Genomic DNA, 130,302 nt, shown 5'->3' with positions numbered 1-130,302 from the left:
AAATACCGCTGTCCTCAGAGCAGTTTGAAAAGATGCAGTCGACTGGCGTCATGTGGTTTGGAGAAAACATGTGATAGTCTTCAGCCCTCCCTACTGAGTGGTAGTAGTAGCCTTAATATGGGAGCCCCCTAGTGACCAGGAGGAATTGGACACAACTAAATTAGGGAGAAAACTGGGAAAAAATCCAAACAAATATCTGTTATCTGCATACTAACGTGGGGATAAGGACTACAACTCACAGTTGGTATGTTCAAGGTATGTATGTTACCAAGCCTCAATATAAAGACTCTGACTTCTGGCATCAAAAGGACATTTACACCTAGAGAAGGGTCGCTCACTGGATATTTTCTCGTTTGCTAGCCCCAGAGATTGTTGTGCATGAAAATCCCAGTAGATCATTACTTTCGGAAGTACTCAGACCAGCCTGTCTCTACTTAACAACTATGTCACATTTAAAGTCACTTGATCATTTGACATTTAATTGTTTATAAGAGCTAAAAATGGTCCAGCACCCACTTACCTGTACCTCTCTGCTCTAATCACATCATGCACCGCACCACGTTCCCTGCGATCCTCCAGCACTGCTCGTCTCGTCCCACCATCTCTCAGGGATCAAAGAAGACATGCATCAAGACTCTTTTCTGTTCTGTCACCAAGGTGGTGGAATTATCTTCCTCTAGATGTCTGTACAGCTGAGTCTTTGACAGTTCTTAAATGACGATTCAAGACGTATTTGTTTCTTCAGAACTTGAACTAAAAAATAAATAAAAATATCCTTTCCAAGTGTGTTTGACTGATGGCACTTATTTAGTAACCCAGTGTAAGGATCTATCCATGGTCAGAAACCTCAAAGCACTTTTTGTAAGTCGCTCTGCATATGAGCATCTGCCAATGCATAAATGTAAATGTATAAGAGTGAATTATAAAACTATTTGAACAAATAATCCTAATGGATTTCCTTACCATATTTCTAATAACAGTTTAGTTATGTATTGTAGAGTACAAGAAGGAGGTTTTGGCTGACTGTTTTCCTGAATAGATATACAGTATACACAGTTCTGCTAAAGTTGCTTCCATTTCATTATTTATCATCATGAGAGAAGAATGCACCATAGGTTTTGCCTTATAAAGTGCATACTTTGTGTGTTTTGTCTAATTGGTTATGCGGTATATTTGGAAATGTTCTCCTCAGTAACAAAAAAGGTGACTGGAAGTATAGGGTCCCACCCTTTGACCTCCACCTTGCATACAGAAGGGTGGTTGGTATTTTGGTGTGCTCCAACACATGTATGAAGGAAACAATCAGTTCAGTTGCAATCAGTTGAGTCCCATGTAGAGTTCTGGTTAAGCCTCTGGTATAGCCTTCGGGAAGAAGCTTCTCCACAGTCTCTCTGTGTTGGCTTTTAAGAAGCGAAATCGCTTATCTGACTGCAACAGAGAGAACAATCTAGTGTATTATTGGGGTGGTGGAGGTGCTTCATGATCTGGCCTTGGCCCAGCATTGCTTGCTGTAGATTGAGTGCAGATCAGTACGCTTGGTACGGAATCAGATGATATGTTTAGCTGATTGCACCACCATCCACAGCAAACATTGTGAAAGTGAGAACTGGGCTCTAGTCAAGCGGACATGTCAAGTGACCAAACAACCATTACTGCAATTGTGTAAAATCATCTACAATTGGCTATGTTGAGACTTTCATATTAAAAACTATTTAATGAAAAGTAATGACATCTGTACAACCTGAAGTGTACTGGTGTGAAGGTAGCCTTGTAAGGCAGGCGGTATTTCAGTAGAGCGTAGTATTCCCGTTTATTTTACCATGCTCTTAACTCAAACTCAACCAAATAGGGCAAACCAACATATAAACACACTCCTATTCAAAAATTACTATCTCATCTTATACATCTACACTACTGTTCAAAAGTTTGGGGTCACTTGCAAATTTCTTTGGTTTTGTTTAGTGATTTATTTTCTACATTCTACAACAATAGATTTCAAAACTATAAAATAACACATATGGAATTAGGTAATTACATAACAACAACAAAAACAACAGTTAGTTGTTATTTTAAGACACAGCCTTTCTGTAACAGTTCTTGCAAGGACAGTATTGTCAAGCACCATAATAAAACTGGCTCTCATGAAGGCCGTCCCAGGAGGGCGAGACCAAAACCTACCTCTGCCGCAGACGAGAAGTTCATTTAGAGTCATCAGCCGGAAAAATGACCTATGAACAGCACCTCAGATTAGAGGCGTTATGAAGTCTTTACAGAGCAGAAGTAGCAGAAACATCTCACCATTAACTGTTCAAGGGAGATTAATGCATTTTTTGGACGCCTTCAATCTTTTGAACAATAGTGTATGTGTAAATGTAATGTAAAATCATAATAAAAATCATCAGATCATAGCGGGTCTTAGTATTCGGCAAATACAACTTCAGACATACATCAGCATCTAACTTTTTTACTATGCCAATATTTATTCAACAGAAATAAAGCTGAAAAAATAAAAAAAACATGTCTGCAATACTAAGTACCTACCATAATTTAATACCCTGTAGATCTGCCTTTAGGAGCAATGATGTTATGATATGATGTTATCAGTCTGTCACATCAACTTGTAGGAATTTTGGCCCATTTTTCCTTACAACATTGCTTCTTTCTATTGAGAATTTTGAACATTTGCTTATGCACCGCATTCTTAAGGTCCTGTCACAGTATTTCCGTAGGATCTGGACTTTGACTAGGCCTTTAATCTAATTCTCGATTATTTTCTTTTTCAGCTGTTTTGATGAAAAAGAAAGGATTTACTGGTGTGGTTTGGATCATTGTCCTGTTGCATGACCCAGATTTGACCAAGATTTAGCTGTCAGACAGATGGCCATACACTTGTATACAGAGGAGTTCATGGTCGACTCTTTTGAAATGCTGTTCCAGAAGCCTTTTACTGTAGTTTGTTCTGATGCAGTTTTGCAAACCTAAGTTCTTCCTTTCTGCTTGCAACCCTTTCAGATAAACTGTATTTCTTTAGACTTTTTCTAATTGTTCTGTCATGGACTTTAATATTTAACATGCTTAGCGAGGCCTGTTAGGTCCGAAACACACCTGACTAACACACACCTGAATGCTCCAGTCCAGCAAACTGTGAAAAATTCTGCTTTTATAGAGAACTGCATACCCGCTGATGATCAGTTAATCAATGGCTGATGATAATCAGCATGTGGCTTTAACTTACCCTCCTAACTCCTGTGAAATCAGTAAAAGAGTACTACGAAGGAATAGGAATCACCAATCACATCCCGATACGATATTATCATGATACCTAAATATTTCAATTTCATATTTTAAACCTTTAAAAAAAAGGTTAATTAGGGGGGCGCTAGCGAGCAATAGTTCGATAGGTCACACTCTTTGACAAAAATAAATTGACATTTTAAAGGATTATGTCTGCATAATAAGTTTCATTATAACTCTAACTAGCCTAGGATTTTCCTAGGCCCCACTTCAACGAGCTCTCCTGAAAGCGCTAGGCAAATCTAGGGACCGAGCGGGGCAACGAGATTAATACATTTATCTCTGAACTTCTGAAAGAGGCGCTTTTCATGGATGAATGTCCACATCATGAACACAGAGCACTGCGTACACTTCACTATTTCCGATACGTGACAACTATCCTCAGGGAAGCTGCAGAACGAAGGGACCTTGTCTACAATGGTAAAAAAATCCTTATATTTCCTGATTTTACTCCCGAAGTTGCAAAGCGCAGAGCAGCATTCAACAGAGCAAGAGAATTATGTCAGGAGTGCGGTACGGAACATTATTCCCAGCAAAGTTGGGAGTAACTTTCAATGGCACAGGTGTTCACTGACGCGAAAAAAGACGAAGAATTCGCTTTTGAATTTTGGTGCTGGCCAAAAAGACGCTGGCAGCAGTGGTTAATACTAACTGCGTCGCTATGAGCAACAAATAAGATAACATTGATTCAATGTTCAGGTTTAAGGATACTAAATATGACCGTTAGCTACGGTTGGTCGGGAAACTCCTGAAGTCAGATGCAGACAGGACACTTTTAATTCCTGCTTACCTTTTCCACATGCCCGCTAAACGTTTGTCTTCTCAACAAACTGTGTTCTCTTCTCGCGATATCTTCTCGCGATGTTTGCTCTGATATTTCCGGATTTCATAGTGACAAGATCTCTTTGGTTTATCTCAACATGATTGAATCTAAGGCTACGTTTACACTGCAGGTCTCCATGCCCAATTCTGATTTGTTGCCTATATCTGACTTTTGACCGTCTGTTTACACATTCTTTCAACTATGACTCATATCCGATACACGTGTTTACACTTGCCATGCCATCTGAAACATTGCGCATACTTAAAGGGAGGTTCTTCCGCTACACACTAGCCAAGATAGACGAAGGTGAAGTATGCTTGGCGCTCTGCGATATAGGCAAAGTTTGCGAAACGTCACCATTAAAACTGCGAAGAAATCATAGTTCTAATGATGTACAGAACACAATGACTCTCTCTGCAATCACATTAGCACATATCTGATTTATATCTGATTTATTTTCACATATGAAGGAGGCCTGAAACCGATCTCGAAATATCGGAATGCATGCGTTTTTTTCCTGTTTACACAAACATATCCGATATGTGACACATATGATCAAAAAATCGGAATTGGGTCACATTTACCTGACAGTGTAAACATAGCCTAATACATGTTAAGTTGTTGAATTTCATGCAAATACAACATTCAAATTATTCATGTTCATCTTGGAAACATGAAATTATTATGTACAAACCACATATTACATTTTTGTACATGTAACAGGTAGCCAGGTTAATTTTTTTTAGTGTAATAGGCACTTATCTTCAAATCTCAGATGTCTTTTTAATATAATTTATTCTCAAAACATAAACTCAGATGATCTGGTCATTGCTTCTCTTGATGCAGAGAAAGCTTTTGACCAATTAGAATGGCCTTATCTTTTCGCAGTCCTAAGAAAATTTTAAATTGCCGACCATTTTGAAAAGTGGATAAGAATTCTTTAAGCCGTGCGCAAGGATTCTTACTAACAGAACTCTTTCTCCTCCATTCAGTCTATACAGAGGTTCTAGACAGGGCTGCTCCCTATCGCCTTTGCTCTTTGACTTGGCCCTTGAACCCCTTGCCCAGTCTATTCAGTCTAACCCCAACATACATGGATACAGCACAAACAATACAGTAAGCAAAATCTCATTATATGCTGATGATATTCTGTTATATATCACTAAACCTCAAACTACTATTTCAACAATCTTAGAAACAGTCTGTCATTACGGTACATTTTCGGGTTACAGGGTCAACTGGTCTAAGAGTGAATTAATGCCTATGAGGGTCAGAGATATTTCTGTTTTCCAATCACTTCTTTTTAAAATAACAACATAAACTTAAAAACTCGGGAATTAAGGTCACAAAAATATTTTCAGTCATTATTTAAAGCTAATGTTTTCCCTTTAGTGGCTAAATTGCAGGATAATATTCAGTTCTGGAAAACCCTGCCCATCTTTTTAGTAGGAAGGGTCAATATTATTAAAATGATCTTTCTCCCCCAACTTCTATACCTTTTTCAAAACATCCCAATATTTCTACCAAAGACTTTTTTCAAACAACTAGATTCCATTATTATACCATTTTTGTGGAATTACGAAACCCATAGAATAAGTAAAGCACACCGTTGTAAACCTAAAGCTGTAGGTGGAATATCCCTTCCAGATTTTTCCCTTTACTACTATGTTTGAGCTCTTTGCATCATAATATGGCTAGATCATACGGTAGCACACTCAACTTAGATCCAACTGGAAAGAGAGGCATGTAGCCCTTATGATATTCGCGCAGTCATACTGTCTCCTATAAAGATAGACAAGTCAGTATATAACTACAACTGTATAATTCATAGCACAGTTCGTATTTGGAAGCAGATCAAATCAAAATTAGAAATTAAGTCACTGTCTTTCCTTTTACCAATCAGTGGGAACCCATCATTTATCCTCATATATATATCATCATATATGGATTCTGCTTTTACACAGTGGAAGGAGTTTGGTGTTATATATTGGAAACCTATTCATAGATGGCATGTTTGCATCCTTTAGACAGTTGCAGGATCAATATGGTCTGCATGCAAGTAACTTTTTTAGATATTTGCAAATCAGGGACTACATAAGAAAGTATATATATCTTGTTTTAATGAGGCTAATCCTGCTAGGTTGGATGATCTTTTAGGGCTTGGGGGTGGGGTCAGATATCCGATATCACTATTATACAACTCATTGCTATCAAAGAACTTACCTTCTACAGAGAGTGTAAAATTGCAGTGGGAGCTAGAATTGAGGGAGGAGATATGTTTAGAACTATGGACTGATGCACTAAAGAATATTCATACATGCTCTGTCAACTCTAGGCATTGCCTCATTCAATTTAAGATTATCAATCAACTCCACTATACTAAAACAAAATTACATAGACTTTTTCCAGATGTCTTCCCATTTTGTGACAAATGTCAGACAGATTTAGCCACTCCCTTACATAGTTATGTTCTTTGTACTAAATTAATCCTATTCTGGACTGAAGTATTTAAAACTCTGTCTAATATTTTAAATTTTATGTACATAAAATACATATTTTAAGTGACTTAAAGCTTATTATTTGGGATTTCTGATAAAATCATGTCCTTCCAACAATCTCAAAAACACCTGTTGTGCTATGGACTTATTGTGGCAAAGAGATCTATCCTAAGGTTTTGGAAAATGACAGAAACACGGTCAGCTAAATTATGGTTGGAAGAATTGGTTAAGGTACTACGTTTTTAAAAATTTAAATTCCTTAGGGTAAACAAATTTGACAAATTTGACAAGATGAGTACCAGGCTGAGTACCCAAGTGGTGTTGACCGCTCCATCAGTGTGGCATGATATTTTGGTCCCTAGGGTGGGGAGGGGGTAAGGGGTTGTTTTGTTTCTTATGTTTGTGGTGTATGTATGTTTATTTTTATTTTACCGTTTGTTATTCAGTTTGTTTATTTTTGTTTATAACTAAAAACTTGGTATGTAACAATATCTTTTGGATTATTTCAGTGAATACCCTAATAAAAAAATATTTAAACCAAAAAAAAGTTTAATTATTAATTAAATGTAGCTTGTTTCTTATAACATTCGTTTTCTCACTTAAAAACCAAGGGCAGCATTTAAACATTACAAAATAACATAAAAGTTAGACTTCAGCATTTACCTTAGCATGTATGTCTGTCATCCGCCATAATTATTATTTCTAAACAAACCTATCAAAAAATTAACTTCTATCTCACGGAATGAAAATGTGTTTGTGTGAACTGCCTGTCGGTTTATTAAAAAAAGTGACATTTTTCCTCCTCAAATGCCTGTGAAGTCTTAAAAATTATTCTAAATATATATATTATATAATATATAACATTTATTTTCAAAAAATCTCACAAGCAAATAAAATCCTAACTGTAAAGCAGAGACTCAACTCAACTCACATGTTAACTCACATCTACAAGAGAACAGACTGTTGTGCAGTGAATACAACAGATAGTAACCTTTGTGGTTTACCTAGGGACCATGGAGGCCAATGTGACCATTGTATGTTTTTTTTATATATAAAAAGGGGGTACTAACTTTTGAACATGAACTTTTTTTTGAGAAATTAAAAAAAAATGAAAAAGAAAATGTTCTACAATACTACACTGTAACTTCCTGCTACCCGGAAGGAAAACCCGATAAGGCGGCAAAACATGACAGAAGCCGGGTTTATTTTGGCTCCTCCCTCATCAGCTGGTTTCTTTCTGAATCTCACTGCAATGGCGGAGCAGCAGCAATTTTATCTCTTACTGGGCAACCTGATGAGCCCTGATAATAATGTCAGGAAACAAGCCGAGGTATGAACAACGCTTTCTAAACACAAGTGTATTTTAAATGAGAATGTAAAGGTGTTGGTCATTTAGCGGGTTTACTGTGAGCTCTGTTCCTGCCCGCGGTTCAGTCCACGTGTGACGGGGCAAGTTTTCGGTGAGGTTAGTCCGCTAGGCTAAAAGACACACACAGCACTGGTAGTGCAGCTAACAGTGGGTCTAAACCTCATAACCTCCTGCGATCGACTCCTGTCTCGCGGTTCAGATCACTTCACCAGACTGTACTGTGTTTCCCCTCCGAGCTGATGAGGGTTTACACTGAAGTTATATCGCGATATTGGAGCTGGAGTTTCACACTATGCGGCTTTCACACCAAACACTCTTAACTGTTACACACACACACAGGATTAAGTGTTACTGCTTTATGTTAGTAACGCCGTGTAGTCGGGTCAGTAGTTTATCAGCAGCAGTGTTCAGCTGTAAGTCATTAGACGGTGTGTGGAAGTGTTGTGTTGCTGCGACTTGCGTGCTGTTAGCGTGTTAGCTCAGTTAGCACATGAAACACACACACTCCATCAGCTCCGTTACTGCTGCACACACACAACACACTGACTGTTAAAAAGCCAACAGGAGCAGCTAACAGGAGACGATTAAACTGAACTGATCAAACTCATTGTAGGGTGTGTGTGTGTGTGTGAGAGCAGGCCCTGGTCCACAGAACCCGGACACACACACCCTCGGCGCTTCCCCAAACCCCTGTCCCGCTGATTCAGGCCGGAGTTTTACACACACACACACACACACACACCCACAGAAGTCGCACTTTATTCCGCACTGATGTCACATTAATACACTCTGATGCCTCTTTACATTCCAGCGTTACTTCTTATCCGTTATTTCATTACATGTCTAACGGCTGCAAACAGACTTTTCCCCACGTGATCTAAACTTTAGCTTGTACCTTGTCCATGTAGCGGGACTTCACCTGATCAGCGCATCGTCTGATTTATTATTGAATCTGTTTATCTGCATCATTTGCTCGTCTTCTCTTTATTTTCCACAAATGATATAATTTCAGTAAATTAATTAAGTTTTCTACGCCACCACTTTACTGAGTCTGCTGTGGTGTCTCCTCTATATCACACATGTAAAAGTTGTCCTGATCTCTGTAATGCATCAGTGTCCTGCCCGGGTTGTGTTCCTGTCACAAGTCCAAGGTTCTTCTCATTATAAAGTGGATACTAGAGATCGGAGAGTTTAGTTCTGACAATTAGTTTAATTTGAAATTTCAAAAATATTCTAGCACATATGTTTTTTTTTGTTTATTGACTGGATATTTATCTGGACGTGGTAGGGTTTTCACCCGCCATGCGGTTCAGTTCCCACCCAGGGCCCAGAACCCAGCCACTGGATCCAAAGCATGGATAAAATTGGAGGGTTGCATTAGGAAGGGCACCGGTGGACAACCTGTGCCATGTTGTGTGCTGATCAGATGGTCCACTGTGGCGACCCCTCGATGGAAGCAGCCTAAAGACTAACATTTGGAAATGTCTGTTTTAGGCGAGGACTACAGAAGTCGGAACAAAATAAGGAAAATGCAAGTTGTAAATGAGACTGGTGTGAGACTCCCCATGCATTATTCTCCGAATGCTTAAACAACTCGCTCACTGGAAGCCCTTTTCCATCAGCAGATGTTCTGAATGAGAGTTGATAACCAACTACTTCTATGTACATTAATCAGCAAAAACTTAAACATTAGAAAAAAGCTCTGACTCACAGGGGCATGGATTTCAGAAACCTTTAGAAGGTATGCTGTGCTATCTTGCACCAAGACATTAGCAGTAGGTCCTGTAAGGTGTGAGGAGCCTGCAGCAGTGTTTAGGTGTTTGGCACATGTCAAAATAACCACATGCATGTTAGAAATGTTTTTCCAGCAGAATATTGCTCAAAGCGTCATGCCCGGTCTTCTGAAAGTGCATTCTGTTATCATCTCATCCCCAGGTAAACACACATGCACACGCTCGCCTTTCAGATGAGTGATCAGTTCTGGTCACTTTCTTCTGTTGCTCTGTCATATAGTTCTGATTTCCGTGTTCACCCTGTAAGTGCTTTATACTCTGACCATTCCGTGACTACAATGCCCCATTGCAGCAAAACTGAGATGCACAGTGTGTTCTCTCACCTATCTGTCGTAGCCAGCATCATCTTTTTAAGTAGCTTGTACCCCTTCTGTGGGATTGGAACAGATGGACTAGCAGTTGCTCCCCACACACATTAAGTGAGTCTTGGGTCCCTGTTGCTGGTTCACCAGTTGTCATTCCATGAACCGCCTTTGGCATTTACTAACTGCATAACAGGAACACCACACAAGTCCCTCCATTTTGGAGATATGCTGATCCAAGTTGTTTGGCCATCACAACTTGGCCCACTGTGAAAGTTGCTCATATCCTTACTCTTGCTCATTTATCTTGCTTCCAACACAATAACTTTGAGATGACTGTTCACTGGGTGTATAGTATATTCAAGCCCTAGAATGTTATGGTACAGTTATAAAGTTACTCACTTCATCAGTGGTTTTATAGTTAATTGGGCTTTACGTGCCCATGCTTTATTTTTTATTTTTGTAAATATGCATACACATTTATATATTTTAGATAAAAAAATGCTAAATTTGCTAAATGTAATTTCATGTCCTTTTATGTAGTGTCCTTTAAAGAATTTAAATAAAAAAAAAAGTAATGATCTTAAGTCATTTTGATGAAACTCTGCCAATATAGATTTCACATGAAAAGACATAAACCTGAAAGTGTATTATTCTTTAACGCAACATGGTTGAAAGGTTGCAACATAATTTCAACATGGTTATGGACACTACAGATTTTTTGCTTTTTAAGCTTTCACCAAAAAAATATTTAAGCAACAGTCTTTACAGGTCACATGCTTTTAAAAGCTTATACCAATTTTAAAGTCAATACTTATAAATATTTTATAGTTTGCATTTTAAATTACTATTTAAAGTGAGACAGTACAACACTGAAAAATGCCATTTTGAAGCACATAAAATCATCTCTTTAAAACGGCTGTTAGCCAGTAAAAAGTTTTAGGCAACCAAGATTGATCACTTCCATGTTACATACACTTCAGAGGATGCTTCTTTGGCACATGTTTTGTCTTATTTTTGACATTAAAAAATTAATCAGCACCAGTATGTTTTTTTTTTTTTTTTTTTTTTTTTTTTGTCATCTGATAAAAATCAGTCATAAATGCCACTTACAAGCGAGGTGAACATTATCTTGTTCCTATAGCACCTGGACGTGGGTGGGATATATTGGGCATCCAGTGAACATTTTTTTGAGGTCGATGTGTTAACCCATTTTTGCAGTGTGGCAGGGTGCATGATTCTCCTAAAAGAGGCCACTTTCGTCAGCGCATACGTTTGTCAGGGAGGCGTTTACATCAACAATGTTTAGGTAGGTGGTACATGTTAAAGTAATTTACATGAATGGCAACACCCGAGATTTCCCAGTAGACTATGCCCAAAGCATCAGAGTGATTCCCCGGTTGACCTTCCCAAAGTGCATCCTGGTGTCGTATCTCCCCAGGAATGTGACACACACACACTTGGCCATTCACATAATTTAAAAGAAAACATGATGCATTTGACCAACCTTTCTCGATAGTCCAGTTTTGATGATCTTATGCCAATTGTAGGCACTTTTGATGGTGGGCACAGGTCAGCATAGGCATCTGATCAGCTTGTCTCCCAAATTCACTTTTTCAGCAATATGAGCTACTGAAGCTCTTGTGTTGGATTGGACTACTCAGGCCAGTCTGTGGAATAAACTTCTCTGATAATCTCTACAGACTCCTGTCTAACTTGGAATTTTTTTTTAGGTAGGTTGTACTTTTTGCCCTTTAGTTATTTACGAAATATGCACAATTGTGGGAGCGATAGTCATACCCAGTGCTGCAAAATGATTTTTTTAATCGCGCTCTTGATTCATATCTATTTGCAGTCTAATTTTTTGTATTTCTCTGCATTCAGTTCACGCCGCATTCACGTGTTCACCTGATGACAAGCCCAGATTACTATATTTATCATGCTCATTGGCCACACCCACACAGTGTAACAAAACAATATTAATTCAGACTTCTGGCCAGAGAGTAGTGAATGATTGTCGTACAACTCAATTCCTCTTCCATCTCCCTACCCTCATTTTACTTACGTCCCGTGTAACATGGAGGCAGCCCTGAACACGTTAAATCAGCCTAATTGGTTAAAGGGGTCATCCAGACACATTTTTCATTAAATGTTAATATGATCTTTAGGGTCGTACTGAAAAGTTTGTAATATATTTAATTAAAAATCCTCAATGGTTGTGTAAAAAAAAAAACACTACTTTTAACTGGTAAAAACTAGCTCTGTTCTCAGCAACCTGTTTTCTTTATCATGTTACCTTTAAATGCTTATGATCTCTGCTGAGCCCGCCCCCCCCCCAGTTCTATGGGGCGTGTCTTCACAACACACGTGGGGTATAGCCACGGGAGTGTAGTCCAGTGCGAGCAATGCTTTGTGGGTAATGCAGTCCAAACTGAAAAACGCTGGAATATAGAGCCTGAGCCTGTTTTCTTAAGTAGTTTTTGGTTTAAGTACGGAACCTACGCGGAAGTTTGTAATATCGCCTGACAACGCAAAAATTAAAATAATGGACATGCATCGACTCGATTTGTATTTCTCATCACTGCATGGGCATGAATTAACGGGCTGTTACGCTGCCGCAAGTAACAACAACAAAAAAAGCGGAGAAACTTACTGAGAGAGATACAGACGCGATGTGTTTACTGATGTGTTTACATGACTTCTTAATCTTTGACAGACATCGTTATAAACCATCTAACGTAACAAAGGTAAGCATAATATAGTTTTCCGACTACGTACACAGTTTGCAACTAGACAATCACCTTAATGCATTGTTTATTATAAACGGGCGATTAGGGATTATATAGAGACGGATGTACACAGAGAAGAAGCCATAACCATGTTCTATGAGAGTATAAGTTAACTTACACTCCGCATTCATCGTGATTATTAAAAAAGGCGATCTGCAAAGAGTCATAGAAAAAGGAATTGCACTTACTGAGCCTGGTGAAGATGAAGCAGGAACATGAAGCGTTAGTACAGATCCATTTTTAGGAGCAGCTTCGTAGCAAAACCAGCTTTATATTGACCCGCGTTTATAAAGCAGTCTGGTGAAAAATGATTATCGCAAACATGAATGCATTTAGGTAAATCGGCGGGGATGTTGGCTTCAAAAACTAAATTCAGCCCCTGCGTCCTCAATGGCTCAGATATCGGTAGTGAATGACGACTGCTGTGTTCGCTATTACACCCAACAACTGTACACAACACTCGCTTAGGCGACATTTTGCTCCAGCGGCGAAAAAACAATGGCCGACAGCTTCTTCTCACTCGGGGCGGGTCTTTGCTAAAACACCAGTGTCAATCAACTATAGTAGGAGCGGCCTCTTTTGGTATTGCGTCACACTGCAAGGCATTCGAGAATGGCCTGATTTCAGAAGGGGCATGTTATTGTAATAAATGAAAAGAAAATCGCTGGGCAGCTCTTTATCATCGTAGAATGGTTGTGTACGCACTCTCCTAACACACAGTTCAGTCCAAACAGCTTAAAAAAGTGCATGTAGGCCTGTATGACCCCTTTAAGGTCCAGCAGCATGCTGTTTTTATGGCAAAAACCTGAGTATAAAACGGTGTTGTTAATGTCCTTTTGCTCGCTTAAACTCTCTTGCACGTCTCGCTAAGACGTTACTTCCTCAGTGTCAAACAGCTGTTCTTGCTCAATTCCAGTTAGTCAAAGACTAGAGAAAGCTCATCAGAGAAAGCTCTGATTGGTTCCTTTTGATGCTCTGTGTCCCTCAATGTGCATACGTCAGCCCATTACACTTTCTTCTGATGCTACTTCAAACATTGCATGCAGGAGTTTATATCCGTCTATCTATTATTTTAATCACCATAAGGTAAATGTTTTGCTTGCGCATGCACTAAAAATGAAAATATGTGCTACTGTTTGAACAGAGATGCACATGTGCAGTTTGAATTGATATTAAATATAATTGACTAAGTTAGTTTAACCTGACTTGCTGTTACACGGAGACTTTGAGAACAGAGAAAAGTTACAAAGAAGTGCGAGAAAAAAAAAAAGTTGCTTAGGAAGAATTAGGAATAAACTGGTTGTTTAAAACTCTAAAGCGTCACTCAAGTCTGTGCACAAAAATTCCAGCTCTTTGTCAGTTTATTTACGTGCTTGTTGTGAATATGCCTTTCAGAATGTATAATCTTAAACGCATAAAACATGGATTTTAACCAGGAGACCCTTAGACATTTTTGACTCCTGTCGGTCACAGTAATGAAGAAAGAAAAGGGAATTAAATATATGGTTTAAAACTTTTTTTTTGCCTCGGTAGGCTAGTTTTTTTTTAGCCATATACAGTAGGACTGCTTGTTGTGCACATTTTTTTTCTCAGTTCCCAGTACACTTGATTTAATTAATTAGCTAATTTGAGAAAAGGTTCATCCTTCTAGTTCTGCATGTGTGTGCTAAGATTTCCACAACCGAGTAGGGCCATTGTGATTGAAGGGAGCACGAGAGCATGTCATTCCTTTCATCCACCCAGTTTGCCTCTTATAAGGACAAGAAAAAGTAAATACAGTGGAACCTCGTTTGACGAACGCCCCTGCGAGTACAAACAAATCAGTTCATGACCAAAAAAATTTGTCTAAAATTTGTTCTTGTTCACAAACTCCACATCGGGACACGACCCAGAACAGATAATGTTCGTGAACTGAGCGTAAGCATGTTTTCTACCAAATATATTCACATAAACTTATAAATCAATGTTTGCTATTAAAACCACTCATATGGGGTGAACTGAAAGACACAGGGGAAGTGGTGTGCTGTCTTGTAGAAGATCATGAAATACAGGAACAATGAACAAGGACTTTCTCAGTAAGAGGGGGTCTGTGTGAGAGAGACTGGGTCAAGCACTTCTCTTATTCGGTAGAAGTTGGAAGGAACCATAAACTCATGGGATGTGCAAAAGTTTAATCTGCTTTTGGAATACATCAGAATAGAACTTTGTCTAATGTAAAATAAAGAAATCTGAAAATGAGTAATAACAAATAAGGGATATAAGTCATGCATACAGGACAGAACTTGGATAAGCATCAGAAAATAAGAAACAAATCCAATGAGTCTGGTTGCTGCTAAACCACACCTAGTGGCAATTAGCACAGACGGGATGCTTCCCCATGCTCTGTGTACTAGAGCTTGTGTTATTAGAAAAAGAATCGGTTTGTAAGGAAGCAGAGCAGAACATGCCTGTTGTGCTTCTCACTGTGGAACACACACACACACACCCCTGCTGATGAAGTTATTGCTGATGGATATGAGGGGTATGTGGCAAGCGTACCTTTGATTTGTGAATAACATCTCATTTTTTTTTTTAACACTTTTGTTTTGTTCCTGAACTTGAATTGGTTTCCCTCACCTCAGCGTTTATTCTTGCAATAAAATCCAGCTTACTTCATCCAGATCGACTGACTGAGTCAGCTTTAAAAAAAAAAAAATTTTTTTGAATAACAGCCTATGTTTTCGCGCTAAAATGTAATTGGCATTAACAGTGGAAGACTAATCTTTCACATGAGTTTCTATTGTATTTAAAGTTTATTGCTGTAAAACTGTTGATTATAGTGTAAGCTTAATATCAGGCCATTTTTTTTTCCTTTTTCTTTTAATGTAGGAAACATACGACACCATCCCTGGATCAACAAAGATAAGTTTTTTGTTGCAAGCCATCCGTGATGCGTCTGCAGCAGAGGAGGTACGTGTTTTATACTTGTGCTTAGACCAAGTGTTGTGATTTGTGTAAACTGAGTAATTTGCAGCACTTAAGAGTAATTAAATCATGTGCATCCTTTTTTTTTATGCTTGTTACTGATCCCTGGTGATGGATTCACAAATTGACAGCCATGACTGATATGTTTACACTATTTACTAGAATTAGATTTTCAATAACCCGTGATCACATTTCTTCAGTAGCAGAGCAAAAGCAACTAGTCAAAGTTTTTTTTTAACACTTGGAAACAAGATATAATATTCTAATTATCTTCATATATTTGGAGGTTAGGGAAGGACAGCTGTATCCGTAGTGGCATCTCGCTGCCAGGCCTTGTGTGCTGCTCTTTTGCCACTACTTATGTTTCAGTTGCTTTCATCATTAATGAAATACAAAGGGGATTAAAAAATAATCCACACTCTGGCTGTAGAATTTGCTTTTAATTAACTTTTAGACAAGACAAATGCATCATTCTTTGATGTAATCTTCTTGCTTTACAGTACACTTTGTCCATCGGTCAACAATACTGTATGCTTTCATACTCTATTCTCTCATTAAATGTTTCAGGATTAGCTTTGAGTCATGAATGCACTTCTGTTAACGAGTTCTTTGACAGAAGTTTTTTTTTTTTTTTTTTCATTAATTTTCTAACCCAAATGTATTCGTTGACATTTGGCAAGGTGATTCTGTGATAAACAGGGCAATGGTAAGAATTACTATTGAATATTTCAGTAATCGAGTGTTCTTACAAAAATTTAATTGATTAATCGAGTTATCGGATAAAATATACTTTTGCCTAATTAAACAGTAATGTAAAATATCTGAGAAACGAAGATTAATTGGTTTTCTTTTTAGAAAATCAACTTTTATTTTTTAAATGCATACAGCATTTTATCAAAAATAGTCATTATTCACTATAGAATGAATAGCTTAAAGTTGATGAATTAAGTGCATTACAGAGCCATACATTCTTATTTTAATGCCTTTTCTCAGATGCAAAAACAAACAAAAACAAGGTATTTCAAATGACTAAGTATCAAAAAAAATAAGGCAAACATTGAAACAAATTATACAAAAACACAAAGTTTACCTTCAGAACTAAAAGTTTCAAAATCTACATCTCAGGCAAAACATAAGCCTTTACTGACAATTTGTCGTTTTCTCTTGCTGGTTTCTTCTTCTCTTCACTCGCCAATATTATTTTGCAGCCTGCACCAGACCGCTCCCTCAAATCAATACACAGCGAACTGTTTGCGTTTCTTTCTGCTTTGTGGGTGATGTTGGCGCTTCTTTTTTGTTGGGGTTTACTGGCGGCTTGCACCCGGAAGCGCACTTTGTCAAAAGTGCGCTGTTAACAAATAATTGTGCAAAAACATAACGCAAGCTTTTAAAATGAATTAAAAGAAGCTTCGAGTCAGAAGATTTTGCCTCGATCATTTTTTGTAATCGAGTTACTTGAGTTACTCAAGGAATCGTTTCAGCCCTAGTAAGAATACAGGCTATAAGAATACAGGTATGTATGTTAATGTAATATTACTGTTCTGATTGTTAAGAACATCTATTTACCCCATGGTCCCAGGACACCGGGATATTTTCTTTTTTCCATGTATTATTGTAGACAGGCTGATTTGCATGTTGTTGCATACTTTGCTTCTCTGCTCATCTCATAAAGGCTTCAGTGTCACGTTGTAGAGAGAAATGCCATCCTTCTGTCCTGTGCTTCCCCTACAGGTTAGGCAGATGGCAGCTGTCCTGCTACGGCGATTGTTGTCCTCGTCCTTTGAAGAAGTTTACCCAAGCCTGACAGTAGACATTCAGACTGCCGTTAAAACAGAGCTGCTTGCCAGCATCCAGTTAGATGGATCTTTGAGTATCCGTAAGAAGATTTGTGATGTCGCTGCCGAGCTGGCTCGCAATCTTCTCGGTTAGTTGAACCACATTTTAAAGCCTCGTTTTACTGATTGTGTTCTCTCGATTTATTTACTGGACAGAGCACCCTTATGTTGTAACATGCTGATTTCAAGCTGCGTCTGTCTCATTCTTTTAAGATGATGATGGAAACAACCAATGGCCAGAAATTCTCAAGTTTTTGTTTGACTCTGTGAACTCTCAGAACGTTTGTCTACGAGAGGCTGCACTGCACATTTTCTGGTAAGCTTTCTGTTTTCGCTGTTTGGCCAAACCCTGAAGCAGTTTTAGTTTAACCTGTTTAAAAATAATTTTTCTCTTCAAAAATTTTTTTTTAAATGAAAAAAGTGTTTCATTTGCTCGTTTACTTTTGTGTGTAGGAATTTTCCAGGTATATTTGGCAACCAGCAGCAGCATTATTTGGAAGTTATAAAACGCATGTTGGTGCAGTGTATGCAAGATCAGGAAAATCCACAGGTGAGTAACACTATTTCACCATGAGGAAATAAAAAAAAGAGGTTTACATAAATCTTATTGTGTCTGATAAAGCTGAAGTACCCTCAGATCATGACATGCCCTAATTATCCTTCTGGATATCAAATGCGCTGATTCAGTATCTGTAGTAGTCTGTAGTCTTTAAATAAAATGCCCCAGACTGCCTCTCTTGGCTTTCTGTGGCTTTCTTTAAATACACGTTTTCTGTATTTTAAATTCAAATTTTATTCGTCAAATACACAGTGTGTGTTTTTCAGTAGCAACGGGTCAATTGAGTGTGTGATGTTAAAGGTTAAAATGCAGTGACCCCTCATTTCCACTAGGGGAGGCAGAAGTATCTCACTTAACTAAAGGATACGGGATAATATAGCAAAATTTAAAGCAAGCCACTCTGCAACTGAAATGCTCCTGGTACGGCCTGAAGCAAAGGATAAAGACCGCGTTACAAATGCAAAATCGTCGATCTGCTCCTTCTCAAAATCTGTGGCCTGTATTAGCCCGTATTAGCCGTTAGTCAACCGCTTACCTGTTCATCTTTAGGAATTAAACATATTGGTTTTATATCGGTTGCATTTTGATCTCACTAAACCAGTTAATGTTGAGGACATCACCATGACAACACTTTTTTTTTTTTTTTTTTTCCTGTTGCCACTTAAAATCACCAGTTTTAACTGTAGTTACCACTTTACTAATATAATGGGTTAAAAGTTTCAAATCACCTCACAATTCACAGTGCATGTGATTCACTGTGCTTTTATTTAATGTCTCTTCAGATACGTACACTCTCAGCACGTGCAACTGCTTCCTTTATTCTCTCCAATGAGAGCAATATGGCAATACTTAAACATTTTTCAGATCTCCTGCCTGGTGTACTGCAGGTAAGCAATCAGCACATGCATCAACTTTTTAAAATTAGGTTTATATTAATGTTTTATGTTTTTTTTTGTTTATAAAGCTTTTGTTTTGTTCTAAAGCTTGTATTTATTGTTACAGGTCTAATACCAATGTTTCTTACAAGATGTATAGTTTTAAATATGACTAATCTTTTTTTTTTTTTTTTTTTTTTTTTGCATTTTATAAATTAAAGCTTAGTTTTTTGGCAGATAGCACAATGCCTTTTATTTTTTTCCCAATGCTCTCCAGGAGGTGAATGAGTCCTGTTACCAGGGAGATGATTCTGTGCTGAAGTCACTTGTAGAAATCGCTGATACTGCTCCTAAATACCTGAGGCCCAACCTGGAGGCTACTTTACAGCTCTGTCTTAAGGTATACAAATTACATATTTGGTTTCATATTGGTGTGTGTGTATGTGGTTTTTTTTTTTTTTTTTTTGTAATCTGTTCCTAAGAACCTTTTAATGCCTGGTGGTTCCTTGAGGCTGCTCATCTGTGCTGACCATCAAGGTTGCAATAAACAGGCAAATATAAATTTCTTCAGTTTAATGCGTGGGAGTCGCCTACCTTTGTGACCTCCACAGCCCGGCTGGAGAAACATTCAGTGCTCTATGATGAACAGTACTTCTAGTCCTTTTATTTGTTTGTGCTCAGACCTGCATTAACAAACTTTCAGAAAATTAAGTATACAGTGGAACCTCGGATTACGAGCATAATTTGTTCCGGAAGCGGGCTCGTATTCCAAAACACTCGTAATCCAAATTAATTTTCCCATAGGAAATAATAGAAACTTAAATTATTCGTTCTACAGCCCCAAAAAATAAATACATAAAAATAATTAATACAAAATACAAAGTAAAAATAAAACAAATTAACCGGTACTTTGCCTTAAAAAATGTAAAAATAAATCCCGACAGATAACTGTTTCCGTTTGTGCACGCAGGGGGTGTGTAAAATGTGCGCACACACACATTAACGAATAGACTGTTTTTAAAACCGTTAAAAAAATTAGCAAGGAACATCCCTAATAACACTCGCGTGAGCGCATACTAACAGGATTATTGCTGTAAAGTAAAACAACAACAAAAAACAAATTAAACAGCTCCTCACCTTTGAAAACAATCACCACAGAGAAGAGTTTGTGTGTTTGTTTTGCAACCTGAAAGAAGAGGAGCTGAAGGGGGGGCTCGCTCGCGTTTACAGCCCCCTTCTCTCAGGTTGCCAAACACACACACAATCTCTGCCTTACACATACACACACACACACACACTCAAAAACACTGCAAGCTCTAAGACCCAGCAGGGGAGACGATAGGTCTCGGCTTTACAGCTCCCCTTTTCTCAGGTTGCCAAACAAACACATTCTTCTCTGTCACGACTGTTTTCAAAGGTGAGGAGCTGTTTAATGAGTTTTTTTGTTTTACTTTACAGTAGTGATCCCGTTAGTATGCACTTACCTGAGTGTGACTAGCGATGTTCCTTGCTAATTTTTAAATGGTTTTAAAAACGGTCTCTCCGTTAGTGCGTACGTGCACGCACATTGCACACACACACACACACGTACGTGTGTGTGTGTATTCACCCAGCAGGAGAGACGATTACCTACAATTCTGCTGTAAAAGAGAGAAAAACCGTTCGCTCACTTGTGATGACGTGACGCTCTGTGTTGAAGCAAGAAGCGCATCCATGAAACATGATACTCGGTGCTCGTAAACTAAGACAATGCTCGTTTTTCAAGTAAAAAATTATTAAAAATCGTTGCTCGTCTTGCGGAACACTCGTAAACCGCGTTACTCGTAATCCGAGGATTCCCTGTATATTATTTTAATTTTATTTTATTTAATTGTTGTGCATCATTGAGGGTTGAAATGTAGAGAAATGTGGGGATGTCTTGTTAGCAGCCTGCCAGCTGGCTACATGATGAGGTTGAAGGTGACTTAGTTCTGGACGTGTACTGTATACTCGAGGTGCAATAAATAATTATCATAGATGACTAAACTCACTGAGCAAATCAGTTGCCAACAAATTGAAGGATACAAGACTGGTGGGGGTGTGGTCAAGTTACTCTGTGAAGGGAGTGAGAATCAGATAAGTAGGACACCTGAGGAGAATGTCTGTCTAATAAGTGTCCTATATTTATATAAATTAAGTGCTTGATCATTTTCGAGGTAATCACACAATATGCTGATCCATGTGATGTTGCTGGTTTCTGAGCTCGTGCTCTCTCTCTCTCTCTCTCTCTCTCTCTCTCTCTCTCTCCCACTTTGCTCTCCTCTTTATTATTTCCTGGCTCATGGCAACACGGACTATAATCAGCCACTCCCTCCTCAGGTGTATTCTTTTCCAAGTCCGGAAGAGTACACATACGTTTTTTTGTTTTTTTAAATACATCTGTTGTCGCATAAATAAATGCATGAATGATGAAATAAATAAACATACCGAGTGCGTTTGGCGGGCGGGGGGAGGGGTGAATGTTCCCGCCTCCTCTATACGCTTTAGATATTGACAGTGTCCATTCATGGCTGAGTTGGTGTACACTACGCAAGAGTCGGCTCTGAACAATCAAGCTTTTGATATCCTGTGACTTGTTGGGAAGAGACTGTTCCCCTGACACATTTGCTAATTCACGTCTGGACACCTCACAGGGGTTTCTGTGCCAACTTTCCACGTCAATTGGCCGCACCTTGTGCTGACTAGCCTGAGCTTGGCACAACTCTGAAACCTATACTTAATCTGGCCTAAAGTCACACCATTAGAGCCTTTTCTCTTTTTTTGTAATGTTTTTTAAAATTACCAGGCTTTTGCCATCTTTAGGAAATAATTGCTGCTACTTTGCTTGTGTTTGGAGTTTTCATCTTTTGTTTCAGCAGAGCCAAAATGTATAAGCTTATATCTAAATAATGTTCATTAAGTAACTGATTTATAATTCGAGTAGTTAATTTGTTTTAATAATTAATATATTATTAAAATATATTATTGTCCTGCGGACACATTATTTTTGGTTGCCAGGTAGCTGGCTTATTTAATGATCTGAATAGATGATTTACAAGGTGTTTTGTGCTTTGTGTGCAGCTGTGTGCAGATACCAATTTGACGAACATGCAGAGACAGCTAGCGCTTGAAGTTATTGTGACGCTCTCTGAAACTGCTGCTGCCATGTTGAGGAAACACACCGCCATTGTGGCTCAGAGTGGTAATGCCCAAAATACTGTAATATTAGTGTGTGTGGGGGACAAATGAGTGGTATTGATGCCTAGGCTCACAGAGGCCAGTTCAATAAAAGTAGTTGTGAAATAGTTTGGGTTACGTAAAAGGGCTATTTTTTTTTTTTTTTCTTTCCCCCAGTTCCGCAGATGTTGTCCATGATGGTGGATTTGGAGGAGGATGAAGACTGGGCAATGGCAGATGAGTTAGAAGATGATGATTTTGACAGGTAACATAAATTTGCGAACAGTGCAGTAGTTAGGTGACCGGTTATCAAAGAATCAAAATCTTTCAGTTGCCAGGTTTTATTAGAATCTTTTACATTCCCAAAATAATACTGAAAATATCCTGCAAAATGCAGAAAATATTTATTTATTATTTGTTTTGATGGGGGGCAAAACCTGCTTGCCTGCTTAATGTTATTGAAAATATCTTGTCAAAACGCTTAGTTTAAGCCACTTTACAGCTCTGTCTTAAGGTGTATACAATAAAGATAAAAAAAAAATGTAATGCCTGGTGGTTCCTTGAGGCTGCTCATCTGTGCTGATCATCAAGGTTGCATTAAACAGGCAAATATAAATTTCTTCAGTTTAATGCGTGGGAGTCGCCTACCTTTGTGACCTCCACAGCCCGGCTGGAGAAACATTCAGTGCTCCATGGTGAACAGTACTTCTAGTCCTTCTATTTCTTTGTGCTCAGACCTGCATTAACAGAAAGTTTTAGCTATGTTAGCATGCTTGTTAGCAGCATGCCAGTGACTTAATTCTGTATGTACTATATACTAGAGGTGAATAATTACCATAGGCGATTAAGCTTGCTGTACAAATTTAAGTAAGGATTTGCTGTTCTCGCCCATATTTTGTGCTAACTTTAAATGCTTTGACATGTAGGCGTTACTGTTTACCAATTTATAAACAGTGCAGTGGTTATGTAGACTGGTTGTCAAGAATCAAAATAAACTTTGTTGCCAGGGTTCATCAGAAGTTTTTACATTCCCAGGATGTTATTGAAAATATTCTGTAAAATGCAAAAATTTTGCCCAAAACCTGCTTGCAATTGTCAAATTGTTTAGAATCAGCCATAGACAGTGCTTTCATTAGGAAGTCGAACATGTTACAGATCGACGGAGAGCTGGAGAAATACACAAACCGTTTTGCAGTGACCTTTTAGTATTGATTTGATCTGAACCCCATTAAAATGTAACACTGGACCAAAAAACATTTGCGCTTATTCCTTCCACAGTATATAGGTGTTGAATTATATAATTAATAAGAACTCAACCTTATGTATTTTTTTTGTGATGTCCTTTTTTATTAGTAGAAATGAATTAATAGAATGAAGTTAAATACTAAATTAGAGGGATATCCTAAAACCCAAAGAGAGATTGTGAGCCTAAATCAACACTCGACTGTGAGATCTCCTAACCCTGTGTGAATCGATCGCGTTGAATGTTACTCCTCTATGACATAACAGTCTCAAATCTCAATCTCTTTAATCCTAGCCTCATTGGATAAATTTTTATATCTTTTTAATTATTTACTATATTATGTTTGTAATTGGAGCAAATCTGATCAGAAGGGGAAATGTACATTATATAGCGACTCAAACGCCTTTGTGTCTGTGCAGTTTTGTTGTTGCCTTTTTGTTTTTTCAAATGACACTTTTATGGATGTGTGGCTGGACATGCGCTCCTGGAATAAATGTTTGATCTACTGAATGCTGCCATTTTTAAGCTATATGACAACCTGCTTTATTTAACATCTAATGCCACTCATCAGATATATATATATAATATAATAGAAATGAACATGAGCACATTTTCCCAATGCAGTTTTAAGGATCTAGGGTAAAGGTTGAAGTTTTTTCTCCCCCCCCACCCCAGTAATGCTGTGGCAGGTGAGAGCGCCCTCGACAGAATCGCCTGTGGCCTTGGAGGAAAGATTGTGCTGCCCATGATTAAACAACACATTATGCAGATGTTACAGAACCGTAAGTGCAGATGTACATACTCCAGAATTAGTAGGGTTTTAACAAAGCTGGTAGAGTTTCAGCAGTTTATTGTTAATTATCTGTGTTTTATGGGGGGGCAGGGGCTTCACCCCTATTGTTTTCATTTGAAAACTTAGTCAAGTCCTTGTACTTCCTTTTGTGCCTGGCAACAGAGGTGCACTTAGCATTTTGGGATATCTAATTGGGTCCGTACCCCCCACCCCCCACTCGTTTTCATTATGTGCAGAAACCTTCAGCTTAGCTGTGATGATAATCAGACTAAGGCTCAGAAAAGCCACATTGCTGTAACATTTCTGCCCATTTACCCAGTTTATGTATAAAGTACATGATGTAGTGAGTTGTATACCACTAGTTTTTGTGGCCTGATTTTTGAATAAATAAATCTCATCAGCTTTAAGTAGGCATTTTCCATAAATTTAATTCTTCACACCCTTTAATTTACCCTTTTGAAAGATGATGCATTCCTGAGTGTTATGACTAAGTGTCTGTGCTCAACCTTAATTGTGGTGTGTTATATTTTTTTCACAGCTGATTGGAGGTACAGACATGCCGGTCTTATGGCACTCTCTGCTATTGGTGAAGGCTGTCATCAGCAGATGGAATCCATTTTAAATGAAATTGTCAGTTTTGTTTTGCTGTTCTGCCAAGATCCTGTAAGTATTAAACCAGTTTATTAATATACTGAAACTCTTCATATAAAATTAAAATATTAATTTCAATGCTATACACAAACATTACTTTCATTAGTCATCTATGGATGTGCTCAATGTCGCACTGCTACACTTAATTTCTTTCTCTAAACGCTCTAGCTATATATATATATATATATATATATATATATATATATATATATATTTTTTTTTTTTTTTTTTTTTTTCTTCTATCAGCATCCCAGAGTTCGATATGCAGCTTGTAATGCCATCGGTCAGATGGCCACAGATTTTGCTCCAACCTTCCAAAAGAAATTTCATGACAAGGTAATGTTCTTGTAGAACTTAGGGTTTGTATACAACAGTAATTGAACATTTTAATAGGAAGTAAACTTGCCTGAAATGTGTCTAAGGTTGTGACTGCTGTGTCTCAAGTGCTATAACTTTTGGTCCCATTGTAGTAGCAGTACCCTGAGTTGTTCTTCTCTCATTGTTTTGAGCATGCTCACTAGTGAGGTGTAACAAATAATTGACATAGATAACCTACAATTGCTAACCTAATTAGATGTCAACAAACTAATCAACTGTGAAGTGAAACAGTGATGGCAAAACCTTCAAGACCAAAAACATAAAAAGTGTAGGATCTGTTTAGTCTTAACTTGGCCAAAAACAAGAGCTAGATTCAGAAAAAAGTCTTTATAGTGATGTGGGTGTGTAGTCAAGCGCAAGAGTCCTGTAAATGCACACCTGAGGAGAATGTGTGAAAATAGTGTCTGTGCGTCACCGTGAGCCTCCATTTATATTTCCAGTTCTCTGTAGTGAACTTGAAATGAATCATGCAGTGTATGCATGCATGTTACGTACGCTCTCCTCTTTGGTTCCTGACTCACAGCAACACCGACACTAATCTTTCACATTCTCCTCAGGTCTGCCTTCTTTGTTATTTGTGATCCTGTTGTAATATTTTAACTGCAATTTTAAAATGCCTATGTCATCTACTTGCTCAAAACAAACTAAAGTAATTTTAAAAGTGGGGAAAAAGTAAAAAAATAAGTGTGTCATTAAGTAATTGAGCAATCTATAAACTGAATAGCTTATAATAATTATTTATTTATTAAATAACTTATTTATTAATATAGTTTAGTTGCAGCTCTAATGCTCACTTTGTTGTTGTAGGTGATCTCTGCCCTTCTCCAGACCATGGAGGACCAGTCGAACCCTCGCGTTCAGGCTCATGCTGCAGCAGCTCTTATTAACTTCACTGAAGACTGCCCCAAAGCTCTCCTCGTCCCCTACCTGGATAATCTAGTTCAGCATCTTCATGTCATCATGGTTGCCAAGCTCCAGGAGGTTTGTTTAAAAAAAAAAAAAAAAAAAAAAAAAAGTCTTCATCCTTTGTAACAGCTGCATAATAGTGTGCTTTTGTGCTGGTATTTTACATGACGTCCATCACCACTGTTACCTGCCCTAGCCTGCTACCTAACTGCTGTAAAACACAAGTGGGCTGTTGGCCCACTTCCACATGATGCCCACCAGTCGCTTGTGTTGCTTAAAGCCTGGATCCCCACTGGTTCTACAGTTCAACCTACCACAGCGTTGTGGAACATCCCTAATACAGTTTCAAAGGCATTTAGTTAAAAGATTTTTTATTTTTTCTGTTTTTTTGTTTTTTTCAGCTCATCCAGAAAGGTACCAAGCTGGTGTTGGAGCAGGTGGTGACCTCCATTGCGTCTGTGGCTGACACAGCAGAGGAGAGGTTTGTTCCTTACTATGATCTTTTCATGCCCTCCCTTAAACACATCGTAGAAAATGCTGTGCAGAAGGAGCTTCGTCTGCTACGAGGCAAAACTATCGAGTGCATCAGTCTAATTGGTCTTGCTGTGGGCAAAGAGAAGGTTAGTGTAACATTTACCTCTCTTGTACTGTCTTCTGCTGCTGCTGTGGCTCAAGATTAGCATAAAACTTGGTGCGTGTGTCTAAATGACTTCTTATCTTCTCACTTTAGTTTATGCATGATGCCTCAGCAGTGATGCAGTTGCTCCTTAAGACACAGACTGATTTTAATGATCTGGAGGATGATGACCCACAGGTGAGTGTTGCCTTAATAGGAAAAATCTAGTGATAGCCATTGGAGATGTGATTCACCAGGGAGGCCCTGAATCGAAATCACAATACTCATGTGCCAATTTAATTTGTGTTGTGACTCATTATTAAAAAGTTATTTAATAAGAATAAAAAAACTCAATAGTTTAATTATTTTTACTGATAACATGCTGCCAAGAAAAGAACAAAGGTCAAGAGCTCAGCTTGACATGGCCACATTAAAAACATTGGCTTCAGAGGTGTCTCAGACTCTTACTCGAACATACTGTAATCATTTCGCTATGTACAGTAATATCTGCAGAGTATGATTTTAAATACAAGTTTTGTAATGAGGTATTGATCTCAGACTTCTACGCTATGGTCGTGTCTAATTTAATTTTTACGTTAGATACCATTCTCGTTAGAAACAAAGGTGGTAATTACTTATTTTAAAGATGGCAAAAGGTTGAGCTGGGTGTTATGGCCAGCCAGTCAGCTGGAAGTTATTGGGGTGCACTTCAAAATGTATATACATTTTCTACCCACAGCATTATTGATGAAAACTATGGTGAAATTTGACTTGTTGATACTGGTACACATGGGCATATAAAAGATTTTCTGTGACATAAGTCACACCTATACCATATAATAACTATAACTATAACTAATATAAAATTGCTGCTTTAATTTGCCATTTGTGCGCGGTCAAACAGATACACAGCATTAAACGATGCGACGTAAGTGTCACCTCTGTGGAGTCCAATTAGGCTTTGACAGCAGTCCCCCCCCCGGACCCGACCTGTATTATTAGGGACATCAATGCTAGTTGGTTAGCTACCACCTTTAGAAGCCAACATGTTAATTGGGTCCCACTGCTTACATCTTTGGAGGATTCATATTACACATTGCTGCCATAATTCAATTTCAGTTTTAAAAAAGGCCGCAGGTAACTATTGAAGTGTGCGCATTGGAAAGTGAAACATTTTGTACACACTACAATACAGTGACTTTCCTGTGACTTAAGACTTTGATGTCTTCTCTTTCCAGTACATTTTCCCCATATAAAATAGACACTGCTTTGCAACACTGCCAGAATTTTAGTATATATTGATTACACCGATGATCACTCCTGCTTATCAAGAGACACATTTGTTCATCTGCAGATCTCCTACATGATCTCGGCATGGGCCCGGATGTGTAAGATTCTGGGCAAAGAGTTCCAGCAGTACCTTCCTGTGGTTATGGGCCCACTTATGAAAACTGCTTCAATCAAGCCAGAAGTAGCCCTCTTGGATAGTAAGTCACAATTCCTCCTAATGTGATATATTTTTACCCTTTTTTTTTTACTTACTTGGGGTTTTAAATGGGTTAAATAGAATTATTTTTTTTACACATAATGACTAGACATGAAATTAAAATGTATTGTCTTGGACACAATGTGTGAATTTTAGTAGTTGAGGGAATCCCTCAATGGCCAGTAATACACTACTGACCAGGTTTTTCCACATTACACACACACAGCCACAATAAACCTCTATATGCAAGTGCACTATTAGGACTGAGAACAGGGATGTTTTAAGAGGTTTGTTCTGTTTGTGCGCGCGCTGTGGTGAGCCATTTTACTTCGACTATATTATGTGTTTCCTTAAAGAATTTACCACATGGTGGATGATTGGGCCAGATATTTGGGGTTAAAGGTCATCATGTAGTGGCAAAATTGGAGATAGTAGCAAACATTGAGGGAACATGTGGCTCCGCTTTTAAAAGCCCCTCATTGGCTGCCTGTTCAATTCAGAATTCATTTTAAAATTTTACTTTGTTTTTAAATTACACCAGCAAGCACCCTTCTACTTATGTGAATTGCTGCACCATAATTCACCCCTGAGAAGTTTGAGATCCTGCGACCAGAACCTCCTCTTAATCCCACATTCCAGACTTAAGCGTAGAGGTGACCGTGCTTTTTCGGTTATTGGGCCTCGTCTCTGGATTGATTTGCCATTTGTTATCCGAACGGCTCCTTGTTTGACTATTTTTAAATCTCTTTTAAAAACCCATCTGTTTTCTCTGGCTTACTAGGCTCTACTGTGCCTATTAAGTTTTTGTGTGTATCGTGTATTTTTAGCCTTTTTATTATGTGGATGTACAGCACTTTGGTCAGTCTCGCGGCTGTTATAAATGTGCTTTATAAATAAACTAAACCTAAACATTTCAATGTATCGACAGACTCCATGGAAGCCAATGTTATAAACGATTACGTCAGCATTTTGGTGCAGTCGGGCGTTTCACCTTGTTTTTTTTTCTAAATCTCTCTCTCTCTCTCTCTCTCTCTCTCTCTCTCTCTCTCTCTCTCTCTTTCTATCTCTCAGCCCAGGACATGGAGAACATGTCTGAAGATGATGGTTGGGAGTTTGTAAATCTTGGAGACCAGCAGAGCTTTGGCATCAAGACTGCTGGACTAGAGGAAAAGGCGACAGCCTGTCAGATGCTGGTATGTTTAAGTTCTGTTTTATGAGAGCTAGTACACATGAACACACGCAAATTCAACTAGTCTGTTAATTATCAGATTCAGTGGGTGTGTTTAGATGTTGATGAATTACAAACTGTGCTGGACCTTCAGGATTGGAGTTGAAGAGCTCTGGGACATGTCGTCCTTTTGTTTTCAAAACATCCTTAATTCTTTATAGCATGGAGTCCACAAGATCTTAAAGGTTTCTTTGAGATTCTGGTCCATGTTAACTCGATTGCATCATGCAGTTTGAGCAGATCTTTCAAGCTCTAGATCTCCTGTTTTAACACATATATTCAGAATTTCCCCACGCCTTATATTCTGCAACACGTAATTTGGGCCTAATGAGTTCACAGGCTTTAATAGGCTGACTCTCCCAGTCTTCCCAAGAGTCTTTAACTTTCTGGATCGTTCCTGCTCGCAGGTCTGCTATGCAAAGGAGCTCAAAGAAGGATTTGTGGAGTATACAGAGCAAGTTGTCAAGCTGATGGTTCCTTTGCTTAAATTCTACTTCCATGATGATATCCTTTGTTTGCCTAGATCATTATTCTGTGTACTTGTAAGGTACACATTTTGGTGATTGTCGTGTTTTTATTATTCTTTTCCCCATGCATATTTTAGACATTTATAATCCTTAATGTACTCTTTACGTGTGCGAGTAGCTGCTGCGGAGTCCATGCCTCTTTTACTGGAGTGTGCTCGTGTGAGGGGTCCAGAGTATCTCACTCAGATGTGGCACTTCATGTGTGATGCCCTCATCAAAGCCATCGGCACTGAGCCCGATTCAGATGTGCTGTCAGAGATCATGCACTCTTTTGCCAAGGTATGAAGTGCTGTATTTCCCCATAATCAATATTTGGTTACTTTTATAGCAATAATACAAAAATGAATAAAATAAATGTTTTTCCCCCATTACCTTTTAGAAGTTTATTAGGGTAGGCAAAAAGGTCAGATTTATTTTACACCCATTTTCTTCTTTTCCTTATTCTTTTTCTCCCTTGCTCTCAGTGCATCGAGTTAATGGGAGATGGCTGTCTAAACAACGAGCACTTTGAGGAGATGGGAGGCATTCTGAAAAGCAAACTGGAGGAGCACTTTAAAAACCAAGAGCTCAGACAAGGTGATTCCTGATTAAAATATTTCATGAATCAATTTTTTAAATGTTATTTGGAAATAATTTTCTTAATTTCTGTACAGCCAAAAGGCAAGATGAGGATTATGATGAGCAAGTTGAAGAAACATTACAAGATGAGGTAAGTGTCCTTTTATAGTGTCGGTATTTAAAATGATTTACTCGGACGTTCTGGGTAAGTTCCCCCTTGATTTAATTAACAGCACGTTTTCCTTCTTCCACAGGATGAGAACGATGTGTACATTCTAACCAAGGTGTCGGACATTTTACATGCTGTGTTCTGCAGTTACAAAGAGAAAGTGCTTCCTTGGTTTGAGCAGCTTTTGCAGCTTATAGTCAACCTAATAGTAAGTATAATCTTCACCTTCATTCCTTTTTATTTTAATCAGTCACATAATAGGATTTTATCTTAGTGGGCTCTTACTTGTCTAGCTGTAACCTGTACATCCTGTGTATTTATTATGTGTGAAGAATAATTGAATGTATATTTGAAATGCGGCTGTTCGTGGTTAATTCTGTCTGTATGTACGTAAGATGATGTATTATTTGCGCTTTTATTCTAATTTCCACATAAAGTCTAAAGGTTTGTACCTTGAACGTAGCTCTAATGGAAAGAAAGTAAACTTCATCTAAATGCCTTGTATGTCTTCAAAGCAGAATGCAACACGTGTTGTTGTGTTGACTCCCTGTTCCTGTACTTTTGCTTAACTAAGTCATGGATGGTTTGCCCTAATAGTTTAGAATTTCAGATTTAATTTCCTATCATATGTTAATTCATCTAAAATTCATTGTAGAGCAAAAAGAAAAAGGGCTGCAGGGGAACTACTGTATATCTGCAACTAGGCTAAATAATTGTTACTGTAAGATTTTTAATGTATTTTCAAGTTATTTCATGGTATCACAAGGTACCAAGTGATAGATGGATACTTTATTGATTCTGAAATAAATTTTAGATTAAAAATGTGGGCATGAGACGAAAAAAAAAGTTGAAACAAGCAATGGAAACCAAAAGAAATGTAGAAAGAGAAGACACACAGACGAAGCCACTCGTGTCAGCTCCCGAAGACACCTTATCCATCTGTATGCATGATTTTATGCAAATTATAAATTTATGCAAATATAAAAATCCTGACCTCTCACGGACACTGCATCGTGTTGGAGGCGCATATAAACTCCCAGGAATACCGAAGCTGTAACATAAGTTTCAAGACCACAAAGTAAAGGTATCAGAGTAATCACAAATCCCTGACCTGAAACCCAGAGGAAATGAGCAGGAAAAAAAAAAAAAACTAAAAAGCATTTAATCAAAGTTTAGGCAAGTATTAAAAGCAATGCCAACAAGACACACAAGTGCGTCTCATTGTTGTTCTCTTGTAGTGCCCACATAGGCCCTGGGCTGACAGACAGTGGGGTCTGTGCATTTTCGATGACGTGATCGAGCACTGCAGTCCTTCTTCATTCAAGTATGCAGAGTACTTCTTGCAACCCATGATGCAAGCCCTTTGTGACACCAGCCCTGAGGTACGGCAAGCAGCTGCTTATGGGATCGGAGTCATGGCTCAGTTTGGAGGAGAGAACTACAGGCCCTTCTGCACAGGTGAGTGTGTGCGGTACATTTAATGTCATTTAGAAAACACGGTATCAGTTTTAGGCCTTGGAGACATTGGCCTTGGTCATCTTTAAATGGTCCCGTGTTGGTCATTTTGATGCCCAGTTTTGTCACACATGAACGCATGACCAAAATGCACCTGCTGACGGGCTTTACAGGGTGCTGCAAGTTTTTTGGGACAAGCCCTACGAGTCCTTTTATGTGGACACTGACCCTGGGAACTTTGTAGAATAGTGAATAAAAAAACTGGTGGGAAAAGTCTAATTGGGCCACTTTTTATACTCCAGGGCTAGATGACGATCTTGTTGGGTGAAACATGTATGTTCATACCTGTTCATACATGTTCATACTTTGGCTCTAGTAGGTTGCTCTAGATCATGCATTATGTCACTTTTTCTTAATTTGAGTCAGCAGATTTTCACCACTGCCTTAGGCGGTTTTGTTAGTGTGATCTGGGCTGCATTTAATTTAAGGGCACGAAACCCTTGACACTCAACTGGCAATTTGGAAACTTCAATTACCCTAATCTGCATTTGGATTTTTGGACTGTAGGAGGAAACCCACCAAGCACAGGGAGAACATGCAAACTCTTAATGTTTTACTGTTAATGCCCTTTAAATAAATTTTGCAACAACTCATAGCTCAATGTGTGTTGATTGATTAATTTTTTTATTTGATCCCATGTACCCCCAGAAGCTATTCCCCTCCTTGTTGGAGTGATCCAGGCTGCAGATTCCAGAGCAAAGGAAAATGTTAATGCAACAGAAAACTGCATCTCTGCTGTTGGCAAGGTAATGAAGTATCGACCAGAATGCGTCAATGTTGACGAGATCCTCCCTCATTGGATTTCATGGCTGCCGCTCAATGAAGACAAAGAAGAAGCTGTTCACACGTTTAATTATCTCTGTGATCTTATTGAAAGGTAAATCCAATGTTGTACTTTTGTGAATCAGGTGCTATTTAATTTTTGACCAATACTAATCTATTCTCCAATGTTTTGTCCTTTTGTTAAAGCAACAATCTTACTGTTCTTGGACCTGAAAATGCAAACCTTCCCAAGATTTTCCTCATAATTGCTGAAGGTGTTGCTAATGAATCTATTAAAGCTGAAGATCACTGCAGCAAAAGATTGGCAAATGTCATTCGTCAAGTACAAGTGAGTGATTAGTTAATCTTTTCTCCATTCATGAAGCCAACATAATGAAGTTGACCGAGCGTTATTGCTGGAGGAGGCATCAATATTGGTGTCTAAAAGTTGCTCTCTTTTACAAACTGCAGGTCTCTGGAGGTCTTTGGACACAGTGTGTATCAACACTTAATGAAACTCACCAGAAGGCCATTCAGGATCTCCTCAACACAGCGTAAATATTCTTTCTCATTGTCCACCTGAAAGAGAGAAAGAGAGAAGAGGGGTCTCTTTTCAACCTCAAATCTCCCACCCAATTATTGAGTAATAAACTGTAGTATTACTTGGTTGTAGGGCTAAGATACCATATGCCCTCTCTCTCCTACCCAATGGGTGTAGTATTAATTTCTTCCCACAAAAAAAGACTTGTTTCTTTATAGAAAAGTCCTTGTGCTCATCACGGTAAAAGTGTGGAGGTTGCAGTAGATGTTAAACTATTTCCAATAGGAACAGTCCCACCCATGTTCAGTCGTGTTGTCCCATTGTAATGTCTTACACTAAGGAGATCGTCATATCTTCTACATTTTGCAGCTTTAGTTTAAACAATAATCCCCATAAACTGTAGTGACTTCACTGGTAGAGGGCCAGTTGTTTTGCACCCATGCAGATGTGATGTAATGGCTAACAGCATATCTTCTGTCCAGTCACTCCATTATATAAAAATAAAAACATAAGGTAGAAGGTCTCTGTGAATTTTTATTTTATTTTTTTTGAGATAAGTATTCTCATTTTTTAAGCATGTGACATCATTAATACAGAAAGACGGCTGTTTATGATTCATTTGTATCTCTTTTTCTTTCTATTGTAAAATATAAATGCATTTTAATTTGGACAGTAACATTTTAGAGACTGTGTATATCCACTAGTAATCAGTGTTACAAACCCCCCCAAAGATTATTAATATTCACTAATTAATTAGTTCTCATAAAGATGTTAAGCCCTAAAAAATGGGAACACATCGACTTTCCTGCAGAGATATGTACATGTCGGAGACACTTGAGCATTACAGTTAGCTTTTTCAGTTAAAGCAGAGATCATAGCAATGCCTAATAAAACTCATGTGGTTTTGCCTCTGTGTACTGCAGTAGACTTTCAGCTTTTAATTCAAGGGGTTTCCAAAAATATTGCATTAACTGTTTAAGTATTACAGCCTTTCTATACACACAGTCTCAAAAGTAATTTGATGACAGACATGTATGCTTGCCAAGTTCTAGTCTGTTTAATTATTTCATGATACATTTAGGAAATGAGATCTCTGGAGTTGATTCATGGGGCTTTCAGTATGCAGTCCATAGAGGTTGGCACGGTTGAGGGACGCCATCATCAAACATAAGTGAGCTCAGCAACACCAAAAGGTTTTAAAGGGCACAGAAGACAAAGTGGATGATTATAGAATTCTGTAGCATTGCTAGTCAATTATTGAATGATAATATTTGGTCAGGTTAGCTTATTCAGTTACTTGTGAGCCTGTGACGATGGGAGAACTGTGTAAATCATGCCTGTAAATCCTAAAAAGTTGATTTGAGGGGTAAAAAAAAACAACTACTGCATTAAATATCAAAGTCTACTTTTTAACCACATTGGAGGTGCTGAATATGAAATCCATTGTAGTGGTGTGCAGAATAAAAGAATAAAATATAAAAATTCAGTGTCCATATATTTGTATATTCACTACATTCTCGAAAAATCTGCAACGTCATTTTTGCTCCTGTTTGGTCAGTTTTCCTCTCAGGGCAATAAGAAGTGAAAAGACAAATTCCTCTACTGTACTAGTGATCACATCAACTAATGCTAGTTTCCACCCCTCACCCCCTTCTATTTAGTGTGCAGTAATATTGAAAGGAGCCGGACTGAGGACTAAACATTGACTTTTGTCCAAATTTAGCTTATAGATCCAAAATTTCTTGCACATTATGGTTCAATTTAATCAATACATGTTTTATCACGAAGGTTGGAACATGAGTAATGCTGGATTCCTGACAATTTGTCTATTTAATAGCCTTCTTAGCCAAGGCAGAAGTATTTTTGTATGTCTATGTACATGCAGACATGTTCATAATCAACATTTTAACACCTAATGCTTTTTCTAAACTTAAGAAAAAAATCTTTGGTGTAGTGAAATTTGTTAATGTAATATATTTATCCTTAAAACAATCACCAGTCAATTCTTATTTTTCACAGTTTAATTCTATTGAGATAAGCAAAGCCATTTGAGTAATCACTGAACACTTTAAAGTCCCTTTTTACAGTAAAATGTTGTTAAATAGAGCCACTATTACTTGTTGCACAATTTTAATCATTCCTTTTGCTGAACTATTCTGCATATCTGCTTGGTATATCTGACTTATTTTCAGTTGTTTAGCTCATTGACACACTGAGAACATCATAAAAAAAAGTTTTTGAATGTTTTTGGTTGTAATGAGTTTCTGCAATAAACTTCTTATAACCTCAATCATGATGCCTGATCCATGACTCAAAGGATTTCCCAGGGCAAATCAGGAAATGACCATGAATATAGTGTAAGTAGTGTATGGTAATTGTTTAAAAGGAATTTAAATTACAGGATTAAGAAAAACATAAAATTGCAAATGCAGTAGCCAGGTTTGTGTTTTAAAATAAAATAAATGTCTAATGCAAAGGAATGAAATGCAGTGCAGCATGTATTGAAAGTAGTGACTTACAGAAAATGTTTTATTTTGAAACAAAACCTTTCATTCCACTTTGAACGAAGTGATGCACTGCCTGGGAAAAAAATATCATGTTGCACACAATTTTCTTTTACCACCTTTTGCTTTATGTCATGCAATATGGTCAATGCATGTTCAAAATATTTGATCATACTTCCAGAACTACAGTTTTATATGTTTTGCTGTCGGTCATTAGGAAGAAAAAAAAAATTAAGGGATAGCATAGTCAGCTGACAATCTTTTATTGCCACAAAACAGAAAATTCTAAACTAAAGTTTGTTGTTCTGCAAGGTTATGTGTATGTTATGTATGAGACTCGCGCTAACTTTTATGGTAATTTTTTGGCAGTTTGTTCTGCATTAGCTTGGGCAGCAGGCTGGCCTTTGGTCCCTGCAAGTGTACCCATTAACCTGTAACCAGTTCACGTGTGTGTTATGTACAGTATATGTAATGTGTATGTATGCATGTTATTTAACTTTACCTAGTGATGGTGGTAATGTTATGTAATCTGTGGGCTATATGCTTGACAATTCAATTCCTGTATATAACAATGTGTTTAAATTAATATAAAATCCACTTGATTGAGACTTATAGAGGTATAAAATTGTGTGTGGCAATTGCAATCCTAAAACTGTGTAAAACGGTCTAAGGCCATTTTCAGTCAAGTTTAACGTCCCTAGTCACCACACATCCCAGCAGCAGCCAGAGGCTTTCATGTGTTGAGAGCTCAAGCCAGAGGTTTGTCAGGTACATTTTTGGGCAGGATCCCTGGTAACTTAGGAGTGCAAAATGATTTCAGAATCCTATTTTGACTTAAATTGTTCATGGCAGGAGGCCCACAATTGGTTTGGAAATACCCATATGTTTAGCTGATTGCCATGTCCAATTCCTTCAACCAATTTCTTCTCTTGTTTTCTGTAGTTCCACTGGTTTACGTGATGGGATTGCTGGCTCTATTCCCAACCTGTCCCCACTGGTTTGGGATCAGAATGAGAGGCTGGAGTTGATCTGTTGTTCCCCTACCCAGGCTTTTGAATAATGTGTGCTGCAGGAAATGAATTACAGCATTAGACAACATGAGGCAATATGACATCACTGGGTTGTGCTTAAACTGTCCGTGCAGGTCGAGCCCAGCCAACTCCCGCTGCTATTGTGTGATATGAAAGCACAGTGGTTGCCAGTAGTGCAGAAAATAAACTACAGTAAATGAATGAAGTAAAGTAAAAGAAAAAACAAACAAATATTTGGAGTATCAGAAACAGTGGTAGTTTAAATACATTATGAAATAAATACAGAAATGCAATGCAAAAACAAGTGTGGATTTAGGTCAAGAGGTCAGTTAAGGTTGGAACACCTGTGATTAATGACACACAAATAAGTATACCCAAGTCTGCGCACTGTCTATACTGCTTTAGGCAGGGTGGCCTGGAGTGTATCCCAGAGGAATTAAGACAGGGGGCAGGGGACACCATGGACAGGGTATCAATCCATCACAGGGTACACATCCTCTCACGTTTATTCACACACTGCGGGCAATTTGGGAATGCAATTTAAGGGCACGAAATGGAGGACACCCTGGACAGGGGGCCAATCTATTGCATGATGGACACACAATGGGCAATTTGGGAACTCCAATTAGCCTAATCTGCTTATCTTTAAACTGTGGAAGGAAACCTACCAAGCATGGGGAGTAATTGTGCACACACACCTGAGGTGGGAGTAGAACCTTGAACCCAGTATGTGACCGTAGTGCCAATAAAGTACAATTGTGATTTCTAACAACCTGAGAGAACCAGGTCTTCCCTAATTTTGGACCGAGCTGTGTCTCTCTCGTGTCTGTGTTTTGGCTTCACATCAAAAAGAATGTTAATTGGATAATCTGATTGTGGGACTTCACAAAAATGGAAAAGGATAAATGAGGATTGGTGACCAGAAATTGCAGCAGTAATCAAAAGATAAAGAATGTAATATAGTAACACTGACCAGAGCACCAGTGGCCTTTCTCCCAAAATGACTTGGACAATCTGGCTCTGTAAAACAGTCATGTGCTTCAGACCTGACACAGGGGTCACCAGTGGAAATCAGAGTTCGTGAGTTCATATAGTTCAAAGGATGCTCTCCAAGGAAAAAAATGCTTGTGCTTCAGGACATAACAGCAATACTCAACTATAATCATTAAAAACAACACTGGTGCATATTGGGAGAAAACTTTTAGGTCAAATGAGATGAAGATAAAGTTATTTGGCTGCAGTCTGGTGTGAACCTGGCTGGGACTATCACACTCAATGCCTGGTACGGAGGAGGAAGTGTGATATTGGGCTGCATGATTGTGAAGGGTGTTTAAGAGATGATATTTAAAGATGGCCACAGGATTGCCCATAGACACCAAAATATGACCTGACAAGATGACTTCCAGTATCTTGGCAAAAGAGGAATAATCCAGCATGACAATGATTGCTTAGTGCCAAAATTACACGAGAGGTGTAATCACTTTTGCTTTTTATCTTTGGTGTCTGTATTTTTAGTATAGTCTATATTTTAATGATTGTTCATAAAGGAAATACTTTGTGTAAAAATAATGCAATTATGGAAATGTGATACAAGTTAGATTCATTTGTACATTTAACTAATGCATACTTGTGTAATATACTGTGGTTCTAAAAGACTAATTTGTAAATTTATGCTGCCATAATTGTTTTTTTGGAGAGAATGTTCCTTGTTCTTGCCAGCTTCCCATTAGTCATATCTTAAAATCTTTTTCTGAAAGGGAAAATAAAATTAGTTGGGAGATGACCCAACTTTGTGCAACATTTATAAATCAAAACTTGACCATGACTGGGACATACAGCTTGTAATAGATTACACCCATGTAGTACAGACAAATAAAACTCAATCCCAGCTAAAACTGATAGGTTTGGATTGTTTCATGTCTGAGTGAGTACTCTTACACCCCAGTCACTTTTGACTCATTATGTATCCACTTCTACCTCAAAAATCATCAATACACGACATTTACACTGTTTTTTGCTAAAAGCACTGCACATACATAAGCCTCAAGGAAATAAGATAAACCTTTATTAGTCCCACAATTATTTTTTTTAAGATAAGAAATGACAATTGAACAGGACACATTTTAACCTTTTGTCTTTTTATTTGATTTCATTTAACAGTCTTCATTCACATAGGGAATGCATTTATAATAATGACTTACATATCAAGGAGGTCATAAACAGAAGATAATTGGCAAGCTCGTATTTCTTTAAGGATTCAAAAAGTGGTAAAGCCTAAATTAGGCAGAACTGATGACTGTACACATCACCTGGTCCCCAAGCACTACATCTGCCTCATGATAAAAACTCACTTCACACTGGACCCAGTTGCTGTTTTTGTTTTGTATAATTCAACTTTCTACAAGTCATGCAAAAATCATGCACACTAAATACATGGTTTAAAAGACAAATTACATCTTTCTGCCTTAATGTCATACCAGGCGAAATCATACTCCTACATAAAAGGTTATTGGGTTCATGCTTCTTATTGTGCCAAACAAGAAAATATGTGCTCCAATACATCCGTCCTCTTACTGATCTTCTTAAATGTTTTTTGAGGGGGTGAAGAAAGAGTGCCGTTGTTTCATTTGGTTTATTGAATATTTGGAAATCAATTAAGCACAGCTGAAAGAGTGTAGCTCAAGTACAATTAAACACCTAATAAACATTCCAGTGTTGGGGTTAACTTTAGAAGAGCAAAATAAGGAAAGGAAGAAGAATTTGGTTTAAAGTAGAACTGCTCTTAGAACTAAACATCCTAATTTACTAATGCAGCTCGCATACAGAGGAACTATTTTAAGTGTGATCTTTGGTGCTGTCTAAATTCATTTGATACATTTGGCTAAAGAGGCCATTTGCTTATGATTATCATTGTGTAGGCGAATTCCAAATATGCACCTCATCACTACATGTAGTTACAAATTTAACAAATAACAGGATAAAACAGCCTTTTTTTGGATGCTGGGGAGCCGCGGGCATTTTGGTTAAAATCTGCTTCCCTCTGAAGTATATAAACAGCGGCCTTTAAAATCCACCAGAGTTGGAAGCACAGAGAGACCTCAGCGGCTCCAACTTGGTATAAACAGATTTCAAGTCATTTTGCAGCAGAAAAGCTTAAAGCTACAAGTCACATCTATAAACCGAGTTGATCCTACTTTTAGAAATGGACACTGCACATAATTCAGCATGTCCTTGGTTAGTGTTAAAATATGTCAAGAAAATTTACTCATTTATCTATTATTAGATAATTCACATTGAGAGGAGGAAAAAAAATTATAGGGAGAAGGAAAAAAAAATAAATAAAAAAAAAATAAGAGAAATCTAGTCAGTGGGCACTTAAGGCCCTTGAGCAAGACCCTTTCAAACTGCGCAGCTTTATGCTTGTCTCCTGTATGAGTTTGTAGGTCTATTTGGATACAGTGTCTGCCAAATGAATAAATGTAAAGCATCCAAATGATCCCAAATGCGGCAACCGCCTGGAGGTTTATTAATATCACAATTTTAAAAACGTAGAAAATTGGTCCGGCTTCAGAAACAAGGCACGCAATGTCTTGGTTCATGATCTCCATGTTTGTGTCAAGCATTCCCTATAGACGTACAGATTTGTTTATATAAAAAAACTGAATTACTGAGGTTCAATTCCAGGCAGCAAGACAGCCATGCAAATAAACTTGTGCAATGTGGACAGGATGCTTTAGTAATAGGTCTCTCTCTCCACCCAACCTACAACAGAACACACACATCATTAGTCATCCCAAATCTAGCATGAACTACATGATATGAAATAAAACTGCTTGGTCGTCAAAGATCCATGGTCCTATTGCTTCTTATATTTAACACATTATGTTGCCCTTGGTTTTATGTCGGATAAACAAACTGTTAAATTACTTGAATTGGGATACACCATTTGCTACAGTATCTACATTTTTGTAAAGCTGATTTGTGACAATGAAGTGAAATTACACTCACCTCCTGGACTGCGTCGGATGATAAGCTTTCGGATTTCATCATAAATAAAGATCAGAAGTGAGTAGGGGAAGGCACAGAACCACCAGTTTGGTCTGGAGAGACAAATCAGAGATGACTGAATGTTAATAAATGCATCTATGTGCAAACTTCACATGTTGATCTCACTACAACGGACAGATCAAGGCCTACTTGAACCAAAATGTGGGCATGAAATGTATAGTTCCTGACACCAATCAGTTCTCTGAAGCACATATTAGGAAGATGACCCTGAGAAACTTACTTGAGTGGATACATTCTAAGAGCAACATCCATTCCTGGGCAGTAGGACAGGAACGCTGCCAAAGCAGTCTCCTCGAACAGACCAAAGATTAGAATTTTGTTCCTACAGTTTACAAAAAAATTAGAAGTTAAAAACAAAACGCTCATATCCAGGTAAAACCAATATTACAAATTTTTTAACATGTACTACGCACTTCATTCCTTGCTGGAAGACGGAGTTCCTCCTGGTCTTACAGATGATTAAATCTGCCCATTGCACGACCACAATACTGATAAAGAACGCAGTGTGGCATGTGAACTCCACAATCTTCCTCTGCTCATATGTCTGGAAAGAATTTGGTCATGTTAAAAACCCTGAAACCTTTACAGCTCCCCCAACCCCTGGCAAATCATTTCAGCTCACCCATTGCTGTCCATAACTATCTTCCAGGTCGTTGGTGTATCTGTCATCCCAGAACACACGTATACCCAGCAACGTAGAGGGCAGGAATCCATTCTCAGCCAAAATTACAAAGTAGGTAAAGAAACCAGCAAGAGCCTGAATCATCCCTGTTAATGGAAACAGGGGCATAAGTGGTCAAGTGCATTGCATGCACGGGGAAAGGTATAATGCATGTCAATGGTAAACTTTATTAAAATTAATGCAGTAGCAAAAGGTTTTTTACCAATCTGCCCATATGCCATGCTAATGAGCCTTTCATTAACCAGCTTGTCTGTCTTGGGGTTTCTGGGTTGCCTCTTCATGATGTCACTCTCAGCAGCCTCATAAGCCAAGGAGATCGCAGGGACCTGGGAGGGAAGTCATAGGTGGTTAAGCCCAATTTAGATGCCAAACAATTCCGTTAAACAAGCGCTTATTATAACTACGCTTACCATGTCTGTACCGAGGTCAATACACAGAATGGTGACTGTACCCAGAGGAAGAGGGATGTTTGCAATGATAAACAGAAGGAACGGAGTGATCTCAGGAATGTTACTCGTCAAGGTGTACGCAATTGACTTCTTCAAATTGTCAAAAATCAGACGGCCTTTCAAAAGAAAAATGTATTGTTAGGGTCAGAATATTGTACAGTAGAAATATTAAATATTGCTTTTAATTTGCTTAGTGTCCTGTACCTTCTTCTACACCAGTAACGATGGAGGCAAAGTTATCGTCCAGGAGAATCATATCAGCAGCCTGTTTGGAAACGTCAGATCCAGCAATACCCATTGCTACACCAATATCAGCCTTCTTCAGAGCAGGAGAATCATTAACACCGTCACCAGTCACAGCTACAATGGCTCCCTGTTACAGTGAAATATAAATGTAAACAATGTTGCCTTCACACTTGCTTTTCATCATCCTACAAAATGAACTGGCACTGAGGTGGGTACCTGTCTCTGACAACCTTCCACAATAATGAGTTTTTGTTGAGGAGATGTTCTGGCAAACACAATCTCAGTGTGGTGTTTCAAGACGTCATCCAATTGCTCAGGGGTCAGGTCCTTAAGATCACCACCATGAACCACACATGCCTTGGCATCTCTATTAGCCAAAAAAAAAGAAAAAAAAATTTAAAAAGAGAAGGGAAAAAAATGGGTGAATAACAGTACATCACATCAGCACATCGTATTTTAATCACAGATATTTAAGCAAATGATCCACAAACAAGAACTGCCTTGAGCTTACCTTGGGTTCACCTCGTTTATTGGGATGTTCAGACGAGCAGCAATGTCTTCCACTGTCTCATTGCCTTCAGAGATGATCCCCACACCCTTAGCAATGGCTTTAGCTGTGATTGGATGATCTCCTGTAACCATGATAACCTAGAACAAAATTTTAAAATGTAAAACCACTCTACTTTCAACATCAGCTGACACTAGTTAGGTTCTGCAAATCATTATACCTTGATTCCAGCACTCCTGCACTTTCCAACAGCGTCTGGCACGGCAGCACGAGGAGGATCAATCATGGACATGAGGCCAACAAAGCACAGGTTCTCCGTGGGGAAGTTCACGTCATCTGTGTCGAACTGGAAGTCCTCGGGGAACTGGTCATCAGGGAGGTCGAAATGGCAGAAACCTAAAAAAAAAAGGAAAATAATCACGATTTATTAGCAATGAACATCACACCTTGTCAGCAATTCATGTGTCTGAAAGGCAGAGATGCGTTCACAGTAACAGAACATTACCCAGCACTCGCTCTCCCAGGCCACCCAATTCCAGGTAGGCGTTCTGAAAAGCATCCTTCAGCTCATCATCCAGTGGCTGCACTTTTCCTTGAAGCATAATAGTTGAGCATCGATCCAGAATCCTCTCAGGAGCTCCCTTCATTACTAACAGGTGTTTACTTTCTCCATCAGTGAGGTTCTTGTGGATGGACAGCTAATGGACGATGGCCATTATTAAAAAAAACAACAAAAAAAAACACATTAGCAAAAGCAAGCACATTGCATGTTGTGTGAGCAGCAGATGCCCTGATATGATTACATTACCTGGTATTTATTGGTGGAGTTAAAAGGGATCTCAGCAATCTTTGTGTATTTGCTCCTCATCTCCTTCACTGAACCACAGCAAAGTTCAATACACTTCAATAGGGCAGACTCTGACGCATCGCCAGCTGTATCTCTCTGTGGAACAGAGTTATGCACTTCATTTCAGTTTTATGGAGAACATGTGCAAAGAAATGCAACATGCAGCATTACCATTTCTTATTTACTGCAAATTAAAGCTTAAAATCCTTATATAATGGATTTCAAACTCTATTTAAAGGAAAATTGTCCGTACTCTTCCCTTTTACAATTATTCAAAGGCAGAAAGTGTTTACATGGAAACTAGGCGGCACTTAAGAGGCTTTGGGATCTAAGGGGAGCATCTACCTAGGGGCAGAAGGTGATAATACACAGGAGCACCGGTAGACAAACAAGGATTGGCAAGTTTACATCTTACAACAACTGGGTGGAAAAACTCCAAAATGACAAACATTTTGGTGAACTGTAACTCGTATGGGTAATGTGTTTACTAACAGCTGCTTATAAATAGTCTGAATACCTTAAGGATTGGAACGGTTTCTTGATCTGCAAGGAAGACAGCACGGTTGCAGAGACCAGCAATTCGAGCCAGGCCAGCCCAAGTGGCAGAGCTCTTGTCGAACGAGGTTCCACTTTGGTTCTCTGTGGTGTCGGCTTCATGGATCTGGTTGTCGAACCACATATGCGCCACAGTCATGCGGTTCTGGGTCAGAGTTCCCGTCTTGTCGGAGCAAATAGTGGAGGTGGATCCAAGGGTTTCTACAGCTTCAAGGTTCTTTACCAGACAGTTCTTCTTCGCCATACGTTTAGCAGTTAAAGTCAAACACACCTGTGCACAGGGACGGGAAGGGATTAGAACTCAGCTCCGGAAAACGGTACGTGTATGTGATTAACAATGAAAAGCCAGCGTTACGTTTGTGGAATATTATTCATGACAAAATGAAATCTTATAAAATAACATGATTGTAATTTGCTAATATTATTAGCCCTAATGGGTGCTTGTTAAAATAGTAAATTTAATTTTAAAAAGTTTTTCTTTATTTAAAACGAGATGCAAAACTTGCAGAAAAACGCATTAGCCATCTGATGGTGACGTTTTAATAATTTAATAATGAAGCAGCAATGAACAAGTAAATAATCCACAGTGTTTACTCACTAGTGATTCTGTTACTCTGCACTGACAAGGGAAGTCACTTAAACAAGATATTCTCCCAAATCAGGCTTAAATGTACAGTACGCAGTGTGATACGGTGTAATCACCCGACATGACGGACACACCGACTCACTGTCTGGATAACATGGGATGGTACAAATCTAGTTTTGCTAGGTCAAACAGTTACTAGACACAGAGAGAAGTGCATGGCTAAGCTTAGCTTACAAGACACAGGCTAGACAGAGACAGCACATCAACCCAATGTTACTTTCTGCTTGCTGAACTCAAATCAGAAAGAACATGCGGACGTGATTGTTGACATCCAAGGTCCAAATTGCCAGATTTCAGATGTACACGAGCCATCTGTTTAGGATCTTATTAGTAAATCATGGTTTGTCCTATAGTATTTCACTACAGACATTTAAATAGGTACTTACAGTTACGGTAGCCAGAAGACCCTCAGGCACGTTTGCGACAATGATGCCGATGAGGAAAATAACCGCCTCTAACCAGCTGTATCCAAGAATGAGGGAAAGAATAAAGAAGGAAACACCGAGGAAGACAGCCACACCAGTGATGATGTGGATAAAGTGTTCAATCTCAATGGAGATAGGGGTTCGGCCAACTTCCAGACCAGAGGCAAGAGTAGCGATACGACCCATCACAGTGCGGTCGCCAGTGTTGATGACTATGCCTCTGGCTGTACCTACAGGGGGGAAAACAAAAACACATTCAATATTTAATATACAACACATTGCTTTGTTTGGAAACTTTAACGAGCTTTTGTAGGTTGCTCTGGATAGGAGCATCTGCCAAACCCAAGAATGACATTAAATATTCACTTAAACATCCGTAATCAAACAATGACAAAGAAACAGAACTGTACCTTCGACACAATTGGTGGAAAAGAAAGCAATGTTCCTCGTTTCTAAAGGATTATCATTAGAAAAGTCTGGAGTACGAGTCTGGGGCTCGGATTCACCGGTCAGTGAGGAATTGTCCACCTAAAAGGGACAAAGGCCTCAAATAACTCACAAACATTTGGGCATATACGAGGATGTCATTCATCCCTGAAGATAATTTAGTCACAGTCACCTTGCACCCATGAGCAGAAATGATCCGCAGATCAGCTGGGATCCTGTCTCCTCCCTTAACCTCCACAAGGTCTCCAACAACCACATCCTCTGCATTGATGCTCATTTTCTCACCATCGCGGATAACCAAGGCTTGCTAAACAACAAATAAAAAAAAATTAGAGCAAATCAAAAAACATAAGAACCAATATAATTTATTTTAAGTGTATAAAGGGAACGAAAAGAACATTCAGTACCTGAGGAACAAGATTCTTGAAAGAGTCCATGATCTTTGAGCTTTTAGCTTCTTGATAGTACGAGAAGCAACCAGTGATCATAACCACTGCAGACAACACAATACCCAGGTACAGCTGTAAGGCAGCAAGAGAGGTTTAAAAAAAATAATAAAAATAAAAAAAACAGGGTTCAATCAACTTAAATTTTCATTTTTTCATATAGATTATTACATTATCATTCGTTGGTTCATCTTCTGAAGCTTTCTGAATTCCATATGCCAGGAAGCAAAGAATAGCTCCGATCCACAGGAGAGTGGAGAAGCCACCAAAGAGCTGCTTGCAGAATTTGACCCATTCTGGGGTGGTGGGAGGGGGGGTCAGGGCATTGGGTCCATCACGTGCAAGAATTTCTTTTGCACGATCAACAGTCAATCCCTAGAAAGTAAAAAATATATTTAACCACAAACTGTATCAAAACATCAAACAGGTTAATACAATCTGCTCAACATTAGCTTATATAATCAATGAAGATGTTTTACTAGTACTTGGATTATAATAAAAAAAAAAAAAAAAAAACAGACTTACCCTGGTTAGGTCAGTGCCATACTTCCTGTTAAGCTCTTCCAGAGTCAGTTTATGATCATCCTATTAAGTTTTTTTTTTTTTTTTTTTTTGCAGGGAGGAAAAAAAATAATAATTTAAATTGTTGCACACAACGATCCAAAATTTACACAATGTACAAGAAGCTGACTCACCAAGTCCACTTCCTTTTTAAGTTCATCCATATCCTTATCCTTGTCTTTCTTGCACTTGGACTTGGATTTTTTGCCCCCCTGTTCTGAGGTGGCTGCCAGCTCATACTGTTCCCGGCCTTCCTGTGATTAACCAGACAGACATGATCTCCATTACAACAGTTCTGGTGCAACAACGATAATAATACCACACACACATTGTACACAACCATTAAAAGCCATTTTTAAAGATGATTATATAACCAACACTAGATGTGTAAAAGGGACTCGTGTTTTTAAATCGTATGATCAATGGTTCAGTAATAACCGCTCACTTTTTCACTTGCACCCACGAAGTATTTTCTAATAAATATGGTTGCTTCGAAAGCCTTAAACATAATTTACACCACAATATAGCATTAACTGAATATAAACGAAGAAACTATTGAATGAGTAACGCCCGGTCCACACCAGACACTGTCTCCTGTGCACAAGCTCCGTATTTGTCCCTGTCACCACCCACACGGTAATAACACCCCGTCCTTTATTAACAACAAAAAAGAGCCAGACTGTAAATAGTGTTCAGAATCGTTCTGCCTACAGTGTCGTCACACTCATTTGGTTAAACAAATGACAGTTGTGCAATGAAACAGCTGGAGCTTGAGCAGGTGTCTACATTTCTGAACATGGCGAGAGGAAACTATTTTTCGAGGGTAAATGGTTTTAGTGCAGGACGTCGCAAACTTAAAATATTTAAAAAGGTTTGAATTTTTATGAGCAATGTACATTTTTGTAGAAGGCAGTCTGAGACCAAATACATTCAGACTTATTGGGGAAACACCACTGCAGCTGGCATTCTGTAAAGCAGGGACTTTTCATCTCCATTTAAATATAATAAAACTGAACAGACAGCGGGGTGAGGTGGGAGAAACGCCACAGTCGGAATTCAGTCCGGTACCTAAACCTCGAGGCACAAAACGCTGCGGCCGCTAGACGGAGACACTGACCTTTCGCTTGGCACATTTGGGTTGCCACGTCCTCCTTATCTATAGGGGGCGCAATGCACACGGAAAAGGGCCGTGGAAGTCCTGCACGTGCGCGCCTGTTACCTGTTAGCTACCTCGCTAATTCTGACCGGCCGCCTGTTCAACTGTGACGACATACACCATACGCTCGCCGGGTAAAGCCATTGCTTTGACAACAGGAAAACTACCATGACTAGCCATAATGTACAACCTTAGAGAAATGAGGAATTGCTAAATAAGCAAACCTAAGCATATGGTAGATCGTGTTTGTTTCAGTAATAAAGAAATGAAATTTATAAGTGAAATTTAATTTTGATTAGAAACATGTAAACTAAATATGATGCTCTCATTAATCTGGGCACACATTCACATTTTCATTCTGTGGATTTCGTGGATAATCTCAGCATTTTAAAATTAGGATTCAGACAGAGCGGGCCGAAAATGCTTCTTCGCTGGCTTGTGAGTTGCTCAAAAGAAAAACAAAAAACCTCCAATAATTTCGATTTCTCACTTTGACAATGTTAGAAAACAACTTTAACAAGAAATTGATCACCTCGACACATCAATGACCAGAACATTGATTTTGCATTTACCGTATGCAGAGGTCCAGTTACATACAAAAGAAATTTGCTTTAAAATCACTCAATAATGATTGATGTACTGTTCGACGAGCATGTCCTCTGAATATATATTCATGCAGGGAAATATCTTCAGTTTAACAACATTTGTAACAACAGGGGAAAAGAAAAGTTTACAATGTTTTAAAAATACAGAAACACTCTAATATCTTTAGCCTTATGGCTCATCTCTGGTCCAATAAACTGCCCTGAGATAACTAATTTACACAAAAACATTCCAGCGTCACAACACAGCTATTTTTACAGAAGCTGAGGTGGTGGATTATTGAGTTTTTCTCGTTGATCATGTCTGCTACAGTATTTTTAAAAAATTTTCAACAATACCTTCAACATTGTTGGATATTACTAAAGGTACTGAAATCACAGTTCAAATTTTACTCCTATTGCTCCGCTCCAACCCAGAAGTTGTTTTTGTTCTGACTGTAATGATTGTGGCCGTATGCGTCAGCCATCATGCATGAAAGGGAATTATTTTCTATAACAGGTGGTAATAAGAGCTGTGCGACTTAATCGAGTTTGCGATTCAAAAGCTCTTTTGATGGTCTTTTCAGTTAAAAAGTCAGCTTTGCAGAAAATAGAGACCACCAGCACTGTGCAAATACCCGTCTTAAGAGTTTATGAGCAGCTGAGATATGATGTAAACCATTAAGCCCACAAGTTACACAACATTTAAATTGTGTATTCGATCATTTCAGTAGTTTTTTTTTATGTTTTAAAAAGATGTAAAAAATAAAAGTGCTTGAAATAAATCAGACCGTAACCTTTAGTGTAATGGAACTGAATCAAAAATAGGATTAATTAAAGTGACATGCTACACATGATCCACAGCGCTAGTGGTAGTAGTCCACATCTGTAGGCAAACGTCTCGAATGATCATCCTGACCTAGCATTAAAAATGCATCGATAATACTATTTATCTTACCGTCCTGTGCTGTGTGTGAAATGTTTAAAGATACTAGATGCCATGATCACGCTAATCTGAATCTGTTTAAACAGGCTGCTCGGTCACTCAAACCACAGAGAGATAATGAACTAGATACTTTGTGTGCACCCTCATGAGAATGTGTGCATCACCCACTTTAAGCTCTCTTCTCCTTAACTTTGGCAATTAGTCCAATAACCCATTCCCTAACCAGCTGTAAACACTGACTCAGCAGACAACCAGCACTGAAAAGCGATAACTAGGATAACTGGAATCATGTGCACACCAACAGGACCAATCTGACCTGATCCAACTCGAATCAGAACAATCTTTCAGTGGAGAGGGGTTCAGTAGGTAAATAATAGACGTGTAACTCTCCCTCCTGTATTTACTTAAGGTAAACATTGCATCTCTGGATGAGGAAGGTGAATTAATTGGATCACCATTTCAAACACAATAAAGCATCTAACCAATCATAGAAGAGACTAGATCCTTGTAACTAATCATAATACAAATGGCAGGATTTATTGGAAAAGATAGGAAGCCTAAAATTCTAATATTTCAGTGTGCACAACAGCTAGGACTGTTCTGCACATTTCAAGAAAGTTACATTTTGATCACGTGATCTCTAATCAGAACGAATTCAATCAGATTGAAGTGAACTGAGAGACAACATGGGCTTACTGGGACCAGATAACTTGAAAAGACACTAAATAAAGTCACTTCTGCTTCTTAAATCTGTTGCAACTGAAAATCTTTACAGTAGATTTAGTTTTTATATCAGAGTTTGTTTTAAATACAGCATGGTCACATTATACAGTGATGTAACCTTCTCCGATATCTCTACAATACGCTGTGGATTCTCCTCCACCCGAGAGGAGCCACACCCCTTCAGGGCTCCAAACAAGCTTTCCCCCAAGACCAGCACTGATCGTCCTTACTCAAAGTTTCAGGACCAGCATAACATTAATATGCACCACTTAAAATCAACATGCAGCACACACATTTTCCATGTTTTACCTGTATGATGGGTAACTGCTCCTGTACTAAATAGGCATTTTATGGAAATAATGTGCCGTTTTAATTTTAAGGAAAAATGCTGTCGTGTGCTTTATTAGTGTTTAGGTTTACAGTTTGAGTCAGCAAACTTGGTTTCCCCGGCCAATGCTGGTTCACACCAAAGCCCTTTTTAGACATGGGCTCCTTTACACAAACCTTAACTCCAATAAATGCTACTAAGGTCAACTCAGTATGACGTCTACAGCAATTTTTATGAAATGAGCGCATTCGGACACAAGTCTGAACTCTTTTACCCTTACCTAAGACAAATCTGAAACACAAAATTTAAGAATAGACATGTACGGTCTGCACAGTATGTGAAGTGGGCCTACCAATCGCAGCAGTCGAGGAAATAGTGCTGTAAATGCTTGCCGGATTGTTGCCTCTCCCCAAATCTTCTAAACTATGTTCTCACTATGTTCTTAAACATAGAAGCTATGTTTAGACACAGAAGCATCCCGCACAAGTATCAAGTTCCCACAAAAAGTCAAGCCATGTTTTGATTCTTTTTTTAAAAAACATTTTCCATCCATAGTTGTTGAATTATTTGTTTTTATAATCGTGGGCAGGATTTTAATGGCAATTATTACACACAAGCCATGGCTCTCTCTCTCCCTCAGGGGTTCCGTCTGAATGAAATAAAATTATGTTTTATGGACTGATGAGGACCAAAATGTTACAGATCCCATGTCTGAAAAAGCTCAAGAACATTTCCTTACTTTACAGCATCTTGGCCACAAAAACTGTATGAGTCATTCCCATCAGAAAGACTACGTCTTTGCCTCTTTCAACACTTGCTCACCTCCTGAGTCTTTTTCTGAAGCATCTTCATTAATTTGAAAGAAAAGGGTATTAGGGCCCAATTTTTCTTGTTGCTTGCATTTTATTGTGTACTCTCTTTATTGAGGTTGTTCCTATGAACATGAACTGTGATGCACTGGTTTTGTGCATGATTAATCACCACATTTAAAGGTTACTGTAAATGTGCACATGTATTTCCCCCTTTTGATAACCTCAGAACATGTGCTTGTTCTTCACACTCCCTTCCACCTAATGCTCTGGTTGGTGTGTAACCTTTGCCACAATTGCTTATTGCATTTGAATGCTCATCTATTTTAATAAGTTGTTGACCAAGACTATACAAATAACTATACAAGAATATCTATTATCAAGTTCTAGCACTGATTATATTTTGCCTTCTTACACAGTCCGAATAAAATGTTACACCACCATGATTTTAAAACCTTATGGACTGGACTCGGGTAAATTTGTCCATCACCTGTGTTCTTCTGATGATAGCTCCCCTTTGAAAGAATGTGTACTTGTGCACTCATTCTCACTCTCACTCTCTCTCTCTCACACACACACACACACAAATAAAAGAACCATTAATATAAAAATGGAACAAAAAAAATAATCCTGGACATTGGTGAACCTGTGACTAGTGTCTGGTCATAAATTGTCACGCTGTCTCCAAAAATGGTTGCGACTTAATGATCACCGACAAGGGCTGGAGCCAAGACATTTTTAAAGGTGAAGTCAAATGTTAAATACAACATATTTCATGATAGAAGGTGGCCAGGGCTGGAGTTACCAGTCTCATTCAAATATGTGAATCCTGTAAGATGGCAAACATTTCACAAGGATCATGATATTCCCCAGTAACAGCAGAACAGCATCGAATATGCATGGAGTAGCATGTTACGCCACACTGCATCTGCTCCTTTAGGCCAAGCACCAAAAAAGGAAACAGCTAAGCCAGCCTCCACTGAGAGGGGGGGGGGGGGGGGGGCTACCGCTCCTCTCACTTGTAGGGACCAGAATGCCAGAAACAAAGGGTCGCTCACACGTAGTGACTGCTGAATGGAAAGAATGTGGGGAATCTCTGAATAGACATGATGTCCTTAAGCTTTGTGCAGACACTCAAGGAAAAATAAGAGGGGTACAGGGCACGAGGGAACACAGCTGCGTCCAAACACCTGTTCCTAAACACTAAGCTGCTGGCAGTTATGAAGCAGAGAGAGAGAGAGAGAGAGAGAGGTGAAAGGTTTACATACACAGAAACAAGCAAACATGCCTGTGATGAAATTAAATTCTCTCAACCCTTACTGTGTCATTTCACCATCACAGGAAAATAAAATCCACAATAATGACTGAGACTGAGCGAGTACAAAAGTGAAGGATTTCTAGATTTCATCTGAACACGCAGTGTGGGGGGAAAGCATCAGCTGTGGGGGTTGGAGCGCAGAGAGAGGAGGAAGGGGGCGTTGTTCAATGCACCAAACCACATCTCAGTCATAGTCCTGGGTGTAAACCTTTCATCATTTAAACATGTTAGAGATTCGCCCTACTCAGCTTAGAAAAAAAGATCAAACGGCTTGAAATCGCGCGCGACTCAGCAATCGGTTATTTTAAAACACCAACGTTACAGGATCAAAAGGAGAGAATGCAAAATTGTTTCTTTCTTTGTTTTTTTCATCAAACATGATTCATTTTCCCGCTTGTGTAATAATGGTCATCATCATAATGCGAAATCTTATGAATTAAACGCGTTTTGCGTGGGTTTCTTGCCTTGGGCTATTGGTGAGGTTTTGCATGATGGGTGGGTGAGGGGCGGTAAAAAAAAAAAAAAGAAAAAAAAAAGAGGAGGAGACATGATGGCTCCACGTCTTCTACACCAACGTTCACACACTGAAAAGACAGGAAAATGCGCTTTTGCTAGCGTCAGCCTAAAAATGACAGGTTAGGTAATGAAGCACGGCATAGCGGGCAGCACACACTGTTGCATCAGTCTGGGGCGGCAGCTGCTGCTTTCGGTGTGTGCGCGCGTGTGTGTGTGTGTGTGTGTGTTAGCGGGGGAAAACGGAATTGTGCGATTACTGAAGGCTCAGTGAAGCCCATGAGCGTTTCTAGTAAATTTCCATTCCCCACCTTTCAAACATGTCGCACCAACGTAGGTGCATTAGAATCTACGGAAACCCGATCCGCACTTCCAAACCTCAGTACAGAGCTCCGCCAGACTGGAAGATTTCGACGGAGTGAAATGTGTGTGTGTGTGGTCACAAGACTCATTTTCCTTCAACGCGCAAAACAGGCCACAGCAACCTCGCCGCCATCTCACAAGAACTTTCACCGCTACACTAATGATCTTAACGGACCTGGACATTTCACCCGATCTCGGGACAATCAAGGACACTTTCTAACACAAGTACCTGTTGCTTTTTACATCAAATTACCGGGTTATAAGTGATATTAAATCCAACAGGCTCCATGTTAGTCTAAGCCCTAACGAGTGAGAGAAGTGCGGAAGTCATGCCTAAAGGAGGCATCTATGTTACCGCCGCTTCACCAAATCAATCCAGAGGTCCATGACGCGCAACCAAAAGCATTTCGTCTAATTAAACACACATGTAACGTTATTATTGAATAAAATAAATACTCAGCCCAGACTTACTCCACGTCCCATTTTTACGTCTTTGGGGTTTAAAATAAAGAAAAGAAAAAAGTGTCTGTTCAATCCAGAGGATTTAAAACGAATTAAAAGTCACTAATTAAAAAAAAAACTGTCGCTGGTCTTGATACAGGCGCCCCTGATCGCGTCCTGACCACACGTGTCACTCCACCCGGACACGCACCGACCTCCAGCGCCGCGCGCGGCTCCACACTTTTATACCGCGACTCCTTTTTTTCGTGACGTCTGGTATTTTGCCATGGTAACATGGAGGTGGGTGGAGTCTGCGGCAGAGAGAAGCTCTTGCTCCTGCTGTACTGCGCTGTGTGGAGGGAACTGTTGTACTAAGCGTTCAACTAATCTCAGTAATGACTGTAAGATTGTGAAAACATTTTGGTTATGCGTCTTAGACTTAACAGATGATCTGTGCTTATGAAAAGTTTTTTTTCTACATTTACATAAAATACTAAAACATTTAGCAATGCCAAGTAACAGTAACTGTATATATATATATATATATATATATATATATATATATATATATGTTAATTGATAATTGTATATATTTTTCTATTCAAATTTGATCTTTTAATTTAAAAGTTTGATCTTTTAATTTTTTATTATTGCTTTTATTAAATTTTATCTTCACACTTTATTATCTGACCAGTTACAAAACTTACATATAAAGAAAGTGAACACAAATAATGATAATAGTATAATGACACAATATAGGCTTTAACTTATATGTGTGTTGCCTTGGAAACAAATGTTCCACCCTATTACAGCACAGCGATTTCCCCTATGCTGGAATGTTAAACTGCTGCAGTAATAAAGAGACACTAAAGGCCCCACTTCAGCTCCAGGCTATTTTGCCTCAGTGTCATGTTATGATCATAGCTCCACTGATGCACATATTTAGATGAGAAGATGTTACTACTGCAGTAGTAATAATAATAATAATAATAATAAAACCTAACACTACTGTATGCACAGAACAGAAGTCTCATCTAATAGCTGCTGTAATCACACATTATCAGTTAAAGGCTGTTGTTTCTTATCTAATTAGTTTGCAGAACTGTAGCTGAAATTTATTTTATGACAGTAATCAATACACAAGCTAGATAAGTTTGTAAGTCAAAGATGACTTCAATCAGGTCTTTCTTGGCTTGGTATGCCTTTTATGTTCCTAAGCCAACACACAATATTGCTTTATCAGCAATTTAATCTTCTGTGCATTACTCTTGCAATCAGGTTTAAGCACACTCATAGTGATTCACTCTCCTTGGAGCACATGACTTCTGGCAAGTTTCATTCAAATAAGAGATACTTATTCTGCACTGTACTGTACAATTATGCTTATCATTTGGAAACAAGTAGGCAATGTTTGTTCCTGCTGCTGTGGTTGCATGAAATAGGCCTCTTGTCATTTTGTATTACTTCATGTGGCTAAAGATAGACCGTCAGACTAGCAGGATAGCTGTAAGGCCTAATTTTCCTGAGATACATAGGGATATATACGGCTCAATGTGTTTTAGCAAGTAGGATTAAAAAAAAAACACATCATACACATTTATTTTTTTTACCCCAAACTCGAGGTCTGTTATTTATTTTATAAATAAAAATGCTTTATTTTTAGCATTGCACAGTTACTGACTGTGGGTGTGTTCACAGTAGAGGGTCATTGTGACTTAATAATACGTCTCTTGTTCTAGCCAGCCTAAAAAAAAGGAGGGGGAGGGGGGACAGAAGTGAGAGAATGCTCATTCACCATGGAATCACAGATTTTCATTAAATCAATTTCACAAAAAATAATGTGTGTGAGATTCCTTTTTTATTTTATTCACTATTAATATACGTTCTTTGTAAATGATAGTTAAATCAGTTAATGTAGGGCTGTTCTTACCTCCTGGGTTTCGCCGAAGATAATATTTTCTGACCTCATCATAGATAAATATGAGGAGTGAGTAGGGTACAGGACACAACCACCACCATGGTCTAGAAGATAAGGACACTGAATATTACTGCTGTAATGCTCAAGCATGGTGGATGATGTTTGGATTTAATCCATTATGGCACATTACATAATACATATTACATCATTAAATCATATAAGCAACCTAATAAAGAAAAGCATCAAGTTTTTTTCCCCTTTCAAGAAAAATATATGGTTATTTGCAAATAAAATTGAACTTACTTCAGTGGATACATTCTAACAGCAATATCCGTCCCTGGACAATATGACAAAAATGCTGCCAAAGCTGTTTCTTCTAAAAGGCCAAAGTTAAGGACTTTGTTTCTAAAAAAAAAGTTAAATGAAAGATAATTGAACCCACCTGTAGTTTATAAATTATACAATACAATATTATGCACTGATTAAATAGCAATTACGATAAAACACTTTATTTCATATAATTTCTATGTTATACATACTTCATTCCCTGGTGTATCAGTGAGTTTGTCCTGGTCTTACAGATGATCAGGTCAGTCCATTGTACAATCACAATACTGACAAAAAAAGCAGTGTGACATGTGTACTCCACAACTTTCCTGTGCTCATAAGTCTAAGGGGAGGAAACAAACAAACGCTTACAAAGGTTCAGCAAATTAGGCCTTTATAGTCTCTCTTCAGCTTTGCTTACATTTACATTTATGCCATTTGCCTGTTGCTCTTATCCAGAGCGACTTACAGACGTGCCTTAAAGCCTCCACCAATAACTACATCCTGATACTGGTTCATAGGATTGCTGTATAAAAGTACCATCTGTTTACTTTTTTTTTCATCTGCTTTTGTTTGTTTGTTTGTTTGCTCTAATTATCTCAAATGCATAAGGAAAATGTAGACCTTTAGACTGCCAGTGATTCAGCTGTTCAGACATCTAGAGGAAGTTCTTTCCACTACTTAGGTGCCAGGACAGAAAAAAAAATTCTTGATGCATGCTTTCCTTGTACTCTGACAGATGGTGGGACCAGCCGAGCAGTACTAAAGGATCGGGGGGAGCGTGGTGCATTGCACAGGGTGTGATAAGTGCTTTGAGGTAAGTGGCTGTTGGCCCATTTTTGGCTTGTAGGCAAGCCTCAGTGTTTTATATCTGATGTAGCTAGCTACAGGAAGGCAATGAGACAGTGGTGTGTGTGACTCTAGAATTGAAAATTTGCTTAAATATACATGAGACTACATACGATAGTTGCACTTAGAGACCATGAAGATTGACATCTTCTGCAGTTGCTCTGATCATATATAGACTACAACAAAGTGGACTTATACGTTTGCTCTTTTCAACATACAGTACACAGTTATAGCGGAGAGTTATTTATAGTAACGCCACTCAATATCACACAAATAAGAATGGATTCCCTGTTGATACTCTTCCTCTCATGTTGTATCATTTCCACCATCACCTTCAGCTTACTCATTAATTTAAATTGCTATAAATGTATATATTTTTAAAATGTTAAATGTATATGCAGAATTTATATTTCTGTAAAGCTGCTTTGTGAGACTGTACATTGATAAAAGTATATATATGAGTATAAGATATAATGTTTAGTATTAAATTCATGATTACACTGTAATCATTGTATATACACTATACAATTCATGATATAATACATACCCACTGCTGACCATAGCTATCCTCCAGATCATTGTTATAGGGATCGTCCCAATGTACACGCAGCCCAAGCAGAAACAAGGGCAAGAATCCATTCTCAGCAAGGATTACAAAATAGGTGAAGAACCCACCAACTGCTTGCATCATCCCTATAAAAGAAAAGACAAATAAACTTTATCTTGATTCATTCATCTTCAAAAAGGTCTCTACTCTTGTCAGGGTTGCTAATCCAAAGTGATTTCCAGTGACACTGGGCATGAGATATGGGTCTATTTTAGATTAGCCATGTCACATACTTTTTGGGGATGAAACAAAACAGGACACAGGAAGAACATGCAAAACTTTACACACACACACACACACACACACACAGTAACACAACATCAAAATTTGATCATTTTACTTTCGTATATGTAACTCCTTTGGTATTAGTACTTTGGACTAAAAAATTAACTACACTTTGACTTAAATGTATTATGTAAAAAGTTATCTTACCAATTTGTCCATAAGCCATACTGATGAGCCTTTCATTGACTAGTTTGTCTGTCTGAGCATTTCTGGGCTGCCGCTTCATAATATCACTCTCAGGACCCTCGTAGGCCAAAGAAATAGCTGGCACCTGTAAGATTAATAAAAAACCACACACACACACGCACGCACGCACACACACACACACACACACACACACACACACACACTTGAAGGGTTTCACTGCGAGCTAGGATAAAGTTTTAATAAAACTTTGGCTTTGATTGTGTTCTTGCTTGTGTTTGTTGTACAAAATGTATTTTTTGAGTTACAAAGATTGTTGATCATTAAAAATTTTAGTAGTTAATGACGATGACTTCACTTTAAAGTGTATGACTGCAGGTGTAACTGCACTAGCTCTAACATACTGTGAATGTTTTTTACAGGAGTGGCTGTTTTGCCCAGTTGGTGGTTTTAGTTTACTGTTTGTGTCATAGAAAGTCGTGATGTGATTGGCTTTTCTTGGAAGGGCAGCCATTTACTCCTGTGTTTTCCCCAAAACATGTAATTTCAAAGCTTTTAAAAGAAAAATACATTGCTGGCCAAAAAGGTCAAATTATTGGCTTGCACCACACAAAGATAGCAACTGAATATGTCAAATTACTGGAATTGACTTAAGAAATGTGCAACACACCGTTAAAACCTGAAAAAATAGTGTTGAACTGACACAGCCATGATTAGTCTTTCAAAGTAAGAGCATTTCCACGTACATTGTCATAAGTGAAGTTTTTTCCAAAACTGAAAAAAGAGGTGTTTTGTAAAATGAATATAACAAATTTCCTGTAAAGGTCGACATTCTGTTGTTTTGAGGTTGCATTTACAACACTGTGTTACATTGTCACTACTTTTAAAAACAATGGTGTCCTGATGTATTTTGGATATATGACAATGCAAGCTAATTTTAACTATATGTCATAGAAGATTAGCGTTCCATCTGCGCTTAGTGCGCCTGAAGAAGAGAATTTGCCAAATTGAGTGAAAGTCTGACAATTGCAATAAAAACCTTTAGATTATAACTATAATATAGCCTATATTAATATAAATGAAATATAGTGCTTCTCACCATATCGGTTCCCAGGTCAATACATAAAATAGTGACTGTGCCCAGAGCAAGAGGAATGCCGGCAATAACAAAGAACAGGAACGGTGACATCTCAGGGATTTTACTTGTCAGTGTGTATGCAATGGATTTCTTCAAGTTGTCAAAGATCAGTCGGCCTGGAAAGATAATTATATTCAATGTAATTTCAAGGTGAGGTCTCTTTTTATATGATCTCTGTAAAAACCAATTAAAGTTTCAGATTCTGTACCTTCTTCTACACCAGTAACGATGGAGGCAAAGTTATCGTCCAGGAGAATCATATCAGCAGCCTGTTTGGAGACGTCAGATCCAGCAATACCCATTGCTACTCCAATATCAGCCTTCTTCAGAGCAGGAGAATCATTAACACCGTCACCGGTCACAGCTACAATGGCTCCCTGTCAGAATGAAGAGAAAAAACATATAAATATTAAGCAATGAATTCGTTTTTATATAAAATGCATTATATAAATGTATTGGTGTAATTTTTTTGTAGTACCTGCCGCTGGAAACCTTCCACGATAATGAGTTTTTGCTGAGGGGACGTTCTGGCAAACACAATCTCGGTGTGGTGTTTTAAGATATCATCCAGCTGTTCTGGACTCATATTCTTTAGATCACCACCATGGACCACACAGGCTTTTGCATCTCTGCAAATACCAATATTTACAGATAATTAGGTATTTTAAAAGGAAACAAAACCAAAGGTAGCTTAATTTTTTTGGTGCTTACCTACGATCGACTTCTTCCACAGGGATGTTCAGACGAGCAGCAATGTCCTCCACAGTCTCACTGTTTTCTGAGATGATCCCCACACCCCTAGCAATGGCTTTAGCTGTGATTGGATGATCACCAGTAACCATGATAACCTACAAATACAGGCAATTACTTTCATTGGAAGAGCATTGTTATGATATACCAACTCTTGCATTTAAGATACAACATGTAAAAGAAGAGTGAAATAGGGCAAAACCTTGATTCCAGCACTCCTGCACTTAGCAACAGCATCAGGCACGGCAGCACGAGGAGGATCGATCATGGACATGAGGCCGATAAAGCACAGGTTCTCAGTAGGGAAGTTCACCGTCTCTGTGTCAAATGCAAAGCCTTCAGGAAACTGATCATCAGGGAGGTTGTAATGGCAGAAACCTGTAAGAAAAAATCTTTGTCAATTTGTACAGACTACATTGCATCTGGAGAGGTCATTGTAAAAAATGTACATTGATGTGGCGTACCTAGAACTCTTTCTCCAAAACCACCCAGTTTTAAATATACTTTCTGAAAAGCTTCCTTCATCTCATCATCCAGCTCCTGTTCTTTCCCTTGAAGCATAATGGTTGAACATCGGTCCAGGATCCTCTCCGGAGCTCCCTTCATCACTAACAAGTGCTTGGTCTCTGTAGAATTGGGGTTGTTGTGGACTGATAGCTATCATACACCAGATCCATAAATGTTAGTGATTCAGTATCATTCAAATTTTAATATTAAATGATTGAATAAAAACATAGTACCTGATATTTGTTTGTGGAATTAAAGGGGATCTCAGCAAGTTTTGTATATTTGTCTCTCATGTCCTTCACTGAGCCACAGCAGAGTTCAATACACTTTAATAGAGCAGACTCTGATGCGTCTCCAGTAGTGTCTCTCTGCAAAAAGAGCAAAGTTTAAAATAACTAAATATTTGCTTTAAATCCTTTTACTTCTCAAATCCCAGAAAAAAAAATCCTTATAGGCCTATGGCTTGTCCATACTGATTTGCTTGTTCTCATTAGTTTGCTCAGACTTGTCTGTTAAATTCTGTGTGATTCGGTTCATAACAACATTAGCTTTGTTACTTTTGAGGGTAAAGCAAAAAAAAAAAAAATGAATGTCCCAGAACCAGCATTAACCTAATTTCAGAATAAATCCCTGGATTTATGTACCTAGGGTTGGGGCTTTAATTCCAGTTTCATTTGGATGCTACAGATGCTTATACAAATACTACATTTACACTGTACTAAGCTTCAGTTATAACTTTTAGTGGTAACTTTTACAGAAACAAACCTTAAGGACAGGAATGTTGGCTTGATCGGCAAGAAATTCTGCTCGGTTACAAAGGCCAGCTACACGGGCAAGGGCAGACCATGTGGGAGAGCTTCTGTCGAAGGAGGTTCCACTTTGGTTCTCTGTGGTATCAGCATCATGGATCTGGTTGTCGAACCACATATGCGCCACAGTCATGCGGTTCTGGGTCAGAGTTCCCGTCTTGTCTGAGCAAATAGTGGAGGTGGATCCAAGGGTTTCTACAGCTTCAAGATTTTTGACCAGGCAGTTCTTCTTGGCCATGCGTTTCGCAGTTAAAGTCAAACACACCTATAATAATCAAGTTCAAACTAGTTATTGTTTTCTTGTTTTGTGTACTAAGAAAAAACTAGGAAATGCAGAAAATGACGTTATTACATGTTATAAAGTTATAAGTAATTACAAAAATAGCCAAAAGATGATTTAAATAATTGTAAAAAAAATAATAAAGTAATTTACCAGTTCAGGATTGCCTGATCAATTTCAAATAATATTCAATGACTTTACTGACCGTGACTGTGGCTAGTAATCCTTCAGGCACATTTGCAACAATAAGTCCGATGAGGAAGATTACAGCTTCCAACCAGGTATATCCAAGAATCATAGACAGGATGCTGAAAGTGCCACCCAGGAAAAATGCCACACCAGTGATGATGTGGATGAAATGTTCAATCTCTATGGCAATTGGTGTCTGTCCAACCTCAAGGCTTGAAGCCAGGATAGCGATTCGACCCATCACAGTGCGATCACCTGTGTTGATCACAATGCCTGTGGCAGAGCCTGAAGAAGAAATACATAAAACATCACCAATTTGTAAAATTTCATTTACATTGTAAATAAAGGTGAATAAATCAAATAAATTAATAAAATAAATTACAGTTTTCATGATTTTTTTTGTACCTTCAACACAATTTGTAGACAGGAATGCAATATTCTTCGTCTCTAAAGGATTATCATTAGAAAACTGAGGAGTACGGCTTTGAGGCTCAGATTCACCAGTAAGGGAGGAATTGTCCACCTAAGAGCGTAGGGGAAAAGTTTAATTAGGACAAATTAAAAAACTATTTAAAATGCCCTTATAAGACAATTAATGACAAAGTTACTCTCTTACCTTACACCCCTGTGCAGCAATAATTCGGAGATCAGCAGGAATTCGATCACCACCCTTAACTTCCACGAGGTCGCCAACAACCACATCCTCTGCATTAATGCTCTTCTTCTCACCATCACGAATCACCAAAGCTTGCTATAACAGTGGTTACAGTTTTAAAAACATTCATGTGTGTGCATCAAGTGAAAATTCAATTTGTAATACAATGTGTTCCAATACCTGTGGAACAAGTTTCTTGAAGGATTCCATAATCTTTGAACTCTTAGCCTCTTGATAGTATGAGAAACATCCTGTGATCATCACCACTGCTGCAAGTACAATACCCAGGTACAGCTAAAGGGGGGAATAATAACACACACACACACACACACACACACACACACACACACACACACACATTCTATTATTTTTCTTTCAACTCTTTACAATTAATAGAGGAAAAAAACATCAATATTTTTCAATTCATATAAAAGTGTGTTACTTACATTATCGCTTACAGGTTCACTCTCTGTGGAAACCTGTATAGTATAAGCCAGAAAGCAAAGAAACGCTCCAATCCACAGCAGTGTACAAAATCCACCAAATAGCTGTTTGCAGAACTTGACCCATTCTGGGGTTGTTGGAGGAGGAGTTAGAGCATTCGGCCCATCACGTTCAAGGATCTCCTTTGCACGGTAATTGGACAAACCCTTAATGTTATGAAGACAGAAGTATTAGTGTCAGTTTAAGCAAATGATGTTTTAGATTTTTAAATGCTGATCTATTTTATTGTTCTTGTTCTATAAAAAATTCTTGTAAGTTCTCTTAATGTTCTGTGTGAAATAAAAGAGCGTAACAAATATATACGTCATTTTACTACTCACTCGAGTAAGATCAGTTCCATATTTATGCAGAAGTTCCTCCACAGTCAATTTATGATCATCCTGCATGGTTATTTAAAAAATAATTATAATAATAACAATTCATGATAATAAATGTACTTTTCAGACAAGTTTACATATTCAAATATCGTAATAATTGCTAAGGTATAAAATGAGATGAATATTAGCATAATTTAAATTGGCAAATTAAAATATCTTAACAATTGTTACGCTGACAAGAAAATTTTTCATTCATGGCGGATATAATTGGAATTTGTTAGTTTGGAGACAATCCTCACCAAGTCCACTTCTTTTTTCAGTTCATCCAGGTCTTTTTGATCTCTCTTTCCTCGTTTCTTTTTTTTGGGTTCATTTTCAGATGTCGATGCCAGGCTGTACCTATCATTCCCTGTCTGAGTATTTATTTAAAGAAAGATTAAACATAGAAAAACATTAATAATAACATCTAAATGCTAAGAAATAAAATTAAGACAAATCTAAAAACGATTAGAAAAGCTATACAATTAAAACAAGAATTCAATGTACAACTGTACAGTCCACTTACTCCTAACCCCATTCTTCTCCAAAAAATGGCCAAAATCCCCCTTGTGGTTCTCCCCTGATTTTCTTCAGAGAGACATTTGAGCCTCTGCGTCTCTTAATCAGGTTCGCCAGCCTTTATACTCCAGTATCTCACCTGGATGAAGGCGGAGATTCGGATACAGTTGGAACGTACAGGCAGGTCATTGGAACATCTCAATGACAACCAATCCAAGACCTTCCCAAACATCTAGGAAGTGGGTAAGTTTTTTGTGCACACATTTACAGGTATTTTAGATACACAAGATGTTTATACAGGTAAGTCCTATGAGGTCCTCAATGACAATTAATTGTTACCTTTAGAAAATGGAAAATAAGCATAATTTAAAGTTTAATTAAAAGGAAAAAAATATCTTTTTAGTTTTGCTGAACATTTACAACTAAACAACTGAATAATTTAATTAAAAGCCTGAAATTTCTTAGATAGAGAAAGAATAAATAGATGGGAATTTTTTTTTTTATCAAAACCAGCCTGTGTTCATCCGAACATTCAGTTAATTTATCTAAGCCCACAATTTTTACTAGTATCAATTACATGAAATTACTTCTGATTAGCTGTTTCATGAGGAGGATGTGATATTGTGACACACCTAAAAACAAGCTGCCATTAAGGAAATTACATTAAACTCTAAAATTTGCTCATTCTTGCAGAAGGTTTACTGTAAACTGTTCTTTGCACTTGGGTAAAAGCAAGTATATACAAAATGGTGTCATCTTCATATGGAGTGTAGATTTGTGAACAGTTCAGTGTTTATACATGAACATTTAGGATGTGGACATCTGTGTTTGTGGACAAATCTGTAAGTACTTTGGTTCGTGTCATTGACAGTATTCAATGACCTACCTGTATGGATGAAGGATGAATTTGACACCTGTACGCCAACCTCCTACTCTTCAGGTAAGCTGATGTAAATTAAAGACAAGAGGCTCCAAAGGTACATACAAAACCTATTATTGTTCTGTGTAGAATACAGTCATGGCTCAAGAATATTTAATATATATTGTGATATTTAACCAAAATGCCAATAAAATGTGTGCTCAGGAATAAGGTAATGTTCTGCCAAAAGGGCGCTACAAAGCTGGAATAAGGTGTTTTAGGTCTAGGTGTTTTGCCAGAGCAAATCAAATGTTTAACCTCAAGCGGCACAGATACATGCCAGCGACACACCACAGGTCAATGATGATTAAAACAAAATCACTGGAACTCTTAATATGAATAAGTCATATAAACAACCAAAAAGAACAATAAAAACACATGATTGTGTGTATTTGTGCTAGTTGCTTGCCTATGTGATCTATTTTTTATTTTTTTTGCTCATGTGTGTATAGTTGGTTAAAATTAAATAAAAATCAGTTCGACATATTTTATATTTTGTACTGAAAAAAAGTATATATCTCTCTATACTGCACAATCCTGAGCACTATACGTTTAAACAGCCAAACAAATAATGGCTAAAATGCTCTGGGCTTTAACTACACAAAGTAAATTTGTTTTTTTTTTACAAGATTGTTAAAGTTTTAAAATTTTTCCTGTAAAAGAAATCAAGCATATATGATCAAATTACACCTAATAAAGAGATTTTTTTCAGTGAGAAAATTTTTCAGTGAAAATCACTGAATAATATCCACATGGATCAGGATTGTACTATAATAAAGGCATAAACTCACCAACTAAAAATGAAAATGTGGTTTTATATTTTGTAATTAATATTTCTTAGACAACTCTTAATTTGTATAGAACATTTCTGTTATTTAAACATTTACTTACAACAGAGTCACAATTTACCTAATGACCAGGTGTTCTAGTACAATAGACAAATACACTGACAACTGGAAAAATGAACCTCTCTAAATAAAACTAAATCCGTACCAACATGATAATTTAAAGCAGCTATGATATTCTTAGGGTTAGGCAATGGTGGCACATTGGTTGATTAACAGTAATCAATAATAAAGAAAATATATCAATCTTTTTCTACTTCATGATAGGGGTTAAAAAAGATTTGCTTGCTTGTATACAAGAATTATTTTGTGTATGAAAATAATTCTGGGGTGGCACGGTGGTGTAGTGGTTGGCACTGTGGCCTTGCATCTTAAGGGGTTGAGGGTTTGATTTCCGCTTCTGGTCTGTGTGCTTGAAGTTTGCATGATCTCCCTGTGCTTGGTGAGTTTCCTCTGGGTACTCTGATTTCCTCCCACAGTTCACAGACAGGCAGATTAGGTTTATTGGTGTTACCAAATTACCTGTAGTGTGTGTTTGTGTGTCCTACAATGGATTAGCGCCCTGTCCAGGGTGTCCCTGCACCTTGTGCCAAAAGTATCCGGGAATAGGGTGCAGGCCCCTGTGATAAGCAGTATAGAAGATGAATAAAATAATTATTTCGTATAAATTGGACAACTGCTGAATTTTCCCAATCCAGTGGAGTGGAAAGCATACAGTATGCCACCCAGCTATAATTCACCAGGCAATTTAATTAAGCTTGACTTTAAAATGTCAGCAGTAATAAAGCATAGCAATTTGTATATAGTAAAAGATTTTCTCTCAGTGTGCTGCCAGCAAAAAGATCTCTGGACATTTTGCTTAGTCTGCTGATGGAAGGATCTTTGTCTTAATTGTTCTATTACTCTGTTACAATGCTGGATTACTGAAACTTGCATACTTACAGATTAATACAAGTGCTAAATAGAAATTAAACTTGGTCTTAATAGCAGAACCATTTCTGGTTTTCCAAAAAAAAACAACAACAACGTTTTTAAAGCTGGTCCTTTGAGGCACTCTTTCTGTCTTAAAAAAAAAAAAAAAAAAAAATTCCAAAGAAGTTCTTTGTGGGCCCAAATAGATTCTTCAGCTCATCTAGTAGCCTACTTAATCATGCAATCATATGCATATATTATAATTAATCTAAATCTGACTGTGGCCAAAGTAACATCTGCCTCTCCAATGGCCCCCATCATTTTCTATCCATCTTGACAGTAATGTCCTTCCTGTCACTCGGGGTCTAGCCTTCACTGCTGCTCAAGGTGATCATGGGTGTTGGTAAACAAAACAATTAAGACATGAAGCTGTCAATGTTTGCACTTCCATGTCGGTGGCCATCTTGTTTGGGGAACTTTCGGTGTCAGCCATTTTGTCTGATCTCCACTGTAAAAGGGAGCGGTGAAACATGTGTTCCCTGTAAGATCCTTCTGAGCTTCTCCCTTCAACTTTAAAACACTGACATGTCCTGATTTTGCCTGGTTCTGCACGGCCCATGTAAGCTACTCTCCCTGCGTTTGGATTGGCTGCTAGCAAACTGAATGTGCTGGAAATTGCTTCTCCTGCCTACCCTGGGATTTTCAGTGAGTGTGGATCCAACTGGTGTTTGTATACCTTTGGAACCTGAACCTGATGTGCCTTGGTATCCATGTTGCTATTGGATTTAAACATAACCTGCATGCTCTCTATATCTCTATACTACTGATACTGAGTCTGGCCTGCCTAAGACTGTGAATACTTTCAATACCTACTGTAACCTGCTCTGACGATGTCTGATTAATCCGCTCTAACCCTGATTGGCCAGCTGTTCCTGCTGTGTGTTGGCTTTTGGGCTTTCTGTTAAAGGGGCTTCCTTCAACTCTCTGTTAAAGGGACTTGGCTTCACACATCTGTCTCTGAGGCCTAGCTGTAATGATGTGCTCCCTGCCTCCTTCTCCAGTTCTCTGTTGCTAGTCAACTCTCCAACCTGACATTGATTTCCTGTTTGTGTGATCCACCAGCAACCACTTAACAGCCATTGTAATCCCTTAGTTTCTCGCATCACTTACACTACTTGCATTCGATGCAAATTGCCTTTATTAAAGGCCTTTAAAAACATCCTCTAGTTCTGTTGTGTCCTGCTTTTGGTTCCATCCTGTCTGGACCCAATTCAAGCTTTCCATTATGTGTATTTGCACATAACATACTTGTTAATATCAAATTACTAAATGAATTAGATCTTGGTTTTGTGGCACATACAAGTGGTATTTTTCCTTTCATTAAAATTATGAATTATTTTAGAATTATTACTAAAATAATCTAAAAAGTATTTTATTCTGGAATCCAAAATCTGTCACTGCAGGGCACAAGCGCTTACACACTGGGCAAGTTGGAAATGCCAATTAGCCTAATGTGCATGTCTTTGGACTGGGAGGAAACCAAAGTACCTGGAGGAAATTTACCAAGCATGGAAAGAACATGCAAACTCTGTGCACAGAGACCTGAAGGCAACACTCGAACCTTCAACTATGGAGGTGCAAGACCATAGCGCTACCCACTATAACAAATTTTGTTAACAATTTGATTCATTCCATTAGGATATCAGAAGAGACTTGGCTTACCATTTTGTTCAGCATCAGTTTGGCTCTCGTGAACAGATCTGACAGGGCTTTTAGGTCACTTTGTCATGCCATGATCTTAAGATTGTCAGCATATTTAATCCTTAAACTGTCTGCTTGTCCACATCAACCTTAAATGCGGATACCTTTTCATATAACATGCATATTAACTTAATTTATGCTCATTTAACAAATGCCATTCCACAAATGGTGATAATTAAGGAGTACTTTAGGAAAGTGCTGTTGTGCTGAATATCAGCCGGGCTGTGATGCAGTCACAGATCACACCTGTGCTGATATTCAGCAGGATAGTACAAGCTTGAGTGTAATATTGCCTTTTGATTATGATATGTTTGTTCATTGAACTTAAAGTGACAGTGTAATTAACAGGGTTGGACTGTGTAACCAAAAGGTGAGTACAATAAACCATGGAGATGGTGGACAGTAAATCTGTAAGTCTCTTATATTTTCTCTTATTGAACTTTTGAATATCAGTTTTGTTAACTTTCGGGTTCTGCGGTTAAATCTGGGGTTAGTGTTAAATGGAAAGATTAGGGGTGACAGAGAGATTTGAGATTCAGTCTTGTGTTAGAAGCAACCAACAGTGACTGAATAGTAATTGCACAATGTGGCAAGTTCACAGGATGATGTCATAAGGAACATCTGTGTAAACACAAGAAACCCACTAAGACTGGATTTGGGGCAATAAAAAAAAGTTCACTTGGTATTTTGAGTTTAGATTGACCCTATTCCAGAGCGATGGGCGTGTCAGGCTGAGAAGAGAAGCCTGTGAAGCGATGCACCCATCATGCATAGTGTTATGATCTGGGGTTGCTTCAGTTGGTCAGGTCTCGGCTCAGCAACGTTATGTGGGAAATAAAATTAAGTCAGTTTTTTACCAGGTTAATTACCAGGTTGTCCCAGCAATGTTTTTTTTTCTTTCCTTGATGGCATGGCCACATTTCAGGATTTTAAGATTCATCCGGCTCCAGGTAGACTAGTAACAAAAACAGCCCAGAAATTTGCTGTCAGTGACCCAAATGCAACACAACATATTATAATACAGTATAATATAAAACAATAAAAATAAAAAAAACAATGTTGTTTTGTATTGTTTGTGTTCATCCAAAATGTAAAACATACAAACAAATTTGTAAATTTCCAAGCTTTTCCTTGTTTATTTGTAGATAAAGGAAAATGTAATTAATTTAATTTCCTGATTTAATTATATGACAATTTCATAAGACCATATTTGACTTACTAGCTTGCTAGTATTATTTAAAATACTGAAAAATCATAAAGTGTTTAAACGGTAATAGAACTAAAAATAAAGAATAAATATTAAAAAGGACATAATCAATGGTTAACATTGAATTTAAAATCCAAAAAGTACACACACAAACACACACATACACACACACACACACACACACACACACACACTGAATTCACAGGCAGTGGACAGATCTTTTTGGCATTTGGGCCAGCTATGAACAATTTTCAGCAATTTCCCCAGGAAAACCAGTGTGACATTAAAAAAGTTTCAAGATAAAGTGTTAAAATAGCAGGACCAGCCCTTAAAGGAAGCCTTGGAATATAACACTAAACTCAGCAATCGTCCTAGTGAACACTATGTTACAGTGCAATCTCAGACCCTCTCTTGTGGTCATGCATACTTATTCTCAGGACAGCCTGGGGTGTCAAAACTGTGGTTTTTACTTTAATACTTTTGGTGGCCCAGCTGGACAAAAATGTCTGAGCCCATGTGGCAGCTTGTGATTTGCATGCCCAGAATAATGCTCTTTGCACATGCCCATCCAGCCTGTTTTATCCTTCACCTGTGCTCTCACTTTTGTTAGGCTTTGACCCCCGTTTTTTAGCTGTTTCTGGAAAATCTTCTGCCACTTTTTAGAGACTACAGTGAGCTTGTCTTATGGTGCCTATCTGGGCTCCACCCATGTTTTCATCTCTGTAGCCATCCAAACAGGCTTTCATAACCGGTCAGACTCCAGATACAGGCATGCCTTAATAAGCTCCCCAAATGCTGAACCCAACCAATAATAAATACAACCAGAGGTACTGAAGTACTGACGTACCAGTAGTTCGTTACTGTACCTGGGTATTTCTTTGTATATCTGTATTCACTTGAGTGGTTTCTGTATGTGATACTTTTTCTTTACTTTTTCTCTTTACTTTATTTGATGAAAAACCTGAACTTTAATCACCATGTTTTCAATAGAGACTCGTTAATTTTAAGATGATCACACAAAAATGCAATGATTTTATAACCTAATCTCCACCCATCTCCACATGAAAAGGACACAAACAAAACAATCCCACTAATCCTAGCTTACAGAAATGACTCGCATGTCATCATGAGAGCGCTGATTGATTAGTGTGACTAAGTGATTGATGGTTACCTGGGTGATGGATCCTCCCACTTGGTCTCTGGACTGCGGATTCTCCAGCCTCCTTTTTTAAGCATCTCAAACCAGCACACTTGTTAAAATAAGATCAGAATTGATCTAGCTAAATAGTTAACATACTGAACATAAGTTTGGTTACTTTCACACCAATAACAATGACATTGTTCCATGTTTAACTGTATTGTGTTCTGTATAATTGAAGTATACCCATTTTTAATTAAGTAGACTGCTTGCATTATACAGGCGGCAATATGAGCAACTAGCTAGTTTACTACCAAACTAGTTCGTTTCCAGAAGCCAAGGGAAGCCAGTCTACCCCGGTTTTTTCAGACTGTATTAGTCATTTTAATAAAAAAAAACATTTAACATTTCTGTTTCAGTAATAAACTGTGCTATTGCTGACTGATGTCTCCTCTCTATTTTTCATGTCCAGGGCCTTGTTTCCATTAGCTTCAGTAACTTAATAACCTCTGTTATCATTTTTCATCTGCCTTTGCAGAAGGCAGGGTTGATTTTTTAAAATTTGATTTCAAGACATATTGCCGGAGCACTTCAGCACTGACTATTAGAAGCTGAAACCTCTCATTGTTAACAAAGTTAATCAATGACTTATTTTAGCATCTGAAAAAACATAGCTCCTTTAAAATGAGGGTCTTTCCTTCAGCTAAACATATCAAAGACTTCCAAGATACACTGATTTGACTTTAACTTAAATTGACCTTTGAAGCAAACTGAGAATCGGTATGTAAACAGGGTCATCAGCACTTGTACTGTTTAAGGAAATCGTCAAATTTTCACATTGATTGAGCTACAATTAAAACGTTTATTATTATTAGATGTATATTATTAGTTATCATGCTGTCAAGTCAATCTTGTCTTTTTTTTTCAGGGGCATGGGTGTATCTTGCACTGTACTGCATCATCCCTGTACTGAATCATTCAATACCGATAACTCCTTCTATTTTAAATGACGACTCCCACCCTTTACACAGGGAGACCTCTGGCTGGTCTCATTTTTATAAGGCAGACTAACAACAACAGATTGAGAACCAACTTTTTACTTTAAAACATGGACAATACCACTGCTGCTGTCACACACACATCATCTCAGCTCATACTCCATGTTTCACCCATACTGATGCTGTCATACTTACATGCCATATCTGTACCTCTAATACCTCTTTTTATTTTGCACATTACATGTAAGTTATACATTTTATACTTTTTACATCATACATTTAATATATTCCCATATACAGTACAATTTTATTTTATTGTAACTGTATATTTGTATATTTAATATTTTACATTTTTATATTTCTTATTCTATTTCATCCTTCCCCTTCAATGTCACAGACAGTTGTATAAGCATTCCACTGCATATTATACTGTGTATGGTTGTGTACGTGATAAATAAAATTTGAATTTGATTTGAGTTTGAATTTGAATCATCTGCATTGTGTAGAAGATAAATGACAAAGGTCATAGCACACACCCTTGAGGGGGGCTGGTATAAGAGCACCTCTGATCTGACAGGGTGCCGTCTACCCATTTGTCCCGTTTGTAAAAATGTCAGGAATCCACCCCATCGGGTTGATGTTTAAATTGAACTGTTCTAAAAACCTACTGACTAAAATGTGGAGATGGATTGTAATTAAAACCATTAGAAAATAACCAAATAAACATCTAACAAGAGTTCCATTTCTATCCAGATGTTTAAAAAAGCATGTGACTGTAGCATCTTCCACTCATGTATGAGGCCTATGTGCTAAACTGCATGTTGTCAAGTGTATGCTCAGTTTGCCCCAAGACTTCTGGTCTGACTAATTTTTAAAAACATTTTTATTACAACCAGTCGGAGCAACCAGCTGAGAATCATTAAGAGTTTTTGGACAGCTGGGTTTAGGAACAGGAACAAACACAGCATCTTTCCAAAGTTTGAGAACATGCTGTGACTGTAAGGACTTATTACCAAATAAAATGAAACACAGGGCTCAGTTCTTTTGCAGAAGATTTGCTGTTAGGGCCATGACTTTTGTTTACTTTTACTGAATGGAAAGCTTTTTCCACATCCTTCTGGTCAATGTTAAAGTACTGATTGTCAGATTAGAGGCTGTTGCCTCTTCAAAAGCAAGTTTGCTTCTTTGAATGCTGGATTTAACAGATTTAGTGACCCATGGTTTATTGTTGCCATACATTCTGACTTCCTTACCTGGGATGATCATGTCTCTATAAAAAGCAATATAGGAACATTTTATATCCATCAGTGAGTCGAAATCTTTACCACAAGGCTGCTTAAACATGTCCTTGTCAGCGCAGTCATACCATTCCTTCAGACAGAAAACAGTCTTTAGTTCAGTTCTTTATTTCCTTGGTCTGCACTTTCTCTCTTTTAAAACAATTTTGGATTATGAGCAGTGAATATACACAGTATCTCAAAAGTTGAAGGAAAAGATTTACATGCATCCTTCACTGACCCATAACAAAGATCTTATCCTGTCTGGTTAGACAGAAGAAACATTGATAAAACATATTTAGAGTCTCTTTAGGAGAGACGTGATTTGAAGTTTGGTGCATCAGGTGAGATCGACTGCAGTTTCTGTACTACATCAAAGACGTGCAGGCTGCAGGCAGAGGCAGTGTTTGCCTTTGGATGGATATACAGCGTTGTAATAAAAGAGGTGAGGGAACTCACAAGGCAGGTAGAAAGGCTTTAGCAGATCCAACTCATTGGCCATTCTAATGTTGGTGTTTACATTTCTTAATTCTATACATATACAACATATGTTGTATAGTCAGGAGATGAGGGAGTAGTTGTTCTACCCATGATGCACTGCAAGCACATTATGTCATATTGAACGCTGTGAAATTTCTGCATGTGTCGAGGGTTTAAAGCTGGCTTATAAATCTGGTCTATTTGCCACAGCATGTGAAAGTCAATCAAAATAATATCTGCTACTGCCTTCTACTGTTTATTATTGATATCTTCCCACCATGTGTCTGTTTGCTTGCCGTTTAATAGAGCTGTATGGGCATCACCAAATTATGCAAAAAATTGTAAAATTACATAATAAATTTTTTTTTATTAATTATTGTAAGTAAGCTTGGTTGCATTATATTCATGCAGAATATGTCATTAAGTGCAATTGAGTGAAAGTTAAATGTTGATCTTAATTGTATAGGAACTGTATGTGTGGGTGTGACAGGAGAGTTCAAGGTGGAGGTGGGTCTGCATCAAGGATCGGCTCTAAGCCCCTTTTTGTTTGCTCTGGTGATGACCAGGATGACAGATGAGGTTAGACAGGAGTCTCCATGGACTATGATGTTTGCAGATGACATTGTGCTCTGTAGCGAGAGCAGGGAACAGGTAAAAGAAAATTTGGAGAGGTGGAGGTATGCTCTGGAAAGCAGAGGAATGAAGGTTAGCTGCAGTAAGACGGAATACATGTGTGTGAATGAGAGGAAGCCAAGAGGATCGGTGAGGCTACAGGGAGCAGAGGTAAAGAAGGTGCAGGTACTTAGGGTCCACGGTCCAGAGCAACGGAGAGTGTGGAAAGGAGGTGAAGAGGCGGGTACAGGCAAGTTGGAATGGGTGGAGAAAAGTGACAGGTGTGTTGTGTGATAAAAGAGTATCAGTGAGAATGAAAGTAAAGGTGTACAGGACAGTGGTGAGACCAGCAATGCTCTACGGCTTAGAGACAGTGGCGCTGAAGAAAAGGAGAACTTACTTACTGTCTATACAGCTTTATCCTGTATATGGGGGAGTGGGAACATACAAACGGGGAGCACATACAAACTCCATGCACACAGAGTCGGGAATTAAGCCTGGGGAGGAATCGAACCCGGCCGTGAAAGGCGACAGTGCTAACCACTACACTACCATGCTTGCTACACAATTGCTGTCGTTGTTGAGCTATTTTTTTTATTATGAATAACCACAGTGAATTCATTCAGCAATTCTGTGTAAGCATCATTTTATCACACTAGCTGGGAGCTAAAAGAGAAAGAATTTACATTGCTAAGCATTCGTATTTTACTGTAAAGTAACTATTAAGAGTACTTTTATAATTATTAATGAATACAAACCTAAATCAAATTATCAAAACCCATCCAAAATTTGAGACTTGGACATCAGCATGGTCCCATGTATTTTTTTAATAAAGACGATATTTAAAGTCTCAAAATCAAATATACAAATGTCATACACAATAAAATTATTTTATTACACACATGTTAAAATTGTTTATGTCCTCTGTCCTGCTTTGTGGTTTTTAAGTGCACACTGAACCGGGGTGTTAAATATGTTCATGTATTTTGTAATGGGTTTGGGGAAAAAGAGAAAAAAAGGGAAAAAGGGAAGGAAAGGTGTGCATGTGCAGGTCTGCTGGGCAGTGCCCTGCTGGCATGTGGGCACAGGCTGGTGAGCGGTGGCGGAAGGCAAAGTGGCGCATGCTAGCGGCTTTCCTTGCCACAGTGATCAAAGGGCCAAATACCATTCACGACTATAAAGTCCTTTAAATGTATATTAGACGGCTATAAACCGTAGAAAAACTATTAAAATCCTTTAAATATACAGTATAATGAGTGCAATCCCGTACAACCAATAAAGTTGCTACCGTATTTTTTACGGTAAATTTCGGGCAACCACAGCTGGCAGTTTTTTACCGTAAAATATACGGTTTATTTTTTACAGAGCAGATATTTTTCTGATTTTTTAACTCTTTTAACAAGAGTTTAGTATATATTTTACTATAGTTTCAGTAAAATATAAACTGATGCTTCAGTATATTAGTAACAAATACCTTTTCTGAGAGTTTATATGTTACATCCATAACTTTTTTAAATTTTACTGCAATAAAACAAATTTCCATGTTTTTAACTGTTAAATTTAAGGTCTTACTCTGTAAAACTAAATACAGTTTTTCACTGTAAATTCTACGGTGAAATACGGTTTTATTCTGTAGCATTTATACGGTATTTTACTGTTAAAATAACGGACATTTTTTTTTACAGTGTACACACACACACACAAACACACACACACACACACCTACACACACACTCACACACACGCACACACACACACACACACACACACACACACACACACACATACACACACACACACACACACACACACACACACACACACACACACACACACACACACATATATATACACACAACATGTATTAATGCTTCTTATCTCCCAACCTATGTTTAATTTTTTGTAAATATTTATACACATATTTTTATCAGATAAAAAAAACATATTTGCTAAATACAATTTCATGCCCTTATATGCTTGTAGTGTCTGTATCTTTCAATAAACCTAATTGTCATTCAGATTTGAGCAACTTGGGTTCTTGGGCAATTTAGATTTCAAATGAACAAACATAAATCTGAAAAAGATTTATTATTCTAAAATGCAAAATTGTTAAGATTTTGTTAGTGATATGGTTGTGGACAATACAGATGTTTTGCTCTATTGTTTATAAAAAACAATTTAAGCAATGATTTTATAGGTCATATGCTTTTAGAAGCTTATCAATACTCATAAAGAAGTATGACTAATTTTAATTTTAAATTATTATTGTTTGAAGTGAGACAGTTCCCTAACTGGTGATAACAGACAGTAACAGCACTGAGACATTTAACAATGTCACTCCACGTCGCAGGTGTCTTACAGTCACTAATTAAGCAAACTATCAGTCCCAGCATCAGTGGAAGTAAATCAGTACAGTTATGAATAGAATAACTACATTTTATTACTTGCAAATATACCCAAAACAGAGTTAAAAATAAATGAAAAAATAAGTATATGGGTAGGTCTGCAAATCCTGCATTTCTAGATATTATGTTCAGTTTGTATAACCAAATGCAGTTGGTTGGTGAATTATGAATCTACATGTATAAAATAGTTTTTAGTCATCATTTGATATTAAACTTTACCCAGCAGGAAATAAAACAAAGTAAAAAAGAAGTAATGGACACTAAAGTGTGGACAAGAACTAACTGGGTGGGAAAAGAGCATGAAAAAACCCCCAGAGGATTCAAGAGGATTATATAATTGTAGTAAACTAACAACTATAATTAATGTAACATCAAGCAAATGTCAGGTTAATTTGTAAACATGTAAATAACACTATTTCATTGGGCTGCTAGAACTGCAGTATCACTGTCTAGTCACTGCAAGTAAAACTGCTGCTGACTGTGTAATTGATATTATTATATGAGCAGATGTACAGGTGCCTTGTTGAGTGAGGGTACACCCCAGTAGTATTGTTTAGTCTAATCTCCAGATTTGCTTATGGGGCTTTACTGTACTGTGTATCTTGAACTGTTTGTATATACACTCACCTAAAGGATTATTAGGAACACCTGTTCAATTTCTCATTAATTCAATTATCTAATTAACCAATCACATGGCAGTTGCTTCAATGCATTTAGGGGTGTGGTCCTGGTCAAGACAATCTCCTGAACTCCAAACTGAATGTCAGAATGGGAAAGAAAGGTGATTTAAGCAATTTTAAACGTGGCATGGTTGTTGGTGCCAGACGGGCCGGTTTGAATATTTCACAATCTGATCAGTTACTGGGATTTTCACACACAACCATTTCTAGGGTTTACAAAGAATGGTGTGAAAAGGGAAAAACATCCAGTATGCGGCAGTCCTGTGGGTGAAAATGCCTTGTTAATGCTAGAGGTCAGAGGAGCATGGGCTGACTGATTCAAGCTGATAGAAGAGCAACTTTGACTGAAATAACCACAACCGAGGTATGCAGCAAAGCATTTGTGAAGCCACAACACGCACAACCTTGAGGCGGATGGGCTACAACAGCAGAAGACCCCACCGGGTACCACTCATCTCCACTACAAATAGGAAAAAGAGGCGACAATTTGTACGAGCTCACCAAAATTGGACAGTTGAAGACTGGAATGATGAGTCTCTTTAGAAACCTAAAGAGTCTCAGCACCTTGTTGAATCAATGCCACATAGAATTAAGGCAGTTCTGAAGGCGAAAGGGGGTCAAACACTGTATTAGTATGATGATCCTAATAATCCTTTAGGTGAGTGTAAGTATATGTATGCATTACTGTAATCTAAATCAGAACCCAAAACTTTATCTTAAATAAGAATCAACACATTCTTTAAACGTCTGATATTTATTTGATAAATAATTTAATAGCCATTGAGTTGTATAGATGAGATAAAATGGTTGAAACATTGTGAAGGTGTGGGCAGCAGGTCGTGGATGGTGTAGTGGGTTGCTTTAGTAATAGGTCTCCTGTTCGACCCAGCCTAAAAAGAGAAATTTTTTTATAACATGAGGAAAAGGGCAAAATCACACACTTTCATATAATATTTCATCCAAAATAGGGAGAATGATCCACATTACAGTATGTAACTCCGGTGTTTTAACCTAATATATATATGTCAGTAATCAAGTTCAATCAAGAAATTGAAATTATATTTTATATTTACTTTTCAATTTCAATTAATTATAATTTAATATTATATTTGAATTTTACATTGTACGTGTGTAAAAACTAGCCATCAGAATGTTTAAAACCCGTTAAACTGGATTGCACAAGAACAACACATATATTGCATATTACATATAGAACATAATTACAGGCACAATTATCTGCTTATTAGAAGTTAAGATTCAATTTTGTTGAACAAAAGAAATGCTTAATAGAAACACAATATGCCAACCTACCTCCTGGATTTCGCCTGAGAAGGTATCTTCTTACTTCATCATAGAAGAAAATGAGGAGTGAATATGGCACTGCGCATAACAACCACCATGGCCTGTGAAAGTATAAATTATTTATTGTATCAGTAGACTACATTTATAACCTAAACAATCGTGGCTTTTGGTCATATATTATATTTCTGCCTGTGCACAAACAGGTGATGTCACTTGTTATTTTTCGCCTTTCTGCCAATTAGAATCCGTTGGTTTGGTTAATGGATGGAACAAATATATGGCAGGACTTTTACTTTTAAAGACCACCTCTGCACAAAAATGGCTGTGTATTGTGAATTGTAAAAGTGTACTTAAAAATTGTGAGGCACATTTCTGTACATGATCTCCAAGAAGCGATCAGGCAGGCATGGGGTGAACGGGTGGCACCAGAAGACGTTTTGACTCTATGCCCAGTCGGATCCAGCAGCCCTTCATACTAGGAATTCATACTAAATATCGATTGTTGTGTAGCAAATTTATTGCTTTAAATAACTAATTATTCTTATTATCCTAATTGTCATTATTTAGAAACATTTTATAATATCATTAAAACATTGAATTTTATGTTTTTTTAATGTCAAAATTTATGTCATCTCTCTGATGTATTATCTAGTGCTAGAAAACAGCCAGTAACAGTACACAATCATGTAATATGGTAATTTGTTACAGTTTAAATATTTTTAGAAATAAAAATATATTATATTAAAATATTTAAACTTTTTAATTAGAGATTTGTAATATGAGGCAAAGGTTACCGAAGACCATTTCAACAACTTACTTCAGTGGATACATTCTAAGAGCGACATCCATTCCTGGACAATAGGATAAGAACGCTGCAAGTGCAGTCTCCTCGAAAATTCCAAAGATGAGGACTTTGTTTTTGCTTAATTGGAAGAACACACACATTTTACTTGATGAAAATGTCTTATGGTTTTTGATTTTTAAATTTGAGTGAATTTGTTACATACGTCATGCCCTGCTGCACAATGGAATTAACCCTTGTCTTACAGATGATCAGGTCTGCCACCTGCACGACGACAATACTGACAAAGTAGGCAGTGTGGCATGTGTATTCCAGAATTTTTCTGCTTTCATATGTCTGCAGCATAAAAACAAAATAAATTAAAAACTTTAAAAAAAATCTTTGTATTCACTTTCATTACTTATGTGTAATATATACCCATTGCTGGCCGTAGTCATCCACCAGGTCATTGTAATCCCTATTGTCCCAGTCAATACGGAGTCCCGTTAGAGATAGTGGCAGGAATCCATTCTCAGCAAGGACGACGAAGTAGGTAAAGAACCCTGCTGCAGCCTGCATCATTCCTGGTAAAGAAAAGAAACACAAAGATAATTGGATTTCTTTTCTTCAAAAAATTGCTTAACAACTTTTCATAGATTATTTACAGTCATACCTCACCATACAAACTCCCATCCGTTTTTTTTTTACAATTTTTTTGGATTTTTTCCAGATTATCCCCCTAATTTAGTTGTATCCAATTCCTCCTGGTCACTAGGGGGCTCCCACATTAAGGCTACTACTACCACTCAGTCGGCAGAGTGAAGACTGTCACATGTTTCCTCCGAACCACATGACACCAGCCGACCGCATATTTTTGAACTGCTCGCTCACGCACAGTTGGGGGCGGCGTAAAACACTTGGAGAACAGCGCTATCCACTACTTCCGCTTGCGTGAGTCACAGACGCCCCTGATTGGCTGTAAAGCCGTAATTAATGTAAGAGCACTAAGTACCTCTCATCCCTCCACTCTGAGAGAGCTCTGCCAATCAGCTCTCTCTAGACCTCCGGCTGCGAGAGGTTACAGCATCACCCGGGAATCAAACTCTGGATGATACGGCAACAAACTCCCATCCTGAAGTAAGAAATTTTCTCCGACATGCGAGATCCGTAACTGAGTTACGCTATGTTTGTATCAGTAAAAAGCCATGCAAAGCGAGTTTACATTTTTAGTTTTAGTGTTTTTTTTGCATTTTGTGCAAGATTTAGTGAAGACATCCTTTAGTGGAAGCACCATGTGTCCCAAAATTGTCATCAACTATGACAGGAAAAAGACAGGGAGTCGCTTTCAGTTTGGTTTTCAAAACACCTGGTGAGGTACCACCGTATTATAATGAATACATTCTTACCAATCTGACCATAAGCCATACTGATAAGCCTTTCATTCACTAATTTGTCTGTTTTGGCATTTCTGGGTTTTCTTTTCATGATATCACTCTCAGCAGCCTCATAGGCCAAAGAAATAGCAGGCACCTGAAAAAGTCCATGTCAGAAAGACCTCAGGTACTGTCCGGCATTAAATTACGATCCAATGTATATTTAAAAATTTAGTTATTATGATTTTGATGAGGACATACCATATCAGTTCCAAGATCAATACATAAAATAGTGACTGTGCCCAGAGCAAGAGGAATGCCGGCAACAACAAAGAACAGGAACGGTGACATCTCAGGGATTTTACTTGTCAGTGTGTATGCAATGGATTTCTTCAAGTTGTCAAAGATCAGTCGGCCTGGAAAGATAATTTTGTTTATATTAAAAGAGCTGAAATGTGCAGATGGATATGAAAATTTCAGCGGCACTTTGTACCTTCTTCTACACCAGTAACAATAGAAGCAAAGTTATCGTCCAGGAGAATCATATCAGCAGCCTGTTTGGAGACGTCAGATCCAGCAATACCCATTGCTACTCCAATATCAGCCTTCTTCAGAGCAGGAGAATCATTAACACCGTCACCAGTCACAGCTACAATGGCTCCCTTGTAAGAGAATAGCATATATTCTAACATTAAATTTTAACACTGCCTTGTCCAAACATTTAAATTTTACATGTCTATGGAATATAGGGTAGGAATGTGCTCATAATAACAAGGTTAAAGTACAGGGTGGGCCATTTATATGGATACACCTGAATAAAATGGGAATGGTTGGTGATATTAACTTCCTATTTGGGGCACATTAGTATATGTGAAGGGGAAAACTTTTCAAGGTGGGTGGTGACCATGGTGGTCATTGTTTTTTCAATAGGAAAAGGGTCATGTGACACATCAAACTTATTGGGAATTTCACAAGAAAAACAATGGTTCATGTGTTATTTACAAGTTTCTCTTTGTTTACAGCCATTGACATGTTGCAGAGGTTAACATGTGAGAAGTGGATAGAAATTGTGTTGATGTCTGGTGAATGCAGTAACCGGGTCATTGCAGCAGATTTCAATGCAATACCCTACGAGACCCCCCATCTCCCATGCTACAGTTAGCAAACTGCTTGCTAAGTTTCGTGAAACTGGTTCAGTTTTGGATTTACCAAAATGTGGGCGCATGAAAACTGTCAGTAATGAAGAAACATCAGTGGCTGTCCTAGCTTTACAGTATTCAGTAAGAGCCCACAGCGTAGCACTCGCCGCATGTCACTGGAGAGTGGCATTAGTCGAACATCCCTTCGGCGGATATTAGCTACTCGCAAATGGCACCCTTACAAACTCCAGCTACTGCAGAATTTCAACGAGAATGACCCAGATCAGCGCACTGAATTTACAGAATGGGCAAAACAAAAATTGGAACAGGACCCTCAGCAAACTTTTATGTGAATGATGTTAACAAACAAAACCACCGCTATTGGTCTGACACTAACCCACATTGGATAGATCCCTCCAAGACCGTTGGAACAAAAAAAATTATGGTACAGGTATGGTGTGGTATATGGGGTACAAAGATAGTGGGGCCATTCTTCATAAATGGAAACCTCAAGGCCACTGGATATGCGAAATTGCTACATGATGATGTGTTTCTCTCTTTATGAACTGAATCTGGCACGTTCCCTGAGTTTGGTGCACCACCACATTATGGGTGTCAGGTCCGAGCATTCCTAGATGAACAGTTTTCTGGAAAGTGGATTGGTCGTCGTGGGCCAGTTGAATGGCCCCCACGGTCTCCCGATCTGACCCCCTTAGACTTTTATCTTTGGGGTCATCTGAAGACAATTGTCTATGCTCTGAAGATACGAGATGTGCAGCACCTGAAACTACGGATACTGGAAGCCTATGCTAGCATTTCCTTTTGCGGTGTTGCTATCAGTGTGTGAAGAGTGGGAGAAAAGGGTTGCATTGACAATCCAACACAATGGGCAGCACATTGAACATATTTTATAAGTGGTCAGAAACTTGTAAATAACTCATGAAAGAATAAATAATACGTTAAAACAAAGCACACCATTGTTTTTCTTTTGAAATTCCCAATGAGTTTGATATGTCACATGACCCTCTTCCTATTGAAAAAACAAAAGTTGGATCCAAAATGGCCGACTTCAAAATGGCCACCATGGTCACCACCCATCTTGAAAAGTTTTCCCCCTCACATATACTAATGTGCCCCAAACAGGAAGTTAATATCACCAACTATTCCCATTTTATTAAGGTGTATCCATATAAATGGCCCACCATGTAGATAAAAAATAAATACTTCTGTATTTAAAGATAATAAAAAATGATATAATTTAAGTAATTAAAATGTAATAATAATAATAATCATCATCATAACAAAAAAGTAAATCAATGTACCTGTCGCTGACAACCTTCCACGATGATGAGTTTTTGTTGAGGAGAAGTTCTTGCAAATACAATCTCACTGTGATATATAAGGATCTCATCCAACTGATCTGGTGTCATGTCCTTCAACAATCCTCCGTGAACAACACATGCCTTTGCCTCTCTAAATAGAACATTGAAATATTTAAGTTAATAACTAAAATTGTCATTTTAGTTATTAACTTAAATAATATATTTAAAAAAGCTTTTTCTCTTCACCTGGGGTTGACCTCTTCAATGGAAATGTTCAAACGATCAGCAATGTCCTCCACAGTCTCACTGCCTTCAGAGATGATCCCCACACCCCGAGCAATGGCTTTAGCTGTAATTGGATGATCACCGGTAACCATGATAACCTGGAAAGACAGATAATTATGTTCATGTTGTCACCATCATCTAATTTTATGTTTATAGTATCCTGAATAGAACATTTACATGAATAAAGAGCCTACCTTGATTCCAGCACTCCTGCACTTAGCAACAGCATCAGGCACGGCAGCGCGAGGAGGATCGATCATAGACATGAGGCCGATAAAGCACAGATTCTCAGTAGGGAAGTTCACCGTCTCTGTGTCAAATGCAAATCCTTCAGGAAACTGATCATCAGGGAGGTTGTAATGGCAGAAACCTGTGAGATATAGAATAAAGAAGTATGAAGTGTGTATAAAATGGAAAATTTAAATACTGTATGTGAAAGTATCTACCGATTTTCACAGCTGATATTTAGTCATAAACAAGGATTACATGGAATAACTCTTTTTTTTTTCATTAGCTGTAATTAATGTGGTTCGACATTTTACTAGTTTTGGTGGGTCTATCATACCAGGTCAGGTCAACATACATTTATTGTAAAAAAACAAATAAACAACAACAACAACAACAAAAAAAAAAAAAACACACACACACACACACACCTAAAACTCTTTCTCCAAGACCTCCGAGTGTTATGTATGCCTTCTGGAAGGAATCCTTCATTTCATCATCTAAAGGTTTTTCTTCTCCATTAATCATAATAGTTGAGCACCGGTCCAAGATCCTCTCAGGTGCACCTTTCATTAAAAGCAAGTTCTTGGTTTCTGAAGCATTTGGGTTCTTGTGGATTGAAAGCTAGTGAAACACAAATTAGATGTTGTGAGGACTATCAACCAACAAACCAAGCAACAAACCAACCCACCAAACAATTAAACAAAAAAAAGAGGAGGTACCTGATATTTGTTAGTGGAGTTAAAAGGGATCTCGGCCACCTTCCTGTATTTGCCTCTTATATCCATGACTGAACCACAGCAGAGCTCAATACACTTCAGCAGGGCAGACTCTGACGCATCTCCTGCGGTATTTCTCTGGAAGGATACACAATAGTATTCAGTTACAACTATTGACAGTTCCATTAATTACTTACTTATTGATTTACCCTCATCTTCTAATAATTCCACAGGCACTCATGGCCATGAAACACACTCTTGTCCATTCATTTGATACCTTTGATTAATTTGATTATTTGATATTTGATATAATTTGGCTGGATTGGACAGTGTTTCAGGTCTAATTGACATGCTGGCACATGAGCCATGAGCATATTGAACATAGAGTAAGTTTTATTTTCCCACTGTATTGAAATATCTTATTTTAAGCCCCCCCACCCCCACAAAAAAAAAGATGCACACATTTTTTTCCTCCTCTGACCTAATAGTCACAAAAGTCACATGACCTTTTTCCAGTGCTACAAAGGCCAATCTTTATGCTCCCTAGCTAATTGAAGTTAATATTCCTGCTCAGTCTCACTGACAAGTGGTTCTCTAATGGACACGAAGCTGTTTAGTCCCAATCTTATGAGTTCTTCTCACTTTGTGCATCTTTTTTTCTCTACTGTCAGCTTTTTATGCATCTTCACTGAGTGATCGCCATCCACTTTTTTTCTGACCACATTTCTTCCACCAAGTTGAAGGTTCAGCACAGTCCTTACAGTTTTTAACAATGTGATTATTATAATTCTTAACCTATTTCCAGTCATTTCAAAGCTGATTTTAGTTCTTGATGCAGGCCAATCATTTCATAACTACTGGACTTTTTTTGATCAGGCAGTGTAAGTTTACCTTATTATGATTACTGAAGCGACAGTAAGCAAATGGTTGTTAATACTCCTAGTTTAAAAAAATATATATATATATTTATATTTCTTTTGTACCTTAAGTACAGGAATGTTGGCTTGATCTGCAAGGAAGACGGCACGGTTGCACAGGGCAGCTACTCGGGCAAGGGCAGACCAAGTGGCAGAGCTTCTGTCGAAAGCTACTCCACGTTGGTCTTCTGTGGTATCTGCTTCATGGATCTGGTTGTCAAACCACATGTGTGCCACAGTCATACGGTTCTGGGTCAGAGTTCCTGTCTTGTCTGAGCAAATAGTGGATGTAGAGCCAAGTGTCTCCACCGCTTCAAGATTTTTAATTAAACAGTTCTTCTTTGCCATACGCTTGGCAGTTAAAGTCAAACACACCTGCAATGTGCACAACAATGTGATAAAAGTAATAAAGGACATATCAATATTCAGGTTTAATATTTATTTATGTGATTCTGCTCATTTTGAACATGATAGTGAAATACTTACAGTTACTGTCGCAAGCAGACCCTCAGGAACATTGGCAACAATGATTCCAATGAGGAAGATGACAGCTTCAAGCCAGCCATACCCAAGAATAAGGGACAGGATGCAAAACGTGACACCCAAAAACACAGCCACAGCTGTAATAATGTGAATAAAGTGCTCTATCTCTATGGCAATTGGGGTCTTTCCAACCTCAAGACTTGAGGCCAAGGAAGCAATTCGACCCATCACAGTGCGATCGCCAGTGTTAATGACAATACCCATGGCAGAACCTTAAAAAAAAAGGAGTGTGGATTTCATTAAGTCACCATCACAGTCTCCTTTTAATAAATAACACATGCAATAAATTCATTTAATGCATTAATTTTGTATGAGGTACCAGCCCAGTGCAGGGCAAAAGCACAAATCCAATCGTTCACCCAATCATACATTATCCAACAAATTGGAAACGTCACTTAGGCTAAAATTCATGGCTTTGGAGTGTGGGGGGAAATATTATTTAGAGAAAACACACAGAGACAGAAACTTCTGAGTCACTGTGCCCTCCAAGTTCATTTCATTACATTTTACTAGACTAGTTCTTACACCTTAATACAGCTGTAATACATTAAACAGTTGTTCTTTAAAGACATTCCAATGTAGAAATCCTAATGAATTGTTCAGCAGTAACAATGACAAGGAAATCTCCTCGAGACTATATGACAAAGATTCTGTGAAAGTAGTTTTATGCCTGTAGTAGTTATCAGGTTTGATTATGTTGGCTTTGTTTAGTAGCTGTGTTAATAATTTTCATGGTGAAAAAGCTTACACACGTGTGCACGCACACACACACACACACACACACACACACACACACACACACACACACACACACACACACACAAATATATTTACCTTCTTACCTTCAACACAATTTGTTGAAAAGAACGCAATATTCTTCGTCTCCAGTGGATTCTCATGGGAGAATTCAGGTGTCCGTGGTTGGGGTTCAGATTCTCCAGTAAGTGAGGAGTTGTCAACCTAAAAACATTTTGCTGTTGTTAAAAAAAATTACAAATACTGTTTTTTACCCACTGATCCTGTTGGGAGTCGCCACAGCGGACCATTTGTCTTCATCTAACTCTGTCAACCACATCTGTCCTTGTCATTCCAGCCTCCTGCATGTCCTCCCTCACCACATTTATAAACCTCGTCATGGGCATTTTTTCCTCCTGCCTGGCGGCTCCATATCTAACACTCTCCTCCTGATATACCGCTCAACCCTGCTCTGCACATCAATCACACCAGGTCACATTAATATGGCCTCTCTAACTTTTGTCCTATCTGCACCAAAATACAGTGAAACTGTGAATCTTTATTCAAAATAATTGGCTATTTGTTGAGGCGTTTCTTACTTAGCTTTTTGCCCCTAGGCTCTTGAGAATCTCACCTTGCATCCATGTGCAGAGATAATACGCAGGTCCGCAGGAATTCGATCTCCACCCTTGATCTCTACCAGGTCACCAACAACTACATCTTCAGCTTTGATGTCCTTCTTTTCGCCATCACGAACTACTAGTGCTTGCTGTGACATACATTTGAAACTAAATTACATCAGAAATCAACATATTTCAAATAATGTTTTCTATTCAATTTTTTTTTAATTAAATACCTGTGGCACAAGATTCCTAAAGGAATCCATAATTTTTGAGCTTTTAGCCTCTTGGTAGTATGAAAAACATCCAGTGATTAAGACCACTGAAGCTAGGACAATTCCCAAGTACAACTGAAGAAAATACCAGAAGTTAGTGCAACATTTACATTAATTGCAGTGACTACAATCATGCACAAGCCATGTATAATACTCCAGTACTATATACTGTATAATACTCCAGTATTTGAAATAAAAGAAACAAAACATCTTACATTATCATTTGTTGGTTCATTCTCTGTAGCAATCTGAACAAAAAATGCCAAAATACAAAGGAAAGCCCCAATCCACAGTAATGTACAGAATCCACCAAAGAGCTGTCTGCAAAACTTGATCCATTCTGGGGTTGTAGGAGGAGGCGTTAGAACATTGGGTCCATCACGTAGTAATATCTCCTTTGCACGCGAACTGGACAAACCCTTCAATAATTTACAACATAGTAATGTTACAGTTTTGTGAAAAAATTAATATTTCCTTATAATTTATATGTATATTTTCTGTGATATATACATACATACATACAGTATATAATTTTTGTGTTACATACCTTGTTAGGATCAGTGCCATATTTCTGGCGGAGTTCATCCAAAGTCAGCTTGTGATCATTCTGCAAAATAGCAGTACACCTTAAAAAAACATTATCCAAACTGTGTAAAATATGATGGTAATAATAATAATATATATATTCTCACCAGATCTAGTTCTTTCTTCAGGTCATCTGTATTCTTCTCTTTATTGCTCATTTTCCCCCCATCCACAGTGTTAACTGCCTTGTATTTGTCATTCCCCCTCTGTTTAAAATAAAATAAACATAAATAAAAAGTAAAAAAAAAAATTATAATAATTCTTCTTAAGGGATTTTAAGTTTTCCACCTTGGAAACACATATTATTAGGGTACTATAAGGGGTTACTATAAACTTATAGATGGCTCTTATTATTTAATTTTCCTAATCCATAATTCCCGAATCCCTAATTATTTAATAAACATTTTAAGAACACTTAAATAGGTCCTTTTATTTCTAACTATAAGACTGTAAACGAAAGTATAGTTCAATTAGCAAACACAATTAATGCGGTTAAATCTATTAAAATTTTGAAAAAAAATTTGATTTAACTTACTCCCAACCCCATTTTTCTGTTTTGTTAAAATGTACCAGCGTCCTCCTGCTCCCCGGTTCTCTTTTCTGTGTTCTACAGATGCATCAGAGATTCTGCATCACTAAATTTGGTCCATAGATCTTTATACTCCCTTCCTTCAGTTGTGTGGTGGGTGGGTGGGTGTTTGGGTAAAACTAAACATAGGGTACAAAATTTGTCTACATGACAACAAAACAGAACAAACGGAAGCATTTCCTCAAAAATCTGAGATGTTCGTGGAAAAATGTTACATTATTTTCTAAACACATTGTACCTATACAGGTAGTTCATGCTCATATTATTCCTAAACATGTTCTTCCTGTTATTATAGTCTAAATTGTTTTGTGAAGAACAAAAGTAAACACAGGTATTCCAACAACACAGTTTTTAATTCACCAATGCTTAAACCCACCCGCTGAACACGACATTTAACTGGCAATTAGCAGATTTTTGAAAAAAATAAAAAATCACTAAACTCTGCTGGACCCTAGCCCTCATGGACTGAGTTTGCTCAGCCTTGGTATTTTTTTTTTTTACCTCTTTATGCCTGAGTGGGAAATGGACAGCATTACATGCGTTATTTAGAAATTTTTTGTTTGCATTAAAATGCCAAAATTTGCGTTCAAGTTTACTGATTGGTTGTTAGAGACCTGACCAACCAATCAGAGTCAAACATTCCAGTGTCACATGGAAAAGTTGCACCATCCTTAAGACAGTCATGACAGATGTCCGAAAGAGATTGTGAAAAAATGTGATAAATGTTTAATAAAATAAAATTAGACTTGAAATATAATCAATCAGTTCTGAAGAAGCTAAACTGTTGTGTTTTTTCCTTTGCGATAGACTTGCATCCATGCAGATTGTATACTAGTGTGTGAGGCTCATGATCATCCACAAACTGTTTAAAATTTATCAAAAAGGAATGCATTTTTTAATGCCAATATATTTACCGGAATGACAATGACAAATGCATGACACAAGTGCACAAAATATTAAAAATTGTAAAATAATATTAAATAATATGTACCACATTATCAAAACACAATAGTTTGCAAATAAACTTGGCTCTGTATACCATACACATTGACAATGTGGGCAAAATATTCGTCAGAATTTTCCAAGCATTTCAACTGGGGAATTAGTTTTTCCATGATTCTGTTGCAATTTCAATTTCACAGTACTAGCACTGAAACACCCAGGACTCCAAGGAATTTACCCTTTAACAAACAGACACTTTCAGGTAATGCACACTAAAAAATGTAGCTCTTCCATTCAGGGTCTAGGTAAAAATAATTTTATTTTAAAAGCATACAGTACACTTAAATGACAAACCAAGCATGAAACTTGGATTTATTATTGAATTGTAGCTAAATACGTTTTCTCCTTTATTGGGTACGTGGAAAGGCGCTCCAACCAAGATTATTAATTATTTTATAAAAGAATGTGCTTCATTAAATATGGCCTATTTTAAAGCAAAGCTATTTATGCGTGAAAGTGACACTATTTTATTCCATATCCCTGTGGCTTTCCTCCAACATAGTGGTAATTTAATAAGCTCCAATATATAGCATATAGGTGTGTGTGTATAGGTGTGGCGGTTTATGGGTGTGGTGTATGTGAAGGATTAGAGTAAATCAAACAAATAAAATAAATATATAAAACATGTAAAATGCTACGCAAGACTGTAAAAATAAAAAACAAGATGAGTGATTTCATAATTTTTACATAACAATCTTTCACTTTGTGTAAACAATAACATAAAAATTAAGCATGAAACAATCCTCAATATTTTATGGAAAGATAAGAAAAATACAAAATGTTACAATAACCTAGTTACACACTCTTTTATGTGAGAAATGGGTGGATTATGGAAGGTAGGACATCCAGCATAAAACTGTGCCAATAACTTGTAGATCGAATAATCTAATGTGGCAACCCTGAAAAGCGGAAACAGCTAAGAAAAAAAAATACAAATTCTGTACTTCCAAAAAGTAGCTTTGTGGTCTTTATAATCCAGTTCTGATGATTATGTTGCCATTGTAGGGGCCGTTAGCATTGAACTGGGGCAAGCATGGCAATGCAGCTGCATACACAGCTAGCTGCAATGCTTTGATTTATTATTATTATTTTTTTAATCAAAGTGTTTTTTTATTGGAAATATAAACAAGTGACATATACATACAGTACATAGATGGAACACTTTTTTTCCTAACCATTCCCATTTCCACACGCACAAGAAAAAAACAGCCAATCAGCAGAAAAAGAAAAAAAAAAGAGTAAATTAAAAAAAAAAAAAAAATTACACATCAAACAAAAGATTAGTAAAAAAAAAAAAGTGTCTCATAAATGGTTGCCAGACATTATATAATTCCTAAATGGATCCCTTTATGGATGCTCTGTGTTTTGACATTTTTTTTATCGTAGCCAACATTCATTTTTTTTATCTATGTATTTATCCTACAGTGGCTTCTCTACAGGACTGGGACAGACAGGCTCGCCTTTGTTTCCTGTACACATCATTGACAATGTTTTCAGTTCCTTGATGTTTTTTCCTGGACCTCTTTTGGTAGGTACTAACCACTGCTTTACAGGAAAACCCACAAAACCTGCCATTTTAGAGATACTTTGAATCAGTTGACTATGCTCTCATCGTTTGGACCTTTTTAAAGTTGCTTCCAACAAATCAGCTTTCAGAACTGACTGTTCACTTTGCTGCCTAATACAATACAATCCTTGACAGGTGGCAACGTAATGAGATAATAGATGTTATTTACTTTACCTCTTAGTGGTGTTAGTGTTATGGCTGATTGTGTATATACATACACTGGACAAAAATATGTCACAGAAACTAATATTTTGTTGAACTAGCCTTGCTTTGTGCACTAGCTTGATTGTGCACTGCATTGTGCCTTAAGTAATGCCAAACACTTCGTAAAGTTGTCACTTAACACTTTTAATGGGGTTAAGGTCAAGACACTGTGATAGCTAACTCACATTTGAAAATTATACCATAGTACCTATGTACTTAGTATCAGAACCACTCTTTTACAGTTTGGTATCATTTTTGGAATATGCCTTTATTAACACGGGGAAAAAATCCATTGATGGGACAATAACTAGAGCCCCCACTGACCTCCACTAAACCACTGAGACACCAGTGACTGCTTATGAGGACCAGCCTCACTGAAAACGGCCTTTCTTTAGTCATGCTGAAACGTTTCTCTTCCACACTCTCACTATCCTCTGATCTTCCTCCAAAAGAACCATGTTGTTCTGTGTTCTGCCTGTCATGGCTGAGGACACTATAATAGGGACTACAGTATTTATATGGTCACTGCCTCTTATTTTATATTCAAATAAACATAACATACTGGAAATCATTTATTTCAATATTTAAACCTTCTAATTATTTACAGTGTTAAATAATAATAAAAAACAAGGAACTTTTAACATGGTGTCAGGATTTTGGACTCATTTAACAAGGAGAAGAAAATGTAAAGTACCAGTCAAACTTTAAGACACAATATTTTTTGTTCATTGATTTATTTTCTAAAATTCTACTACAATACTGGGGATTTCAAAACTATGATACACATGAAATTAGGTAAAAAAGTAACAACAACAATCAGTTAATTGTTATTTTAAAATACAAAAGTCAGCTTTTCATGAACAGTTCTTGCAAGAACAGTATTATGTCAAGTGCATTTTCAAAACCATTCAAACAACATAATAAAACTGTCTCTCATGAAGACTTACCTCTTACCTCAAACCTACCTCTGCTGCAGAGAAGTTCATTTAGAGTTACCAGCCTCAGTAATCACCAATTTACAAACAGCATCTTCGATTATAGCCATTATGAAGCTTTACAAAGCAGAAGTAGCAAATACATCTCAATATCAACTGTTCAAAGAAGATTATTCTATATTTCGGACATCTTCAGTATTGCTTTACAATGTAGAAAGAAACAAAAATCAAGACGACCATGGAATTAAAAGATGTATCCAAAGCTTTGACTGATATGTTATAAAATATGTTTCTAGTAGGCTTCTTAATTTGTAAAATGATTTAATCAATAGGAATAATATATTCTGGTGTGATTATTGTAGGAATCTTTGTTTTTTCATTTGATTTCTTTGTTTTGTATAGGTATTATTATGTTGCTGTAGCGTGTACCAGTAGTGTGTACTCTGCACACACATCAGTAAGTTAAGTTTGGACTAGCCTGCTAAAGCAAACATTGTGCACATTAAAAAACCTTCTTTTATTAAACTCTTTCTCCTGATTTTTAAGTCATCTTATTCCTGGTCAATTATTCTGTTCATAAACATTAAAGTTACAGATATAATCCAACCTAGAGTTAATAAAAGAATGAACTAGTTTTATGGTTTGTCTGCTGCTTCTTCAACACATTCTCACATCTCAAATATGATGCTTATATTGTTCATCATGTTTTTGTTCATCTACACTGTAGATTGTGTATGCCTGTATGGAAGTCTTATTGCTAGTTTGTTTTGCTCCAGTATTAAATAGGAATCTGGGATACTTTTGTTAACTTAAATTAGAGCAAAGGAATCCCTTGACCAAGCCGCACTGAAAACTTTTCTCTAGGTCTGGCAGCTCAACTTCTACACTGTTTGACATACCACTTGTACATTCTGTTTTTTGTTTGGACTTTTTTTAAGGTGCATGTTCATTAGAAAAGGCAGGGTGCTAGGTGTTTTCTTTGTTATTTAGATCTACGGTATCTGTAACCGAGCATTGACTCTCAGCAATAAAATTTGATTTCATTTTGTGGTTCAGATAAAAAGCTAATGATTAACATACAGAAAGTTTTATGAACTTCTGGAGATTATTGATATAACAGTAGCTTGCATGTTTGACAGGGAAATGGGGAAAAGTGTGTATTCTAGAGGAGTTTCAAATGAGATGAGGTTATAATTAGAGAAAGCTTAAGACTAGTAAATGTAACTACTGTAGAAAAATGAGTTTCATTCATGTTTTGGCCAAGATACTGTGTTAATGATGTGAGAATTGGCCAATTCCACTCTCTAAATTTTTACTGTGGCTAGTGTCATCCTAGATAACTGCTACCATCCCAATTTACTCAACTTGGATATTCACCAGTTCAATCATTTCAGATATACACTTGTGGTTTTAAAAATGTATTGTTCTCTATTTTTATTTTGTAATTTATTAAAAAACAGTTTTGTTGTCAAAACACTCCACTTCATAAGTCTATTACAAACTCTTGTCTCTCCACAAGCCTACTAATATTTGATCTTGGTACTGTAAATAAGAAATAGATATAAAACCCTTTTATACAAAATTTGCTTTAAACTCATTCTAAAGTTTGCTGTTATAAAGTTTGCAACCAATTTATTGGTTATTATAAAAAAAAAATATATATATATATATATTTTACATTTTAAGTTTTTTTTTTACATTTTAAGTTTTTAAAATGTTTTAAAATGTTTTACAGTCAACCACAATTCAATGAAATTGTTTAAAAAATACTGTGATGGAATGTTGTAATGTAAAACAATTTTTTTCAATTTTTTTCAAAAAAATTCTACAGTAGAAGCTTAGTTTGTGGTTTTGTTGTTCGGTGGTTTCAGTAAGTAAATGTAAGAAAGAAACACAACACAGACTAAATTACTTGATTTTATTGGTCTGGTGAATATTAAGTATCGTTGTTTAATATCTTATATAAGAACTCTTTAACATTTGTAATCATTACTGTTTTACTGTAATTGAAAATTTAATTCATGCGTTAAAATTATTACAGGTTACATAATGTGCTTCTATGGAAGTAGAAGTAAGCAAATCTTCTTAATTTAATAATATGTATTCTTTTCCATCCAGCCTAAAAGAAAAAAGAAAATTAATCAGCATTTTTATTCATTTTACTTTCCTGATCAAATTATCTAAAAAAAAGTTAATCCTGGAGATGACTAAACAAATCTAAAGGCACTTAGTAAAATCAGCAGGTACTACTTATATACCACAATAAACACAATATATACATCCATTCTTACCTCCTGGGTTCTGTCTGAGGATGTACCTTCTAGTTTCATCATATATGAAGATGAGGAAAGCGTATGGTATGGCACATAACCACCATGAGGGTCTATAAGAAAAAATATATCATTAATGATAGTAGATCAATAAACTGGCACTGCACTACAAACTATATACATGCATACATACAGTACAAACATACATACATATATATATGTCATATCGAGACTTTGATTGCACAGGATAACAGAACACAATTATGACAGTAAAAACTCACTTTATTTCTTTATATAATCCCCTGCTACACTACTGCACTCATCCCAGTTTTTCACTAGTGCTTGGTTACCATCAAGTAGATACTGTGGTTTTCTAAGTACTCCGGATGCGTGGACTGCCTGCTTCAAATTTTAAAGGATGGCCTCCCAGGAACTCCTTTAATGGCCCAAACATGTGAAAATGTCTTCAAGTGAGGTCAGGGCTGTACAGGGAATGTGGCATCATATGGAAATGTACATGTTGTGTTCATGAATGATTGTGTGTACAGTTCCCACAGACAGACCCACAAATTGCCGACAAGAATTTTCAAGGATAAGGTGTTGCACTCACTCAATATTTATAAGGTTCATTGAGTTCATGTTCGTAGAATACTTTCTTGCATTTTTTAATGTAGTCTTGAAAAATAGTTTTCTAAAATTTTGGGGGGCAAGTTTTTTGCCACCTTTTCATTTTTATTTTTTATCTTTAATCCACACTGTGACCTATGAATCAATAAAGATGATCAGCCCAGTGATTAGTGTACTAGTGATGCTGTATGCTGAGTGGTTAAAACAGTCAAGAGGTGGAATGTTTTTACTGGTTTTGTTTTTGGGAAGAGCAGGGGAAACATTTTACAATCAAATTAAAAACCGAATTTATTTAATTATACTCTGTAGTTATACCCTTTTTTTTAGATAAGTGAACTTTTATTAAACTAGGTAAACTTACTTAAGTGGATACAATCGAAGTGCAACATCCATGCCTGGACAATATGAAAAAAAGGAAGCCAAAGCAGTCTCCTCCAATAATCCAAAGAGAAGGATTTTGTTCCTAAAGAAAAAAGTAAAGAACATAAAAATAATTAGCATTTGGCCATTCTGAAACTTCTCATTAAATATGAAAACCATTTAAAAGTGATTAACATACTTCATTTTTTGTTGTATAATGGAATTCATTCTGGTCTTACAGATGATCAAATTAGCCCACTGCACAATCACGATGCTGATAAAGAACCCTGTCTGGCATGTGAACTCTATAGTTTTTCTGCTCTCAAATGTCTGCAAAAATATACACACATGCACACACATGGATTTAAACAGTGTGGATATTAAAGTTATATATTCTAATCAAATTTGACCCACATTAGATGAACATACCCACTGTTGGCCATAGCTGTCCTCCAAGTCATTACAGCGTTTATCATCCCAGTCAACACGTAATCCCAACATGTATGAGGGCAGAAATCCATTCTCAGCAAGGATTGTAAAATAAGTGAAGAAACTTGCAGCTGCTTGCATCATTCCTTAAAATAGAATATAACATGAATTCCATTAACATTACAGTGATAATATATATCTGAATAACTTATTATTATTAATAACTGCCTGGCCAAAAAAAAAGTTACACACTCTAATGTTGTGTTGGAACACATTTAGCTTTGCTTACTGTGTGTAATTGACATGGCATTATTTTGACAAGCGTATTTATCATTATAATGTTTCTTTATATTTAGTGTTGCATTAATTTTAGCTAAGATTTGGTATTTATGAGTCAAACCAGTTCCTAAGCTCTTCTCCACACATCTCCAAAACAGCTGGGTAACAGTCTGGACTTTGTGGTGGCCAGTTCATGGTTGCAATCGATTCCTCATGCTCCCAGAAATGCTTTTGAACAATTTTAATCTAATGAATCTGGGGAAGATTGACTTATTCCTGGAATAAGTCCATAAGGCATCAGGGATAAAAAAAAAAATCTACTGATGAAATAAACTGGCCCTCCAGTACATTCAGACATAAGCTGGCTTTATTTTGTTGCCACAATGTGGCAATAACATGTGGTTTTACTTGTTTTGCTTGATGAGGGTCAATTATTTAACACTTCTGAATCTCACTTACACCTTTTCCACCACCACAGGATACAACATTGTTATTTAAGAGTTAAGCTACTCACTGCATCAGGAAGCGATAAAATAATTGCTGCTGAATGAAACATATTGATCACTGCAGTAATTATGCGCTCGAGGCCTCTTGAGAATGTCCTTATTTAAATCCAAATTCTAAATTTTTTTGGCAAAGCAGTGCATATTGAATACAACGTACTTCACAGTGTCTCAATCATCTTACCAATCTGTCCATATGCCATAGTGATCAGCCTTTCATTCACTAGCTTGTCTTTTTGGGGGTTTCTGGGCTGTCTTTTCATGATGTCACTCTCAGCACTTTCAGTGGCCAGTGAAATAGCAGGCACCTGTGTTAAAAAAAAGAATAAATGAAATGTAATTCCGAAAAAATGCCATCATTAGGCCAACTGGGTTCATCATGCTTGCCTAGGCAAATGGACAAATTTTGTGAGAAAAAATTTAAAGAAAAAGCACCCCTTTAAAATAAAGGATTGAGTATGTTAAAAATTATATAAATAGTCCCTGCTGAATTCAGTTTAATGCAAAGAATCATAGAAAGGTGCATTACATTGCTTGGGTTTTTCTTTTAAACAAGTCTCCAAAATTACTCAATTAGTGCAACAGCTACAACTGAGACTGTTTTCTATCATCGTGTTAATGCTTCAAAGGTGTATAAAGCATTCTGTGGGCTGCCATGTGAAATAACAACAACAACAACAACAACAACAACAATAATAATAATAATAATCTTACCACATCAGTTCCCAAGTCAATACAAAGTATACAGACAGTGCCAAGAGCGAGAGGAATGCCAGCAAGAATGAAGAGGATGAAGGGGGAAATTTCAGGAACATTACTGGTTAGGGTGTAAGCTATTGATTTTTTCAAATTGTCAAAGATGAGACGACCTAAAGAGAGAATGATATTTATCTTACTTATTTTGTCTAACATAAACCATACTTCAAACATGCAATTTAGTTTAGTTTGTACCTTCTTCTACACCAGTAACGATAGAGGCAAAGTTATCGTCCAGGAGAATCATATCAGCAGCCTGTTTGGAGACGTCAGATCCAGCAATACCCATTGCTACACCAATATCAGCCTTCTTCAGAGCAGGAGAATCATTAACACCGTCACCAGTCACAGCTACAATGGCTCCCTGTTACAGTGAAATATATGAAATGTGAACAATGTTGCCTTCACACTTGGTTTTCATCATCCTACAAAATGAACTGGCACTGAGGTGGGTACCTGTCTCTGACAACCTTCCACAATAATGAGTTTTTGTTGAGGAGATGTTCTGGCAAACACAATCTCAGTGTGGTGTTTCAAGATGTCATCCAGCTGCCTTGGTGTCATTTGCTTCAACTCTGACCCATGGACAACACAAGCCTTGGCCTCTCTGCAAAGATGTTTGGTGTCAGTCTAGTGTTTTTTACTTGTTTAAAGAGTTTGGGAAAGGTTTTGCACCTTAAACCAGTCCACTGTTTATGCTGTATCTAGACCCCTACATCTAGCCATGTCCTACCATGACAAGAAGGGAAAATATGTCACAACTACATAGAAAGCCTTTGATGCAATGATTGTACAAAAAGTGTTCACAATATTCAAGCTGTTTGGCTTCACTTTCTCTTCTTCTGTAACGGGATCCTGGATAAAATAAACATAGACTGTCTGAATCATATGAAGCGCCATCATGCCAAGCACCGGCACACTCTAGGGCAGTGTGCATACTGATGATGCCAATAGTGGGACTCGGATGGTGGAGCATAGCAATTGGATTGGTGTCAGCTCAATAATCTTTTTACATTGACAAGACAAATCAGATAGTTGTGTACTTTAGGAAGACCACTGTCAATCTGTAAGTTTCTCAGATTGCACATGTCTAATGACCTATTCTCACAACAACATGTCCCTGGCTAAAAAAAGCCCAGCAGCATTTCCATCCACAGTCTCCCCACCCGCCCTGTCATCATCACTTCGTTTTGCAGTGACCTAATTCTGAGTATCCTCAGCTGCATCACTATCTGGTAAGTGGACTATAGTGCATCAGACCAAAGAAACCTTGCCACAAATAGTGAAGACAGCATACTCATCTTAATTACTAGACACACTGACCCCTTTTTCAGTACAATATCAAACTATTAAATGCAATGTCCACCTACAACAGTATTACCCATAGCCATAGTTACATATGATAGGTAATTTACTTCTAATATTATTATATCTTTTTAAGATTTTATTCTGCTAAGTTTTTCCCACCACACCCTAAACCACACTACACTATATTAAGTAATATACCATATTTTAATTAAGCCCTTAGGTGTCACCTATACATTAATGCACAGTGAAATTTTTTCTTCGCATATCCCAGTGTATCTGAGGTCAGAGCTCAGGGTCAGTCATGATACAGCGCCCCTGGAGCAGATAGGGTTAAGGGACTGGCTCAAGTGCACAATAATGGCACCTGGTGGAGCTGGGGCTTAAACCACCAACCTTCCGATCAGTAACCCAGTACCTTAGCCCTCGAGCACTGGCCCAGCAGTGCTATACCGTTACACTAATTATGTTGTGCTGTATGTTGTACTGTCTGGTCCTTATTGTGCAGATCATGGCTCAGGGTCTTGTCTATTGTGCAATGCAACGTTTCTCACTTTCTCCAGTCTTTGGAAGAAGATTTAATTCAATACAGCTTAGTTAGTTAAGGCAATGCAGTTGCAGTTAAGGCAGTTATTGAAAAACCCATATCAGGGCATATTGGCCGTCCTTGTAAATGAATTTTTCATGTATTTGTCACTTGCCATGCAAGTGAATGCTAGAGGTGTGGTTTACAAGACCACTGAGAGCAAATAAAAAATTTCAGATAACCTTGGGTTGACATCTCCAACAGGAACGTTCCGACGAGCAGCAATGTCTTCTACGGTTTCATTGCCTTCAGATATGATACCCACACCCTTGGCAATGGCTTTAGCTGTAATTGGATGATCTCCTGTAACCATGATAACCTGAAAGGACGAATAAGTATTTAATTATGTATCATTTAATTGCATTTTGCAAGATGTCCTGCATAGACAGTTTACCTTGATTCCAGCACTCCTGCACTTAGCAACAGCATCAGGCACGGCAGCACGAGGAGGATCGATCATAGACATGAGGCCGATAAAGCACAGGTTCTCAGTAGGGAAGTTCACCGTCTCTGTGTCAAATGCAAAGCCTTCAGGAAACTGATCATCAGGGAGGTTGTAATGGCAGAATCCTTGAATGTAAAAAAATAATAATAGTCAACATGAGTGTACAAAGTGTGTAAAACATATATGTCAACCTATGCATTTGCATATTCAGTTAAAATTTCTCACCTAATACCCTTTCTCCAAGACTTCCAAGCTTCACGTAGGCATGCTGGAAAGCATCCTTCATCTCTTCATCCATGGCTTGCTCTTTTCCATCCATCATAATGGTTGAGCACCTGAACAGAATGCTCTCTGGGGCTCCTTTCATTAGCAATATATGCTTAGTCTCTGAGGTGCTGGGGTTCTTGTGAACTGAGAGCTTATGTATGACAGTTACATTTCTGTTAGGGTTAGCAATAAAATATTACCATAACATTTTATTTTAAGGTTAAATCTAAACACCTGGTATTTGTTGCCAGAGTTGAAGGGGATCTCAGCAATCTTTGGATATGTCACTCTCATGTCCTTCACTGAGCCACAGCAGAGCTCAATACACTTTAACAGGGCAGAGTCTGATGCATCACCAGTAGTTTCTCTCTGCAAGACAAGAAATGCCCCAAATAACAAATGTTTTTCTTATTTCAGTGTTTTTCTGTCGATAAATGACCTTTTAAAGGTTTTAAACCTATAAAAAGCCACAGTTACAATATGTATAGTTGAGTATAAAAAGCATGAAAGATGCTTTTAAAAATTAGCAGATTAAAGAACAATTTAACAAAAAAAAGTTAATTGGACAAACCTTAAGTACTGGAGCTTTGCTCTGGTCATCAAGAAAGACGGCACGGTTGCACAGGCCAGCGACATGGGCAAGGGCAGACCAGGTAGGAGAACTTCTGTCGAAAGAGGTTCCACTCTGATCCTCTGTGGTATCGGCTTCATGAAACTGATTATCAAACCACATGTGTGACACAGTCATACGGTTCTGCGTCAGAGTTCCTGTCTTGTCTGAGCAAATAGTGGAAGTGGATCCAAGGGTTTCTACAGCTTCAAGATTCTTTACTAGACAGTTTTTCCTCGCCATACGTTTAGCACTCAGAGTTAGACACACCTATGAGAGTAAATATTTAAATTATTATGTAAAAAAAAGTTAAATTTTGTAGTAAGTTTTGGCCACTTGATTTTCAATAAAGTAAGCATTACTATGTTCATTTTGATTGCAACTTTAATGCAGAACCATCATGAAGATTTTCAGTACAGTGCTTACAGTTACTGTCGCAAGCAGACCCTCAGGCACATTGGCAACAATAATTCCAATGAGGAAGATGACAGCTTCAAGCCATCCATATCCAAGAGTAAGGGAGAAGACAAAGAAGGACACACCCATCACAACAGCCACACCCGAAATAATGTTGACAAAGTGTTCAATCTCTATGGCAATGGGTGTCTTTCCACCCTCAAGGCTTGATGCAAGAATAGCAATACGGCCCATGACTGTGTGATCACCAGTGTTGATGACGATGCCTTTGGCTGTACCTGAGGCAGAATAAAAGTATTATTATTATTATTATTATTATTATTATTATTATTTAAATAAAAATGATTTAATAATGTATAAACTATCTTTTGTTTTGTAATAAACTCATTTTATAGTTCAATTGTAATATTTTTACCTTCCAGACAATTTGTGGAAAAGAACACAATATTTCTTGTCTCTAAAGGATTTTCATTAGAGAAGTCAGGCGTACGAGTTTGCGGCTCAGATTCTCCAGTAAGAGAGGAATTGTCCACCTGCAGGAGCATAAGAACACAATAGATAGCCTGTAATTTATGGGTGGTTATGTTTAGAACCCCCAAAACCCCCAAAACTCAAGTAATAGCAAATATGTGCCGGCAACACAGCATAGGTTAATAATAAAAAAAACCTTATATTGAAGCCTTGCCAGTGTGTGTTAACTGGGAGGCTTCATACTTTAAACTGTGTATTTGTGTTTTTGAATATGTGACAAAAACTAAAGTTATCATCATATTTATAGGCTAAATGTTACATTTTGACACTACCAGAATATAGAAATGATGATACAAGAATGTAGAACTCTCAAAATGAACATATTATTATTATTATTATTAGTCACTGCATGTCTTTGGACTGAGACCGGAGTACCTGGAGGAAACCCACCAAGCATGGGGAGAGCAAGCAAACTACACGCACACAGACCTGAGGCAGGAATCGGATCCTGGCGGTGCAATGCAAAAGTGACAACCACTACGCCACTGTGCCGCCCCAGCTCGACAGTATATATGTTTATAAAAAAACCCACAAAAACAGCAGAGAAATAATGTCTAAAATACTCTTTAAGGTCTTTAAGGGCTGCATCTTTCCCCACTGAATGTGCTGTTGTGCTATTCTTCTACTTAAGGTACATAGACATAATACACACTGACATAAATCCATGTGTATACTTATAGTCTTGTAAGTAAATCATGTACTTCAAGACCAGTTTTGTGGCTCTGGTAGTAACTATGGTTAGGTAATGCAAAAAGTCTAACTATCTCTTAAATCAGACAAATGTGCTGCTCATGAAATATGGTCAGTGCTTTGACCGGCACAATTCAGTGTAAATAAATATAACAAGTATTTTATTGTTGTCATTTTGATGTCTATTAGATGAGACTTTGGTTTCTTTCAGGGTTTTCAGGGAAGGATAACTTTTAGATTCCGCCTTTAACTCACTTACTCACCCACCCACTCACTCACTCACTCACTCACTCACTCACTCACTCACTCACTCACTCACTCTCCCACCCACTCACCCACCCACTCACTCACTCACTCACTCACTCACTCACTCTCCCACCCACTCACCCACCCACTCACCCACTCACTCACTCACCCACTCACTCACCCACCCACTCACTCACTCACTCACTCACTTACTCACCCACTCACTCACTTAGTCACTCAGTCACTCTCCCACCCACTCACTCACCCACTCACCCACCCACTCACTCACTCACTCACCCACTCACTCACCCACCCACTCACTCACTCACCCACTCACTCACTCACTCACTCACTCACTCACTCTCCCACCCACTCACCCACTCACTCACCCACCCACTCACTCACTCACTCACTCACCCACTCACTCACTTAGTCACTCAGTCACTCACCCACCCACTCACCCACCCACTCACCCACTCACTCACCCACCCACTCACTCACTCACTCACTCACCCACTCACTCACTTACTCACTCACTCACTCACTCACCCACTCACCCACCCACTCACTCACTCACCCACTCACTCACCCACCCACTCACTCACTCACTCTTTCACTCTCCCACCCACTCACTCACCCACTCACTCACCCACCCACTCACTCACTCACCCACTCAGTCACTCAGTCACTCACCCACTCACCCACCCACTCACTCTCCCACCCACTCACCCACCCACTCACTCACTCACCCACCCACTCACCCACCCACTCACTCTCCCACCCACTCACCCACCCACTCACTCACCCACCCACTTACTCACTCAGTCACTCACCCACTCACCCACCCACTCACTCACTCTCCCACCCACTCACCCACCCACTCACTCACTCACCCACTCACTCACTCAGTCACTCACCCACTCACCCACTCACTCACTTACTCACTCACGCACTCACTCACTCACCAACTCACTCACCCACTCACTCACCCACTCACTTACTCACTCACCCACTCACCAACTCACTCACTCAGTCACTCACCCACTCACTCACTCACTCATTCACCCACTCATTCACTTACTCAGTCACTCACCCACTCACTAACCCACTTACCCACCCACTCACCCACCCACTCACTCACTCACTCACTCAGTCACTCAGTCACTTACCCACTCACCCACTCACTCACCCACCCAATCACTCACTCACTCACTCAGTCACTCACTCAGTCACTCACCCACCCAATCACTCACTCACCCACTCACTCACTCACTCACTCACTCACTCAGTCACTCACTCACTCACTCACTCACTCAGTCACTCACCCACTCACTCACTTACTCACTCACTCATTCACCCACTCATTCACTTACTCACTCACTCACTCACTCACTAACACACTCACCCACCCACTCACCCACCCACTCACGCACTCACTCACTCACCCACTCACTCACTCACCCAATCACTCACTTACTCACTCACTCACTCACTCACTCACTCACCCACTTACTCACTTACTCAGTCACTCACCCACTCACTCACCCACTCACTCACTCACTCACTCACCCACTCACTTGCTCACTCACCCACCCACCCACTCACTCACTCACTCACTCACTCACTCACTCATTCATTTCTTTAACCACTTTATTCTGGTCAGGGTTATGGTGGTCATGTACTAGGAACACTGGATGTGATGCAGGAAAACATCCTAAGATGGAACACCAGTTCATTTCAGGGCACTACACACACATGCATTCACACTTCAATTTCAAATGTATCATAGCCAATCTACTTGTGAGTTTGTTGTTGGGAGGTAGGAAGAAAACAGATAACAACAAAGAAACCCATATGAACATGGGGAGAACATACATGGAAACTCCACACTGACCGTAACTTTAGAATAGAATACTGTAGAACTTTGAAAGGACTCTTGCACTACTCAAGTCAAAATCAATGGATTAAATTTCCCTTAAAATGTGTGTGTTTCTTTGTCTCACCTTGCATCCATGAGCAGCAATAATGCGCAGATCAGCAGGAATTCTATCTCCACTTTTGATTTCCACCAAGTCACCAACAACAACTTCTTCAGCATTAATGCTTTTTCTCTCACCATCACGAATAACCAAAGCTTGCTATATGACAAAAAATACAGTTAAATGAAAGCTTGGATGTAAAGCAGTGAACTAAACATTTATATTTATATATTTTTATATAATGTCTTATTTATTTTACATGTGGAACAAGATTCTTGAAGGAGTCCATGATCTTTGAGCTCTTAGCTTCTTGGTAGTATGCAAAGCACCCACTAATTAATACGACTGTGGCCAGCACAATGCCCAGGTACAACTATGAAGAACAGCAAATCTTATTATTTGTTTCATCAATGTATATAAAATAAAAATACTTATAAGTTATATGAACTTATATTTCTTACATTATCATGTATTGGTTCATCCTCAGTACTAATCTGAATTGCAAAAGCCATGAAACAAAGAAAAGATCCAATCCACAGTAGTGTACAGAATCCACCAAAGAGCTGTTTACAGAATTTAACCCATTCTGGGGTGGCGGGAGGAGGCGTCAAAACATTGGGTCCATCACGTTCAAAAATCTCCTTTGCTCGGGAAGTAGACAAACCCTTTAAATGTAGGGAAAAAAAATAAACAAGTTATTAATAGTGTTTTAGTTACTTGATTTAAAACATAAATTTATTTTAACCAAAAGTTTTTTTTCAATCCTTCCAAAATTGTTCAGCAGAGTGGATGGGAGTAAGTCATGCAAGAACTTTCCACTCGTCAGACACCTCATCAGCATAGGATTGTTTTATCAAAGAACTGTAATGATCATTTCTGCTAAAGGGTGAAGTGAACCCTAACCGTGCCAGCTACACAAGTTCACATCATAAGGAAGCTGCCATCTATTGTATATTACTGTGACTGTCACTGTATATTATGTCTAAATTATTTTTGATAAAATCACTGTATATATTGTCCCAGTGCTTAAGTTTAATAACTTAATAACACTGAAATGTACACTGCCCTGGGTGTAATTTATAACCACAAGATGCTAAATCAAGGGCACATAATTGTTGTGTAAAGTGTGCACATGTTTCCTTTTGCTTTTACAAAAATGTCTACTGTAATTTATAAAATACTGAAACTGCACTCACCTTCAGGACATTGCATTGGTTTTAAGGGATTCAGACTATAAAAATACCCACAAAAAACTATCTTTTTTAATTTTATTTTAGGACCTTAATTAAAACTTTCCTGGCTTTAGTAGATTATTTCATAAATATTATTTAATGTCGTGTCCTCTCCAGACCTTTTCCAGTCTTTTATTTAGTCTTTTAATGATTATTTGTAAATTATTAAATGGTATATTTATTTATTTCTAAGTGAACAATTATTAATTTTAAAATGTAAACGCATCATTTATTAATTGGAATTTCTCTTCCAAAAGATCTTCTACTTACTTTCTTAAGGTCAGTGCCATATTTATTGTGCAGTTCATCTAAAGTTAACTTGTGATCATCCTGCAAGGGAAAATTTTAATTTAAATATTAGCCACAAATAATAAACATTCCATCAAGCATTTGTCATCACTCCATTAAAAAAAAAGTATGAATGCAATCATACAGTAATAAAATATTTTAATGCAGTGCTTAAGGGATATTTTTTGATAATCTTTCAATTGTAAAATTAATAAGTAAATAAATACATATCTTACCAATTCCAGTTCTTTCTTAAGTTCATTTATGTCCTTGCTCTGTCTCTTTCTTTTTTCTCCATCTTCTGAACTTGCTGCCAACATATACTTATCATTCCCTGTCTACACAAAAATTGTAAAGGTTTATCACAAAAATTTCAATGTCAAGTTACTTAAATAACAATTAAGAAAATCATATGCAATTAAAGCACACAATAAACTTACCCCTAAACCCATTGTAGGTTTATGTTTAGGAACTGATACATAGAGATCTAGTAACTGATAGAAAGCATGTGCTTCTCCAAACCTGCCAGGAAAACCTTTTTATCTTAGCAATTCACCAGTCTGAAGGGGAGGAGTTTTGGTCAAAACTGGACGTAAGACATTTTCCCAAAACATCTGGGAAAGGGTGAAGTGTTTGTGGAAAAGTTTTTAAAGTATTGTAGATACACAAAGGATCCATACAGGTAGGTAATTTAAACTTCAAGTGTGTTTATATGGTAATATACCAATATCACCCACTAATATTATCTGTGTATATCGTGGAATATTTTAATATTTATCACATAAACAAATTCTGCATTTAAACATCTACATATTACATTACTTTATTTTATCTAGTACTTTGTCAAACATTCCTTCAGTAAGACTGATGTAACAGGTGTGTTTTATAGGCATACAAGAAACTAACCTTAACCTACATCTATGTAGCAAAAAATTTGTGACATTCATATGCAGTTTTTTTAACATCCCACTCCATATTCAGTCCCCCAGTGCTGTTATAATGACCTCCACACTTTAGGAGCATTAGTGAGTTTAGGCAAGTGGGGAAGAGCATGGACCTCTCTTTGTGCACAGGCCCATTGTAATGCAGAAAAAAAATTGGACCCCTTTACTTCCTGGAAAATTGCATGGAAAGTTGGTCAACAAACCTTTAATCATATGTTGTGTATTTATACAGGTTTATTAATTAATTTATTCAATGGATAAATGGATGTCCACAGGCTTTGAAGACTTCGATGCCCAGTTGACCTTATCCCTGAATCAAGTGACATTATGGTGTAATTTCCAAACTGACCTTAAGGTATCGTGACAGATTGTGACATTTGAGTTCTATGGAGCAAATTCTCATGCCAGCATTGCCACCACATGAAGGTAAACATGATCCTGCAGCGAATCATTTACCTACGTCTACATAATCTCAGTAATGTTTACACAATTCTATTGATATTTAAACTATAACTCTCTTTACTAAAGCATTAGACAATTTCTTAGTTACTAGCCTTGTTAGATATAGAAAAGAAAGAGTGCATCTGATTACTCCTAGACAGGGCACCATGCTGTAGAACTATAGTACCGTACCATGGAAGTTGATAATACTGGTCCAGATAGTAACACAGGATGGTACAGTAGTCTTGATTCACACTCAGGACATACATAGCTCTCCAGCTTCCCAGTGCTTTGGATAAGCAGCAACAGTGCAGCTAAACTGATAAATGTGATGTGACGTTTGCAATAAAACATCACTAGGCCTATTCTTGAAAAACTATCATTTGGATGATCTTTATTGTGGATGTGGTACACCCCTGGCAAGTTAGAAAACCATAAGAATGCAATCAACCAACCGACCAATCAATCAATCAATCAATCAATCAATCAATCAATCAATCAATCAATCAATCAATTGATCATCCCACTGACATTGAGGCATTAAAGATCTTGACCTCCTTTAGTGATTGAGGCCTATCTGAACATGGGGCTGTTCCTTGTGCAACGTTCACATTGGGTATAGTTGCCATTTACATTTTATATCTACCTTACACAAACAAAGAAACGTACGTACGAACGAATGAATGAATATTCTGCAGTTTACCAAAATAAAGACTCTCTTCATCCTGGCTATGCGAAGCATCACTTCCCTTGATGATGATTGTAGAAACCTGAGTTGTACTGTTCTTGGTGTCTCACTGCAGCAGTGTGGTGGGCCTTTCCCATTCCAACTCACAATACTCATTATATCTCATTTGCAACCATCTGTTTATGCCACCAGTGCCTCCAATTCTCCATATCTTTTTTGTGGATCAACAGCTTTTTATGTATTTTAATGTTCCTCTTTCATTCCTGAACCACATAGAAATATCCACTACTTTTAAAATGGTAAAATGGACTTTAGACTACCTTTTAAGGTGTTTAGAAACTTTTGCATCTGCATCCTCAAGATCACCCTGACTGGAAACATCAGATCCTGGTTTGGGATGCAGGACAGATGAGCTCTACAGAGGGTGATGCGATCAGCTGAGCCTATTTGCTTCATCTGTGCTGAACTCTCTGACCTGCACTCAATCTACTGCAAGTGGTGCTGGACCAAGTCCAGGAAGATAATGAAGGACCTCATCTACTCCAGGAATTATTCTCTCTGTTGCAGTTAGGGAAGTACTTCTACTCCCTCAAGACTAACACAGAGAGACTTCTTCACGCGGTCTGTTTGGGATCTCAACCTGAACACAACGAAGGACAAAACTGATCTGATTTGCTCATGGATGCTTGCACACACACACACACACACGCACGCACGCACACAGACACAGACACACAGACACACACACACACACACAGACACACACACACACACACACACACACACACACACACACACACACACACACACGCACACACACACACACACACACATTCCTGCTAACACACCAGAATCACAATGTAGCACATTTCTCGCACACTGCACATGTCTTGTTTACACACTGCTCATTTGAGCACGAAATGAGGACTAGCTTGCACTTTGGGACATGAACAATCACGCTGCTGTGATCTCAAATCATTTCATACTCCATGTTTCAAATTATACTGTTACTGTTATTTTACATACTTTTATATGAATGTATATTAATTTTCAGCTTATTTTATTGCAAATTCTTTAGTTTAATTGTATTTTTTAGTAAAATATTTTATTTGTATGTAAATTCTTTCCTGTTTTTAGATCACTGACAATCAAATAAGGATGTCACTGCATATCATACATGATTGGTTGTGTATGTCCTGTTAGAAAAAATATTGATTTATTATGCATGAAGATCTTGTGAATATAATATAAAGAACATCTGTTACTTTTTTTTTTCTTTTCAGCAGTATTTTAAATCATTTATTCTAGTTGTCACCTGGATTTTGTTTGGTCAAATCATCAGTACACATTTAGATCTCATTTAACTAAACAACTTTTGTCATTGGCTTAACTCAACAGGAAGTCAGTTATTTTGGGTTGTTTGCAAAACACACACAGTCGATTTTGATATAGGCTACTCTTTCTAGAAATTTATATGATCGCCACCAAACCGAACACATTTGATCATAAAATATTGAGGATGCAAAATAGCACAGAGATTTCTGATATCTCAAATAGTTCAGCCGTGACAACGCCTTAAACTTTTGCCAAAATGTGGATAATAACTGGTTAATAACTAGTGACATCACATTAAGTGACATGATCGTGTTTTTTCAGCATCTGGAGCTTTTTAGAGGTCTAAACATAAAATTTCCCCTATTCTAAAATAATGTCATTAGGGCTCAAGCACTTGGCACATCAGTGCCATGTCATGTCATGGGTTCTACTCAACAGGAAGTCAGTTATTTAAGTACTTTGGTTATATGTTTTGATGTACTCCTCCTAGGGAAGTATGGATTTATGATCTCAAGACATTGAGGATGCAAAATTGCAAAGGAACTTTGATATCTCAAGCAGTTCAGCTGTGACGAGGCCTTAAACTTATGGGTAAAAATTAACCATAAGTTTAAGGCCTCGTCCTTTCATTTATATACACAACCATAATATATAAATATAGAGTGACATCATAGTTTGATAATTATTTTCAGCACCTTAAACATATGCCAAATGTCGGATAATAACTTCCTGAGTGACATCATATTAAATGACATCACATTGAGTAACATCATAGTGTGATGTTTCTTTGCAGCGTGGTGAGCCCCGGTGGTAATGGTGCTGGTGCTGGTGCTGGTGCCCACTCATTACTGCTGGCAACTATATAAATGGTATATGTATTTCTAGGGATACAAATCATTATTGCTTGCAACTATTACATAATTATTTATTCTTGTTGTCAGCTGTATTGTTTTGTTAGGTCAAATCACCAGTGCACACCTGAAAAGAGCACTGAATGTAGATGGGCAGACCTAGTTCTAAACCTCCAGAGAATTTCTGACTGACTAAAAAGTTTTCTAATAAAAAATAAATAAATAAAAAAGCACATAAAAATACAAACAGAAGCTTTTAGTGTCTTATGTCAATACAGTTCATCTGTAAAGTATTCACAGCGGATCACTTTTTCCACATTTTGTTACATCACAGCCTTATTCTAAAATAGATTAAATTCATGTTTTTCTCAGAATTCTACATCTCAGAAACATCTCAAGGATGATCAGAGGAAACAGGATGCGGCTGAGCTCAATTTCGCAAAGGCTGTGAATACTTATGTACATGTGCTTTTTAAATTTTTTTTGTAAATAACTATTGTCAATTTAAGACCATTTTGAGATCAAAGATCTCATTAAAGACAATAATTAAAAAAACAACAAAGCAGTAGTATAGTAAAATATACTGAGAGTTTGCTTTAAATAGACTTAGACCGATCCAAAGTAACTTGCAAACAACAAATTTTGTGTCCAGAAACAGTGTGTGTGTGTAGGTGTGTGTGTGTGTGTGTGTGTGTGTGTGTGTGTGTGTGATTGTTACGGAACAATCTTTCCTTTGAGAATGAAGTTTATGTTGTTTATTTACATTGGTTTAAAGCCCCCCCCCCCCCCCACAAGCCCCCTTCCAAAACCTCGACTGAGGATCATCATGCGCCTGTTAGTGCCAGTGTAAACAGAGCAGCAGAAGAGCATAGGAGCTATTGGGTATAGAGAGCATCAAATTCAAAGAGTGTGAAGTAACAAAAGGATTATAATTTGTAAAGAATGTTTTTTTTAGTTTGCATTAGTGTCAGAGCAATGTTACTGTTGTTAGCAAGACAGCCCTCTGTTATAATCAGCAAATATTAACATTTACCCTGTCATAGTCATGGCAGAATAATGAAAGCACCTTCTACATTTTATATCATTACAAAACAAAAAAGCTACTCTGTGTGTGTGTGTGCCTGTGTGTCTGTGTGTGTGTGTGTGTGTTGTGTTTAGTTTATTATTATTATAAAATGTTTTTTAGCCCGCATTTAAAAGCAGCTTATTATTCTTAAACTTTATTTTATATTCATTATTTTCACAATAAAATGAATGCAGAGGCAAGAAATTTATATTCCATTTCAAAATGCCAATTTATTTACAACAAATGTTGCCTTTTATTCACTATGCAATTTTCCCAATGTCAAAGGCAAGGACAGAGACAACTATGACATGGTGCTAAATTGCTCTTAAAACATCAACAATAGCATCACCAATGATAAAATTGTGAAGAGCAGTTATTATTTTGAATGTGGCAAAAAAATCTTTCAAACATGCCAAAAAATATTATGCTGGTAAATCGTTCCTCTCTAGTTGACTGCCTAAAATTAGCAGGACTGGACAAAGTTACTTCCAGTCTACCACACTTCAGCTGCATTCATGGCGGTCTGTTGTTGGATACAAAGTTTCTGTTTTCCGTTTACTTTGCACGGAATGACATGCAATGCTGAACTCAACTTCACCGCGTCACTTAGCTCAAATTGGTTGTAACAGGAAATTAAGCAAAGTTTAACTTCTCAAATGACAGTGTAGGCATCAAATCAATAAAACTGCATTGTGAGGCAACAAGTTATATACTATATATTAGATATATTATAAATTTACAAAAGTACATTACAGTTACCAGTACAATTGTACAGTTGTATAGTGGAAAATTACAGCTATAGTTAATTACTCCTGCCAGTGTAGTAAAATGTTGTATACGGTATTCGTATTGGGGTAATATTCATTTTAATAGACTAATAAATTACATCAGAAATGAATATATAGTTGTTGGTATTATTATTATTATAAGTAATTATTATTATTATTATTAGTAGTAGTAGTAGTAGTAATACCATTAGTAGTAGCATTAGTTTTATTATTACATAATGGCATTATTATTATTTATAGTGGTATTATTATTTACTGTTTATATATATATATATATATATATATATATATATATATATATATATATATATATATAAAGCCAGAGAATTTGCTAGGTAACCTTGTAGATAAGAATACAATTTTTCAGATGAAATACTTGGATATTTTGCAAGTTGCCTTCAAGTTATAAAATGGTTAGAAAATGGTTCTGGCCTTGACTGGTGTTGGCAACTGTTTCTCTGGGGACTTGACAGTTCGATAGTTCATGACTGGAACTTCTTACAAGTCTACCTGGGTCTTCAATAACTACCTGGACTCCATATTAACATCAATTAACATCAGCTATTATAGCTGAACTGCCTCCCACCCTACACACTGTAATAATGCAGATCATTTACTGCTTTCTGTTTCACCCAAATGAGGATGGGTTCCCTGTTGAGTCTGGTTCCTCTCAAGGTTTCTTCCTATTACCATCTCAGGGAGTTTTTCCTTGCCACTGTCGCCCTCGGCTTGCTCACCAGGGACAAACTGACCATTTTGATTCATACAAATTCACATTTCATACAAACCTAAATAATTCTTTTGACTATGTAAAGCTGCTTTGCGGCAATGAAAATTGCTAAAAGCGCTATACAAATAAAATTGAATTGAATTGAATTGAAGTTATTAACTTATTTCGCCAATTTCTTCATCAAAATGATCAACTCTTTGGTTCTTTTACCTACATTATTCTACAAACAGATAAAACCAGAAGTAATTGATACAATACAAGAAAGACAAAACAAGAAAAAAAAACTAAACAATAGACATTTCCATTAACACTGAATGTGTACCTGAATATTTTAAATGATCACTTATCACACCTCTTATTTAAAAAATGACCTTGACCATATCAATAGACTGATATCAAATTCTTTTATATCAAAGATATTGGACACGATTGCAGGACACTACTTACACTTAAATATACATAGGAGTAACATTAATTAAGTGTATCCATCATAATTTAGAGACAGCACTGGTTAAAGTGGTGAATGGTCATTTTGCCTCAGGGTTTTACTGACTTTTATAAGTTTGTATTGTGAGTCATCACTGTATGTCAATTAGATAAAGTTTGGTGTTCTAAAAGGTCTTCTACACATGACTTTTATTTATATTTTGTTAAAGTATTACCTCTGGAGAAAATTATTTGTAACCATGGAATTTGTTTGTACCATTATGCCAGTGACACACAGTTGTACGTTTTAGCAAAGCCAGATGGAAGACGTCAGCTAATGAAGCTGAAAAAGGACATTGGACAATGAATCCATATCATCTTTCTTCTATTTAATTCTGACAAACATAAGTAATTTTACACTAACAATATTATATTTTCCAGTTACACAATGTCCAGCAGTTAAAGACCTTAGTACAGTATATGTACGGTAGATAATATTACTAGAATAGCCTTGTTTAATCTCAAACATGTTACTAAGAAACATAATGCCACTACATGATGCAGAGAAAATATGCAGTCTATGCTTTTTTTGTCTCTCGGTTAGACTAATGTAATGCAATTATAATATTATCACGTCTCCTTCAGTACACAGTGGATAATCTCAATGAAATAGACTTTTTGGTTACGCAATTGCAGCTTTTGAATGTACAGTATAGCACACACTATCCAATGTGATTATATGAAGATATTTCTTCCTTTTCTTTTTTTGTAATAAAAACAAACAAACAAACATATATAAATAGTTATATGTACTGTAGAAGTTAGTGCCTACACTTTCGATTCTATGTTCATTTTTTAGTGTAAAACTCTTTGGTCAAAATTGCTTGGTAAATATTGGGACATGTAACAGGACAATGATCTGAAGCACACCAATAATTCTACATCTTAATTGCTTGAAAAATAAAAGAATCAAGGTTTTGGAATTGTCAACTCAATTGAAATGCTGTGGTTGGACCTTAGGACATCTATGCATAAGCAAATGCCCCAAAATCTCAAAGAAATAAAGCAATGTGTTAAAGAAAAACAGACCAAAATGATATGAGAGATTGATAAAGTCATCCAGATAATTATTAGTTCAAGGTATTGATGCTAAAGGTGAATCTATTAGCTCAGGGTTTTTCTTTTTGGTTTAATTTTTGATGAATTAATAGTGTTATAAAAAAATATCTAAACATTATATAGGAAAATATAGGTGCACCTTGCACACAACTGTTTTATATTTTTTTAAAGATCCATTATATATATTTTTTCTTTTGAGTAATAATCTGACCTGTGGAGAATATTGCATTTTACTGTTGCACATAGACATTATTTATAATCGCTATGAATGTCCCACATACTCTTTAATTGGATTCTATAGACTTGAGACTTGATGTGTACTGTAGTGTAAAGACCTGGCTTGACATGCATTTTATTACTTCTGAACAACTTCAGATTGTGCACAAAGAGAAAAGTATGTCATGTACGGATATACGATATTTGAAATGAAATAAAACCAAAACCTGTGTGTCAAAATATTTGAAACAATCATATAATACTCAGCAGCAATTCAATGTGCGTTTCTCCAGTTAGGAAAGTACTTTTGTCCTTTATTGGTGTTCCTATGAAACATGCTAATGTATGTCGTAAAGCCACCATCTTACCTGTCCGAAGGGGAGGAGACTTGAATAAAGGTGAATCACAACAAAAGACTTCCCTAAACATGTAAGAGGTGGGAAACTGTTTGTCTACAAACATTTAAGTATTTTAGACACACCATGTGTCCATGCAGGTAGGTCATTTTAAGTAGTCAATGACATCTATTCAAAAGTTATTAATATAAGTTTAATACTTATTAATAGTGTTTCCTTTTGCAACATTTACTCAAGACTATCTAAAGTAAAAACAGGCATTATAACTTACACTGTTAAAAAATGTACTAAAAATGGAATTGATACAAGTTGTGAATTTGCAATTTCTGTAGAAAACCTAAAATGGTAATAGTTTATTTTATTTATAATTATTTATTTCTTTAAAGAGAAGAGAAATGAGGTCAGTGTAACTGAGTTCAACAATTATGACGGAAAATCACTTCCATCCTATTCCAAACCATAATCTGGGTTGAACTATAAATAAAAACCTCTTAAGTATGTTATACTCGTTATACTTAAAAAAAAGATATATTGCTAAAATAAATATTTTATGCATTTTTGCTAAAGATTTATTTAATATTCAGATTTCTTTTCTGTGAAACTGCTTTGCAAATGAAATTTTATTGAATTAGATTTGATTAAAATCTCATTTAAACTCTAATCCATCTAGACGTTATTGAGAGCATGATACAAAGTTTAAAACTATTTGTACAATTACAAATGTACTTAAATGTTTTGAAACATGTAAAAACAATTAAATTAAGAAATTAAAGACGTTAGGAATGAAGTAAATACTGTAGCTATTTGTTGAAGGTTTTGTCACTGTGGCTGTCATACTGGTACAATAAGGGTGGAGACAGCATACCATAAAGAGTACGCTACTATAAACATCAGAGTGGTGGGTGAATTGTTTGTGGACAGTTTTAGAGACACAACCCTTGATAAAACAGATCCTCAATAGTTAAGATCAGACTGAACATACCTGTTTAACAGAGAGCACATGATGATGTGGAGACAAGGTTTCTGTGGACAAAGGCTGTTATTGGTGAGTGGGATTTATTTTAAGATCATAGATAGTAAACTAATAAAATTTATATTTATAGGGAAGACATATACAGAAGAAGTGAAATAAAGAAGTGAAAACTTCAAAAATTTTAGCTTTGTCCTTTTGATAAATAAGTCTTAAATAAGACAAAGGATACAATTTCATCTTAGTCCAAATTTTCTGTATCAGAATATGTTTAACATGCATGAAAGTGTCTTTAAGTCTTCAAATTAGTGTCTTTATATCAAAACGACAGCAATAATACAGAGGTAATTGGTAGAATGTTTAAATGTCTCCTTACAGACTTGTATACCTAAGAGATCCTCACTTTTGTTTCATTTAGGTATTAAATTTGACATAAGTATTTTTTCTGTTAATTACTTAACAGAGACATAAGACTATTCAGAGATGTAGAGTAACGCATTCTCCTGAAAGAAGACACATGTTTATAGAAGACACATGTTTAACTTGTTAAAAGTACTTTTATTGTAATTCATCAATTAAAGTTACCAGTAAAGTGATCTAAGCAACTGTGAACATATTTACATTAAAAAAAATATTATTATATTGTAATAGAGTTATAATATATATGATGTATATATGTCTCTGAGATTACGACTTTGAATTACAGATTAGAGGTTTGGGTAGTAATACCCTTAATATTTAATTCAGTTGTTTTATTATTATTATTATTATTATTATTATTATTATTATTATTATTTATTTATTAATTAGTCCATTAGCCAAATGTGCAAATGTACTGAATTTTTGTTTCATCATTAATTAAAAATCTCATTCTTAGACAGCATTTCAGAAGTACTCCCTCTCAACCATTAGTATGCTTGTAGCAAATTTAGGAGTAAATTAGCGTGAGATTGATGCATCATTAACTTGGCAGATGCAGGAACAGTATGTTGTTGCATAGATATATGTCTATTATTTTAATCTTTTTTTTCAGGAAAAAATGTATGAGACAGGAGACATAAGATTTTTATTGTAGTTCTTTATAGCAAGTACTGCAATTTATAATGAAAACACATTTGATTATCTTTACATTTTATACTTTATTTACAACTTTACTTTGTTATTTATTTTATAGTTTCAAATTATTAAAAAGATAACTGCAAATTTTATATGTTTCTTTGGTGTCATACAGCAAAAGTAATTCTGTTTTATTAACACATACAGTATTAATACAGTATTACATTTAATAGTAGAACACTAGTAATATACATTATACAATATATAAAGGTGGAGGGGATTTGAGTTAAAATGAATAGGCCTCACTACTCTTCTCAAACAGTAGATTGAAGTACTGTCTGTATGTCTGTATGTCTGTCCAGACAGATTTGGTCACAGCATTATGCAAAACTAGCATGACAGAATTCAGTGGAACCTTTTCAGTACTTAGGTTTTTGCCTGAATTTCAACCTGTGCCATAAATGAAATTAAAATGTTAAGCAGCAGTCAGTCTGTTCTGGTCTAGAGCGCCATCTAGCGGGAATACTTTGTCGATATATAAGAAATAAAGTTTTGTCTGTACAGTACATTGGTTAGAATTTGCTCTTTCAATGATATCTTTACGGTCAAACATTGAAGGACCAGAAACCAGTCTTAGAAATAGCTTTAAGCTTTTTAACTATTTCAATAACTCTTTTCCGCCAATGACGGGTACTCCAGCTAGTCTAGTCTATGGCAAGCCGTTTTAACATTTAATGGCAAAATTTGACTATCCGGAATGAATCTTACAGATATTAACAACATATTTTTGACTAGTTGTAATTGCATTCTGACAGTTAGAGATATCTGTAATTCAGTTTTGGACAGTCACAATAAAATTTAGGGATATCTTAAGTCAAAACTGAATTACGGGTATCTGTAATGACGTCACTGAAACTGATATTCGACTCGTCAGACATTCTAAATGACAATTACAGATATCTATAACTGAGTTTTTCCTAGGCAGAATTAAAGTTAAAGATATCGTAAACGTCAGCATTCTTGTGTCCGACGTTGCTCGTGAAAGACTTCCCATTGGATATTTGCCAAGCAGACAAATTATTTGAACAGTTAGCAGAAGAAATGGCGGTCGCTGTTGTAGACAAAATAATTAGAAAATGCCAAGAGGTAGAACGCGTACACAATCAAGGAATTTGTGGGGAACGAGAGCTTCGTTCACTTGAGAGTTGTGAGAGAAATTTACGTTGTATTGAATAAAAACTACACGTTTATCCTCCTGCTATCCTGACCTGCTCACTATACATTAACAAAGTTAGCCTATCCTCAAATATGTTGTTGATATCTGTAAGGTTTATTCCGGATAGTAAAATTTCGCCATTAAATGTTAAAACGGCTTACCATAGGCTCCATAGATATGAATGGAAAACGTGACGTCATTCGTCCTAGGAAGAACGACATTATGGATATCTGGGATGACTTTTGTTGATAGGAGGAATGCCATTGTGGATATCTGAAATTTTCATTTCGCCTAGGAGGAACTGATGTAATGTTATACATATCTAGACTTGCCATTAAATGTTAAAAGGGCTTGCCATACTAGTCTAATCTAATTTCTACATGCTTTCACCAATATGTTTCACTTTAATGCTGATAATGTACAAATTTAAATCTTTTTCAAACTCACAACCACTTTCCATTTCACCAAAAAAAGTGGTTGTGAGTTAGAAAAATATTTAAAGTATAGCGATGTCAAAAAACATTGAACACTGAACTTTATTTTAATATAATATAGGATACATGTTTTAAAAGGTTAAACTCGTTATTAATTGACTTGATTGATTTTACTTCTTTAATACTTTATTGCTAAATTGGAACAAAGAAAAAATGCTCCAGTAAAAAAACATTTACTGTAATTGTAAAAATCATTCAAACATTGCACTTTTACTATTTGATTTTAAAAGTACATTATAAACTAATAAACGGTTGGCCTGTAATAGGCAAAGAAAACATTAAAATTACTGAAAGTGATAAACTTAAACAGGTCTAAGCTCAGGAGTGTTTTATTCATGTGGAATAAATACTTACAGCAAATTAAACAAATTTGAAACCCTAGGTATTTATGAATAAATATCACTGCTTAGTCTGGGGGTATGGATACATTTCTACATAGAGTGCAATGTATGTGAGTTAAGCCATTAAGTCTAACCATTTATTTTGAGAAAGACCTAGTAATTGAAAAAAAATGTAATAAACTGAGCTGCTCACCAGACACTTAGTCCTGGTAAATAATGTCAGCATAGTTGACAGAGTCAATGTTGGAAATACATGAGCTTTAAAAAAAAAAAATTGTGATTGATGTGTTTTAATTGAACGTTTGAAGGTAGCAGATTATTGAGCCTGTTTGTAATACAGGAAATATCTAAATGTAATCATGTTTTACCAGGTTTTCATTTTAAATCAGATTTATTTATTTATTTATTTAATAATAATAATAATAACAATAATAATGATGATGATGATGATAATGATGATGATGATGATGATTATAATAACAATAATACTAAAAAAAACATTTATGGTAGTTTTTGCTACTTTTCAGTTCCTAACTGATTAAGTCTCATCTAAACATGTTTTGTTATGGCCCCTGTGTGCTGCATTACTCACCTGCACTTTCATGCATGCAGGATCTGTCAAGAAAAATGAGTCTTTTACGACTACAGCATGATGAACCAGAGGTGAAGAGAGACCATGTCGGCAGAAATGCACAGAGCAGAAGCCAGTTATCGAAAGTGACATGAATGCCAGCCCATGAAAATAGTCCATGGTAAGACTTATATGATGCATTATAGGGTAAAGATTAAATTGCAGAGTAATTAAGATGGGACGGTTTAAATTGATCAACTTATGATGTAATACTGACTTGTGGCGAACCATTTTTATACTGTTAAGTTTATATTCATGCTATACACTATACACTAATATGAATACAGTATACTAATATAGTATATGCCACTAATTTGAAGTAGGGTTTCAAAAATGGTGATGTTTAGTATCACATTTCACTGATTTTGTTCCACTACTTTCCTTTGTTCCCTATACTGTATAGTTTAAAGTATTACACTGTGGTAAATATAGCAGTTTATGCTTCATAATTCAGTTTGGTATAAATCTGCAATGCAGTAGTGTAGTTGTCCTTGAATATGAACAACCCACATATCATGTTTGCATTCTTTTTTTTTCCAAAGAAAATGTGAAAATGTTGACAGTCCTGTCTTTGGCATAGTTACAAAAATACACAAATCTTAATAGTTAATTAGAAAGAATACATATGGACATTTTTTGACTTCGAAATACAAAAAAACACCAATTTATATTAAAACAAACAAACAAACAAACAAACAAACACTTATTGCTAGATCACATTGCCATGAAAAGTAACTTCAGTGAAGAGACCATACCATGAACTGGTGTTAATGTGGCTCAAACAATTAAATGGCCAAGTTGCTACTTTTTAGGTCATTTAGCTCCTAACCTCATCTGCTCCAAGGGCACTGTATTCTCTCTGACCCAGCTTCCTCACTAGGATACGTGACAAATTCATTACACTGTGCTGTAAGCTACATTTGACAAATGATTGGATCTTATCTCATCTTAAGAACTGAGATGTTAAAGTATATGCAATTGCGGTCAGAAGTTTACACACACCGTAAAAGTACTTCATCTAACCCTATCCTCTGCATCCTCTTCTCTCAAACCAAAGAACTTAATATCTTCTCACTGTATCAATAAATCTCCTCTTTAGACCTCCTGCCTGGCAGTTCCAACCTCAGCATCCTTCTACCTTGTAGATCTAATCACAAAATGTATAATGTCATGGACTGTTGTGGTTCTTGATTCCACCCACCCCTCACAAATCCAAGTAGGTGCCCTATTTTCCAAGTAGTAAATTAGAGCACCTTCTGAGCACCCTAATTTCCTTATCAAACATGACAACAACTCAATCTATAAACAACTGTGTGACAATTATTAAAAATAATGACACCTACTGTCAACTTTATTAGGAACACATGTACACCTGCATATGTCCCACATACAGTTACTCAATCAGCCAATCACACAGCAGCAAAATAATACATTAAATCATGCAAATAAAGGTTAAGAGCTTCAGTTAATATTCACAACAGACATCACAATAGAGCAAAAGTGTGATCTCTGTGATGTTACCCATGGCATTGTTTGGTGCCAGATGGCCTGGTTTGAGTATACAGAAACTGCTGATGTCTGGGGAATTTCACACTAGAGTTTACACAGAAAACAAAAACACTGAGTGAGCAACAGTCCTGTGGGTGGAATGCCTTGTTGATAAGACAGTTAAGCTGTCAGGAAGGATATAATAACTCATAGATGGATGTGCTACAACAACAAGAGACCAAATTAAATTCTACGCAATTACTCCAGTGAGGAACATGAGTCTGACCCAAACTGGAAAAAACGAGTTTATGCATCATTCTGTATAAACTCTAAAGGTTATTCTGTGGAAAAATCCAAGGAAATTGGCATTTTTTAAAATAATCAAACCATCCAAAGTAGCACCACAACCTTGCAAAAGTTATAAAAGTTATATTCTGATGTGAAGGTAAATGTGAACATTTGCTGAAGTCAGTATGATGTTTTGCATTTTGCTATCACATAATTGGCTGATTGGAAAAGGCATGAATAAGCAGGTGTACAGGTGTTCCTATTAAAGTGGATGTATGTCTATGTAAATAACGGGGCAGTGGTGGTTCTGGTAGATCAGAGTTCTGCTGATCAGAGGGTCAGGATTTAGAATTGTGCCAATGCTGCACCCTTTGTTAAGACCCCTAACCCTATGTCCATATATAATACAATAGATGCAGGACAGCCTCAGTGCTAGTCTCAGTTTTGGAGTTATGGGTGGGTTTTGACAGATAGAGCATCCAGAATAAAACCTGTGCCAATTTGAATGAGCCGATGTGAAAACCCAGAGAAAGAGGAAAAAACCCAAGGAGAAAAGTGCATGTAAATAACATACTGTAACACAACTCTTACACTTCTTCTTATTTTTAACATTTGCATTATTCACAATTTCTTAGTATGTAATTGTGTCATAATATAATTATTGGATGTTGCCTTACCTAAGATTACCAAAGAATAAATAATTCTTGTTTCAGTGCACAATTATCCCACTGAAATACACAGTAAGGGAGGAGCTGTGGGTGGTGCAGCATGATGTAAAATTAAGCCTGTATTTGTTACATAAAATTCTAATCATATTACACAGATACAACTGTTATACCGAAGGGGTTAGATATAACTTTATAGTTCTTGGTTGCATGGAAATTGGAAAATTTTTTTTTAATCAGTTAAAAAATTTTTTTTGAGTAATGATCTTAACAAGAACGATCGTTTTTTAAGTTTGTTGTACTCATTAATATTAATTATTATTTATTTGCATAATGAGTAGCCTAACTCATACTACTATAATTATCTTTTTTTTTTTAAAGTTGTTGCAAATCAAAGAAATTGTTGTTGGTCTTTCGCCTGCTCCCAGCAATGGGTCGCCACAGTCCATCCGGTCCACAAACAAGCTTTACACCAGAGGCCCTTCATAAAGGAGCCCTCCCATTTTATCTGGGCTTGGGACAGGAACTTCATCCAGTGGCTGAGAATCAAACCCGGGCCTTTCATGTGGCAGGCGGAACACCTACCACTGAGCCTCCAGTGCCCTGTTACTAATCAAATAAGTAATTTTCTTTATTTTTCTTCAGTTAAATCTGAAAGTACAAAATCCATGAATATTATTACTAAAACTAAAACTAATAGGAATTCAGGATTATATTCAAAACCCGAAAACCAGAGTTGTAAATCTGACCATTTCAAAAACTAGTAAAGTAGTTTAAATTAAAGATTAATATTTGCCAATTACAAGAAATCTTGCTTTCTAACCCCCTAAACAGTAGGTAGCAAAAACTGGGACCTTACGTTTTCTCTCGTGCGTGTCTATTTATATTCTACTCACATTCTATTCATAACTCTAGAGAGCACCAAACTGTCGACAATCAGATGAAATAAATTAAAACGAAAGATGTTCACTTGAAAAGTGGAATTTTTACAAACTCATAAATACCAAACAATTCTAAATACTCATCAAGGTCTATTAATTTGAACTAATTGTAATTATTTAAATAAACAGTATATGTTTAATAACTTTGAGCATTAGAGTTTACAGTGTAGCTGAACATTGAAGGATAAAAGAGACCAGCTTCACATATTAATGTGATGTACAAGTCAGATAAAAGTAAGTAAAAGACAATTCCTTTTATAATCAGGTGGTTAAACCTGGATTGATGGTGTTTTTTTTATTTTATTCCTTGAGAAATATTAAGGCCATATTTTCTACTGTTTTTAAGTAAACTCAGTTATGCTCTCATAATAGTACCTATGCGATATATGCATATGGATGTGACTTACATTTGCTACATGCATCCCCCCTGGGCATTTACTAAAACAATCAGGAAATGATTTTACAAAAAAACTAAAGTTAGAAACTTTAATTAATGAAGGATTATTAAATGACACCTATGGTTAGTAAACCCTTACATTATGGTTAAAAATTGTTATCTGCAATAAATTTCCCTGTTCAATAAAAAAAAAAATTGATTCGTAGTGGGAAAAAAAACATAACTCATGTTAATAGCCAGTTTATAGCCATCGGAATGCAATGAATGAGTTTTATCTCCCATCTTAATTAAAAGAAATGACAAATGTCATTTGGAAAAATGAATACTGTCCAAATAAGGTTGTAAAAGAGGCTGTTCGTAGCTGAAAGCCTGGCACACGACACCCTCCATGTGAGAGTGGCATCAAATCTAACCTCACTTGCAGTAACAACAGTATTTTTCTATAAGATTTTATTTGGTATTTCTGGAACAAATCTGCAGTTGTTATGTAGTACATATTAACTGTGTTGGTTTCAGTAATAGCTAGGTTTTTAAAGAAAACAGTAACATTACCACTAATATTATTATGTGTTGTGAAACCAGCTATCTCTGCCAACATTACTGTCTTATTTCTACTTAATTATAAACTATTAGAAAAGAATAGTATTTGTTTATGTACTGTAACTTGGGAGTGTACATTTTGTGTTGCCATTTATTTCTAATGGAGAAGGGTCTTCTTAGTAGTATGTCTCCTTTTCCACCCATCCTAAAAATAAAGAATATAAAATCAGAAAAATAAACAACATAAAAGTTGAAGTCAAATGATTTACTTTTCAACAAAATGGTAAGTGGAAAAAAATTCACTTTAATAAGACTAATTTGTTCTTACCGCCTGGGTTCCGTCTAAGGAGGTATCTTCTTGCCTCATCATAAAGGAAGATGATCAGGGAATAAGGGAAGGCACAGAACCACCAACTTGGTCTAAAGGGGATATGAAATAGTTTCAATCATGTGCAAATTTCAGTACTTTCTCCCCTCAGACAAACAACAACATATAAGTGTTTTAACCATGTCATTATATATTCAACAAAAATGTAGTCAAAAAGAAAAACATGTGGGCAATACAAAATATTCTCATGATTCAGCAACTTGTAGATCCATGATATATATGAATCCATGGTATAACTTTATCAGTCTCTCACACTGTTGTGGAGAAATTTTCTTTTATTCTCCTTTACAACATTACTTCAATTCATTGAGGATTTTGAGATTTTGCATATGCACCGCTCTCCTAATGACTATAATTGGCTTGACTGTAACTATTTGTGGAAGCATAATGTCATTTTCATATTGATTAAAATATAATGTACTTATAGTATTATAAAGATGTGTGTAATGCAAACTCACTTCAGTGGATACATTCTAAGAGCCACGTCCATGCCTGGGCAATAAGATAAGAAAGCTGCCAGAGCAGTCTCTTCAAACAACCCAAATATTAATATTTTGTTTCTAAAAAACAGGAAATAAAAACATTAAAAAGTATGAAAATACAAAAGAGCAACATAAAATGTAAGCAATTTAAACAGTTTCTAACAGTTCTGGTAATAAAGTACGGAAAAAATATTGCAACTGCTTAATATATTTTCTATAAATTTCACGTACTTCATTCCCTGTTGTAGGATGGAATTCCTCCTGGTCTTACAGATGATTAGATCAGCCCACTGCACAATTACTATGCTGGCAAAGAATGCAGTATGACATGTGTACTCCACAATCTTTCTTCTTTCATAAGTCTACAGGAACAATTAAAAAAAAAACATGTTATGTACTTTAATGTATAGTATACAAAACCAAAATTATGCATTTTAGCTCTTTATGGTTACATAAGTATTACATACCCATTGTTGACCATAACTGTCTTCAAGATCATTGCAATATTTATCATCCCAATTAACACGCAGTCCTATTAAGTCTGCAGGCAGGAATCCATTCTCAGCAAGAATCACAAAATAAGTAAAAAATCCTGCAGTAGCTTGCATCATTCCTTAGAATAAAAAAGAACCATAATTATTATATATAATAATTCATAAACAGCAGCGCTATGCTGTTTACTTTTTATCTATCTATCTATCTATCTATCTATCTATCTATCTGATCAACAGGTAGACGAGATTTACAGTATAGTGTAAGTGTTTATAGTAATAAATAAGTATGGTTTTACAAAGAAAAGTATAGTAAAATATTTATTAAGTTATTTATTAACTAATCTGGCATATGACATATAATTAAATATTTTATTTACAGGACAAAAGCGTTCACTCAATAAAAATTTAAACAAATATAAATAGTATGCTGTGACCATTGCAGTCACAAAATCTCAACCTAATTAAACACATATGGTAGTCCCAATGTTTTAGACTTAGTGTTTGTGTGTGAGACACTATCAAATGTTCCTTACCAATCTGACCATAGGCCATACTAATAAGCCTTTCATTCACCAACTTGTCTGTTTTAGCGTTTCTGGGCTGTCTCTTCATGATATCACTTTCAGCAGCTTCATATGCCAAAGAAATTGCAGGAACCTAAAAATATGAGTAAAAGTCACAATAATTCCATCATCTTCATTGTTGTATACAGTATTGGGTCGATCTATTTCTACCTTAATAGCTAATCTTACCATGTCAGTTCCCAGGTCAATACATAAAATGGTGACAGTGCCCAGAGGAAGTGGAATGTTCGCAATAATGAAGAGCAGAAAGGGGGAAATCTCCGGAATGTTGCTGGTCAGAGTGTATGCAATAGATTTTTTCAAGTTGTCAAAAATCAGGCGACCTGGAGACGAAATAACATTATAGTAAAAAGTAGATTACTTGATTATTATTAATAACCTGATAGTTTAGTAGCTATTCATACCTTCTTCTACACCAGTAACGATGGAGGCAAAGTTATCGTCCAGGAGAATCATATCAGCAGCCTGTTTGGAGACGTCAGATCCAGCAATACCCATTGCTACACCAATATCAGCCTTCTTCAGAGCAGGAGAATCATTAACACCGTCACCAGTCACAGCTACAATGGCTCCCTGTAATCAAAACAAAATTATTTACTTATTTCTTAACCTAAACAGCAGCGGTTAAAATTTTAAAAGAAAAATATTTGTACTGTACTAACTGTACCTGTCGCTGACAACCTTCAACTATAATTAGTTTCTGTTGCGGAGAAGTTCTTGCAAAGACAATCTCAGTGTGGTGACTTAGGATGTCATCTAGTTTTTCTGAGGTCATGTCCTTTAAATCTCCACCATGGACCACACATGCCTTTGCATCCCTGTAAACAAGCATTATTTGAGCTACTATTTAAATTTTGGAACACTTTAGAATGGATTTTAGACATGTTCAAAGTTTTGCAGTTACCTGGGATTGACTTCCCCAACAGGAATATTTAAACGAGCAGCAATGTCTTCCACTGTCTCATTGCCTTCTGAGATGATCCCAACACCCTTAGCAATGGCTTTAGCTGTGATTGGATGATCTCCTGTAACCATGATGACCTGTAAATACAAAAAGGATTTGAGACTTCCTGAAGAAAATCAATCATCTTATTATGTCAATATGAAAAGCTAAAACACTGCACCTTGATTCCAGCACTCCTGCACTTGCCCACAGCGTCTGGCACGGCAGCACGTGGAGGATCGATCATGGCCATGAGTCCAACAAAGCACAGGTTCTCCGTAGGGAAGTTCACCTCATCAGTGTCAAATTTAAAGCCTTCAGGAAACTGATCGTCAGGGAGGCTGTATTGGCAGAAACCTACAAAAGATCATTTGTAATATATTAATGCATTATTTAGTTCATTCATGAATGTATTATTAGCCTCATTAGATGCTTTATCCTGGGGATGGTCATGTTGGATCCAGCATATACATTTTACACACATTCACAACTAGGGACAACTTACTCTAGTCAATCTATCAAACTCCAAACAGGACTGAGCTCAGGATCATAATAGAGACTCTGGAGCACTGAGGAGTTGATATACCCCCTTTTGCCATGTTTAGATTTTTTTCTACCAGGAGAAACATCGTCACAGTGTGACCTACCCAATACTCTTTCTCCAAGACCTCCAAGTTCCACATAAGCGTTCTGAAATGCATCCTTCATTTCATCATCTAGTGGCTGCTCTTTTCCTTGAATTATTATAGTTGAGCATCGATCTAGGATTCTCTCAGGAGCTCCCTTCATTACAAGCAAGTGTTTTGTCTCTGAAGAGTTAGAGTTTTTGTGGATTGAGAGCTGGGGACAATCAAATGGTGTTTTTAGAACGTAAATCATTTTACAATGGCTTTATTTATCCCAAGAACAGAATGCATAAGTGAAGTACAGATTGCATAAGCACCTGGTACTTATTGGTTGAGTTGAAAGGTATCTCAGAAATCTTTGGATATTTTTCCCTCATTTCCTTCACTGGACCACAGCAGAGCTCAATACATTTCAGAAGAGCAGACTCTGATGCATCACCAGCAGTTTCTCTCTGTAAAAGCATTAGCCATTAGATTTATAATAGAATATTTGCCCTATTTGCCCTAAATAATGCTTCTTTTACCTCATTATTACATATAATAATATACAGTAAATAATATCTGCTGTTTTTTTTAAGGATTCATGAAAAAAAGATAGATTTAATAGTAAGGCATACCTTAAGGATAGGAATGTTGGCTTGATCTCCAAGAAAGACAGCACGGTTGCACAGGCCAGCTACACGGGCAAGGGCAGACCAGGTAGGAGAGCTTCTGTCGAACGAGGTTCCACTTTGGTTCTCTGTGGTGTCGGCTTCATGGATCTGGTTGTCAAACCACATGTGTGCGACAGTCATGCGGTTCTGGGTCAGAGTTCCTGTCTTGTCTGAGCAAATAGTGGAGGTGGATCCAAGTGTCTCCACCGCTTCAAGGTTCTTTACCAGACAGTTCTTCTTCGCCATACGTTTGGCAGTCAAAGTCAGACACACCTGTTATAAGTAAAAAGTTGTTAGTTGACATTTGTTCAGTTTAGAAAGTTCAGCAAGGTTACATCTGAGTGCCACACAGCAAATACCCATTGGTGAATCAACACCCAGCAGTTTTATATCAGTCCAGTTGGTCACAAACTTTGAAAGTGTTAAATGAACAGTGGGGATTTTACTGAGGTTCTCAGAATTTGAAAAACAATAATAGATCAAATTAGACAAGATAGAGTAATCTGAAAAGGCTGCCACATGAAAGCATATCTTTTGTAAATACATTTTTTAAAATCATATTCTAGCAAGTTTGGGTTATTTTAATCTTATTTTATGCATGTTTAAGTACGACTCAAAGTAAATATTAATTCTTCTTTCACTCACAGTTACTGTCGCAAGCAGACCCTCAGGCACATTGGCAACAATAATTCCAATGAGGAAGATGACAGCTTCAAGCCATCCATATCCAAGAATAAGGGACAAGATGAAGAAGGACACACCCAGGAAAACAGCCACACCAGTAATAATGTGGATGAAATGTTCAATCTCTTTGGCAATTGGTGTCTGTCCAACCTCAAGACTTGAGGCAAGGGTGGCGATTCGACCCATCACAGTGCGATCACCTGTGTTGATCACAATGCCTCTGGCAGAACCTGAGAACGATATTTCAGTCTCAACATTTTAAGGCCTTCATTGCAGGTATTATATATAAGGAATTACAATTCTCAAAAAAAGTATTACTTACAAACATTCCTAATCTTACAAAATTTTTTTAGATGCATAGACTGTGTCTATAGAACCCAGAGAGCTGTGAACTTAATTAGCCAATAAGATTTTTTTCTACGTATGCTGTTGTATGTAGAAAATGAACACCAGGGGCTTAAGTTGCTCCCTGAGGTCCTGCTGAATTTAAACATACTGTAGGCTTCTGCCATGTACAGTAGCTCAATTAAGGCATGAATTAAAGTTAATTAACCAAATAGGCAATTGATTTTTGTGTATAATTGCAGGGAATATTCTTTTACATGAAAGGCATGTCACTGCATCACGAACAACCAGTTTATAGTTTATTAAGCATTAAAAAAGCTTAACGTGTTAGTGGATGTATCTTGATATTACAGTTGCAACATAGGAGTTTTTGTAGTTAGTGAGCTGTGTTTGTTGTGAGATAAAGGATGCACAGCTGATGGAAAAAAAATCTGTGGTTCTTCTGTATTGGTTTACATATTTTTTTACTGTTTTGGGGTAAGATTTTTTGAAGATCAACAATTTCTGAAATGAAAGTGCTGTCGGATGTATTAAAGCCAAGAATCAGCGTGTGATTGGGTTTTGGCTCTTATCACTTAAAAGGACAGAAGGATGGATTTAGTTTTCAAGAAAACAGCAATCATGAGCTCATTATATTTCATTTGTTTTATAGCTGTTGGTTGTAATTCATGTGCAATAGACTTGTCCTTGGGTTCTATAAAATGCATTTTGCATTTTTTCCTTAACTAAGTAGGTTCAGGCTTTGGGTGACCTCAGAATGTATTTTTTCCCCTTTTGGTTTCTTTGGACTATAATCAGAGCGTTAATGCTGTTTGTTAAAGTTTAAATAGATCTATGTATGAATT

General features: G+C 37.1%; 6 protein-coding genes, 1 long non-coding RNA gene and 2 other non-coding genes across 10 annotated transcripts in view; 4 read left to right on the top strand and 5 right to left on the bottom strand.

Annotated features, from left to right (window-relative positions):
• Nucleotides 1-7,801: 7,801 nt before the first annotated feature.
• On the top strand, nucleotides 7,802-34,192 carry kpnb3 (karyopherin (importin) beta 3). The gene is made up of 26 exons (XM_053477101.1): nucleotides 7,802-7,945; nucleotides 15,737-15,817; nucleotides 17,564-17,756; nucleotides 17,881-17,983; nucleotides 18,121-18,217; nucleotides 19,009-19,113; nucleotides 19,379-19,501; nucleotides 22,201-22,321; nucleotides 22,474-22,561; nucleotides 24,215-24,321; nucleotides 24,871-24,995; nucleotides 25,230-25,319; nucleotides 26,169-26,342; nucleotides 26,669-26,887; nucleotides 26,998-27,081; nucleotides 28,238-28,370; nucleotides 29,441-29,562; nucleotides 30,005-30,101; nucleotides 30,231-30,403; nucleotides 30,589-30,700; nucleotides 30,778-30,833; nucleotides 30,937-31,059; nucleotides 32,090-32,309; nucleotides 33,015-33,243; nucleotides 33,336-33,477; nucleotides 33,600-34,192. The coding sequence occupies exons 1-26, from the start codon at nucleotides 7,802-7,804 to the stop codon at nucleotides 33,684-33,686; spliced, it is 3,348 nt and encodes a 1,115-aa protein (XP_053333076.1). The 3' UTR covers nucleotides 33,687-34,192.
• LOC128507103 (small nucleolar RNA SNORA84) lies at nucleotides 19,595-19,731 on the top strand. Its single transcript, XR_008355781.1, has one exon. It is a non-coding gene; the product is annotated as a small nucleolar RNA SNORA84 (small nucleolar RNA).
• On the top strand, nucleotides 22,844-22,980 carry LOC128507104 (small nucleolar RNA SNORA84). The gene has a single exon (XR_008355782.1). It is a non-coding gene; the product is annotated as a small nucleolar RNA SNORA84 (small nucleolar RNA).
• Nucleotides 34,193-39,325: 5,133 nt separating the features above from the next.
• On the bottom strand, nucleotides 39,326-54,485 carry LOC128506199 (sodium/potassium-transporting ATPase subunit alpha-1). Its single transcript, XM_053476535.1, has 22 exons — nucleotides 54,293-54,485; nucleotides 47,219-47,338; nucleotides 47,049-47,108; nucleotides 46,695-46,898; nucleotides 46,485-46,598; nucleotides 46,250-46,384; nucleotides 46,041-46,158; nucleotides 45,592-45,860; nucleotides 44,522-44,830; nucleotides 43,966-44,100; nucleotides 43,663-43,855; nucleotides 43,378-43,553; nucleotides 43,161-43,297; nucleotides 42,866-43,016; nucleotides 42,608-42,776; nucleotides 42,365-42,519; nucleotides 42,157-42,280; nucleotides 41,895-42,040; nucleotides 41,686-41,816; nucleotides 41,493-41,594; nucleotides 41,213-41,304; nucleotides 39,326-40,966 (listed from the first exon to the last, which is right to left on the bottom strand). The coding sequence occupies exons 1-22, from the start codon at nucleotides 54,302-54,304 to the stop codon at nucleotides 40,938-40,940; spliced, it is 3,081 nt and encodes a 1,026-aa protein (XP_053332510.1). The 5' UTR covers nucleotides 54,305-54,485; the 3' UTR covers nucleotides 39,326-40,937.
• Nucleotides 54,486-55,863: 1,378 nt separating this feature from the next.
• LOC128506200 (sodium/potassium-transporting ATPase subunit alpha-1-like) lies at nucleotides 55,864-64,202 on the bottom strand. Its single transcript, XM_053476536.1, has 22 exons — nucleotides 64,107-64,202; nucleotides 63,841-63,954; nucleotides 63,545-63,604; nucleotides 63,167-63,370; nucleotides 62,901-63,014; nucleotides 62,682-62,816; nucleotides 62,471-62,588; nucleotides 62,082-62,350; nucleotides 61,553-61,861; nucleotides 61,021-61,155; nucleotides 60,745-60,937; nucleotides 60,483-60,658; nucleotides 60,242-60,378; nucleotides 60,009-60,159; nucleotides 59,739-59,907; nucleotides 59,492-59,646; nucleotides 58,396-58,519; nucleotides 57,904-58,049; nucleotides 56,720-56,850; nucleotides 56,484-56,585; nucleotides 56,193-56,284; nucleotides 55,864-56,006 (listed from the first exon to the last, which is right to left on the bottom strand). The coding sequence occupies exons 1-22, from the start codon at nucleotides 64,116-64,118 to the stop codon at nucleotides 55,978-55,980; spliced, it is 3,075 nt and encodes a 1,024-aa protein (XP_053332511.1). The 5' UTR covers nucleotides 64,119-64,202; the 3' UTR covers nucleotides 55,864-55,977.
• Nucleotides 64,203-78,061: 13,859 nt separating this feature from the next.
• Nucleotides 78,062-88,776, bottom strand: LOC128506953 (sodium/potassium-transporting ATPase subunit alpha-1-like). Its single transcript, XM_053477568.1, has 22 exons — nucleotides 88,690-88,776; nucleotides 88,262-88,360; nucleotides 88,117-88,176; nucleotides 87,785-87,988; nucleotides 87,531-87,644; nucleotides 87,309-87,443; nucleotides 86,782-86,899; nucleotides 85,883-86,151; nucleotides 85,463-85,771; nucleotides 84,483-84,617; nucleotides 84,192-84,384; nucleotides 83,730-83,905; nucleotides 83,497-83,633; nucleotides 83,251-83,401; nucleotides 81,283-81,451; nucleotides 81,051-81,205; nucleotides 80,823-80,946; nucleotides 79,855-80,000; nucleotides 79,643-79,773; nucleotides 79,453-79,557; nucleotides 78,645-78,736; nucleotides 78,062-78,223 (listed from the first exon to the last, which is right to left on the bottom strand). The coding sequence occupies exons 1-22, from the start codon at nucleotides 88,699-88,701 to the stop codon at nucleotides 78,195-78,197; spliced, it is 3,063 nt and encodes a 1,020-aa protein (XP_053333543.1). The 5' UTR covers nucleotides 88,702-88,776; the 3' UTR covers nucleotides 78,062-78,194.
• A 5,579-nt stretch (nucleotides 88,777-94,355) lies between these two features.
• LOC128506954 (sodium/potassium-transporting ATPase subunit alpha-1-like) lies at nucleotides 94,356-106,780 on the bottom strand. The gene is made up of 22 exons (XM_053477569.1): nucleotides 106,712-106,780; nucleotides 106,508-106,609; nucleotides 106,254-106,313; nucleotides 105,213-105,416; nucleotides 105,011-105,124; nucleotides 104,776-104,910; nucleotides 101,721-101,838; nucleotides 101,315-101,583; nucleotides 100,850-101,158; nucleotides 100,513-100,647; nucleotides 100,237-100,429; nucleotides 99,961-100,136; nucleotides 99,749-99,885; nucleotides 98,132-98,282; nucleotides 97,871-98,039; nucleotides 97,634-97,788; nucleotides 97,104-97,227; nucleotides 96,138-96,283; nucleotides 95,908-96,038; nucleotides 95,710-95,811; nucleotides 94,743-94,834; nucleotides 94,356-94,570 (listed from the first exon to the last, which is right to left on the bottom strand). Exons 1-22 carry the CDS (start codon nucleotides 106,721-106,723, stop codon nucleotides 94,542-94,544), a joined length of 3,063 nt encoding a protein of 1,020 aa, XP_053333544.1. The 5' UTR covers nucleotides 106,724-106,780; the 3' UTR covers nucleotides 94,356-94,541.
• A 17,373-nt stretch (nucleotides 106,781-124,153) lies between these two features.
• The window catches only part of LOC128506952 (sodium/potassium-transporting ATPase subunit alpha-1), an 8,286-nt gene continuing 2,137 nt past the window's right edge, over nucleotides 124,154-130,302 (bottom strand). For both annotated transcript variants that reach the window (XM_053477566.1, XM_053477567.1), the window contains exons 8-22: nucleotides 129,074-129,342; nucleotides 128,393-128,701; nucleotides 128,093-128,227; nucleotides 127,797-127,989; nucleotides 127,331-127,506; nucleotides 127,111-127,247; nucleotides 126,874-127,024; nucleotides 126,611-126,779; nucleotides 126,375-126,529; nucleotides 126,156-126,279; nucleotides 125,596-125,741; nucleotides 125,360-125,490; nucleotides 125,105-125,206; nucleotides 124,587-124,678; nucleotides 124,154-124,463 (exon numbers count right to left, since the gene is read on the bottom strand). In XM_053477566.1, the coding sequence (XP_053333541.1) occupies nucleotides 124,435-124,463; nucleotides 124,587-124,678; nucleotides 125,105-125,206; nucleotides 125,360-125,490; nucleotides 125,596-125,741; nucleotides 126,156-126,279; nucleotides 126,375-126,529; nucleotides 126,611-126,779; nucleotides 126,874-127,024; nucleotides 127,111-127,247; nucleotides 127,331-127,506; nucleotides 127,797-127,989; nucleotides 128,093-128,227; nucleotides 128,393-128,701; nucleotides 129,074-129,342 (2,318 nt within the window). In that variant the 3' untranslated portion in view covers nucleotides 124,154-124,434. The remainder of the gene's footprint in view (nucleotides 124,464-124,586; nucleotides 124,679-125,104; nucleotides 125,207-125,359; nucleotides 125,491-125,595; nucleotides 125,742-126,155; nucleotides 126,280-126,374; nucleotides 126,530-126,610; nucleotides 126,780-126,873; nucleotides 127,025-127,110; nucleotides 127,248-127,330; nucleotides 127,507-127,796; nucleotides 127,990-128,092; nucleotides 128,228-128,392; nucleotides 128,702-129,073; nucleotides 129,343-130,302) is intronic.
• The window catches only part of LOC128506955 (uncharacterized), a 5,589-nt gene continuing 4,587 nt past the window's right edge, over nucleotides 129,301-130,302 (top strand). The window contains exon 1 of the long non-coding RNA XR_008355762.1: nucleotides 129,301-129,388. This is a non-coding gene — a long non-coding RNA (uncharacterized LOC128506955). The remainder of the gene's footprint in view (nucleotides 129,389-130,302) is intronic.

This window comes from Clarias gariepinus, chromosome 18 (assembly GCF_024256425.1).
Source record: "Clarias gariepinus isolate MV-2021 ecotype Netherlands chromosome 18, CGAR_prim_01v2, whole genome shotgun sequence".
In the NCBI taxonomy this organism is placed as follows: domain Eukaryota; kingdom Metazoa; phylum Chordata; class Actinopteri; order Siluriformes; family Clariidae; genus Clarias; species Clarias gariepinus.
The sequence above is the reverse complement of the archived record's forward strand: the minus strand, read 5'-3'. Positions and strand labels throughout refer to the sequence as shown.

Excerpts from the sequence above, each read along its gene's own strand:
- kpnb3 (XM_053477101.1), top strand. The coding sequence starts at position 7,802 with ATGACAGAAGCCGGGTTTATTTTGGCTCCTCCCTCATCAGCTGGTTTC. Across the intron at positions 19,114-19,378 it reads TCCTGCCTGGTGTACTGCAG|GAGGTGAATGAGTCCTGTTA; the intron begins GTAAGCAATCAG and ends AATGCTCTCCAG. Across the intron at positions 22,322-22,473 it reads CGCCATTGTGGCTCAGAGTG|TTCCGCAGATGTTGTCCATG; the intron begins GTAATGCCCAAA and ends TCTTTCCCCCAG.
- LOC128506199 (XM_053476535.1), bottom strand. Across the intron at positions 46,599-46,694 it reads ATGAACCAACGAATGATAAT|CTGTACCTGGGTATTGTGTT; the intron begins GTAATAATCTAT and ends GCTGCCTTACAG. Across the intron at positions 41,817-41,894 it reads ATAGTTATGGACAGCAATGG|ACATATGAGCAGAGGAAGAT; the intron begins GTGAGCTGAAAT and ends AATTCTTTCCAG.
- LOC128506200 (XM_053476536.1), bottom strand. Across the intron at positions 63,605-63,840 it reads TGAAAAAAGAAGTGGACTTG|GATGATCATAAATTGACTGT; the intron begins GTGAGGATTGTC and ends ATAACCATGCAG. Across the intron at positions 60,659-60,744 it reads TTTTGGAGAAAGAGTTCTAG|GTTTCTGCCATTACAACCTC; the intron begins GTACGCCACATC and ends TTTTTCTTACAG.
- LOC128506953 (XM_053477568.1), bottom strand. Across the intron at positions 85,772-85,882 it reads GTCTGCTTGCGACAGTAACT|GTGTGTTTGACTTTAACTGC; the intron begins GTAAGTATTTCA and ends TGCACATTGCAG. Across the intron at positions 78,224-78,644 it reads TCTCAGGCGAAATCCAGGAG|GCTGGGTCGAACAGGAGACC; the intron begins GTAGGTTGGCAT and ends TTCTCTTTTTAG.
- LOC128506954 (XM_053477569.1), bottom strand. Across the intron at positions 105,125-105,212 it reads ATGAACCAATACATGATAAT|TTGTACCTGGGCATTGTGCT; the intron begins GTAAGAAATATA and ends TGTTCTTCATAG. Across the intron at positions 98,283-99,748 it reads GTTGGAGATGTCAACCCAAG|AGAGGCCAAGGCTTGTGTTG; the intron begins GTTATCTGAAAT and ends ACATCTTTGCAG.